At 41.3% G+C, this 143,798-nt stretch overlaps 4 protein-coding genes across 17 annotated transcripts; 1 reads left to right on the top strand and 3 right to left on the bottom strand.

Annotated features, from left to right (window-relative positions):
• The first annotated feature begins 1,049 nt into the window (after positions 1 to 1,049).
• Positions 1,050 to 11,923, top strand: ZNF3 (zinc finger protein 3). Of its 7 annotated transcripts, none has more exons than XM_016124815.2 (6): positions 1,050 to 1,157; positions 2,341 to 2,453; positions 4,469 to 4,604; positions 5,673 to 5,764; positions 6,034 to 6,160; positions 7,769 to 11,923. In XM_016124815.2, exons 3-6 carry the CDS (start codon positions 4,550 to 4,552, stop codon positions 8,836 to 8,838), a joined length of 1,344 nt encoding a protein of 447 aa, XP_015980301.2. In that variant the 5' UTR covers positions 1,050 to 1,157; positions 2,341 to 2,453; positions 4,469 to 4,549; the 3' UTR covers positions 8,839 to 11,923. The 7 variants fall into 7 exon arrangements, with proteins under 7 accessions (XP_015980301.2, XP_015980302.2, XP_015980300.2 ...); XM_016124816.2 differs by having other exon boundaries at positions 4,496 to 4,604; XM_016124814.2 differs by having other exon boundaries at positions 2,341 to 2,434.
• Positions 11,924 to 28,810: 16,887 nt separating this feature from the next.
• On the bottom strand, positions 28,811 to 67,584 carry ZSCAN21 (zinc finger and SCAN domain containing 21). Of its 6 annotated transcripts, XM_036226261.1 has the most exons (7): positions 67,461 to 67,584; positions 59,887 to 60,370; positions 59,319 to 59,472; positions 57,242 to 57,333; positions 56,828 to 56,954; positions 53,836 to 54,654; positions 28,811 to 30,523 (listed from the first exon to the last, which is right to left on the bottom strand). In XM_036226261.1, exons 2-7 carry the CDS (start codon positions 60,310 to 60,312, stop codon positions 29,916 to 29,918), a joined length of 2,226 nt encoding a protein of 741 aa, XP_036082154.1. In that variant the 5' UTR covers positions 60,313 to 60,370; positions 67,461 to 67,584; the 3' UTR covers positions 28,811 to 29,915. The 6 variants fall into 6 exon arrangements, with proteins under 6 accessions (XP_036082154.1, XP_015980198.1, XP_015980199.1 ...); XM_016124712.2 differs by lacking the exons at positions 53,836 to 54,654; positions 56,828 to 56,954; positions 57,242 to 57,333; ... (1 more) ...; positions 59,887 to 60,370; positions 67,461 to 67,584 and adding exons at positions 32,382 to 32,571; positions 32,841 to 33,320; positions 40,331 to 40,547; positions 41,214 to 41,274 and having other exon boundaries at positions 28,811 to 30,754; XM_016124713.2 differs by lacking the exons at positions 53,836 to 54,654; positions 56,828 to 56,954; positions 57,242 to 57,333; ... (1 more) ...; positions 59,887 to 60,370; positions 67,461 to 67,584 and adding exons at positions 32,382 to 32,571; positions 32,841 to 33,320; positions 40,523 to 40,547; positions 41,214 to 41,256 and having other exon boundaries at positions 28,811 to 30,754.
• A 57,146-nt stretch (positions 67,585 to 124,730) lies between these two features.
• LOC118606887 (zinc-alpha-2-glycoprotein-like) lies at positions 124,731 to 129,582 on the bottom strand. Its single transcript, XM_036226265.1, has 4 exons — positions 129,406 to 129,582; positions 127,261 to 127,518; positions 125,840 to 126,112; positions 124,731 to 125,269 (listed from the first exon to the last, which is right to left on the bottom strand). The coding sequence occupies exons 1-4, from the start codon at positions 129,479 to 129,481 to the stop codon at positions 124,944 to 124,946; spliced, it is 933 nt and encodes a 310-aa protein (XP_036082158.1). The 5' UTR covers positions 129,482 to 129,582; the 3' UTR covers positions 124,731 to 124,943.
• LOC107500026 (zinc-alpha-2-glycoprotein) lies at positions 124,731 to 141,168 on the bottom strand. Of its 3 annotated transcripts, XR_004952682.1 has the most exons (5): positions 140,790 to 141,168; positions 138,643 to 138,900; positions 136,309 to 136,581; positions 135,292 to 135,677; positions 124,731 to 124,883 (listed from the first exon to the last, which is right to left on the bottom strand). XR_004952682.1 is itself a non-coding variant. In XM_016124822.2 (4 exons), exons 1-4 carry the CDS (start codon positions 141,151 to 141,153, stop codon positions 135,352 to 135,354), a joined length of 1,221 nt encoding a protein of 406 aa, XP_015980308.2. In that variant the 5' UTR covers positions 141,154 to 141,168; the 3' UTR covers positions 135,152 to 135,351. The 3 variants fall into 3 exon arrangements, 2 of the variants coding, with proteins under 2 accessions (XP_015980308.2, XP_036082156.1); XM_016124822.2 differs by lacking the exon at positions 124,731 to 124,883 and having other exon boundaries at positions 135,152 to 135,677; XM_036226263.1 differs by lacking the exon at positions 124,731 to 124,883 and having other exon boundaries at positions 135,152 to 135,677; positions 136,309 to 136,509; positions 140,790 to 140,952.
• Positions 141,169 to 143,798: the final 2,630 nt, after the last annotated feature.

The raw sequence follows: 143,798 nt of genomic DNA on the forward strand, positions 1-143,798 counted from the left end.
CCTTATCAGCCCTGCAGCCAGACCAAAAGGAAACCCACAGAACAAAGGAAAATTTCTGCTGGTATTGCTAACAACCTATTTCCTTACACTATGAATGCAAAAGAGGAAAAACAGTCTTTAAGTAATGTCCTACACAAAATAAAAGGGGTCCTTCTCAGTGCCTTTACTCTCATCGTCCTGTATTGTCTCTCTCCCTCTCAGGCTCTCTCGCTCTCTTTCTTGGTGAGGAGACCACACTGTTAACGGAGTGTTACCGCTTCTGTAATAAACTTTCCTTTTGACTTTAACTTGGCTGTGTTTTTGAATTCTTTCTTATGCTCCCCAAAGACCCCTTTTCTCTTTCAGTGCAAGGCTTGAGTTTCTCCCTCCCCCCACCTCGGGAGAATCTGCCCAGTCCTGCATCAGGGGCAGCCTGCCCTGGGCTGGGATAATACAAACAGAAAACTTTGGAGGCATAAAGTTGGTTTATTTGAAAATTTCAAATAACGGTGATTTCTAAAAAATGATGAACCCTTCCAAAGTTTGCTATTCTTCGGCTTAGAGCTCCCAGTTGGTACCTTTGCCGGGGACTCCGGTCGTTTGGGCACCGGGAACTCTCCTTGGACATTAGCTCCCCCTCTGGAGACCTCCTGCGCAGTGGGAGCTGGGGTACCCCGTTTTCCCCAGGCCCTATCGTCCTCTTCACACCGGCTCTGCACCCTCCCCAGCCAGCGGCAGCAAAGCATGAGCCCAGAGGCGGAGGTGTGCGGTCTCCCGTGGGGCCCAGCCACCAGGGGCGGGGCTGGGCCACAGGCAGGGGCGAAAGGCCGGAATTCCAGTCGGCGCTTCCGCTCTGCGCCCTAGTCCTGGATAGAAGCCAGGAGGTTGCAAACCACCGAGAGGCGAAGACCTCCCATTTTCCTAGAGAGAACAGGTGGACGTGGGGACACGAAGGGGGGGTTGGGGGTAGTGAAATGAATGGCGCGCGCGCGCGCGCGCGCACACACACACACACACACACACACACACACACACACACACACAAAACCACGACCCGGAAGCGAAACTGAGGGAGCTTCCGTTCTTTGTTCTGTCCCCGGTGTGTGGGTCTGTGACAGTGTCCAACGGGGCCTGGTGCTTGTCCGGCGCCCCAAAAGTCTCCTGTCCCTGCCCCCAGGGTGAGTCCGGCCGCCTCCGGGGCTCATGGTGAGACGGAGGCTGTGGTTGCCAGGGAAGGGGGTGGTGTCCGTGCCGCTGCGGCCCGCGGGATAGCCAGGCCCGCCCAGAGCCACGGTGTCGAGAGGCAATACTCCCTCACTTGCTGCGGGTCCCCGACTCCGTTTCCCCAGGGACCCCGCCCCCCACTCCGCCCTCGAGCTGAACCCTGCGTGGGAGGGAGGAAGGGGGCTCCAGTTCAGGTTTTGTGACTTAGCACCCAGCCCGAGCACTTAAAAGTTCCACTGTGGCTGTAGAGGAGTCCCTGTCTTCAGAACAGCTGATGTCTTGGTAGCGACCCTATCTTGGTAGCTTTTCGAGATGCTTTTAATTGAGTTTCACACAGTTATTTGCGCCCGCGGCGGAAGAAGAGGTTTGTTTACTTAGTTGGGTTTGAGGGTCACTGAATGAGTTCTCCGAAGTGTGCGCAGTTAGAACTAGGTCCGGGAGGGCGTGCACACTAAGATTCCGGGAATAATCCGCTGGCACCCTGTAAATCGAGTCTTGTATAGGAAGTGGTACAACTGTGTCTGGCTCACATTTTCAATTGTATTAGATTCCTGATTTGATCCGCTCTTGAAATGGGATTGAACACAGATTGGTGTTTACGTCTAAAGGGCATGTGTAAACTACTGGAGAATAAGCAGAATGATAAACCTTAAATCTATGGTTAATTAGAGAAATTATAGATATTTGTCCCCAAGAAGAGAAGTTTGTGGGGAGAGTGGGCATCATTTGGTTTTGTGGAAGTGTGTGGAAGAAGGTTGTACCATTAAAGCTCTATAGGGCACTAGGCATCTGTGAGATGAAGGTCAGAGAGGATAGGTTTTCAGTTTACCACCCGAAGGCCTCTTTGATGGCTAAGCCGTACAACAGTGGAACAGATTCTTTGCTGAAGTATTGAGATTACCTAATAAGTTAGCAGACAGAACATTAGGAGGTGTGTCTTAACACTGGATGGGAGGTTGACCTGAAGAACTTTCATGTCCCTTTCTGTCTCCAGGAGTGCAACGCAAATAACAGTTGTGGTCTTAATTGGTATTTATTAGCATATGTCTTTCTTTCCTTATCTGTAAACATTTAGAGTAAAAGTGAAGTTTACATGAATATTTTTAATTCCTTTTTCTTCTTTTGTCCTTAATACAGCCATTTGCACCAACTAAAGTCAGAATTCCTAGGAACTTGAACAGAGGCTCTCAATAATTGCTGCTCTGGCCTTCTAGGGATAACTCCAAAGAAGGTAGGGAAGAATCCAACAGGTAAAGCTTTCCATGTCTCATTTTCACTAACAGCTTATCTTTCTCAGTCCCCCAAAACAGCTCCAGGGAGAGGGGTTGACAGTGGAGCAGGGGAAGGGCCCTAACTGCACCTGAAGCTGTGAGAGCATTATGGAGATTTTTCTTTCTATGAGAAACATTGTTTACTGATCCAGACACTGGGGACTTGTTCTCAACAATGTGCCTTTGAGCTCCAGCTTGGGTTAACCCAGCTGTGAGGAGGGAGCATTGCTATTTTTCTCTGAAGTCACAGCCTCTGATTTCCCTTTCTAGGGATAGTTTAGGCTAAGAACTGATTTGTTGAGGGTGTCTGCTTGTAAACAGTCCTGGAAATTGTAAAGTTGGTTGATAAGAACAAAATGATGGCTGGCTCTAAAAGTTAAAGGGACCCAGCTAGAAAGGTGATGGTGGCAAGAGGGTGTGTCATCCACCTCAAGCTAGTGGGCCTGGCTCATGCCTAATTCAGTGCTTTTCACTATAATGGCATTGGTGGAGGGCATTTTATAGCCTCTTGTTGCCCAAAGACTAGAGTTCTCTTAACTCTCAATGGCTCTCAGACAGAGCCCCTCCCCTTTTTATGCCATATGTGAGTAGGACAGTTTGTAATGATAAATACCATTGTATTCCTGGTTTTTTTTACCCCTTTCAGTATTGTCTTGCCATATAGTTGGGATTCAATGGATGTTTGTTATATGAGCAAATAGATAAGGAAAGAGAGGTAGACAGAAATCCAGAGGTGTTTTTTTGTTTTGTTTTGTTTTTCTTTTTTTGCTCTTGCCTAAGTATAAGGATGCTCTGGTGGGTGTTGCATCTATTATAGATCTATTGATTCTTCCCACAGCATTCAAGTGTGAAGTGGAAACTTCTACTTGAGATTCAAACCTTAGAAACCTTAGTCTTGGTGTTAACGTTACATTTTATTCACTAGAGCCACAGAAAACATCTCTTTTGATTGTTGTAGCATGTTGTAGTATTAATAGGGATAAAAACAGAGTAATAAATAATTTTGTGTTTTTAAAATTACTGGTATTTGCTTAGGGACTTATGTTATTACCCAAGGACATGCATTAGGAAGGAAGGGAGGAAAAAAAGAAAGTTGGCTGCTATTTTCTCTGTCAGAGGAAACACAGCAACTGGGACTAGCCTTTTAGATACAGGTAGATATATGTACCCACTCCATGTAATGAGATGCACAAGGATCTTAAAAAGGCCCCAAATCCCTCAATAATATTCCACCTTTGACCGAGACTGGAAGCAGAAAACTGTTTTAGAAAGAAAGGAGAAACAGGTTATCTTATTTAATTTAATAGATTCGAGCTGTTTGCTCTAGTTTTTTGAGACAGGTGATGTTATCCTAGTTTTTTTAAAATGAGGCAGAGAACTTATGGAAAGTTTCTCTGATTTTTGTTATTTAGGTTCTACCTTATGGCCCCTTTTCCTCTAAGAATAACACCTTAATGTAATAAACAGCTAGAAATCTAATAAAGCAAGCTTTTTCTCCTGGCAATTCTAATGTATGTGAGGGTTTTTTTTTTTTTCCTCCTCTATAAACAAATAGCTTTATCCATTATCCCAGTTATTCTTAAAAGTTGGTATGGTGCATACATTTTACATTCTGTATTTACACTCTCTTTTTATCTTTACTCTGATATTTTTCATGTTTTTGATGATTGCTTAGTATTTAATTCTGTTAATGTTATTTGGCACCAGTGTTCCCCATTTTTTGTTGTTATACATATCCCTCAGTGTGTGAGAGGAGCCAAAGGTGGGATATTGTTAAGAAATGTGGGCCCTTTTACTGATTCTCGTGTAATCTCATTACAGGGAGGGGTGGTTATATTCACCAGGGACTTCAAGACTAGTTGCTGCTGCTGCTGCATTTCCTCTTGCTGTTCCTGGGTACTAGCTGAAATGCTAGTTCCCCTCTTTCTGTATCTGAGAAATGTTTTTTGTTTTTTTTTAAATTATCTTTGAACCTTGAACTTTTCCTTCTGCAGTACTTCCTTATTCTCATTCAAAACCAGCTTCCTGCCAAGTCTGCAAATAGAGACCAGAGACAGAAGCTTCTGGCCCTACCCATGGAAACTCAGGCTGATCATGTATCTCAGGAACCTCAGGCCCTGCTTGAGAGTGGTAAGGAATAGGGATTCATTCATTTTTTTTTTTTTCAGTCATTCAAAAATCATTTATTGAAATCTCTTATTCACCAGGTACTAGGCTAATCACTAGAATCCAAAATGGATAAGCCACAGTTTTTGCTATTCAGTAACTCACCGCTGAGTGGGGAAGGCTGACTGAAGCCAATAATTAATGTACAGCTGAGGCATTTTTAAGGGCTGTGGGTTCATTGTGGAGGATTAAAACTGGCAGTCACTGAATTCCATTTTCCAGGCTCTTTGTAACAGCCAACTTCATAGTCCCGATTTGTGCTCTTTAAGACCATGTGCTTAGAGGAGGCAAAAGGGTGAAATGGATAGGATGCCACAAGAATATTTGTATTTTGCTTTCATAGACTGCTTTCATGACTTTGGATCCAGTTTCAGTCCTAATGAGTATTATTGCCATACTTACTGGGAAAAGCATTTAAGGACCTTTTTGTCTGGGTTATTCTGTGGAATCTAGGATCTAGGGATTTAGAGTCTCTAAAGGATAACTTTGTTAACCTAGGAAAAAGATAGGCACTCAAACACAGAAATAGGAAACATTTGTAGTGTTTTGAGACTGGTAGATTGTATGGAGAAGGGCTGTGGGTGTTATGTTTTCAGTCAGGACTAGGTGAAGTTACTAGTTTTCCTTGGGTCTAAGAGAACTTCATGCAAGAGTTTGAATTCAGAGATGTGGAGAATGATGGAAGGCACATGAGGAAACAGCCTGGGTTTCTGGCCAGGCTTGGGAGAATGGACAAGAATACACTCAGCAGTAGGACTAGGTAAATTTCATTGAGAATAGAGTGATCAGAGAGAAAAGAAGGGACCAGGGATAGATTGGAGAGCAAGAATCAACAGGATTTTAGATACCTCTTCTCAGGGTAGGCCCACACTGTATGTGCCTATGGTAAGCACCTTTAGTAGCTGCAGAGAAAGTGAATGTATAAATGTCAGAGGGAGTGGATCCTAGGTTGTCACATGACCCCATGAGGTTTCTGTAGGTCAGGAGGCCAGAATACAGATATACTCTCATGGACCGCATTATTGTCTTTAGCTCTTCCTTCCTCAAAAGTTCCTGCATTTTCCGACAAGGGAAGTCTAGGGGATGAAATGTTAGCAGCTGCACTCCTAAAGGCCAAGTCCCAGGTAAGCTGTGGTTCTCTTTACCATTTTGTGGATGTTGTTGGTGCAGCAACATCCATTCAGTGCCCTTACCTTGATTCTCTCCATCAGGACTGTGGTCACTTCCTGCTGAATGATTGACTTTTCTTTCTTGGATTCTAGTCTCTCTCTACCCCAATCTCCTTTCCCTCACTTCCCAAATATGCACTATTCAACCCCATCCCAGATATTTTTTTGGTGTTGCCAGTCCCACCTCTCACCCTGAAATTGCATGCAGGAACGTGTTGTTTCAGGAGTTGGTGACATTTGAGGATGTAGCTGTGTACTTCATTCGGAAGGAGTGGAAGCGTTTGGAACCTGCTCAGAGGGACCTCTATAGAGATGTGATGCTGGAGAATTATGGGAATGTGTTCTCACTGGGTAAGGAGTTATTCTTTCTCAGTAAAATTCCCTTGGCATTTCTTTGCTTCCTTGTTTGCTAGTAGCAGTTGAGTCACTGAAAATAATTAGCTAAGGATAGATTTACTCTCAGAAAATTCTAACAATAATAATGACTTCCATTTATTGGTATACTAATTTGTAGTTTATAAAGAGGTTTCGTATAGTCTCTCATTAATCATCATAGTAACAGCAATTGAAGTAGCCAACATTAGTCTCATTTTATAGGTGAGGAAAGAGTGGTCAGAGGTCTTAATTGCTTTACATATGGTTCTATAGCTGGCGAGTGGCAGAACTTTAGCCTTGGTCTTTTTAAGTCCAAATATGGTACTTATTTCCATGTTAGTCTTAGGAGTTAACAAAGATTCTAAAGACTTCCAAAAGCTTAACATATTGGGACCCCTGAATGTGTGAGATACTGCTCTGTGCCCAAGTGAATATTATGGAACTTTGTCTCTTCCCCTTCTCTTTTGGACTACTATAGGGACTGTTGCTCTGTTCAGGACCTTGTTCAACTGCTACTCTCATAGAAATTCTCATTTGTAATAGGGAACAGTTTGCTTCTTAAACGTTAGTTAATTCCTCATCTCTTACTTACTTTAAATGAGGACATTTTCCTGAGTAGTGCCGGGAGGTCTTCCTAACTCATATTTGAGACCTCCCTGAGATTTTTTTCTGTCCCTTGCAGATTCTGGGTCTGGGATTGAACTCTGGGACAGCTTGGTATGAGCAGGATAAACCTTGTCCCATGAGCAGGATTCCCAGTTAAGAATTTTGACATGGCCTCTGGGCTGGAGTAAGAGGAAGAGCTGAGGGTCTTGGGTTTGAAGGGAACTGAGAACAGAGATGTATTGAGTAGATATGTTTGAGTGAGAGAGAAACGGCCATTTTTGTCCCTAACACTCATTGTCTTGTATTTACTTTTTAAAATGTTGACAAACTAAAAATGCTAACTCTTTATGCTTATTCTCTGTGCCTGAAGTTTCTTTTAGAAACCCCAAGGCAGTGAACATAGAGAAGTCAAATATGGAAATTGTTTACATAGCCTCACATCAGCATAGCCTCCTAGGCCTAAGGCTCAGAGATGGACTAACTTTGTCTTTTGCCTATTGTCATGGGTTTGGCATTTGTGGCTCAACTGCAGACATGAGTGTTCTTTTAATCTGGGGCTGTAGCGGTCACTAGTCACCTCACCTTTGTTGCTCCTTCTTGCTCTGCTACTGTTTCTCACCTTCCCTACTTTTCTTAGGAAAACTGTTTTGAAAGTCACCATCTCCCTAATTCTATTTATAGTCTCTAACCTCTCTGAGGACTTTGTCACTTCATTAAATGTCCTCCTTATGATTTTGGTTTTCTGGCTCTGCCTGATCCATCATCTCCTTACATATCTAACTTTCTTTATACTTCCAGCTCTTTTCCCAGTTTTGTTCCTGCTTTTCTCCTTCCCTGTTTCCTTGACCCAGTTCTTTTATTCTGCCTTAGCTACATACAGCCTGGGCAGTTAAGAGGCCTGCACATGATTATCTGGTCCTCTGGTTTTGATTTTTTCTTCCACAAGGAACAAGTGATTTTTGTTTTGTATTGTGCCAGATGGTGAGACAAGAACTGGGCATGATCAAGACATTTCTGAAGAAACAGGATCACATGGGATGCTGTTGGGAAGATTCCAGAAGGATATTTCTCAGGATCTTAAATTTGAAGAAGCCTATGAACAAGAAGTCAGTCTAAAGAGGCAGCTGGGAAACTCCTCTGGAGAAAGACTGAATAGGAAGATACAAGATTTTGATCAAGTGACAGTTGAGGAAAAGCTGACCCCCATGAGAGAGAGAAGTGAGAAATATGATGATTTTGGGAACAGCTTCACTGTAAGTTCTAACCTTATTTCACACCAGAGACTTCCTGTGGGAGACAGACCTCATAAGTGTGATGAATGTAGCAAGAGCTTTAATCGAACTTCAGACCTTATCCAACATCAGAGAATCCACACTGGGGAAAAACCCTATGAATGTAGTGAATGTGGGAAAGCCTTTAGCCAGAGCTCACATCTGATTCAGCATCAGAGAATCCACACTGGAGAGAAACCTTATGAATGTAATGATTGCGGGAAGACCTTCAGTTGTAGCTCTGCTCTCATTCTGCATCGAAGGATCCATACCGGGGAGAAACCTTATGAATGTAACGAGTGTGGGAAAACCTTTAGCTGGAGCTCCACCCTTACTCATCATCAGAGAATCCACACTGGAGAGAAACCATATGCTTGTAATGAATGTGGGAAGGCCTTCAGTAGGAGCTCCACCCTTATTCATCACCAGAGAATCCACACTGGAGAGAAGCCCTATGAATGTAATGAGTGTGGGAAGGCCTTTAGCCAGAGCTCACACCTCTATCAGCACCAGAGAATCCACACTGGAGAGAAGCCCTATGAATGTATGGAATGTGGAGGGAAGTTTACCTATAGTTCAGGCCTTATTCAGCATCAAAGAATCCACACAGGGGAGAATCCCTATGAATGTAGTGAGTGTGGGAAAGCCTTTAGGTATAGTTCAGCTCTTGTTCGCCATCAGAGAATTCACACTGGAGAGAAGCCTTTGAACGTAGCAGGGATGAGCAAAAGTTCTCTCAGAGTTACTGCTGAATTAAATATCAGAGAGTCGACATGAAAGAGAGCTGTACCCCTGTTTTTCTCACTTCTGAGTCTAAAGAGCTCCTGCCTTACTATAAAAGTATGAACAACTTAGGATACACCCCTTGTGATGCAAACCTTTCACTTAATGGGGCAAATTAGGCAAATCGTCCTGGCACAATGATTAGCAACCTAGTCAATTTCCCCAGGAATGATAGGCCAGCTCTGAAAGATTATGAGGCAAGCAGCAGATTAAGTACTGGGAATAGAGGGAAGCTCTGGGACCAATCACCTTCTGTTTTCGAAGGCAGTTTGCACTAGACTTTTTTCTCACACCAAGGGAGCCTTTCTTTCCAAGGTGAGGATGTAAGCACAGTGGGAATAAAATTCTAAGGATTCTTCTAGTTAGAGTCAGTATAGTCAGCACAAGGCAATGGAATGTTCTGAGTCATGTTATTTCCTAAGAGTGGGAAAAGGCTGTATTTGAAAGCCACTGTTTCTAATCCACCTTTAAGTTTTGATAAGGAATGTGTTATTTTGCTTCATAACTTCATTAATTAGGGAAATCGGATGCTGAGGGATTTGTTATTTTATTGAGGGTGGGGAAATAGGTTTTCTGTGGTAACTGTATTCTCTGGGGCCCTTGGAGTAGCAAGACCAAGTTTCTAAGAGCAGACTGGCGGTTTTGTTGGAGAACCCTCTCATTCTCCTTTGTGATAAGACTAACTGGGAAACCCATCTAATCAGTGAGTCTTAACATGAGGGAATGGGGAATGGATCAAAAGCTTTTATCATTGGCCTCTTCATTTCCTCTCACCACATTCTGCCTCTCACTGCTCCCACGATGATATGTGTTTTAATCTAAACCCCTAGTTACTAAGAATGCTTTTAAAGGTGCTCATTCAGCCAGCTTGCCCTGCCCTTTGTCACCTGTGACCTGTGACATCTGGCCCTAGCAGCCAGACCTCTCCTGACCGCCCCTCTGACTTCAGTAGCAAAGCATGAATGCAAATAAAGAGCAAGTCCCAGCAAAGGAAGGCTTTGGCCTGACCCTGATGGCAGGGTTAGAATGGAGCTCCTGAGATTTCCCTGCTAAAGGGATAACCTTTCCTTATGTTTTCTCAATTCTGCTCATCTTGTAGCATAAATGAAGTGCACTATTAAACAGAATAGTTTTTCACAAGGAGAGATTGAGTGTGTTTTTGTGCAGGGGCCAAATTTATTTCATTTTGTACAGGAAACTGTAAGTAGAATCTTTAAAATTTTACAGATTTCTCTTTTAGTCACAAATGTGACCTCTTTCTGTCAAGACTCATTTTACTAGCTACTGCCATAGACCAATCATTTACACAGTTCTCATGTTTATACCCACATGTAGGATTTTATGTGCTGCATATCCTGTGTAGTATAATGCTTAAAATCAACACCCCAAAACAGAAAGGTGTTACCGGACATGGGATCCCTGACAACATACTTGGATATTAGGTAGCAATGGACATATTTAGATATCTTCGTTTAGCTGTTGGGAAGATGTTACAGTTACTGAGACTATCAGGAAATGTCTGCAACTCTGGCCTCTGAAAAATTTTGGATCACATTGTGATTCACCACCTAATAGTTTTTAATTTTTCAAAGCTATAACGAAACTCATCTTTTTTGCTCTTCTGACATTCACCATGCAATCTGACATGCAGATTGACTTCGTTCCTCAAAGTGTAGATCATGGAGTCATATTAGAATCACTAGGCTGCTCAAGTAATGTAATGCAGGTTTCTGAGCTCCAAAAGCAGATTTATAAAATGATTAATGAGAACAGAGCCTAAAAATTTAACAGAAGAAATAGTAATGGAATAGAAAAAATTTATAGGAGATAAATGAGCTAAGTCTTATAAGACATAATATGTAGTAAATGAGAGGAGGTTCCAGGCAGGATAGTTAGGGTAGGCCTGAGCATGGCCTCTTATGTGGAGATCTAAGGAAGACCCCTGAACAGGTAAAACTACTAGGTGATGAATAATAATTACATGTGAACAACCAGCTCTGCCCAGGTGCTGAGCTGCACCCCGAAAAGACCATGACTTAGGGCTTCTCAGTGGGACATGTGACTGGTAGGGGCCATTGCATGAAAAATGTTTTTTAAATATCTTTGAAACTAATTCCCTAATATTTCATTCACCTCGATTATTCTTATTCTCATCAATCTCTAACAAAATTTCTTAAACGTTTAGTCATGGTATCAGTTTGTCTCTCTCTGCCATTATCCTTGGAACCCATTTACTTCCATACCCTGAACTATTACCTCTACAAATAAGTTTAAATCTGCGTGTGTTGAACTCATTTCTCTGAAGCTCCAGTCTCGGGTTTCCAGCAGACTGCAGGACATTTACTTTTGGACGTCTAAAAGTTTCAAGTGATATGTTTCAAACCAGATACATCTTTTCCCATAAGCTGGCCCTTCTAAGAATTTCTGCAACTCTCTCAGGGTCACAACTATTGAGTTTTCTTAGATGACTCATCCTTTTACATCTAACCAACATCAAGTCCTGGGCAGGTTTGGTTAGTACAGAGTGGAAATAAACTTGTCAGAGGGGAAGGTCTTAAGAGTTAATAAGGTCATGGAGGACACGAGATTTCACAGTAACTGATATGGCAAATACTCTGGGTGTTTTTCATATAATACATCATTTAATTCTCAAAACCTGTGTGAGGCAAATGTTAGTATAATTCCATACTGCAGATGAGGAAATGCGATTGAACTTGCCCAGTGAGATAACGATGATATCAGAGAATGGAAGACCTCTCTTGGTGGGAGGCCTAAGTGGCTTGGATGTGAAATGGGGAGGCACATGTGAAGAGTAAACTTCAGGCAATTATCTTGTTCTGTCAATTGTGATTCTACAGTCTCATAGTTCTAGTTCCTCTTCATTTCCTTTGCTCCTAAAATAGAGTTCATTTAGGTCCTTATTCTCCCCTGGATTATATAGTCTAATGGATTGATATCTTTATTTTCTTTCAAGTTAATCTCCCCAAAGTACTATACCTATCTTGTCACTTCTTTATCAGAAAGTTCCAGTGGCTTCTCCCTTCTTACAGAATAAAATTCAGACTTTTTAGCTGGTCTATACATGTCTGTATGGCCTTATCTCTTACTGTTCCTCTTCACACATCTGAAAACCAGGTGTGTGAAAAACCAGAGCTGAACAGTAGAGTGGTAAAAACATTTTATTGAGAACTACTGCAATAGGGGAAAAGACCTCAGTGTAAAGCCGGGCTCAGTTCTGAATACAGTATTGTTAATGAGAATTTATAGCAAGGAACAGAATGGGGTCAGTGGATGGGAAAGTTGAAAGAGGAAACAAAAGGGATAAGGGTTTTTGGCTAAACTGACCTAACAGGATTCTTGCTGAAGACAAGCCAGGGTGATCAGGCATCACCCTGGGGTGATGGCGGAGCATGAACTGGATCAGGTATTGAGGGGTATCAGAAATGGAGGGTGGGGGACTCTTGTTAAACTGACTCAGCAAGGTTCTTGCTGAAACTAGATTTTATAAGCAATCACACAAATGGACCTAGGAGAAGGTTCTGGAACCTGAGCAAGGTTTGGTCAAGCAAAGAATCTTTATCATATTAAATAGCAAGATGATAACAAAGCCCCATACACACCCTACATTCACACCTATGAATTTGTTCGCTCACAGTGTTCCAGTGTCCTCACAGCTCCAGCTCCTCACATCCAGTCAATAAAAATCAGTCCAAGAAGGCCTTAAAAACCACCTTTGGCCTCCCACTCAGTGCAGAAACTTTCAATGGTACCCCTGACAGATGACTATCCATTCTTTATTGTAATACCTTCAAGGATGAGAGGCTCTTTGCACTGGACAAAAACAGGCAATTCTACATGGAGCATTCTGATTGCTAGAAATTAAGTTGACCTGAATTCTGCCTTCTTGTTAGCTTCTGCCTTCTACTGTTGGCTTCTAGTTTTGCCTTCTCATCTGTAAAATGAGAGGGATGGGTAAGATTTTCAAGGACATTATCAGTCAGAAAAAGCAATTTTATTCCTAGTACTCCCCCATCCCATGTCATGCCTGTTCTTTGAGATCCAATTCGAATAATTCTGGGAAGGGATATTATGTGTTAAGTGTTCAAGGGAAAAACCTGGTTTTACTTAAACGCGTCAGCTGACAGAGTGGGAACCATGGAGTGATGATGGAGAACATCTTAACAATGTTTCTTTTTAATTAAAAGGTTATTTTTGTAAGCCCCTAAATATTTTTTTTCATAAATTATTTGTACAGTTTAAATTTTTTCTACTTCAAAAAAAAAAAAAAAAAAGGAAAAGAAAAGAAAGCCCAGTCAGGTGTATTATTTTAAATATGTCAGTAATGAACTGAAGATTTCTAAATGAATCAAAAATTACATGGACTATTTTCTATATACAAAGATAAATATGGTCATCAAAGTGGTTTCTCAAGTAATGATAATTTCTTCTTCCACAAGCATAGTTTTTCCTTCTGTATTCCATACTTTGGTTGCTGACATCAACTTCCCAGGTAGCCAAGCCAGAAACCTTGGAATTGTTCTGGATGAATTGTTTCTCTCCATCTCCTTATCCCTACGGCTTGTCTATATCCTAGCCCATCCTGTCTTAACCCCTAGGTCAAAGACCAAAATCTTTATTATGTTGCAGGGCTTTCAATTTCCTAGTCCTGCGTACTTCCCCATCCTACCTCCTAACACCCCTCACCCTGACTCCCACTTTTCTTCCCTCCCACATACACTGGAATGATGCAGAACCACAATTACAGGTGCACAAATGCTGTTTAATGCTGTTCGCGCATGCCGTTTGTTTTTCCTGAATGCCCTCATCCACCTAACAAACTCCTATTCATCTCTGAAAACCTCATTATAAGCTTCACCTTTTCTGTGGAGCCTTTCCATGGCATTGTGCATGCCACCTTCTACCTGTGCTTTCATTATTTCCTCCAAGCTGCCTCTGCATCTTGTAATACTTTTATTATTGCACTTATCCCTCATCTGTTACTTCTTATTTGTTCATACATCTTACTTCCTCACTATGGTGGCAGTTTTCCTACATTTTCACTCTCTCTACCACAAATATGTATTGCTTTCATAATTAGAAAAAAATTAAGAAAAATAGAAGTAACATCCATTGAACACTTACTATATGTCAGGCATCCTTCTAAGATCTATATGTTAATTCATTTAATCCTCTCAATTCCTGTGAGGTAGGTTCTATTATTGCCCTCATTTTTATTCCCTTCAGGAAAGAAGGAAGGAAGGAAAGGTGGGAGGCACATGGTAAATGTGTAGTGAGGTTCAAAGGCATTCGGGACTCAAAGCCTGTCTTCATTTACCTTATCACACCTTCCCCAGACCACTTCCTCCAACCTCCTCCTCTGAGACCTGTCTGTCTCTTTTCACTGATCCTTGAAGCTCTTCAACAGCAGTTCACTTAGTAAAGATAAATGAACCATGGTTCCCGCACTAAAGGAGGCGCCAATCTAATGAGAGACATAATGCCTAGATTGATAATACAGGACAGAATGAGATGCCAGGAGAGGTACAATATTCATAGCTAATCTTTATTGACTGGTTACCTAAGTGCCAGCATGTATAGTCTTAACAACAATCAAATGTACAATTAATCCTATTATCTCTATTTTACAGATGAGAAAACTGAGGCACGAAGTAGTTAAGTAACTTGCCCAATGTTAACAGAGCTAGTAAGTGGAGCAGGGATTCAAATCCAGGCAGTCTTAACTCCAGAGCTTGGGCTCTTAATTACACCACTGCACTGTCCCTATGAATGAAATAGGGGAGTTCAAAGAAAGCTTGTGTTCTGCTCAGGAAGGGGTACAGCACATGGAGGTCACAAAAATCTTCATTGAGGAAATGGCATTAAAGCTAAGCTGAAAACATGGATAGGCAAAACACAGACAACCATTTCTCTGTTAGTCACAAACATGTGACTTCTCTTTCCCTCAAGACTCCATTATCTTATTCTAGATACTTCCACAGACTATCTCAATCATTACACAGTTGTTGCCACCTTTATACCCACATACCGGATTTTATGTGTTGTATGTCATTGTGCACATACTTAAGACCATAGGCAGGCAGGAATCTTTAAGAGAAAACTAGTCAGAAATATGAACTACCACTGTCAGCCCTCCCTCTCGTTCTTGTCTGTATCATCATAGTATGGCTGCCAGGATGAAAAGTTCCAGTGAAAGAAAAGTTTAGAGTATCTCCTCTGTAGGAAGAAGCAGATGTACCATCAGAATTATAAAGAGTAACAAAAACCCAAAAAATTGCTTTTTAAAACTACTTATATTATCTATCTTAGACCTTGATTTGAACATGTAATTTCTTAGTAATACTTATCTGCTCTGATTATACCATTAAAAAAAAAAAAAAAAAAAAACCTTACCACAGCAGCTGTACCTGATTCCCTGGGGTATCTTATTGCCCCATTTTCTTCATGTCTCCTATCTCTTCAGGGACTGTCATGGCACCCTGTTATGGATTTTCATCAGCTACTCCACAACCTGGCATTAAAGGCTCACCAGCCTCCATGTCTTCTCTTGAGCTTGCCAATTATTCTGCCACCCTCCTGTTCCCTCTGCTTGCATTGTCTGTCTGCAATGTCCTTTTCTCCTTTTCCTGATACTAAAATCCTAGTATGTTAGTGGGGAGCATTCCAGGCAGAAGGAGCAAAAGCTGCAAAGGGCCTCTGGAGAGGAATGTGCTTGCCACATGCTAGGAACAGCAAAGGGCATTGACATCTAGGAAGGGTTGTATTCTCAAAGTCCGATCATCAAATGTGAGGGGATGTTCTCCTATGGAATTTGTGATCCTTAATCCAGTTGAAATTCTGATAGAAAATTTCCCTACAGTTATTACATGTAAGGGTAACTGTTAGTATAAATCTTCATGTCAAGCCATGTCTGACCCCCAGCTTCTCCTAGTGAGAAGCAGCATGTGTGGAAATCCAGGTTCTCAGCATGAATCCTGCCCACCAAGGCTGGCTCTCCTCAGCAAAGGCTCTGCATGCCTTATGTTCCCAAGGTATTTGTTTGTGTTTGCTTGAGTTTGAGTTTCTTTATGTGTGCATTTTTTAAAATAACTATTGACATGCCATACAATTCACTCATTTAAAGTGTACAGTTCAGTGTTTTTTTAATATTCACAGAGTTGTGCAACCAGCACAATTTTAGAACATTATCATCACCCTAAGAAGAAATCCTCATCCTTGAGTAGTCACTCACTATTTTCTCCTAACTGCCCTAGGCAGCTAGCTACCTGTATACTTTCTGTCTCTATGGATTTGCCTATTTTGACATTTTGCATAAATGGAATTGTAATCATGCAATATGTGGCCTTTTGTGTCCGGCTTCTTTCACTTAGCATAGTGATGTCAAGGTTCATCTGTGTATTTTGTACTATAAGTCTGTACCTCATCCTTTTTTATGACTGAATAACATTTGATTTTATGCCTATACCACATTTTGTTTATTCTTTCATCCACTGATGAATATTTAGGTCGTTTCTACTTCAGGCTATTCTGAATAATATTGCTATGAACATTAGTGTACAAGTTTTTGTGTGGATATATGTTTTCATTTACCTTGGGTATATACCTAGGATAGGAATTTCTGGGTCAAATGCTTTAACCATTTGAGGAAATACCAGACTGTCTTCCAAAGCAGTTGTTCTATTTTACATTCTCACCAGCTTCTAATTTTCTACATCCTCAATAACACTTGTTTTTATCTTTTTTATTATAGCCATTTAATGAGTTTGAAGTGGTTTCATTGTGGTTTTGATTTGCATTTTCCTGATGGCTAATTGTGTTGAGCATCTTTCCATGTGCTTATTGTCCATATGTTTATCTTTTTCAGAGACATGTCTATTCAGATCTTTTGTCCATCTTTTAATTGGTTATTTATATACTTTTTATTGTTGAGTTATAAGATATATTCTAGGTATAAATGCCTTATATAAACATGATTTTTAAAAATTTTCTACCATTTCGTGAGTTGTCCTTTCACTTCCTTGATGGTGCCCTTTGATGCACAAGTTTTTAATTTTGATGATGTCCAGTTTATCTGTTTTTTTTTTTTTTTTGTTCCTTGTGCTCTTGGTATCTGTATTAGTTAAGGTTCTCCAGAGAAACAAATAATAGGATATATAGATATAGATATATGAGGAGGTTTATTACAGGAATTGGTCCATGTGATTTTGGAGGCTGAGCTATGCCAGGATATTCTACTTGCAAACTACAAAACTAAGAAAGTGGTTGGTATAATTCAATCTGAGACCAAAGGCCTGAGAACCACTGGGGCCGCTGGTGTAATTCCTGGAGCCTCAGAACTGAGGATAGCTCTGATGTCTGAGGGCAGAAGATCAATGAATTAGTTGAAGAAGAAAGAGAATTTCCCCCCTTTTCTACTTTTTCTTTTGGGGCCCTCAAATAATTGGAAATGCCCATCCACCTTGTTGACAGTGATTTTCTTTACCTGGTCTATTTATTTGGATGCTAATCTCTTCTGGAAACACCCTCACAGGCACACCCAGAAATAATGTTTCACCAGCTATCTGGTCATCCCTTCATCCAGGCAAATTGATATATAAAATTAACTATCACAGTATCATATCTAAGAAATCATTGCTGCTGGGAATGTAAAATGGTACAGCCACTCTGGAAAAACAATTTGGCAGTTTCTTATAAAGCAGAACATACATAAACAATGTGGCCCATCAGTCCTACTCCTAGATATCTACCCTAGAGAAGTAAGTTATGATCACATAAAAACCTGTACACTGATGTTATAGCAGCTTTATTCATAATCTCCAAAAACTGGACACAAGTCAATTGACCAAGTGGTGAGTGAATTACCAAATTGTGGTACATTGTACAATAGAATAGTATTGGGCAATAAAATGGAATGCTATGGAGACTCACAACGGCTTGGATGAATTGAAAAAGCATTATGCTGAGTGAAAAAAGCCAGTCTTAGAAAGTTATATACTATATTATCCTATTTTATGACATTCAAAAAAGACAAAACTATAGTGATGGTTCAGTGGTTGCTGGGGTAAGGAGTGGAGGAAGGCTGTGATGATAAAAGGCTAACAGGATGGAGTTTTTGATGGACTCACTCTATATGATGATTGGGTTGGGGTTCCACCAATCTATAGAACTGGAATTTTTAATCTGTGTTAAAAATTCATAGAACTGAAAAACAAAAGAAAAACTCACTTTTTATGATAATTAAAAAAATTTAAATACTTACTTTATAGATTGTTGAGTAGACAAAATAATCTATGTCCAGTGCAGGAAACAGTGCAATTGATGACACTTGATGTTAATTGGAGTAGTTGATTTGGTTAGACAGGAAGAAACTGTAGATGATGGCTCAAGCAGGGGTCCGCATCTCCTGGGCTGCAGACCTGTTTGGGTGCAGTGGCCTGTTAGGAACCAGGCTGCACAGCAGGAGGTGAGCAAGGAACAAGCGAAAGCTTCGTCTGTATTTGCAGCTTCTCCCCAGCACTAGCATCACCACCTCAGCTCCACCTCAGATCATTAGGCATTAGATTCTCATAGGAGCACTAGTCCCCGATGCCAAAAAGTTTGGAGACCAGTGTCTCAGAGAACATTGTGTGTTAAAGGTGGAGTTGGTGAATCTGCAGGGAAGATGGTTTGGGGACTCCTTGCGGCAGCAGATCAAAAGGGCGGAAGCGGGTGACATGTCCTTGGAACCCACACAAATACCCTCCTGTCCCAGAGAGGGCGCGACCTGAGACCTGTGCGGAGACTGCAGGTCTAGGAGGGCCCTGTAGCGGGACCCTGGCTCAGAGTCCCTGCACCTGATCTGAGGACCCCATGATGGTTCCTTTAGGAGGGATCCTGTATCTGGGTGCCCTGTGGAGCTGGGCAGTGTGGAACTCGCTGGGGGAAGAAGCTGCAGTGTCTACACCTCTGGCCACGGCCAAACCCTGCAGTGCTGCAGACTGGCACCCACTCCCTAGGTGCTTGACCTGGTTTCCAGAGTCTGAGGACTACAACACTGCCTGAGTGAGAGTCCAGCCGTTGGGAGTGGGGCCTGTGGTGAGAGCTTCTCAGCTATTTTGATGTACAATCAAGTTTATAAACCTGGGACTTAAATCCTCTTTCTGATTAGGTGGCAGTCATCAAGGTGAGTGCCTGGTTGGAAGTAGGAAAGTAACAGTCTCTTTACTTTCTTGGTCTACAGATCCATTCATTTTGTGTCATGTTTCAATGCAGCCTTTTTAAAGACATACCTGGACCTCCTGAAATCCAGTGGCCACCAACCTGGAGCTCCCTCTTTAAATCTATCACTTCATCACCAGACAAGTTGACTTAAGCACACACACTGGACCAGGTGTGGGGGCACAGCCCCAGGTAGGGGCACTGTTTAGTAGAGTAACAGGACTTCTAGCACCTCCGACCACTGCAGTAAATTTACCAAAGCAGAAGAATGACTCTCCCTATCAAGCTGGAGACCCCCAAGAGGATATGGGGTTGAAGGGCTAAGAGTGGGGGAGGGTCTGTTTCATGGCAAAGAAACATCAGGTATACTTATCCCAGTTTGGAGAAGGATGGCTGGAGCAGGTCTGGGACGGAGGGAAGGTAGGAAAGGAGAGAGAGTCCCAGGAGATGAGATGAGAGACCCTGGTTAGGGTCAGGTAGGGAAAGGCTTTACATGGCAAGCTAAGGACTAATCTTTTTCCTACAGTACCAGGAGGTCAAATTAGGTTTGCAAGTATGTTGATTCAGTGAAAAACGTGAGGGTATATAGTTGTAGCTGATCCCGATCATACAATGTGTCTAACAACAAAGCAACTGGGGTCTGAGGCTATGTAGATAGAATGTGGGAGGGACATATATGGAGAATCATGCTTGGTTTGACCAGTACACTCAGAGGGCGCTAGAGTTGGGAGTCAACAGAGGAATGAGAGTGCTCATGAAAAATTGGGAAAGGCTATACTAGAAGAGAGATGATGAGGGCTGGACAGGGTTAGGGACCAGGGAGCGGAAGCTGCGGTGAGAGTGGTTTGGTCCAGTGATTAGGTTGTCTGGAATTAAAGGGATGACTTCAGAGAGGTCATCCCCATCACGTCTCAAGCCCTGGAGCTCAGGAGTATGGGAGGCTGCATGTTAGAGCAGGTGTTCAAGCATCGTATGAGAGGTTGCATATTCATTTATTCAGTTACTATTTATTGAGCAGCTGCCTAGTTACTGTTCTAGGCTTACAGGTAGGGCAGGGGACAAAACAGCCTATGGAGCCTCTGTTCAAGTGGGGATAAACATAATAGGTAAGCAAAGAGGAAGAGGTGAAGCAGTAGAAGTAAGGTCAAAGAGGTAAGGGGATGTAATGGTTTCATGTGTTGAGGCTATAAGTCCCCTGACATTCAATCAAACACTAATCTAGGTGTAGCTGCAATGTGTATTTAGTCGATGTGATGATCACTTACTTGATTTTAAGTAAGTGAGATTATTTTAGGTAATCTGGGTGGGATTGATTCCATCAGTTGAAAGGTCTTAAGAGCAGAACTACTTTCCCAGAAGAAAGTCCACCTATTTGCAGCAGAATCAGCTTGAGCCAGAGAGATCCAGCATGCTCTTCCTGATGGCCTGTCCCTACAATCAGCTGAGCCACTTTCTTGCAATAAACCATTTAGTCTATATCTTTGCTCTGACTGATTTAAGAGACATGTCACGTAAGGTAATACAGTCATGGTTGGGGATTTGATCTTTTCCGGGAGCCATGCAGAGTGACCATGGTCTGACTTCTATTGACAAGGGCTCACCACCCTGGTGCCAAGGAGTCATTATTGGAGAGCAGTAAGAAATAGTCTAGATCAGGAATGAAATTACTATGCCCTAAAGATGGGCTCTCACTTAACTGTGTCTAGAAAGGCAACGGGGACTCAGTGTTTTTGATTATATTGAGTCAGTGAATAGCATAATGAACTCTAAATGTGATCGAATCCTGGTTGGGTTGATCCGATCAGATCCTTGACCTCATGGACATTACCTACCAAGTCATTTCCTACTTCTCTTGATTTCACAATCTGTTTTCAACACATAGTCTTACCACAAACCTAAACAGATTCTCTGATGGTTGGCTAAACTGTCATTGAAACTTATTTTTTTGAAGAGATGATCCATATCTGTATGGAGCCAATGTGGTGGGATTTGGAGTCAGTCAGATGTTCTTAGCTTTGCCCCTTGACTTGCTGTGACCCTCCCTTTGGCAAATTACTCACCTTCTCCAAGCTTTGTTTTTCACTTCTATGAACACTATTTACTTCAGTTTTGTGAGGCTTAAATGAGAGCATACCAATATTTTGCTTACATAGAGGCTACGCACAGTATGTGCTCAGGAAACATTACTGATTGCTCATATCAGTAGGACCTACCAGGAGCAATTCACGGTTTAAGGAGATGCCAGACAGGTCCTGTGTGTCTTTCTAGACTGCATTGATAACTCTCAAATAATTTTTAAAAAGCATCTACAAGCTTAGACTAATCTCATGTTTGTTACAAGAGTAATACCAAGTTTAAATATACTTTTGAACTGCCATAAAACATCTTGTCTTTAACATACTCTAAATTTCTTCAAAAGATGGACTCCATTTAAGCCTTTTCTGAGGGGCGGGTGTAAAAAATGGGCTTCGTTGTACACACTAAGTGTAATATACTTTTTTAATTTTTAAAATTATGGTAAAATATATATAAATTTTAACCATTTTTGACCATTTTGACCATTTATATAATCCAGTGGCATTAAGTATATTCACGATGTTGGAATCTTTTTGATATATCAGACTCACAAGGTTGTCCTGAAGTATGAGTGGGTGACTATATATACCTGATGTAGGATATCTCCCATTTTATAACAATTATAGGGTTTCTCTCTGAAGTGGAGATCCTGAATTATAATAACCTGACATGACATAATACTGTATATGAGATAAAATCCTAATTGTGCTTGAAGGCTTTCAAGGTTTCCATTTAGGTAAACTCTTGGGTGCTTGGTAAGATCCATCCTGAGACAGAAGGCTCTCTCACACTAACCATGTACACAGGACCTCTCTCCAGTGTGGACACTCTGATGATTGATAAGGCTACAGCTCTGGCTGAAAGCTTTCTCACATATATGGCACTGATAAGGTTTCTCTGAGGTGTGGACTCTCTGGTATCTGCTGAGATTCCTGCTAAGGCAGAATGCCTTCTAACACTTTCATAAGGTCATAAAGACAGAGTCATAAAATCTCTCTTTAGTGTGGATACTAATGGGCGAGATGATTTGAACTTTGACAAAAACTCCTCTCACACTGTTTGCATTAATAAGGCTTCTCTCTAGAGTGAACAGCCTGATGTTTGGTGAGATCCCGACTCAGGTAGAAAGTTTTCTCACACCAGTCATATGCATAGGACCTCTCTCTGATGTGAATGTGTTGGTGTGTGATAAGGTTTGAACTTTGGCAGAAAGCTTTCCCACAGTTATTGCATTAGTAAGGTTTCTCTCCAGTGTGGATTCTCTGATCATTGACAGAAAGTTTTCCCACAATGAATGCATGCGTGAGGTTTCTCCCCTGTGTGCACTCCCTGATGTGTGATTAGACTTGATTTCTGATAGATTTCCTCTCAGTTGTCGCATCGATGAGATTTCTCTCCAGTGTGCATCCTCTTATATAAGCTGAGAAAGCCGTGAGCAAGTCCTGAAAGCTTTTCTATACTCAGAACACTTATGTTTTTTTTTCTAGAATGAATTCTCTGATTTATGGTTAGGCAAGAGTTCTGCCTGAAGAGTTTTCCACAGTCCCTGTGCTTAAATAGCTTCTCCCCAGTATGTTTTCCTTATATGTATTACGAGGTGGGATTTCTTTACTCTGGGGATTTTCTGATAATTAGCAATGGCTGAGCAATCCAAGCTACATTCCTTACAGATCTTTCTTGTGGAATGTTGACATTTCTGTCAACTTTCTTATGGTTATAGGCTTTTTCCGCAATGGGTTTTTCTGGGGATGACTGTTTCTCTGCTAGACCATAACCTGCAGGAATTTCAACATTGTGAAATCTCTTGTGGAATTTTGCTGCTCTGTTTCTAAACAGCTCATAGATTTATAAGACTCATGAAGTCTTCCATTTATATCTGCTGCTTCACAATCACCCCATTGTGAAGTATTCAGCTCATTCTTGGCTGTCCACTTTTGGTCTAAGACAATAAATAGGAAAGGCAAATATCAGTAATCTCTGTGGTTAGGAAAAGGAACATTCTATAAAATGTCTGGAATGATCTATACAACTCTCAGGTAAACGGGCAGGTGGCCTGGGCATTGGAGGCAGACAGAGCTTTAGTGAGAATTCTAGCTCCACCACTTAATTGCTTGGATATCCTAAGTTCATTTCCATATGTGTAAAATAGGGATATAAAAAATGGGGTATAGAAATTTTTTATGTTATTTGTATTTTACAGTTTAAAAAGTTGAAAAATAATTGAAATGTAAAAATATATTTGTTCTGATACTATTTAAAGTAACAATAGGAGCATAATTGGTTTATTCATCTAGAATCATGTTTATGAATCATATATTTGAGCCGTATTTTAAGTCATTGTGGATAGATGAAATGGGGTGGAATTAAGCCATTATATAGGCAGCTTGTGGAGACAACTATTCTCATTCTTTCTCATCATCTCAAGATAGATCAGACCCTTCTGTCTCCTGGTAACAATCCCACAGAAGAAAATTCTGGAGGCAGGCTGCAAGGAAAGAGCTACTGCCCTCTGTAAACCTCATATTTCCATGCTGGCATGTTGAGGTATTCTAGAAGAACTTATAAAGTCATAATATATTTCCTGGATGCACAAAAGTGCCACTTCATTAGCGCATGTACATTTTACTGGGGTCACTTAACTGAGCTTCCTCAGTTCATTAAATCATCATGTTTGGGTAGACAAAGGAGTGGAGGCATTGCTGCCCATTCGTGTTGGGTGTAGGATCGCCAGATAAGATACAGGATGTCCAGTTAAATTTGAATTTCAGATTAACATTGAATAATTTTTTTTTAGTATAAGTATGTCTCAAATATTGTTTATCTGGATCCAAATGTAACTGTAAGTCTTGCGCTTTTATTTGCTAACTTTGGCAGCCCTAGCCAGGGGTCCAGTGTACATGTATGAATATCAGCATGTGTGTCTGTGTGTGATATGGGGGGATGCTTACAAACATCTTCAGATGAAGCCAGCCTCAAAGTTCCTGGGGAGAGTTTCATTCCCAGTCTACCAGGGGTTCTCACTTCCTCTCTTAGAGCCAAGCGGGCACTGGCCTCCTAATCATGGGAGGTGGGCACTACAAGGGGAGCAGTGCTAAGGTATACCAGTTTCCCCCATTTGTTACATGATGTCTTTGAAGGTTTCCAGCAGAATGGAGAAATAGTTGCCTACAGAAGCAGCAGTATTGCCTTTCCTCCTCCCCCCCTTCTCTCTCCCTGCTCCCTCAAGTCACCTCCCTAAATAAACTATCTGCCCCCCTAGCCCTTGTCCCAAGCTCTGTTTTAGGGGAAATCCAAATTATGACAGTTGGTACTGGAAGTGGCCCTAGAAATTAAGTCTTCGGGATGGGATACTGGAACAGATCATTCACTAGTCAGATGGTAAAAAAAGGAGCCTGGTAATAAGTGCGGTGGTGATAACCTCTGACATGCTATAGTATGGTGATTCTAAGATTCTCACTAGTTGTGGAAACAATGAGGCATAGGTAGAAAGGGAAGCATTAGCTTATGCAATAGTTCTGTAACTTGAACATTATTAGGATAGTGGCAATAATAAGGACTGTAGACTTTCTTTCTCTCTTTTTAAAGAAACAAGATGATAGGTGCAGGTCAGGGCATGCCGTGAAAGAGATCCTCATCTTCTGCAGTGAGCAGCCGGGCCTGAAAATCAGGCACAGTATTGAATCGTAAGGGTGGCAGGACTGCAAAGGTAGTACAAAGCCTTGCCAAGTCATTTATGCTAAAATTCTGGGCCCTAATTGGGAAATATTAGGATCCTGATATATGGGACATTTGGGTATATGTGTTTAGTACTTCGAACCTGAAATTCTCCTGAACCCTCCGGCCCAACAAAAGCATCTCCCTCCCACTTGCTATAGGAGAGCAAACTCTTTTTGTTTGGAGACCATGCAAAGATCTCGCCTGAGGCAAGGGCCTTCCAAGATGCTTGTCCTCCTCAAAATCTATCCCCTCAATACATACAGACAAAATAGCTGTGCTCAGGCTTCAGCATAGCCAAATGGAAAAGCACAGTCACTGCTGCAAGAGAAAATGTCTCGCTTGCTGGGAGTGTTGCAGAACCTGGGTGAAAATACCTGCAGGAACCAGTGGAGCATGTGTGAAAGTGGATCTTGAGGTAGTGAACCTGGGAGAGTGGTGGTGGTTTGCTGAATATAAAGCTGGGATAGGGAGAGAATTTTGACATAGGTGCACTCTCCCATGCCCCAGGTTTCAATGTCCTGGCAGCCACCCAGGGACAGTCTGTGATAGGCAGAATAATGGTCCCCAAAGATGTCTACATCCTAAGCCCTGGACTCTGTGCTTAAGGTTGCAGATAGAATTAAGGTAGCTAATCAGCTGAGTTTAAAATGGGGACATTATCCTTTTTTTTTTATTTGACATGTAGAATTTGTAAATTTAAGGTGTACAGCATGTTACTTTGATATTTATATATTGTAATATGATTTACATTAAAGCAGTATTTATCAGATTATATCATTATAGTACACTATTAATGACTATATTCATTAATCTGCATACTAGATCTTAATGGCTTATTTTATTTACTACTTGATAGATTATCCTTAATTATCCAGATGGCCCTAGTGTAATTGAAAGGGTCTTTAGAAGTATAAGAGGCAAGTAGAAGAGTCAGAAGGAAATGTGACTATGTAAGAATAGTTAGTATTGCTAACTTTGAAGATGAAGGAAGGGAGGCTATGTGTCAAGGAAGGTGGGAAACCTCTAGAGCCTGGAAAAGGCAAGGAATTAACTCTTCCCAGGAGCTCCCAAAAGGGACACAGCCTTACTGCTACCAGCTTGATTGCATCCCAGTGAGACCCACATTGGAATTCTAAGCTACAGATAATTGTGTTGTTTTAAGCCACTAAGTTTGTGGTAATTTGTTATGGCAACAACAGTAAACTAATACAATCAATAGACTCATTAAAACTTGAACATAAATTATGTAGAAATGCTAGATCTAATTAGCAGAGTACTGAGAAAAAGGTCAGCAGGCTCATGAATGTTAAAGTGAACTTATTACATGAAACCAGAGAACCGAATAACTATGTTACTGAGAGAGCCCAAAGAACCCTCTGTTCACTAAGACAGTAAGGGTTACCAATACAGAGAACACAGGTATTGCTGAGAATTTCAGTGGTGGCTGTCTCTGTAGGCTGGGATTAATAGGAGATGCCGTCACTGAACTGATTCCTTAGTATAAGTGGGGATGACTGTTTTCTAGAGTAGCTACTATGATGAGCAACAAGGCTGGAATGGCCACTGGGTTGTCTCGACCCACAGGAACCTGTGACAGTGGCTAACTTTTGATGTTCCTAGGAAGGACTGAGGGCCAACAGGGTAATGCTTGACTTTTATAAACAAATAAAATATCAAGAGCTGGTGAGAAGAAATTGTAACCCCTCACCAACTTTCCAGATCTGAGCCAGTTCTCTGATCCAGAATCATCAGTTAAAGGGGAAGATATGGGTTTCTTTGGGGAAGAAACTTACAATTCCACTACAACTATATACAATAAATATTCCTTCAAAGGGTCTTGCGGCTGTTTACTAGGGTAGTATACTAGGGAAAGGGAATGCCCAGACCTTTGAGGCTACTGGATACAGTGTCAGAGGTGACACAGATCTAGAGAATCCAAAACTTCCATCATTGCCATCCAGATAGAGGCCAGCTAATAAATTGAGTCCTGACCCAAATTCATCTCAGTGGGCCCAGAGACACACCCTATGGTTCTGTTTCTGAAATGATAATTAGAATGGAGATATTCAACAGGAGGGTGGATGATTAGCACATTGGTTTCCTAAACCATAGCCTAAATCATTATGGTAAAGGGCCAAGTGGAACCCCTGATATTCTCCCTGTACCAAGCCAAGATCGTAAATCAGAAAACTAATTCCTGTGTGGAATTAAAGTGATTAGTCTTACCCTCAAAGATATGACTCAATACTTCTGTATTACTCTTGTGAAAAAACAAACAAACAAACAAAAAACAGATCATTGGATTGTGGCCAATGACGATTGTCTACCATAAAGTTAATCACACAACTGCTGTACGGTCCTTACTGAAACAGGTCAACATGGCCTCTGGCTCTTGGTATGCAGCTAGTGATCTGGTGAATGCATTCTTTCCCATCCCTATCAATAAAGAGGGTCAAAGGAAGTTCACAATTAAATGGGAAGGACAGAATACATTCAATTTCTTGACCCAGGCTTGCCAATCCTCCTGCTACTTCACACAGGACCTTGATTTTCTGGATATTCTATGGAACATCATTCTAGTGATGACATAATAATAATCGGACCTGGTGAACAGGAAGTAGCGAGTGTACTTGGATCCTTCAGTAAAATACACGCTTACCAGCGGATGGGAGATAAACCTTACAAAGATTCAAGGGCCTTTTATCTCAATGAAGTTTTTAAGGGTCCAAATATCTGAGACATCCTGGGAACTTCCAAGGTAAAGGACAAATTACCGCATTTTGCCCTCACTACTAAGAAAGAGGCAGTGTTTGGCGGGCTTCCTTGAATCTTGAAGACATCATCTACTTTCAAGTGTGGCCCGGTCGTAAAACCCAAGTACCATATGACTTGGCAGATTCAGATGGTGTTAGAGGTATCTATGGGTAGGTAAAAATGTTTTGTAGAGGTCTGGTAAGCCCCAATAGGAGCTTGCCAATAAAATTCTAGAGCAAGGCCATGCCTTCTGCAGCAAAGAACTATTCAGCATGAAAGGCAACTTCTGGGAAGCTACTGTGAGACATCAACCATGACTGGAGCTGTCAATATCTGAGTATGCTCTGACCCACCAAGTCATTAGATCTGGATTAGGTAGACACAGCAAAAATTCATCACATGGAAGAATTGTCACATTTGGGATCAGGAATGAGCGGGTCCACAAATCACTCAGTTTGTAAGCAGGAGGCTCAGACCCTGTATCACCTGCCTTTTCTGAAGTGATGCTTCAACCTCCGCTCATACCTGTGGACTCATGGATGTCTCCCCTTGACTTGGTGGAAGAAATTGGGGTGTGTTTCAGAGGGGTCAGCTCAGTATGTTGGTGTAAGTAAAAAGGCATTGATTCATTATGGCTTTCCTCAGGAGTGGCTGTAACAGCCAGTGAGAAATCTGGTACAAGCAGTTTATTTGGCACCAATGTTGTACGGAGGGAAAGTGGTCTGAGGTAATGTCATGGCCTCCTGGGTGGTGGCAAACAGCTTGTCTAGTAGACAAGGGGCCTGAAAAGAAGGTTAAGTCTGGAAACAAGATCTGAGAAGGATGTCCGCTTACAGACAGACCTGTGGGAGCCGAAACAAAGTGTGTAGATCTTTGCGTCTGACATTGATGTGCTTCAGAAAGTACCCACTGCACAGGTGTCAGGATGATAAAAGGTAGCACAGATGTGGGACCCATTCACCTTTTGCCAAAGTAGGATGAGAGGCAGGTCTTTGGGCTTAGCAGGGCTCATTTCCCTTATATGGAGCAGCCCCAGCAGAAGCCCTACAGTCAGTGGCTGCCTAATTGCTAAATTCTCTGTGGGCCTCCATCATGGTTAGTATATAAATAGGAAACCTCACATGAAAAGGTACTGTGTTACAGTGCTGGCAAGACATCCAGAAGATTGTCAGCAAGCTACTGGAACAGCAAGAACATTTCAGACTTCAGGCACAACTGATTTTATTTTTTCCAGTAATGATCCCCTCCCTAATACATTTGGCTGGTGCATAAAGACTTATTACCCGTATTTTAAATGATTTCAAGATGACATGCAGACAGTTTCCAGAGATCACAACTGGTAATCAACATGGTACTTTCTTGCTGGCCCTAATTCTGGCATGTTGGGTTTGCCTGATCACTATGGCTGTAGCAGTAGACAAAAAGATATTTTAGTGACTACTAAACAGAAGTGAAAAGACTCATAACATGAAGATAAGCAATTGATAGGAAGGTGTGAAGAAGTTGAGTTTCTAGGTAACAAAAATAAGAACTGGCCAAGAGTTTATAATGTATATATAGAGAAGTATCTTAAGAAATCAAAGAGAGTACAGACAGAAGACTTGGGATTGATTTAAGGTAATCAAATTATATATTATTGACTCCTGGAGTTTAGAAAAAGCAAACTCAGGGAGAGTCAGATTTCCAGACTTTGGCAGAAATATACACAACCACAATGCAGATGAGGCTGACAAAATGTTCCCAATGATGAACAAGATGCAGCTATTCTACACTCTACTGCAATTTCCTAATACACATATTCATAAGTACTAAATGTTCTATTTACCCCCAATCCAAATTTTCCAAAAGCTATACCAGTATAGTTTTGTCTCTAGAACAGCGTTCAACAAACACACCATTTACTATGACAGTCCTGAAGCATTACAAGATGTTATAAATTTATTCTGAATCAGATTAAATTGTGTTCAACATGGCTCAAATCTTTACAAATCATAATTCTTGTTAAACAGTGTAATGTTTCTTCCATAATTATACTACATACACATCAGTTTAAATATACAAAAGGCAATGCTGGCATGGTTTGTGGGACCTGATGTGTGGTTAGAGGACCCTGCTCCAGTTAAACTGGGGAGTGCGGAATCCACTGACACCCTCCAGGGCCTGCCTCATACCGTGCCATTGCTTGAGCCCTTGATGTTGAGTAAAGCAAAATCTACCACTGGAGTTTATATTGTAATCACTGGGCTTCTCTCTAGCATTAATGTTCTAAAGTTAAAAAAAAAAGAAGAACTAAGAGCATATTTTGACAGTTAAAGTACTTCTCCCTCTCCAGTATGGACTCTCTGATGTTTGGAAAGATTTGACTTACTACAGAAGGTTTTCCCACAATTATTACACCAATAGGGCTTTTCCCCAGTATGGATTCTGTGATGTTTATTAAAATTGGAGCTGTGGTTGAAGGCTTTCCCACACTCCTTACATTTATACGGCTTCTCTCCAGTGTGGAGTCGCTGATGAGAACTAAGACCTGCATGCTGACTAAAGCTCTTCCCACATTCATTACACTGATATGGTTTCTCCCCAGTGTGTATGCGATAGTGTCGAATGAGGCTGCCTTTGCCACTGAAGGCTTTTCCACAATCTTTACATTGATATGGTGCCTCTTCAGTGTGCATTCGCTGGTGTTTAAGGAGGTCTGAGCTCTGACCGAAGGCTTTCCCACACTTACAGTCATAGGGCCGATCCACCAAGTGTGTTCTGTAATGAAGGGTAAGGTTTGAGCTGTGGCTGAAGGCTTTCCCACATTTGGTGCACACATATGGTTTCTCCCCAGTGTGTGTTCTCCGGTGTTTAGTAAGATTCGAGCTATTACTAAAGGCTTTTCCGCACTCAGCACATATGTAACGTCTCTCTCCAGGGGCAGGTTTAATAGGCATTAATTCTCTACCTTTCTTAGAACCTTTGTCTACAAGAGGGGTTTTTATTTCTCCTTCTTCTTCAAGGTGTTCCCACTGCTTTTCTAACCTGGCCTCACATTTATTAGCGATAATCATGGGAATAATATCCTTTTTGAATTCTTCTGCATGAGACTCTTCAGAACTTTTCTGCATATCTGTTGATTCCTCATTCTGGGTGTTCGATTTACAATCTGAAACAGTAAGTAGAATAAGACATGTCAGTTGTATTCTGTTCTGAGTAGAAAGTGTTAAAAGACAAACAGAATGATCAGATGACAATGATGGGTTTTGAAGGTTGCCTACATGTTGCTCCATGAGAGCTCACAATATCAGAATAATACATATTAGACATCATCAAATCTAGTTTACAACATCAGACTTCCGCACAAGCCCCCTACCAGAAGCTATTAGGGTATGATGAGAACATTGCTTTTTCTGCTAGGAGAAGAACTTCATATATAGAAGGTAATAAAGCAAACCAAGCACACTGGGATAGCTGCAAAGGACCCGGTTAATGCTCAGGCAGAAGGAAACAAGTAAGAAAGATTGATGAAGGGTCAAATTTGATTAAGGAAAATAAAAAGGATAATTATGGGAGAAGCAAAAATCTATATGCTTATAGAAGCTGAATATAAAAGCAATGAAAGAGAACATTCCGTCCATTTATAACAATTCTAGTCCCAGATCCTTATAAATTTGAATGAAAGTATTTAACTCCCCACCAGGGTTCAACTCTTAGCATGTAACCTATATTGGCTATATCTTGTAATTCTTTTCATTATAAAGTAACACTGTTGAAATCAGATCGATGTAGTATACCTTTTTAGAGCATTTCACTAGGCAGTCACGGTTCTAAAAGTCCATCAACCAGTCACATATACAGAAAATGGAAGTAAGTTCCCTCTGAAAAATGGGCTCTGTTTAAGCAAGGTCATCCCTCCATAAGTACAGAAACCCCAACTGACAAGGTACTTTTCTCCCACCCCTCTTTTCCTTGTCTCGCTCTAACTGACCTTCTACTTCCTCCTTCTGGCAGCAGTAACCACTCAGCTGCTTCCAGGCTCACCCGCTACTTGCTGTCGCTGGTGACCAGCACCAGGAGTTAAAATCCCTTTCACTCTCCATGATGAGCAATCACTTGGCTACTCATACACACTTCCCTTTAAGTTGCCATGAACTTATGTGGAAAATAAGTAACTTAATAAAAGTTAAAAACTTTAAATAGCCGAATGAGGCAGAAAAAGAATTTACCAGGGACCATTTCTGCATCATCCAAGGCTGATTATAACCGGTTCACTGAATTATTAACAAAGGAACTAGCACCATTTCTTATTGGTTTCTTCAGCCTGTCCATTCCTCCTTAATCAGTCCCTTTATTAAACTCACTTTGGCTGTCCTTTTTAGTGTGTCATCTGTTCTTACACTAGGACCCTGACTGAGACACACCTGAGGGAGGACTGAGAACTCATTCTGTCTAGTCAGCCAAAACACTCAAGTCAATCTAGATCAAGAATCCCCAGCCCCTGGGCCACAGACCAGTAACAGTCTGTGGCCTGTTAGGAACCAGGCCACACAGCAGGAGGTGAGCTGCAGGCAAGAGAATGAAGCTTCATCTGTATTTGTAGCCGCTCCCTAGCACTAGCATCACTGCCTCGGATCATCAGGCATTAGATTCTCATAGGAGCAACGGTCCTGGTGCCAAAAAGGTTGGGGACTGCTGCTCTACGGGATTGCCTCATAACCAGTAAGGAGAATTAGTCTGTTACTTCAACCACAAAGGCATGGGGTACTGATTGGGGCCTGACAGACAGTTCCCACCTTGAATCTGTCTCAGCTCAGGAGTGAAATCCTGTTCTTCGCCAGTCTCTTGGATGTATAGGGGTCCCCAAGATTCATATTTGGGACTGGTCTGCAGAGACTGTGGTTGTGTGTCGCTCAGGGATTCCTTTGCTGTTCCTGAAGAGGACATCTCCCACACCTGTTTCTGTTTATTTGGAGGCGGTGAGACCTAGAGACAATGAGGAATGGCTAGGTTTAAGAACTATAATAAAAGAAAATCTCAGGAGAGCTATGTAGAATCTCTAGGAAAGAGAAAAGAAAAACACCTCCCATTCGATTAAGGTTAAAGCTAGTATAGGATAGTAGGAAAAAAATAGGAGGAAACATGATCTAAATCAGTAGAAACTTCCATTCAGCTATTATTGTATGGACAAACCACCTCTGCCTGGAATGCTATGCTCCCAATCTCACAGGATAAAAAAGTTTCCCGCAGCCTACCTGCTGTCCTGGTTCATCCAGTTCTTGCTCCAGATCTTCCAGGAGAGTGACAGCCTCTTCAGCACTCTCTGGACAGTGCTCCTGCACCCAGGCCTGCAGCTCCCGGGGCAGGATGGTCAGGAACTGTTCCAGCACGAGTAGCTCCAGGATCTGCTCCTTGGTATGGATCTCAGGCCTCAGCCACTCACAGCAGAGCACCCGGAGCTGGCTCAGGGCTTCCCGGGGTCCAGGTGTGTCATGGTACCCAAACTGCCTGAAGCGCTGACGGAACATCTCCAAGCTAGGAAAGCATTTCTCTTTCTCCTCCCCGACTTTCAGCCCCACCTGCTCCTGTGGAGGCCTAGGGCCCAGACCTGTGGCCATGCCCAGTACCTTGGTCATCATATGGATTCCAGAAACAGCCTCACTAAAGATGGGACTCTGTGTAGCAGAAATATTGGTTCTTTTGGGTTTCTGGTTCTTTAGGGCTATAGGTTAAACCTAAGGAAATACAGTTAACATAAAATTACCCAAAGAAAAACAATTGAGGGTGGGGGAGGGGGGTCTTTACAGCCACATTTTTAGCATACGAAATTATGGAAATCATGCCCATCATAAAACTATCACATAAAAATTACTGTTCAAAATTTCTCTGGAGTTAGCTCAGGATATCCTACTTTGATTTTACTTTGCCTTCACTCTCCTTAAAAAAGGCACTATGACATAATTTAAAAATGAAATTTAAATTAACTTTGCTCCAAAAACTCTCTCAGAATCTTAGAACTCCTGAGATATCATTAGGCTTTCTGCTGGCCAAATGCAGTCTGTTTAAACCTAAGACTTTTAGAGTCATCATTCAAAACTTACTGGTCAAATGACTGGGTTAGTCAGCATAATCAGGAATCATGTTATAAGGCTGGAATTAATTAGTAAATTTAAAAATGATTGAGTATAATTAGTGATGTAATTTTGAGCTTCACCTGACCCATTTTAAATAAGGCATACTGACATTTTTAAATGCCATTTACCTTTAGCTTTCACCAAAAGGAAAGGAGAATTACAGAGTTTAGACTAAAAAGTAATCTATATTCTTATAGAAGTTATTTATTTTGATGATATATGTATTAGTGAGAAGAAATTACTGAGGGAAAAATTAAGTCATAATAGATGATACCAACAAAAATGTTTAAAAATAAATTTTTCCTTTTAAATTTTAAGTATTCTAATATTTTAGTCAGTTGATATATTAGAATACCAAAAACATCTGTAGTAAATATAATTACTTCTATTTTCCATTCATTCAACATTTAATGAATACGTGCTATGGGCCTGGAGCTAGGGCTGCAAAGATGAATAAGACAAATACACTCCTACCCTAATGGAGCTTTCTAGTTAATGAGGGAGACAGAAAATAAATGTGTAAACAGATAATAGAAGCAGTCTATCATAATTGACACTCATTAAATAATTTTGAAAAAAAACTACATAAATTAGTGAATCTTACATGCTGTGACTGGCCTTCCTGAGCATGTTTTCAAACTTTAAGAAGCACCTTTCATGTCACCTAGATGCTTCCATCCTGGATTTGGATAATCTAGAGAAGGAAAACTCCAGCAGTCTCAATAAAGAGCCGAACAGATTAAAATCTATGTGGGTGTTTGTTACATGAAATTATATTGATAACAAAGGTAGAGACCATAGAAAGGAAGCATAAATGGATTATATAAGCTGAAGATGACGAAACAGGAGTTGAAGATAATCTAAATCTAAGGTATTTAAAAACTGAGTATGCTAATTTCCAACATGCATATTCGCACACCCCCCCATAATACACACATAATCACAATGAAGGTAAAAGGACAAAATATTAATAGTGATATTTCTAGGTTTCATTTTTTAAATTCCTTTTTTTTTTTTGATTTTTCAAATTTTCTATAATGGGCATTATTACTTTTATAAATCAGAAAGTCTTTAAAACGATCATAAGCAGTCTTTTGGCAAAACAGTTTTACTACTAATGCCCAAATTTCATGGCCTTCAAAAAACCCCAAAACCCAGGAAAACAAAAATGCAGCAATTCCAGCCTAGGCAGAAGCTACCCCCGCCTCAACGAATGTACATTTACATTACAGCTTTAAATTAGGTGTTTAGATTCATACATTTAGTGAATACGTATTAAAAACATGTCTTTTATATATGACTGTTTCCCTTCATTTATTTTTGCAACCAATTTTGGTAATTTTTAAAAATATGAAATGAGATTCTAGTAATAGGACCTCAATATATAACCTTGCTTTTATGAAAAGTTATTACAGTACTTATCAGAATTCTAGGGATGCCAGTACTCGGATTCCCCTCCACTGTGCCAGTTCTGAAGCATCCTATCAAGATGCCAACAGGTGTCCTGACCGGGTGAACCAGAATCAGCACCGTCCACCCCCTAATGCTGTCCTACACACACAATACACTGCTAGAGTGTGGAGTGCCCAAGTTCAGGATTACTTTAAAACTGAGCCAGGGGAGAAGCACTGACATCTCTAGTCTCCTAAATTAAAGGCACTAGTACCAAAAGCATTTAAAATAACTAAAAGTAACAGATGTAGCAGTGCTGGGAGCATTCTTTAGAAATGCTTAAAAGTAGGCCTCTGTGTCTGAGTAACTATGTAACTGGTCACAAAATTTCACACTCTAGTCAGAGGAGGGCACCCCAAGAACAGGAAAGACACTGGAACCTGTTTGGGCTGCTCAGCTTCTCGGTTCAAGCCTGGGAAACTCAACAGGACACTAGGAGTTATACAGCACAGGTGGCATTAAACAGAAAATATCCTATATCACATTCATGTGGATCTCTTCCCAGAATTTGGCAAGTCCAATCTCATACATGCCACTGTATAACAGATTGCCTCTGCAAAACAGGTACATAGTTATAATTAAAGAAGAAAGTTTCCTTAAATGTTGCTGCCAGGCTGCTGGGTGGGCTCACAAGCTAAGTGAGTTATTTTAGTGCATCAGTCCTGTAGTGCCCACAGTTAAAATTCATGTCTCAGCAAGACCACAAACAAGTGTTGGCTGGGCACTTGGACCCTTTCTTCCATTCTGTACTTATTCCTCTTGGAAATTTCATCCAGTCATGTGTCTTTAAATACCATCTATAGCCTCACAATTGCTAATTTATCTTCAGCCTAGACCTCTCCTTTGAACCCCAGACTCGTATGACCAACTAACTACACACTTGACATTGCCACCAGTCCAACCAATGGCATCTTAAGCTTTATATGTCCCAAACTGCACTTCTCATCTTTCTCCTCAAAGCTATTCATCTCAGTTAATGGTCACTCCACTGTTCTTTTTTCTTGGACCAAAAACCTGGTCATCCCTGACTCCTCTTTCTTTTACACTCTACATACAATTCAGAAGCAAATCCTGCTAGCTTACATCCAAGAGACAGAGTTCAATCACTTCTCACTACCTTCAACATTGTCATCCCAGACCATGACCTCTTGCCTGGAACAATAGTCTTCTACCTGGTTCCTAACTGGTACTGCAATAGCCTCCTAACTGGTTCCACCCTTGCCCCCTGCCAGTCCATTCTCAGCACAGAAGTGAGAGTGATCCTGTTCAAATACCAGTCAGATCACAGCATTTCTCCATGCACACCTCAACTTCGTTTGTGTGTTATATAGAGTAAAAGCTAAGTTATCACAATGGCCAACAAGGCCTCACAAGATCTCAGCCCCTGTTGCCTCTGATCTCGTCTTGTACTTCTCTTATTCATTCTACCCCAGCCACACTGTTTCCTGGACGTGTGAGGCACACTCCCATCTCAGAGCCTTTGTCCATGGCGCTCCCTCTGCCTAACACTTCCTGCAGATTACACTTCCTCCAGATCACACACACACACACACACACACACTCTCTCTGTCTCTCTCTTGACTACTATTCTACCACAAAAAAATTAAATACTGCCATCTGCAATAACATGGATGGATCTTGAGGGTATTAAGCTAAAACAGAAAAGGACAAGAACCATAGATTTCTGTACTCAGATGTCATCGTTTGGCTGAGTTTTAAACTGGACACTACCCTCCCTTGCGCCAGAACTCCTTATCCTCCTATCCTTTTCCTCTACATCATTTACCACCATACAAATATTATATATTTTACCTTTTTTTTTTTTTTTTAAACTGTCTCCTTCCCTGAATATCAACTCTTGAGGGCAGGAACTTTCATGTTTTGTTCACTGCAATATTCCAAACATCTAGAATATGCCTACTACTTTGTAGGTGCTCAAATATCTGTGGAAAGAAAGAATGTGATACATGGATCTTTGGGGTTACCCTTAAAGAGTAAAAACTATGAAATTGGGTTTTAAAAAATACTATTGATACAAATTTAAGTTAAAAGATATGAAAGTATGAACTCATGTTTAGTGTCATATGAGATTGATAGAGTATGTACATGGGTTAGTATACAGACACTTATTTCCTGGCTCTGTATGCTGTGAAGGTCTAGAAGCAATGACATCTCAGTAGCAATCAGCAAACTCAGTGCCCAGATCTCAGTTTCTAAATATCATTCTCCACTAAAAGGAACTAGAAATGGAAAAATGGATGATTCCAAGGTTGGGCAATACACAAGATGAGCTTTGGGCATCTTGTAATACCAGAAAGTGTTTGAAAAAACAAAAAACAAACAAAAAACCAGTGAGGCATGTCAAAGGAACACAGAATCTAACATATAAAAGCTCCCAATGGCCACAGATGAAACAATTTGAGCAACAAAATAAATACTGTAGTACTGGATTATAACTCTAAGTGTAAAATAAATATCCATAAGCCCACACTGATGTAAAAAAAAAAAAAAAGTGACTAAATAGAGAAGAAACGACAAATCTCCCATACAGAATTTTTCCAAATAATTTATGTAAATACTCCCCCTTCAAGAAGGTGGTACTTAACTCTACACCCCTTGAGTATTGGCTGCACTTACTGACTTGCTTCCAAAGAGTATAGAAAGGGGCTGGGGGAAAGAAACTACAGTGGAGAAACTTGACAAACACTACCTCAGCCAGAAGATCAAGATTAACATCATCGCGGTACACACCACCCACACCCACAACCACACCCTCTCGCCCTCACACACACATACTCTCTCTTACTCTCTTACTCTCTCTCTCTCTCTCATACTATTCTACCATAAAAAAAATGAAATACTGTCATCTGCAATAACATGGATGGATCTTGAGGGTATTAAGCTAAAACAGAAAAGGACAAGAACCATAGATTTCACTCAAGGAATACAAAACACAAAAGTAACAAACAAACAAACAAAAACTCAAGAGACAGAAACATCAGAATGGTAGTTATCAGAGGGGTAAGGGCAAAATGGATAAATGGGGTCAAATATATGGTAATGGAATGGAAACTAGACTTTTGGTGGGGAGTATACAATAATGTACAGATACTGAACTATAATGTACACTTGAAATTTATATAATGTTATTAACCAATGCTACCTAAAAAAAAATCAATTTAAAAAAGATTAACATCACCAGTGATAAAGTCAAGTGCCCTGATATATGATAATAAAAGCACTTCACCTCTGTGGTCTTCCTCCTCATGAACCATAACCCTGGCCAAACCATGAGAAAAACATCAAACTCAAATTGAGGGACATTCTACAAAATAACTGACCAGTGGTCCTCAAAATTTTCAAGGTCATCAAAAACAAGGAAAGGCTGAGAAAATGTCACTAACCAAAGGACACTAAGTAGACATTAAGACTAATGTAATGTGGTATCCTAAATGGGATCCTGAAACAGAAAAAGGACATTAGGGAAAAACTAGTAAAATTCAAATAAACTGTGGAGCTTAATCACAATGTACCAATGTTAGTTCCTTAGTTGTGACAAATGTAAGCAATAATGTTAAAAATAAGGGAAACTGGGTGAGAGGTAGCTAGGGACTCACTGTATGATCTTTGAGCTATTTTATAATTCTAAAACTGTTCTAAAATGTTTGTTTAACCCTTTTCCCATTTAGGAAAAAAGTGCAGCTTGCTGCCAGCGTTAATTTAACAACATGCGTAAGAATGCTACACTTTCTAGGATTTGACATTTTCAGTGATTGAAAATTACTACAGTTTGAAAGTGGAAATGCCACTACTAAAAACAGAATGCTATAAATAGAATGACGTCATTTGTTTCCCAAGACTATTGATATACTAGAGCGATGTGAAAATAATAATAAAAGTAAGATATTTCAAGGCAAACTCTGGAGGTAAGGTTAGAACTGTAATCTGTGAATTATTTCAGGGTAAATGTTGCTGCTGCAAGCACTGCCAGCGAATATTCTTGGGGCAAATGGGAAATGGGTTAAATAAAAAATAAGGAGAGTTGAGGCAAACAAGCAGTTTTGGTAAATGCTGTCTATTATGGAGAAGAAGTAAAGAGAAAGATAGCTGTTAGCTTCAACAACACATGATGTTGAAGCAGACCATTCTTAGACATTTAAAAAAGCTGTGAAGCCTTTTTCTTTTATGATTAATTTTTTTAAGAGACACATGCCTTGTCTCTAGGAACAACAATAGTGAATTTTTCACTTTTCTAATAATTGTCAGAATATTGGCTTAATGAAATTGTTTCTAGCAGATCTATTACAAATGTAACACAAAAACTATTTTTATTTAATACTTTTAGCTTTGAACTAGCTGGCAACATGACGACAGCATCCCTTCATCCTTTGAAATCACATAGGCCAATTTCCAGTTTAGCAATTCTATCTCCACAAGCTCAAAGGCTATCTGTAGAGTTTTAAAACACCAATCTGCTCATAAAACCCAGGTGTCTGAAATCAGTTAACTTCTTTGGATGGCAAACAAATTCCAATCTGGCCTCTGCTTCCCCATTTAGTCACCACTTCCCTTCTCATTTCCTATGCTCAATCAGTGACCAATTCTCATGGCAGGCTTCTATTTATCTTTTAAGTCTCAGCTCAGTAATTAATTCATGAAAAGATGCTCAACCTTCATTATAATAAAAGAAATGCTTCAACCTCTCAGACTGGCAAAGATTAAAAAAAACAAATCTGATAATGCTCTGCCCTGATTCTTTTTTCCCCTGAGGAAAACGAGTAATTTCACATTTGGCCATGTTAAGTTTGTCTAAAGGTACATTTAGGAATACCTCTAGGTCTTGGCTTCTGAATTTTTCTTAATAAAGTGCTCATCAAAAGCAGGTGGATAGAAAATGGAGACTTCATTACTAACTTACATTACTAACCACAGTAAACTACTTTTTTAGGCTATTCAGAATGTTAAGCTAAAGAGATCCATCAAGCAAATGTTCATGATCTACTACTAGCAAAAGGCCTTTGTTCTGTTCCAAGTTTTTTCCTCTTTTATACCAATTTCCCAAAGCTTATATGCTCCTTAAAAGTGCCTCAAATTCATTAACAAGACAAAGCATAAATGTATCAAATTATCATAGATTCTAGTAATTTAATGGGACTTACCAACCAATGCTAGAATGCCTTTAACGCACTCAGTCTGTACCTGAAAACTCCTAGGCAGGCAAATTTGATAATTCTTGAGGCAAAGAATTCTGTTAGTTCTGTTAGAGGTTTTCTTTAAACTGAACCAACTTGTGCATAACTTTTTCTCTTCTATCGTCACGGATCCTAGCTCAGCTCTACATCAATACTTACTTTCTCCGCAGTAGCCTTCCAATTCCTGAAAAAACAATCATCTTATCACTTAAATCTTTTCCACAGTTATTTCAACTGTTCCTTGTATAACATAGTTTCCAAGTACCCCGCCCACCAGATCACCTTTCTCTTGACAAACTCTATTAACAAACGGTCCTCTAATATTGTTTCCGAACCTGAGCAGATTACCATTATTTGTATGCTTTCTAACCTGAACAAAGCCCAGTAGGACTATTCCCTCCCTTGAATCAGATAGGAATCTGGATTTCTAACGAGGTTCGTTTTCTAACAAGAGGTCTCCAACCTCCTTTGGCGTGTTCCATCAATTAGCCCTGAGTTCCGACCTCCAGTTGAGAGCTAGGGAAAAAGAGATGGCAGCCCAGATCAGACTGATGGCTCGGCTCAGGCAGCGCACACGCACACAAAAAAAACTGCTCTGAAACACGAAAACAAAGTTTCATTTGTTAAAGCCCTTAGGGGAAGAAAATACTTTCCTAGGAGCAAGCGCCTCCACCATCGGGGGCTGGGCAGAGATGCGGGGCTCCTCCCCACAGCTCTTCCAAGACGGATCTGGGGAAAGGAGTGGTCCTCGGAGGCCACAGGTGGTACACCCACTCCTCTCTCCCCGAACCCTTTTGGCCAAGGGTCCCTCTGTCGCCCACCAAACTAACTGGGGGATCAGGAGGCTCACCGTGAGTAAGAGCCGCTCGCGGGGCTGAGAAACCTCGACGCGAATCGGGGCCAGCGCAGCCGGAAGTGCGTCATAATCCCGCCCGCGGACAGTTGTGCGCGGCCGCAGCGTCCCCTCTAGGGATTCGGAGGTCTTCTTGGCGCCTCATGTTTGGGGCGCGTGGGAGATTGAGGTCCTTTTTGGGCGAGCAGACTCACCCCCAACGTGAACGGGCAAGGACGTTGTCCCCTCCCCCCGCCCCTTTTTATTTTTTACTAAGAAAGGTCAACAAATGAGCAAACCGGGAGGTGTGAGGTCTGACTGAACACCATGCCGTTTGACCTCAGAGAATCTGGAGGTTTTTGTTTGTTTGTTTGTTTGTTTTGTTGTTGTTTTTTTTTTAATACCTTAGGTAGGAAAAGATGAGGGAGAATGAGGGACAAAGCAGTCTTAGTTTTCAAATATGTAAAGTGCTGTCATTTGAAAAAGAAGTTTGTATTATGGGACCCCAGAAGACCAATGAATGGAACTGATGTGAAAAGGTCAATGCAAGGAAGGACCTTCTCAAGAAAGAGTTGCTCAAAAATGGCCACTTTCTGCATCATATTGTGCTGTTTTGAAGAAGTGGGAGAGCCCTGTGGATGGGGAGGAGAGGAGTTTTGCGGAATCAATTTTTTGGGTTAAACGACCTTTAGTATCTTCCTACAGCTTGCTCCAAGTTCCTTTTAGTTTTCCCCTTAATAGAGGGAAAACTTTTTACAACACTCCTTCATTACCACTCCCTCTACACACCTCCTTTGACTATTTACTATGGGCCAGGTACTATGTTTTAAGCATTTGGTTGCAGTTTATTGCTGTTTGTTAAAAAACGAAAAAACTTAGTGCCTTAACACAATTATTATTTCTCACATTATCTTAACAAATCTGAATTGAGGGTTGTTCTGCTTCCTGTGGTATCAACTGGGGAGCTGGGATGGCTGGCAGTTGGTGCTGACCCACAGACGAACTCAGCTGGGATGTTGGCCTGGGGCCTTGATACTCTTTCATGTTAATCTGTTGGCATGGCTTATTTCTCAGGCATGAAGACTGGTTTCCCCAAGAGGAGCATTTTGAGGGGTCAAAATGGGACTCGTAGGTGTTTAGGGACCAGCCTTGAAAGGTGCATAGCAACATTTCCACCACATTCTATTAAAATAGGTCACTGGCCCAGATTCAAAGGGAAGAAAAACACTCTATCTTGGTCAAATTGCAAAAGAGTATGTGGGGTGGAGATTATCTGATTATCTTTGGAAACAATCTACACACATTTATCTTCATTATATCAATCCTATGAAATACTATAATCCTAAGAATGCTTACCCCTGTGAAATAGTAAAATATATTCATAGATTAGGAAACAGGCTCAGAAAGGTAAGGAATTTCTCCAGTGTCATATAACTGTGGAAAAGTCAAGATTCAAACCTGGCTCTTTTTCTCCAAAGCCTATGCTTTTAAGTACTATGCTGCCTCTTCATTAGGCTAGAGAAAGAAGAAATGGTTAAAAGGAACAATAAGTAGGGCTAAGGGAAAAACCAGGAAACCTGCATCTGTTCTATTAGCCACATGTGTTGCTGCTTTGGAAGTGCTCTTTCAGCCTCTTAGTCAAAAGATCTCTTGCCTTATCATGCAACCAGTGAGTTGTGATGCTGGGGCTTGAAGCAATCTGTCCAATTCCAAGCCCATTGTTCTTCCTAAAGCAAAGGGGTTTAGAGTTGCAAAATATTGACACCAAAAGAAACCTTAAGGACAATTTGAGTAAACTCTTGTCTTCAGATAAAAAACCAATGCCTGGAGAAGTCAGATCTGAGGTACATTAGTTAGCTAATCGATAGTAGAGCCGACAGTAGAATCCAGATTATCTAATTCAATTCTGTGTCTTTACTATATCTCAACAGATTTTTAAAGATATAATTAGATCAAGATGCTGCCCATCCAAATCATATTGTATTAAAACAAGTTAACTCAGGGTGATTCATTATTCTCTTCCATTAATATAACAATGACCATATGATAAAACCAGGAAAGAACAAAGGAAAAGTTAGGCAATGTAATGGTAGCCCACTGTGTGTGATGTGTCACCTACATTTCCTCTTCAGAACGGTTTTGACTTCCAAGAACCTCCTATTCTTCCAATGAATTAATTCAACAATTGCCAAGAATCTATAGTGTGTCAGCCATTGTGTTAAGGCACAAGAAAAAATTGAAAAATGAAAAATATATGCAGTTCTTGGCAGACATTATGGATGAAAAAGGGGTTCTACAGAAAGTAACCACACAGGATAGTCTGATCATAAATTCCTAACTGGGCAAGTCGTGGTGGGTAGTTATAGCCTAGGCCTGTAACTTCTTCAGTGAGAAGGTTTTTAGTCCAGCACTGTCCATTGTTCTTGTTCATCTAGGTTAATAACACCTAGAAATGCCAGGAGTAATATCCCTCGAAGGCGTAACCAACCCCGAGTGGGCATAATCTTAACTATCCTAACCAATCCCCACCTTGCTTTCTCCCACCTTCATGTAATCTTCCTTAAATTCTCTCAATTTCAAATGCATTAAAGAATTGAAAACTGTCATTCTCTGAAGCATTTGAGATCTTGCTTTCTGGCAATTGTCATCAGTTTTGGCTTAAATAAACTCTTTAAAAAATTCTTTTTCATCTGGCTTGAAAAGGATTCTCTGTCCTTTGTAGCAGAAATTTGGAAAGGGAAAAGCTACCAACGGTTTTTGTAGGCCTTGGTTTCCTCTTTCCTTTCCCATCAGGGTGGTCATAGTTCTCTCTAAAATGCTTGCTTTCTGAATCTTTTCACTCCTTGCTATCTATTTTTGCTGCCATCACTGTGCTTGGCCAGTAGAGGGGGATCAAACCTTGATTTCTCTTACAACAAAGCTGGGTAAGCTTCTTATCTATTGCAGCTCTGAAAACTTCCTTTTTTTCTTCCTGTAAGGAGTCTACACATACAGCATGTTGGGAAGCCGCAAAGATATTTTCTAAAGAAAAGGAAAGGAAAAGAGAATAGAAGTGAAGTGGTGTGGTTAGACCACCCCACAGCTTAGCGCTGGAGCTCTGTTGCTAATGAGCCTTCGGAGATGTGGATATGCAACCTGATTATGTGGACAATAGATATAATAATAGCTGCTCTGGCAACTTTAAAGTTATTTGGATCATGTGAAAGTCAGCTTTATAGCTAGTTATACAATAGTAAGGGATTTTTAATCTTGAAAACTTGCTACAATATTATTTTTGATCTTCTTTGTTTTAATGTCAGCCTCCTATCCCAAGGGATAGATGTGGCTCTACCTATCACAGGTCCTTTTTTCCATTTTGTCCTCCCTGGTGAGGGCCACCTGCCTTCTCCTTAATAAGACAGGATAAAATTTCCTGCCAAGATTTTCACAAGAGGAGGTTACTGGCTTGTTATCCCTTGTTTGTGGAAGAATCCAGGAAAAATTTGCATAATCTCAGTATAAGGAGATCACAAAGGATATCTGCCCAGCCCTTTCCCATGCCAAGATCCTTTCCTGCCCAGGACCCCTGAGTGTCCCCCAGCCATACCTGAATGCCTGAACTGATGCAGGCACCTGCTCTGACTGGCTCTGCTAGGTTTTTTCTTCTTCAGTGGTTTCTACAAGGGCCAGTCCTGGTTGTGCAACTTGTGCCATCACTCATCTGATCAGGGAATTACCAGGAAATTGTATAGGAAATCACAACCTGCCAGCAGAAGGTAGCCAAGTGTCCTGAAGAAGGGGTGCCTTTTTAAAATTTGCCCGAAGTCCTGCTAGTGGCTGGGCAGAGCTGGCTTTACTTATCTGCCTTACACATTACTATGTCTCTTTCCTTTTTTTAGTCCTAACACCCAGCATGTGGCCTGACAATAATGTTTGTTGAAAAGGATTTAGTTTTATTTCTTGAAGTCAAGCAGGACAAACTGAAATCCTCTTCTAAAATGAGAGTCCTTTATATCTTTGAGGGTGGAGACCAAGTTCCCAGTGAGTTTTCTCCTCACCAAGCAAAACCCTTGATTGTACACATGAGGTGGTTTTGCTTTTACCATTTTGCAGCTGGTATGTCTCTTCTTTAAAATGTGGAATCCAGAACCAAATGAAGGGCATACTATGACAGAGAACCTAGGTAGGATAGAGTCAGACTAACAGCTCCTTTGTTAAAGAATCAGGGGTGGATGACATCTGAGACCTAAAGGCAGGCAGTGGTGGTTAACTACTAACGAAGGGACAATTTGAGAGAATCACAGAGGCCATATGAAATTCTGTCCATTCCATCTGGGATTAAAATGGGCCCAGAGCCTGGGTCCTCAATGTTCACAAAGATCTGATTTCAAGGTTGCGTGTTTTAGGTACTCATGGGATAGAGGACACTGTCAGCATGTTTCACTTTAAAAAGGGAGACTTTGGTGAGGAGTAAATGAATATTCAGGGAAGAGCTAGAGGCCTACAAGGAAATAATAGCTAATATTTTTGGAACACTTAAATCAGGCACTATTGTAGGTGCTTTACATGTAATGGCTTATTTAATGCTTATAACTCCTCTATGCCCATTTTGCAGATGAGGAAACAGACACAGGAAGTGGTAGATAAAGAATTTGATCCTAAGTAAACTGGCTGCAATGTCCATGTACTTAACCATTATGGCAGGCAGCTCCAGAAATGTGGTTGTGGGATGACTAAGTAATGCATGAAGGTGGCAAAATGGTTGGACTCATAGAGGAGGACAAGGGATGACAAAGTAGAGGAAAGAATCTGGTTGCTGGAGTCAGATACACCTGGTTTTAAAATCTAGCTCTACCACTTAATGGGTAAACCACTTTTCAGTCCTGTTTCTACATTTGTAAAATGGGGGCAACTGTCTTTGCAAAGTTGGTATGTGGATTAGAGAAAATTCATGGTCATTATTCCCATGTGGAGGGAGAGAAATTGAAGGACAGTGTAATGAGAACCAACAGGGTTTCAAGGAAATGGTCAAATGTTATAGCAAAATAAGGAAGAATTAAAATGAGAGAAAAATCCTGTCAAGAACACCAGCGACCTTTAACTGCCATGCAAGTGGTTAAGAGCTGTTACAGGGGCTTGAAGAGGGAGGATATCAGCAGTGAAGAGATGAAAACAGTGGTTATGGGCCACCCGGTAGAGGAATTTGGTAGCGTAAAGAAGAGACAAGGCCAAACAAAAGATTTTTAAAATTTGCTTTTGCTCCTTAAAGCTACAGGTTTTTGTTCATGATGATGTAGAATAAGTGTTGAGGGGTTAGGAGGAGCCTGGAGGCACCAGAGTGAGACGACATCACCTGCAAGCAGCAAGGTGAGGGGCACTAGGGAGCAGGAAGGACCAGAAAGTGAAGCACATCTGGATGGCCTGAGGCACTTGGAAGAGAATACCCATCGGTATCTGATGAGAAAGGGTGAGGTGAGGCTGTGGTAGGTACAGGAGTTTGGGGAGCAGGAGAAACTCTGAAAACCCAAGACTACAGCAGAGAATAGGATTGTCTAGCAGGGGCAAGGCTAAGAATGAAGGTGCCTCTATCTGCACATTTTCCTTCTGCAGCTCTGTAACTGAGGCACAGGAATGGAGAAAGTGGAGGATGTCACCAGGGTTAGAAGTGGCCTGGACAGAATGAAAGGTTGAGAGCAGCTCTTGGCAGGTAACCTCTGGCCTTTATGACTGCTGGGACCCTTGACTGTCTTGGGGGCACTGATGGCTCCCGTCCTCTCCACACATATCTTTAACAACCTGGGACCGCTCTCTCTCACAGGGTCTTGTCTACAGCAGTGACCATGTTCAATAACATAACTGAATTTCTTCCCATTCCTGTCGATCTTGTCCCTCACTTCTGTTCCTTGGAGTCATTTCCTCAAATACATCTCCTTCACAGGAGCCCTCACCTCAGGTTCTGCTCCCTGGGGGAACACAGGCTAAGACAGGATAGGGTGGAGTTCCCTGGAACCAGGATTTGGTTGTGAAGATACCTGCCTAAAAATATTTTTGTATGTGCCACGTTTTTTTTAAAAACAACTACGCTGTTTCAATATATTCTGCAATAACAAAACAAGGTTATTAGGTTGGAGGTCACAGCTTAAAGGTATCAACTATCAGATTACATGCTGTACCTACAAGCAGGAAGTTGTCCTTTTTTGGATGTTCAGTTTTCTAAGTCATAAACTGGTCAAAGGTTATTTCAATGGTTCACCTTATAAAATTATTTTCTGGGGGATCATTAAAAAGCTACTTTATTCTATGGGTTTTCATCTTGTAACCCTTTCCAAGAAGCCACCTAGAACTCTAAGGTGCTATTTCATAGGAAGCTCTTGTAAAATTAATTTAAGCCGTTCATTTGTGCAAGGATTGTTTGTGGGTTGTAGTTCCAGTTTTTAATTTTGAAATTATATTTTTACCCGAAACATGCATTTTTGTAACCAAGAAAAAAACCCCCACAAATATTGTCACCTAGAGATAATTTATTGTTTTACCATGACTCAGAAGAGAAACAACATAAAGAGAATATTTTTTACAAATCCTCACAATTTCCTTCCCCAACTTCACTACTCTAATTTGTCAGATACCACTGGCCTCCTAAAATTAACCATTGACTAAAAGTATAAATTTTATTTTGCTGCCATTTCTCATGATTGAAACTTTGGTCCTCAATCAAGGTTTCAAATTATTATTTTCAAAGGAGGAGTTCCCTAACTTTAAAAAAAACCCACCTTTCCCCTAAGAGTCCATTATTTACTAAAAGTAGCCTTTCTAGAAAGGTTAACAAGGATTTTAAATGAACAAATTCAATTTAAAGATCATTTACTGAACATCTACCAACCATCTGGACTCTTCAAAAGACGAGTGAAACAAAAAGGCCAGATTTTAACAATAATTGTGCAGATATACAAAGACAAGTTTCTTCTTTTGGTCTAATTCACTCTAAACTAAGAAACCAGGAACTAACGAAACAGAAAAGGTTTGTTTTATCCATTCTACAGATAAACAAGACAGTGCCTGAGTTAGCTCTCTATATACTTAGGCTTATCATGTGTTGATTGTAATAATCTATATTTAACTAAAAGTTAATAAAAATACGTTTATTTTAAAATAACTGATTTTGCTTGCATATCCCATCCGACCCTAAATTCATATTTTTAGATTTTTCTGCATACTCACAATCTGCTTCCTCCCACCCCACCCCCTCATATATTTGTTATCCTTTAAGAACATCTGCTAACTCGCAGAAGCATCTCTAAGTCTAACATGCTTTGTCCTTGCCAGGGCAGACTAAAACTTTAAACTAAGTAGTTTAGGTGAGGGGGGAGGCAAGGGAGCACCGGCCTCAACAAATCTCACGTTTCTCTTCTCTCCATCTAGCAGGGCTTGTCATTTACTCTTCCTCAGCTGAGAGTTTTGGGCTGTAACAACCCTTCTTCTCCACTCTCCCTCCTAACGCACCTGAACTTGTCCGGAGGCTAAATGATAATGATTCAAGGTGATTGCAGCTGCTTAGTCCCTCTGCTGGACCAAAGGAACTTAATACCCAAATCTGAAACTGGAATAAAATCCAAGTTTTAATACCCCCTTTCAATCACAGATCTATCTTAAAACAGTCAGCCTCACTGCTTAATGAGTGCTCGGTGAAAGGAGAAAATAAAAATTTACAACTAATTAACTTTGTTGATTACTGTGTAATTTGAAGTGAGTCCCGATTCTTTAGTAAATAGAAGTGAGAATCTCAAAAGGATTTTTTAAAAATCTGTTCAAGTAACAGCAAACCACTGTTTAGAAGTCAACTTAATGCCCATTCTTTGCCTTTCATTGTTTTAAAGAGAAAAATATGAGAACCAAACAATATGAAACTAAATTCTCATGTTAAGACATTGTTTTATGAGATGTTCAAAGTATTTCCCAAACTTTTGTTTGACCTACAGAATTGGAGATGGCTTACCTCCCTATAACTTCAAGTTTGTTTTACAAAGCTTTGAAAAGTAAAACAGATTTCATTTTCAGACATAATAAAAAATTAATTTGAATAGCAAAATAACTGCTTTTAAATGTACAGTAGTATCCATTCTAAAAATGAAAACTAAATCTATTAGGAAAAATTTTCAAATAATGCTTATTAAATTCTCCAGTAGTATTTGAAATAAAAATCTACTCTAACTTCTACGAAAAGATCTACTTATACGACTTAATTTCCTTTTCTCTGATTCTAATTTCACTCGCAACCTGCAGACCTTCATTTGGTTTACCAGATGGGGAACCCCAGCCCCCTCATAAATATTTTTTGAGAAGTTGATCAGGGTGGGACACACAAAAACATGGCTTCCCTGGCAAGTACTGCCATCACTATTGACTATATTTTAATACTGTAACTCCAATTCACACAACGGATTTTCCAGGATGGTTTAGGATGAACCTGATTAGCTCGCTTTAGATGAGTACATTAGCATGACCAGACTCTAGAATAAAGGTGATGAACTCCAGGATAAAAACTAGAAAAAAAAAAAAGTCTTTCACAGCTATAAATCCTCACAACTCCTCTCTCCTAAGACATAAACCAGGGGAAGTAAATGGGAGTAGGGAAGGTGCACAGGAGCACAGCCAAAAGGAATACTGCAAAATGCTTATCACAAAAACTTCCTGCAATGCCGGAACTGGATGCATCTGTACTATTTTCCAGGAAAGAGCCCATCTTGGTGTTTTTCTACCCCCAATTTAAGATTTAGTGGGTGGGGGATTGGGGAGGAAGCGGGTCTATGGTTAACAGAATCTGGTCAAATTAAGTTGTCCCATTGACCTTTCTGGTACATTCTCATTCTCGATTCACAAAGACCTTATTCCCCTTAAAAGCTCAGAAACACATTCTCCGCCTGAAATTATGATCTGGCAGCTAAAAGGTCAACTTCCTGGCTTTGAAAACTCTCAGGAAGCTACAGATGTTTCTAGGAATTGTTCCATTTTAGTACCCTATTAACCTCTCTCCTTATCAATCTACTAACCTCCTCTCTGAATTTGATAAGCACCAAACTATGAATGTTTCCCTCATGTTCCCCCTCCTCAGTTCTGTGAATTGATTTGCTATCTATAATGACATCAACTTCTTCACTACTCACCCCCAAAACTTTGCACTTTTGGAGTGATGTGTTCTGTCAAATAGATTAAAATAAAACACATCATCTGTTTACAAGGAATATATAGACTAACAGGGGCTGGAGGTACAAAACACAGACACTGACATTTTGGTCATACGAAATATAAAGAAGTACCCAACATTGACAATTTTTGTAAGAAGTTATACATTTTGCTATTTCTTTAGCATTTCCCCATTTTCCCCCCCTCTGTGGATCCTCTGGAGTTAAGACTGAGCATCCTCTGCAGTGTTTCCGAAATTCATTACATGATTGGAACATACTGATGGAATTCTTTTTCTGTCCAAAGCAATGAGTGCTATACATGAATGTTTTCCTCACATATATTAATAACATTTATTTACAGTGTAAGCTTTCTGATGCTAAGGGCTGAGATGTGATTAAAGGCTTTGCCATATTATCACATTCAAGAGGTTCCCTTCTGGAATGTTCTACTGTACGTAATATGTGAACTGTCTCACCTATCAAACACATGGACCTCTCTGTACATATTTAGCAGTTTCACTTTTACGCCTTTAATAAAATACCAAGTGCCTTACATATCGAGATGCCTCCTACATCTTTATTCCTAGGCTTCCGCCTTGCCTGCCAGGCTGGATTAGGGACAAATACCACACAACTTAAAAGAATTTTACTTCTCTTCCCAGCAAGGTTAAGGTATTTTAAAAAACCTTTTGAAAATTTCCATTAGGTCAACTAACATGCTACTGGTTAACTATAGAGTACTTAAACAGTTATCAGACTTCAGCCAGGCAAGAATGTTTGAATGACTACCCTGGGCACTAATTAGATGTTGTAAACCTTTTTGACCATGACCTAATTACACTTTGCACTGAGCAGCTGATAAATGCAATGTAAATGGTTTTAATTCAACAGCTGTAGCCCGTTTTCTTCAGAAAACGTTATCTTCAAATAGCTGCTTCAAGGAGTGCATCTGCTGAAGATCTGAGGCGATTGCAGTGGCTATCCCACAGTCAGTACGACGTCCCAGAAAAATGGGAATTAAATGTTGGGGCACAGATTATAGTTAATTTGCATTTAAAAAAAAGGCTGAATCACATCAACATGTGGTTGTGGCTAAAAAAGCCAATGTAGAACCAACCAAAGTTCTTTTCCTCTTAAGAACAGTCAGTGCTTTGATCAGTGCCTGGAGTTAAGCACCTCACTGCTTTGTTGCTTCCCAGCAAGCAGCGAGTCTTTGCTCAAAAGCACTGATAGTTTTCCAGACAACCATCACTGTGGCTCACTCTCTGAAGAAAATCTCGCAAGCATTTCTTCCACCTTCACTTTATTATGTTACTTAGGTATACTCTTCTGGAGTATCATTTGTTTTTCTCAAATTGGATGGACAGGAATATTCTGGTTACCAGCTGACTTCCTTGGAGTTTCCCCAGGCAACACTGAAGAAATGACTTAGAGACAATAGGGAAGCAAGCTGTGGTTGGTCCAACTTATGGAGAGACCAAAGAATTACTGCTGTGCAGAATTTTAGTTAGTCTGGAGCTGAGACCACAGCTGCGCCCACTTGACTGGCTCCCAATAAAGCCATGGGCTTGAGTTGTTGGTTAGGGATCAAAATGATGAATGATAGTTTTAGTTCTGTTTCTCGATGGGAAATCTCAAACTCTATGTGGGGTTCTGTTATGGGGCTAGTCTTCAGATGTTTGTAGTCTATGCGTCTAAGTTCTTGCAGGGCTGTCCACAATCAGGACAATCAGGTGCCATGCTCTCATAAGCACAGTCATCCCTACCAGATGACTACTTATGTAGCCCATGACACCTGGGTCTGTTTATCTGAAAATAGTCTTTGTCACAGCTTCCAAGCAGCCAATAGCATCCTCTTGAACAGATGATGGAAAAGATCAAAGTTTCATAACCTCATCTCTGTGATGAGAGAGAAAAGACACTGTGCAGTATGACTATGATACAACCAACCAAATCTTAGCACGTTGGTGAACTTCTCAGAGCAACAAACACATTTAGTAATTGCCAGCTAATGTATGCTTTTGTGGAGTTTCTGCAAAGTGTGGGGGAAAAAACATTCCCTACAACTCTTTTTCTGAAAAGCAATAAAAATTACATCTTCTGAACTATATTAAGTTACAAATGATTCAGAAAGTGCCCAAATCATTGCATTGTTCAGCAGCTGACTAAAGAGAACTCTGGCTAAGATCTTTGCCATAGAAAGATGTCAAAAAATGGCCTTAGTAAGTTTTTGTATTTTTAAGATGACAAGTCATTTCTGACACTCCATGGGATTTATTCACTGATCCGTGTTTAGGAAAAGTCTATGCAGGTGGCTAACCAGCACCTTTCTTTTCTATTTCGGACTAAAACAGAATTAGACCCTAAAGCTTTAGCATGCCTCAGGCTCTAAAGGTCCTCTTCAAAAGTTGGGCCAGGATACCATATTTCAGGTACTCATGATTCACAGGGCTTTAGCATAAATGTAAAAGTCCTGTTAGAAGTCAGTCGTAATGAGTGCCTCTTATGTGTTCAACACTGTGTCCGGTGCTGTGGGAGATATAAAAATATCCCTTGATGATCAAAGCATCTCTTTGGGGGCGGGGGGTAATGCAGACTTTCATACACAAAACGAATGAAGGATTAAAAGACAATATATAATTAAGTGCTAACTTGTGGAGAAATGCATTTAGGAGTGCGATAGTGCTTTAGGGATTTCTTCCAGAAGGGAGATGTGTTTTGAATCACTGTTGCCATTTCAGTAGAATTTATCTCACCGATGAGGATAAAACAATCTACATTTGTGGCAGTCCTTTGGAACTGTAGACTGGTGCACATACCCTCTCTTTCAGGAAGAGATAGAAATCTTTGGTTTGATACTGATCAGCACAGTCCTAGATTTCTATAGCTTTGGTAGGCTACCAGTGTCATATATATAATGTATTGTATATATAACTAGTTTGAGCAGCATGTCCCAATGTAGTTTTTAACCGTACTTCTTTTTCGAGAAATAAGGTAGAGCAAGATGTTAGCCAAGCAGGGCTTGTTTGCAGCAAGCAGCTTTTAATCACAGAGCCAATCTCAATCTTTCAATTCTACACTGTGGTTGCTGAGAGTCCAAGAGCACACCTCAAAGGTATCCTCATTATTACCAAAAAGCTTGACAATTACTGTGTGTGTGCTTTTACTCATGTGGAAATACCATGTGGCTTATCCACAGGACTAGCTTTTCCCTGCAGGGACTGTGGGGAAGAACTACATGCCCACAGACTATGCAAAGGCAGAACACTGCTCATCTAACTATAAGGATCCTTAAGTGTGATTTTAAAGAATCTGCTGAGGATGTTTTTTTCCCTTCCATGGGCACACATTTCTGAAATAATTTTGGAAACAAAAGGGGAAATGGCTTGTTGACAATTTCTTGCTTCACACACAGCTTTTCAGGAATGCTCCGAACGCATCAAGGGAGGCTGGACTGTACTCGGAGGCTCGCTCTCTGGTATGGATTCTGTGATGCAGAGTGAGGGTTGAACTCCGGGTGAAGGCCTTGCCACACTTGGTGCACTTATAGGGCTTTTCTCGGGTGTGAATTCGCCGATGCAAAATAAGGTATGAGTTTCGGTTGAAAGCTTTTCCACATTCACTACATTCATAGGGTTTCTCCCCTGTGTGGATTCTCTGATGTTTCGTAAGGTCTGAGCTCTGGCTGAAGGCCTTTCCACACTCATTACATTCATAAGGTTTCTCTCCAGAGTGGATTCGCTGATGCAGAATGAGATTTGAACTATGACTGAAGGCTTTGCCGCATTCATTACATTCATGAGGTTTTTCTCCTGTGTGGATTCTCTGATGCAGGACAAGGTTTGAGTTCAGGCTGAAGGCTTTCCCACACTCACTACATTCATAGGGCTTTTCTCCAGTGTGGATGATTTTATGGCGAATAAGGCTTGAACTCCTTGTGAAGCATTTACCACATTCATCACATCTATGAGACTTCGTTCCTGTCGGAACTTCTTCAGGGGTGTTAAAGTTGGAACTCAGACTGAAGCTTCTTCCCAATCCTTTACCCTTCTCCCTGGGACCTCTCTCTCCCGTGGTGGGTTTTTTTTCCTTGACTGTAGCTGGCCCTGAATCTCTCTTTTCTCTTCCAGTTTTCTCCTCAGGGTTTCTTTGCTGCCTTTCTGTTGTTCTACTCTGCTGTTCACGTTTTTCTCCAAAATCTTTCTGAATTCTTCCTCTTGTTTCCGCATGTGATGTTGAGTCTTCTGCAATTTCGGCCTTGGAGGTTGACTCCTCATTCTCATTCCTGTTTTCACAACCTGACATAATAAATAAAAAATACAAATAGCACCTTTTACTTTTGAATCTATAGGTTAACCAAGTAACACTGTTTTCCAGAAAGCTCCTACATGCCTGCAAAATAATTTCATAATATTAATCGAAGATAAAGTAAGAAAAAATAGAGAAAACAGGGAATACAGTTGGGAAATGAGAGGGCAGGCAAAGAGTGGAAAGAGCAACAGAAGGAGTGTGCAGAGGATGGGAATGAACAAACATACACTAGGGGACGAGCAGAGGAAACAGAACCAGTTAAGGAGGGAAGGGATGAAGAAGTAAGGAACATAAGCGGTCAGAATTCAGTTTTATTACTTGGTCACCCAATAATTAATTTGAAGTAACAAATACCCATTTAGAAAATCATGTTCCATTTCTAATATATTTATGAGCTTAAAAAGAGAGTGGACAGGTCTTTCCTAGAAAATGGTAAGTGGCATTAGCAGAAATAAAGGAATATAATAAAGAAAAAGCGAAAACTCCATTCTGTGAGATTTTTATCAATGAGATGGTTCATGGACAAAACAAGCAGCTCTGAACTTGGCAGGTTACGTGGCCCTTCAGACACAGAAGACAGTTTCTTTCTACTAGGGAGAGCAGCATAAGGCTGACAGTGCTCAACGGAAATGACGGGAGGGTAAAGAAGTTGGTTAAGGCATTAGTAAACATAAATAATACCTTTAATGAAAGAAAACTAAGAATAACTGAAGACAAAAAAGAAACTGAAAACAATCCCAGAGATAGTCCGTGAAGGAGATACTAGAAGAAAACAAAATTTTACAGATGCAAAGCTGATCCTCTCATTTTAACCTTCAGCATATTAAAACACTGCACTATATTTTTATTGTAGACTGCAATATTCACTGTTTTTGAGTACAGATTAAAAGTTGTTCAATAAACATATACTATTTTATATGTGTTTACATTTACCTAGAACCCCCCTCCCCCCCAAATATCCCAACTCCACTTTTTACTTATCTTGACTTAAGAAACCTGTCCTAGAAGGTCTGCACTATGCCAAACAGCCCGCTGAATGCAACTCCTGAGGGAGTTGAACAATATCTAACTCCTGACATTAGTGATAAAATCGCCATAAATATTGAACCAATCTTAAAAAAGAGGAAATTGGTCTACTTCTTTTGAATTCCAAGCCAAGGTCCTTGACTATCTGGATAGTTCCCAGGCTGCTCCCAATTTTTTTTCCATTATGGAGTAGGTAATACCCAGCTCATAAACACAGATCAGTTCCTTGTCTTAATTTTCATCTAGTCCAAAGAGAAAGTATCAAGAAACCATAAACCCCAGTTACCCCAATGTTTCAAAACAAAACCTGACATTTCTTTAGAACATCCTTTCTCCATGAAGTTTTCCTTCATTCGCCATCCCGCTGCCCTCCCCAGGCAGAAGCCTCACTGTGAATTTCCCTACGACAAGACTTAGTTCAGAGCTTCTTTGCAGTATTGTCTCCCAGAGGTTGAGATCTACCAGAGACAAATGGGAATGTTTGTTAGCTGTGTCACTCTGTTTTATCTGGTTGTTGCCTCTTAGGATTTGTTTGTATTACACACCCAGGAACCAGAGCTCTTCACAGATTACCAGTAAGTTTGGAAACTGGAAATCTTGAACATAAGAGAGGTACAGGTGCAAGTTCATAGAATTATGCAAAGCTGTCACAGAGCGGCACTCAAAGGATGGAAGAAGACAGCCCACAGACGGATGCTTGCTTGGTAGGTTCAGGAATGTGGTATCAGGTTAGGATTAGATCGATGATCAATTCACACTTGGTCCTCTACACTAGGAAATACAGATACTACCCACTAGAGGCACCTAAATTGTAACCTATGACGGGTGGAGCAGAATCCTCCCAGGTAACAGAATGGTGGAAGAGGTGAGGACTCAGACTACAAGAGTATTTCTGATTTCAAACAGCAAAAACTACTTAGAGGTAAAAAACCCACGTTGAATAAGTGAGTCACAGCCCCAGGCTTTTGGGGTTACATGAACACAAATATTCTCATTCTCTATCTGGTCTGAGGAAAGGGGCTCAGTAGTCTCTAAATCCTGTCGACACTCAACTAAACATATCAGAGACCTGAAAACTAACAAAAAAAAGAGTCAAAACAATCTTATCAGACAATAATCCTGCATCAGTCTTACCCTGGGAAAACACGTTCCCATAATTCTCCTGCCTGTTGTCCCTACTGAGATTCCTCCGAGCCAGGTTCTGACATCCCCATTCCTCCAGGATGAGAGACACGGCCATGTCCTCGATCTTCACCATTGCCTGAAATAATATGAGATCCCCACACTCAGTTTCCCCAAAGCTCAGGGACAAACCCACTGCCCAAACCTGGAGTTAGGGACAGAGGTGACTGCAAACCTAGAGGATGCTGGGAAAGAAACACTGACCATGCCAGGCTCTGGTGGATTGGGGGTGGGTAGGTGGTGGTTGGGGCTATTCTGTGGGCAGAGATATCAAGAGTGAGTGTCCTGGGTGGAGACTGCTAAAAGAGCTCCAGGAAGAAAGGCAGGTACGAGGGACTCAGGAGGGCAGAGGGGCCCACAGCTCACCTGGGAATCTGCTGTGAATAGTGCAGATGCCATCGCCTGGTCTCTGGGACTCCCCTCGTGATGAGGGGCAGGAACATGGGTGGCAGGGAGAGCTGAGGGAGGAGAAAGGGGCTGTGAGTTAAACCAGCTCTGCTCTGGGCCTCCCCTCAAAGAAGGGCCCAGGGACACTCTTTTTCCTGTACCACCATGTTCAATGTTTAACTACAGAATAGAGAACTAGAAAGAATACATATATATAAAAAAGTGATCCCTATTTTTCTAAGACTTCTGTTCTTAAGCAGGAGTCACAAGGAATCATAAAAATAAGTCCTTAAAAATCACTTGGTCCAATCCCTTTGTTTGAAAGAAGGGGAAACTGAAGACCTGAAAGGGCAAATGACTTGTCTAATGTTACACCGTTTAGGATGGCAGAGCTAGATCTAGAATCCAGGTTCCTACTCTCAGCTACATAAGTGGGTAACACTAAGCCCATGATTCAAGCCTGGCTCAAAGTTTAATTTCCTCTAGTCCAAGGAACAAGTACCAGGACATCAGAATTCCATTTAGTTATGAAAAATGCAAAAGAGGTTTAAAAATCTTTAGTAGTAATATCTTGAAACACAAGATAGAAAGGGGGTCTTCTTACTTCTGGGTTAAGTTTTACCATTTATTGTCCCTCTACTTTTCTCCCTCACTTATCCAGTTTTTAATAAAATATATACATGGTTCAAATGTTAATGAGACATTTATAAGTATAAAGGTATGGGCTGACACTCATCGAATAAAAGTTATTTATAATGTATCATATAATCAAACTAAATGCAATGGGTAAGGACAACTAGAAAAATTTTAAACTGTAAAATTAAAATCCCCCCTTGCCAAATAAAATTAGATTTGGAAATGTTACTGATGTTACTGAGCTGCAAAGATATTAGAGAAATAAATTTGAACCTGAATCACTAAACTTGTAGCTATTTCGAATGGTACAAAAATAAGATAAGCAAAAGCACTTTAACCTTCCAAGAGTTAGGAAACACTCTAGAAGATGAATAGCATGAGGAAGAAATTGAGAATAAAGGCATATGCCTCAACTGGTTGAAGAACTATTTGCTAAGTAATAACTATATGTACCAGGATCTCTAAAACAGTTACTATGGCAACCTGAAGCTCTAATCTGGCACTTTAAACCATAAACAGCCTGTTTAATTTCCTGACTTCACTCCTTGTAGAGTGTGAAGATGTTATAAGCCTGAGAAAGTCATTAACTGGGACAACGTGGTCAGTGGTGGGTTAAACATCACAGTGCATTGATTTCCACAAAATTCTCCAACATATGATTGCTGGCTATCCTCCAGAATCCAGAGAAGAGAATGCTTCCTTAAGCTCTGATAACCATACCTTAAATGTCATCACAAACACACACATTGGTTAAAAAAATGTGCCTTTAAAAACTTTTTTTGAGCAACTATACTTAGTATGTTATTGTTTTTGCTGATATTCTATGCAATACTTTGATTTAAAATTTAATGTTAGTATCTCCCAAAAAAGGAAAAATAATCAAACTGATTATTTATGACTCTGAAATGATTTTTCCCTCGTTTCTCAACCAAAAATAAAATTTTTCCATCCTTTCCCATTCTTTGAAAATTCTGAGAGTAACCTGGAAAAAAAAGTGATGTTACACAATCTTTTTATACATTTTAATTAAATAAAATGAACTTTTAAAATGATCCTTTATAAGGTGATTTATGACATATTATAATATGTTTCAAAACTCAGGCTGGAAATACATTGTCTCTTCCCAGCACTTTCCTGTAAAAAAAAATCTGTTAAGACATCCAGAATGCAAACAATTCAATAAACAATGTAAAGTCCTTCCAAGTTTATTATGCACATTTCATTTACTTCCTTAGTAACACTATTTAACTCCTGACATTGTTTTATAAGTTATATTTCCCCTAATATTTAAAAATAATGACAATAATGTATGACAATAGAAACAAACATGCTTCTTTATTACAGGCACTTAGCAATGGAGAGAGGGGACACCCATTCTGATAGTTTGCTTCCTATCCCCAAAAGAAACCTTGCTTCTTACCCCGTGATTGTAAGAGGCGGGGTTTCCGAGATGATTGCTTGAAATGGGACTGGGTGGCCTCATGATGAATGTCAAAGCTTGAGGACTCCTGTATTGGATCCAGAGGCACCATCCCCCTTGCGAGCATCTCAGGTCCATGAACTTGCCCTGGGACCTGAGAACAAACAGGTTGGGCTTGTGGGTAAATTACTTTTAAACAGGACTTTAAAGGAAAAGACCTTAAGTATACCAGTGGATGCAGGTGGGGGAAGGCCATGATACTATTTAATATTCAAGCAAAGCAAGGGGAATAACCACCATAGACTACTAATACTAGTTTGTATTAATAGTATCTTATATATTGGTAGTTTATTATACATGTAATATTATATATGCATATATAACATATATAGCTATCATGTACTATATATATAGTAGCTTATATATTAATACTAATGCTACTAATGCTAGTCTAATACTAAACTACTAATACTAAGACTACTAATATGAGCTTTAAATCAGTAACTTTCTCTTTGCTCTAGTCTCAAAGTCCACATGCTGCTCACACGTAACAGGTTTCACCTATTACCTGTTGTCCTGATAAATCGAGCTCCAAATCTTCTAGAAGGGTCACGGCCTCCTCCCCACTATCAGGACGGTACTCCTGAAGCCAGACTTGGAGCTCCTTGGGCAGGATGGAAAGGAACTGCTCCAGCACCAGCAGCTCTAGGATCTGCTCCTTGGTGTTTATCTCTGGTCGTAACCACTGATGACAAAGTTCCTTTAGTCGACTGAGAGCCTCTCGAGGCCCAAAAGTGTTCTGATAACAGAAGTGCCTAAAACGTTGGCGGAAGATCTCTGGGTCAGGAGGAGGAGTCTCCTGCAAGCTGGAATCCTGCCCCCACATGTGGTCTTCCTCATCTTCCTCTTCTACTTTTACTATTACAATACCGTCTTTCTCCTGGGCAGCCTGGGGAGACAGACCCGTGGCTTCCCTTGATTCAGCAGTCATCATTCAGGTGATCTCCTTTTTGTTCTAGGAGATGTTTTCTGTATCTGTTTCTGTACTATTCCTGAAGTATTAAAAAAAGTTATTAGTACCTTTATGAAAAGTTAACGGTGCTAACACTTCGAACAAGGCTGCACACCAAGGCACTAAGAATGACTCTGAGTAGTTACAAAAAAAAAAAAAAAAAAAAGCAGCCTCAGATCTGTACAGTTTACAGTCACTTTGTACACTAAAGTTTGCAAACAGAAACCTCCAATGAGGGAATTCCACCCTTAGGGTGTGTTCACCTGAGTCTGAGCACCTTACCTTCAGGATGACAACAGCTTATGACACAATGCCTTACAGTTACGGCTGAATGTTAGCTGGGTGCAGGCAACAGGCTTCTAGCAGTACACACATACTTATTTCCTCCCGTAATAACTGCAGCAGATTGGCGAAATAGCTAGTACCATTTTTTTTTTTTTTTTAAGGCAAGGCAACCCTTGGTTGACTGCACAGATTGCAAGGACCTTTCCTTCCTTCCTTTCTTTTTTAATAAATAGGTGATCTCCCATCCAAGTACTAACCAGGCCCGACCCTCCTTAGCTTCTGAGATCAGACGGGATTGGGCTTGTTCAGGGTAGCATGGCTATAGACATTAGTACCATTTTATAGATGACATGACTGAGGCTTAGATAACTTATTTGCTCAGTGCAAATGGCTACCTACCTAGTGGAGCAAATGTTCAAGCCAAAATTTGAAGCCCCAGCCTTGCTAATCTACCATCTAGCTAGTTCTATTATTTTTACAGATGCCTCGCTAAGTCTAAAGGGAAGAGCGGGAACACCTGTTCACCCACACAGAGGGCTGCCAAGGTACCCTCATTCACTTGTTCATTTTTAGGTATTGTGATGTTTCCTGGTTTATGAGACCAGTTCTATGAAATAATGGATTATTTTATCTGGCTTTGAATAATCTTGCCTTCATAAGAGACAAGCACAGGGGGACTGGAAGCGGGTGAAGTGAGTGAAGGATGTCAAATGATACAAACTTCCAGTTATAAAGTAAGTCCTGGGGATGTGGATGTAATGCACAGCATGGTGATTGTAGTTAATAATATTGTATTGTATATTTGAAAGTTGCTAAGAGAGTAGATCTTAAAAATTCTCATCATGAGAAAAATATTTTTAACTATAGTGACAGACGTTAACTAGATTTATTGTGGTGATCATTTCACAATGTATATAAATATCAAATCATTATGTGGTACACCCGAAACTAATGTTATATGTCAATCATATCTCAAAAAAAGAAGACAAGCAGCTTTAAAGATTCTTGCAGAGAAACTACAATTACAGGAAATACTAATGACGCAAACACACATGAACAAGAAAATGGCACTGCTAAAGTTTCTATCTAGAGCAAGGTTTTACTCAGCTAGATTAGGAGGCAAAAACTGATGTTGATCTAAATCAAAGAAGAAGCCAACCAATATGTGAGAAAGTAGCTGCTTTAAAAAAAAAAAAAGTGTGAAGAAAGAACTATTATGAGAACAGATGTATGCTGGGAAATACTTCTACTGTTATTTTAACTGCCAAAAATGACTAAGTATCCTTATTACCTACACATTTAAAAAACCTGGAAATATTTTTTAATCTGTTTAAAAATCAATCTCCCAAAGAATTTAGTGGGTCTTAAGCCTGTTTGTTAAAAAATCTAAAATACCTTTTGATTAGCTTATAAGAACAGGTGATTTAAGGTCATGGAAAATGGAAAAGTATTCCATTTGGATTAAGCTGGCCAAAGGGGTGATCTCTTGGATTTCAACCACAAAAATTTGATTGGTGGACAGGACCAACTGTGAGTTACTAAACAGAGTGACTGACAGAGCAACCAATTGCTATATCACAATGAGTCAGGCCAAGAGTTTTAGCAAAGTATTTTTAACCTATGGCTCTCATTAAAAAATCATTAGTAATTTTGGTGGCAAAGGGATCATGTACATTTAAAGTATAAAAGTTAATTTTAATAGTACAACTTAATGTACTTTAATGTACTTTTTGTTCTATTATGCAAAATGTTGGTATAAAAGATTTATGTAATCTTTATAAATAATTTTTACTGATAGGAATATGTGACCATAAAAGTTTGGAGATGACTATTTTAATCACAAAGAATATGATTTTAATCACCAAGAATATGATTTTAATCTGAGATTTATCACAGGATTAGTTTTTCTATTTCATTTTTTTCTTAATGAAAAACAAAAATCTTATTAAAATAGCAGCCTATAGTAATAAAGAATGCTACATTCAAAAATGCTTTTACATAAAAGTAAAGAGAATGAAGGAATTAAGTCATTTGCTAATGATTTTAAACTGGTAAAAGTACTATTGCAAACCATCTTCTAGCTCTTCAGACTTGTTTTGTGCCTCACCCTCCTTCCATTTCCTAAACATTTCTACATATCTACAACATGCAAGGTGTCCCGCTAGACTGACTGGAATAAAGATGAGAAGCCCATTCCTATTTTTACACAAGTAATTAAAGTATAAAGCAGAATGTCCCAAAAGTTCTAAGAAGGTTTCAACAGGAGCGCTAGAGGAGCCCTGAGAAGTAACTGATGCGTCAACAAGGTAGCTTGGAGGAACAGGACCCCTGGAGCTGGGGCATCAGAACAGCCAGGACCTCTACAGAAAAAGGCAGGGAGTAGGTAGTCCAAGAGATCACCCCTTTGGTTACCTTAACTTAACTGAAGGCTCAATAATTCCTGTCACCCTTAGTTTATCTCTTCCTCTGAAAAGTCAAAATAAAGACTACCCTAACTGAAGCTCCGTATCTCCTGCCTAGTCTAGTGCCATAGTTTCATAAAATTTTTCTAGCTTTAATTTCTCCCTGTTCCAAAACGAACAACATACAAAGACTCACACAGTATTGCCAAGTATGCTTCTGGCCCTTGCCTCCTTCACCTCAATTACTGTCAAAGAATCCTTGATATCTACCAATTTAGCATTCAAACAATACACTGTACTCTACTTTTCTGTTCTTACCTCTCACTACTTTTCTTAGTAGTGATCCCTATATTTCAGCCTATCTGGCCCATTAATGTTCTCCAAGCACAGGGTGTGATTTTTCATCTTCACCTCTTCGCTGTGTATGATCTCCTACCATATCAACTCTATTGGTCATATTTATACTCATCTTTCAAGATGTATGATGTCTCCAGCATTCCAAAGGCGGTCTTCCTCCTTGACCACCTTTAGTACTTTCTTTGTTCCTATCTTAAAGCAGTTACATTTTCCTTGCATTATCATTATTTGGGTTGCGGTTCCTATCTCCCAACTAAATTTTAAGCCCCTCAAGGACAGGGACTCTTGTTTTCTTGTTCTCCTAGAAAGAATCTGGCAGTTTAATTCTGTTAAACTGAATAGAAGAAATAAGAACTACTCAAACCATTACTACTCCCCCTGCCATCTTCTTGCTGCTTTTAGTAGCAATTAATGATCAGATATTCTGCTATCTCAATCTTACTCAGGCTCAGAATCTCACTTTTTTTTTTTAACTTCTCTCGTCTTTGATGCATCCAGTCTCCAAGCGCCAAGGAGAGGTTAATTCTTTGTTCACACTTATTTTTCCATCTAGTTCTGTGCAGTCCAGCTTCCTCTCTTTGGTTCCCTGCCTTCATTTTCTCCCTAACTCCCTCCTCTGCCCATTCACCTCCCACCTTACTCTCAGATTATGTTCTTAAAACTCTATAGCCTTGCAGCCAACACCCTCCAGTACTCAGTCCCAGTTTCCTCTCACGCTTCATTTCTCATATTTCTCCCCCTCCCCTGCATGAATCTTTTCCATCCAACAAAATGAGTCTACGCATTATTTCATAAATATGCTTTGTATTTTGATTGCCATCCTTTCCTCACATCATACTCACTTATACATCAGAGCTAAGCTGAAATGCAAAATGCCACCTGCCCCTCACTGCTGTTCATGTTCAATTCAAGAAGCCTCTAGTCGGCATAATATAGTAAGAACCAACGTTTACACAACAATCTTAGGAGGTAGATACATTGATCACAATTTACAATGACAAAATTAAGGTTTGTGGATGTTAAGCAAATACCCAAGGTCACAAGCAATTAAACAGTAGAGCCAGGATTTGAGATTAGGTGTGTTGGACTCTTCAGTTCAAGCTCTAACCATCATGTCAAACTCACTCTGTCCCAACGTGTGGGGTAAGAAAGGGTTTTTGTATACACAGATTCTAAGAGGAAGAACTGTGAAGGATGACCACTCAGGAATAGGAATAGGCCTCATCTGCCACCCACTATCTTCACTAGAGAGCTGTGTGGCTAAAGAGATACAGCAGGAAACGCAAGCAGGAATAATCTAAATCAGCCCAGTGGGATCTTCAATCAGGATAACTGAGCAGAACTAGTGCAGTAACTACCCTAGCATCAGAAGACTCTATTTTAATGAAAATTCTATCCTGTCTCAGCTATATTAAGGAGAATAAAAAAAAGGATTCTTGATTTGTGCCCACACCTAGGCCAGAGTTTTAAAGAGTAGGATACTCCTTGGGTCAATGGGACCTAATAGGAAAAGACTCTGAGGAAATGACACCTCAAGGGACAGAGACAAAGGCATGGGCACCTTCCCTCTTCCCTTAATTTCAACAGGTCCTCTCCTCCATCCTCCAACATTTCCCTGCTTCTACTCTGGATGAGAGAAAAGTCACAACAGAAGTTGCAGGGCTGGGTTTTAATTTAGGTTTCCCAGGTGATGTGAGCACACAGCTTTTCTCCTTTCTCCAAACCCCTGGCCCTAACGGTCTCCACCAAGCATTTGCTATAGAAGTTCTCATGCTGTTTCTTTTTTCTGTAATTTAATTTTTCATGCCTTCCCTCCTCAACTGGACTATGGTTAAGGGTATGCTTCATTATACTTAGATCACTTTGATTCCTTGCAAGCATTAGTTTTTAAAAAATACTTGACTGAATTTACTATGTTACTATTTTTTGCCCATTCAAACATCATTCAATGCTGCCCTCAAATTGGCTACTTGGAAGTTTCATTAAGCTGTTCCACCACTTATCAGCTGATGATTTCAGGCAAATTAATCTCTTTCCGCATGTTTCCTCATCTGTACAATGGGGATAAAAAAAGTATTTGCCTCACAGTTGTAAGGATTACAACTGTTAACATACGTAAAGCACTTAAAAAGAGTGTCTGTCATTTAGTAGGCACTAGTGAAGTATTTTAATTTTTTTCAATAAATTTAAGAGATGATACTGTACTTTCCAATTTTCAGCCTGCTTAAAAGATTAAGCAATAGGAGAAATCCTGCAATAATGAAAGCAGAACACGTTGGAACATCTGAATTTTAGTTTCCCGCAAATAAACTGCACATCCCTGAGTAAGTTATTTAACCTCTCTGGCTAAGCTAAGTATCTGTATTTGTCAAACTTGGGGAGAGGAAAGAATGCAAAGGAGCAGTATCCGTATTTGTCAAACTTGGGGAGAGGAAAGAATGCAAAGGAGCAGAACACTACCTCTGGGTGCTTCTCAGTTGAATTAGATAACCCCCAACAACTGGTTCTCACCAAGGATAAATATGAATAATTTTCTTATAAAAGGGCTTGGAATTACAAGCTCAGTGTATTCTAAATGCTCTTTTCTAAACAAGCCATTATCCTTCCCAGGGTGCCGTCTTCAAAGTTTAAACAACCCCCCACCCCGCAATTTTTGAACAAAGCTATAACCCATTTTAAAATATAAAACTGCTACCCTTAAAAACAGCTAGCTACAGAAAGAATATTGCAATCTCAGAATGAAAAAGATTTAACACTAATGTGTACTTAGATGCAATATAAAGGCATACAAAATTTAAATGCACAGATCAAATAGAGAATAAGTAAAATACTATGATATCAAGCAGCTAGCTTCCCTGTTTGTATTTTAAGATTGGTGAAAACTGCCTGAAATAATGAACAAAAATCTTGCACAGTAATTCAGATTCAATGCAAACTTGGAGGAACATTCTGGGGCAAATAATCATTATGGTTCCCTATGTAATAAAGCTATTTTCATTTGGCCAGCAGTGCTTTGTTGAGTGGCTTACAATGAATTCTCCACAATTCAATTCAACAAGTATTTAGTGACCACCTCCAAACCGCCTATCACTGGCCTGTACAATAAATGCTTTCTTTGGTCCCAGGCCATGTAACAGCCACTCTATAATGAAAGTATCTTATTGTGTAGGAAAGGCATTGCAAGAAAGGGAGGACAGGAGGGTAGCAACGTTCAGGGTAAACTGTAGCTGACTTTTTCAATTACACAGACTAAATCAAATAATTTCTAAGTTGGAAGGACCTTTTGAGAAAACCTAGTTAATTTTACTGATGACAAAACAAAAGTGAGAGTTGGTGAAATCTTTCTTATCCAAGGTCACTCAGTCTCCTAATGACCTGGTGTAATTTCCACAAATTCCCTTCACTCTTCACCTGCCAAATCAAGAAGAGTAGCAACCCAGAAGCAAAAAGTCCATCTAATCTTCCTGACAGCTCATATCTAAAAAGACTTTATAATAGTCCACACAGCTGAGAGCGGGTTCGCAACACTTCTTTTCCCACTGACTAGGCTTCAAATACTTTTTAAACACCACTCAGGGAATACGGGTGGGGTGAGAAGCAGGTGATCTGGAAACACATATGCAGCACTTCGAAACATGTCCATTTCTCGGCCTTTCTCATTTTCCACCTCAACGTCCGGAAGGAGCCCGAAAAAAACCTCTCACTGGATTCAAAGCAAATGGTGACGACGGGAGAACAGAAAAATCAGACAGGGGTCATCGGTTCGCTCGCGAAACGTCAAATGACGATGATGACACTGCGTGCGAGGGGCCAGCAAGGGGCCCACATCCCGCTGAACCCGTCTTTGAGCACCCCCAGTCACTAGACCCTCGCCTCCTCCCCGTATGGATCCGGGGGTTGGGCAGGGACATCTCCCTGAGAGGACGGCGCATCCTATGGGCAGGCCTGGAGACAGGGACAGGGACTCTCTTCACACTCCGCCCGGCTGGCTGGAGGGGACCCAGGGGCCGCAGCTGCACAGCCCACCCTCACGTACACCCCCTTGCGGCCCCGCCCGCCCTCCTCAGAGGCCAGCCCAAGTCTCACCGTGAGCCCCGGGAGCGGCCTTGGGGCGCTGGGCGAGAAACGGGAGCTGACTCTGGGGCTCAGGCCGGCCGAAGGACGCTGCACACGAACCTAGGCCCTCCCGACGCCTCCACACAGACACAATGAGTCACAAAGGCCGGAAGTGTGTCAGCACCTCGCCTTCCGGGACCGCGCTGCGCTTCCGGGTTCTCTCTAGGAGCGCCGGAGGATTTGGCATCTCAGTTTCCGAATCGCTAGACCCGGGGATTAAGGCCCGGAAGGTAGTAAAAGCGTCAGCCTCTGAGGTTCTCGGCCTATGCTTGTGCGCCCTGAATTAATGCTAGGGACCTACGAGAAGGGGGTTCAGGCTTTACGAGACTGTCCAGCTCATACACCAATTCGTATGAAAATTCGGTTTCTGCTGTCTTTTTCATCTCGGGTAGTCCTTGTAATTATAGTTATTATCGAGCAATAATAATATTTAGTAATTGTATGTCTGTGGCAGGGGAACTGAAACAAGGGTGTAGACCGAGAAAGATCAAAGTGAAATCGGGGGTGGCTGGTTTTACAAAACTGCCGTGGTTGCTTCTCTTGGGCCCTGGAGATGTCTGCCAATTGAGTGGATGGTATTTTCAAATACTTGGGTAGACAAAGGACAGCTTTACACAACCAAGTTAGTTCTGTGTTTTGTTTATGTAGTATATGCTATTATAGCAGTTTAAAAGGAGTTTTCATAGTAATAACAAGACACTTTTGCCTTCAAGGTGTTTTAACAACTTATAATTATGGCCTTTACTTTTACTTGGCAAGATAAGTTACTTCATTTTTTGTGCAAGGGTGACCAAGGGCTTTAATGGTTATGACTTAGCTCTTTGTTCCAAGACAAGTTCATGGAAAAATTGAACTCAGTAGTTTGGTCGCATGACTAAAATTGCTTGGGGGAGCTTATGTTATAAAAAATACTCTAAAACTAAAAAGCAGTTACAGTATTATTAAATGAAAATTCCAAAATAGAGAAAAATAATCACGTAATTCCTCCACCTATGATGGCTTTCATTTATCCCTTTGCTATCTGTTTTCATATGTATTTAATATATTTTTTAATTTGTTATTTTAAACATAGTTCAAAACTATGGTTGCATTAGATAGGTGTCTGGTATACTTGAAGTACCTGCCATATGCATGCCGTATCACCACTTTTTGGACCAAAACTGATGGGATCAGGTTTGGGCACCTGATGGAAGCACAGTTTCTATATATGCTGACCAGTGGAACTATGGACATGGCCTGGCCTGAGAGCTCTCATGGAACTGTAGGGAACTAAAGCAATTAGATCCCCTTTCTTGGGGATTTTAAATGTGAGATACACAGGAAACTGGGGGTAAGCAGAAATCAGTAAGCAGAAGCCATTAGGAAATAGAAGCCACGGAAGTCAAGAGTGAGCAGAGGATTGAGTAGAGAAAAAAGCAAACTGAGCTATAGAAACAAAGACAGGCACACCACATGGCAGAGTACACAGAAGGAAGCCCAGCTACCTAGTACTAAGGGCCCACAGCATAATGAGGTGACAGCCTGAATAACTTTCAGGCCCTAAACAATGTTTATTCTCTGCATTGCTTGACTTTGTTGCAGATGCCATTGTGCTCTGTCCCCTTACTTCCCTGAGTGTTCTTTGAACCCCTGGCCAACAAAAGAGTCTGGTTTTGTTCCTTGCCACCTGGAAAAGCCCAATGTGATTGATGTAAAAATCATGTGTACTACTTAAAAATGCTTAATATTGTATCATTAACATCTTAAATTTTGCTACCCCAAAGAGGTTTAATTCTTGTCTTCATCCTGCAGCAAAGTTACTTACAAGAAGGGTGGCAAATGTCCTTCCATTGGCCTCGCTTAATTTATTGGATTACATCAGAGTCATGGAAAATTTTATTTATTTATTTGTAGCCATTTATCATTTAAAATATATCAGGGATTATGCTTGATGTTGGAGGATACAAAAGTGACATTGCGCTGGTCTACAAGAAGTTTACAGTCTAGTAGGGAACATTACACCAATGTGTGAGTTACCAAAATACGAAGTGAAACAATGCATATATTCCTAGCTGCATAAACAATTCTTTGGCCTGGTTGCTGGTTTCCCACGGCAGAATTAAGAGTTCTGTGGCGCTCCTCTTCTGAAGGTTACTCTCTGCTTTTAGAAAAAGGGGTGGAGGATTGTCTTGAGCCTGCTCCAAGGTCATCTCTGTTGCAGCTTCTCCTTCTGCTGCTTCTAAGTGTCACTGCCCATTGCTGTCTTCTCTGGGTCCCCTGGCTTGCAACAGCCATTTCTGCACTTTTTAGACCTATGAAAGGTCCATAACACATTACTGTTGTGTACAATAGATTTAATCCTCAATTTCTGAATGAGGAAGATTATAATAGTGAAGACTGGAATCAACCTTAAAGTGAATATTCAACATTTTCAGCCGTCTCAGCCATCAGGAATTTATCCCTGGCCAACTCTCTAATGCTTAGTCCCCCAGGCTCCCCAGTCCTCTGCTTCATCCAGATCTTTCCTTACATCTCATTTCTTCTAGGATCCTAACAATCTCTTGGAGCTTCTATTCTATTGAGTGTTGATTTCTCTTTATGTACCTCAGTCCACTCCACCCTCACCCCCCCCACCCCAAATGCCCACAGGGGCAGGTAGCCAATGCCTGGGATAAATTTAATTGTTACCTGACAGTGAAGTGGGATGGTCTGTAGCTACCCATCTGTTGAGCACATGCCCTGGCCAAGGAAGTCACTCTTCCGGCTATTGTTGCCAAGGAGGGTGTGGACTCAGAATTACCAGATAGGCTCATTTTTCCACAGAGAAAAGAGAAATGGGATTTTTAGGTGAGATTTCTTTATTTTTAGATGATACTCAGCAGACAAGTGGGCATACTTGCACAGGGCATGTGCGTTCTTGCACAGGGCAGGTGCACACATACAGCCCCTCTGAGTTGGGGGCAGACATGTTTGCAAGTAGGTCGTATATACTACCTCTTGTCTAAAGAGCCCCATGGCCAAGGGTCCTCCCCTTAAACAAGTTCTCTTAGGGGGTTTCCCTAAACCAAGGGCCATCTGCCTGTGAATGCTTATCTTCCTCAACAATATGGAAGCACAGCTGCAATTATTTCCCTTTCAAAAAATACTCTTTCTTCACAGTTCATGAAGAAATTGTGCTTCATGGAAGTGGGTCCACCAGGCCTTCAGTGAAGGACATTGACAGATGTGGCTGATAATTTTTTAATTTTTAATTTTTGGCATCACTGCCTTAGACAAGAACCAACCATCCCAACTCTGTGGCCCTCAAAGCCATGGGAAGGGTGATGACTGTGAACAAACTATCATGGTATCTGTGAGCTGCCCACTGGCTCTGCTTGCAGGAATGGTGGTGCTCCCCAGGCAAGGTGGACAGCTAGGATGGAAGGAGGCTGCAGAAGGCTCTCCTGGGGTCTGGGTGAGGAGACCTCAGCTAGGTCCCAGTTGACCACTTTCTGAATTGTGTAACCTTCCCCAATCACTTTTTATCTCCTAGCTATAGTCAGTCTCTAAAAGAATGAGCAGAACAGTATTGCAGTTCCCTTTCCACCATCCAGGACAGGATGAGCCAACACCTGGAAAAGCTTCTGATAAGCACCACTCAAATATTGATTTGTACTGTGGTTTTGTAGCTTTCACTGAGAAAAGTCTTCGAGAAGCACCTGTCAGGTGTGTGTGATGAGGGGCGGGGTGGAGACAGGTGGGTGGATAATAGAAAAAACTCTCTTTTTCCCCAAAGCTATGGAAAACATTTCCCAGAAGCCATAAAGGATTAAGAAACCCACCTTAGAAGGCAAAAATACATAAGCCACAAATTTTTCCAGCTATGTCTGGTGGCTGCATATGGAAGGCAACACAGACTGGGGTTTAAGTCTTTGCTGAAATACTAATTCACTGTAAGTTTGGGCAAGTCAGTTAATATCTCTGATCCTTTGTTCCTGTTATAGATTGACTTGTGTCCTCCAAAAAACGTGTTGGAGTCCTAGACCCCAGTACCTCAGAATGTGATCTTATTTGGAGGTAGGGTCTTCACAGAGGTAATATAGTTAAAATAGGGATGGACCTAAATCTAATATAACTAGTGTTCTTATAAGAAGAGGAAATTTGGACTCACACAGGTGTAGAGGGAAGATGATGTGAAGAGACACATGAAGTTGGCCATCAACAACCCAAGGAAAGAGCCCGCAGAGAGAACCAACCCTATCAACACCTTGGTCTTAGATTTCCAGCCTCCAGAACTATGAAGCAATAAATTTCTGTTGTTTAAGCCCTCCAGTGTGTGGTACTTTGTATGGCAGTTCTTCATTTCCAAACTGGGGGCAGCGGTACCTACCTCAAAGGTGATTGTGAAGATATCATGGGTATAGGGGGTGAGGAGGTGACGCCTTGATTCTGACCTGACTCCACTTTAGGGGTTCAGGAATGTCTAGAACTGGAGGAATGTGTCCTCCTTGGGTTTTTTTTTTTTTTTTTTTTTTTTTTTTTTTTTTTTTTTTTTGCACAAAGGTATGAGAAGCCTGAGACATTGCCCACCCCATAGGAGAGGCTAGAAGACAAGTCTTGTGACAAAACCTCTCAGATTTACTCCTTGAGCTGGCCTCATGTGGCCTCTTGTTCCAGTCTTACATTCCTTAGGGCATGTACAAATGAGTAAAACTAGACAGAGCAGTTTCAGTGAATGCTGCCGGCCATCGCTGCAGTGTGATTGGCTTGCCAACCAACTTTTCCTCTTAGCAGATTCCCAAAGGTTACTTCCTAGAAGCCTTTTATCTGGGGCTAATTAGTTTTTGTATTAGTTTCCTATTACTGCTGTAACAAATAACCATAAATCTAGTGGTTTAAATAATACAAATTTATTCTTTTATAATTCTGGAGGTCAAAAGTCCCAAATTGGGTCTTATATGGCTAAAATCAAGGTGTCATCAGGGTTGCATTTCTTCTGACAGCTCTAGGGAGAATCTATTTCTTGTCTTTTCTATCTTCTCTAGGCTATCTACATTCCTTGGCTTGTGGCCCCTGCCTCCATCTTCAAACCCAGTAGTGTAACATCTTCAAAACTCCCTCCTTCTCTGACCTCTACTTCCATGCTCATGTCTTCACTCTCTGACTCTGAGCCTTCTGCCTCATTCTTATAAGGACCCTTGTGATGACACTGAGACCCCCAGACAATCCGGGATAATCTCCCTGTCTTGAAATTTTTTATTTAATCATATCTGCAAAATCCTTTTTATCAGGAAAGATAACATATTCACAGGTTTAGGACACAGATATTTGGGGGCGGGGGATTCTTCTGCCTACCACAGTTTCCTGAGGGAAGAATCCTTCAAACCCTCCCTGTGGGCTATATCCGCAGCTCCCAGGTCTTGGGCACCTATGGACTTGCACTCCCAGCTACTGCTTCACCACCAGCTGTCATCCTGCTGGCTTGCTATCACCACCACCAAAGCTATTTTTGCTGCTACTACCCCACTGGAAATGACACCAGAGTCACCTGTTGGCAAAGAAGTCCAAAAGATGTCATTTGCATATTCCCAGACTTCTTCAAAACGGAATGGAACATAGATGGGAGAGAATTGAGCTGAGACCTGAGAGCAGACAGGAAAAGTCCATTGCATCCATTCTCAGCCTTTCATCCATATTTAACTTCCACATAACAACAGTAACGACAAAACATGCTATGCTTTTACGTAAGATGATGCAACTAACTCTCATACAAATGAAGTGGTTTTGCCCTTTCCACAAATCCCATCAGTCACTGTATCTGCCATTGGGTGCTGCTAATTTCTCTTCTGGTTTGGTTCCAATCTCACCTGTATAGTCTGTAACCTAAAATCTTAATTGTAAGTTAACCACTCCTGATGTAAAATTAAGAAAATTTTTACATAAAATAATAGGAGAAACAGAAAGAGGAAAAGGAAATTAGTGCATATAAATACATATGTAAATATAAAATACAATACAAATAAAGAAGAAAATAGGCATAATTGTTAGGGTCTTATTTCTGTAACTCATTGCATAGTTATGTGTTGGGGTAATCGGCTACCAAATTTGGAAAACATAAAATATTAGATGTGTACTTCATACATACATCAAAATAAATTCCAGATAGATTTATAGGCTAAATTTTTTAATGTAAAATATAAAACCATATGAATAATAGAAGAAAAGACACACGACTATTTGCACACTGTGGAGAATGAGAGGATTATTAAGAGTGGCACCTGAAGTAGGCATCCATTGACTTGTCTGCCCAGCAAACCCCTGCTTCTGAGGAACCTACCCCACATTTTCCTACCCCCACTATGGACATGCGATTTGAACAGGAGGTGTCTTATGTGAATCCATATTCCTTGCCACCAATCTGAGCCATACTGAGACTCTTTGGACCCCTCTGTGTTCACAAAACTCAAGAGATGTGTGTTCTGGTACTGCCTTTGAAGGTAAATCTAACCTTTTGGATATAGCCATCATGAGGAAATAAAGCTAACAAGGAGAGAAAAGCAAGTTGATAAGCAAAGAGGTGGTGCCTAGTCCCTGCTTCCTGTAATGCTAGGTCATACCCCTGTCCTTTCTGGTTATGTGAATTAATAAATTCTCATTTTTGCCTAAGCTTATTTTAGCTCAATTTCTATCATTTAAAACCCAAAGTTCCAATTCGAACCATATGCAAAACAGGAACATAAAAAAGGTAGATAAAAATTAAAATCCTGTTAAAACCAGTTGGTAAAAAGAGAAAATAACCTCTACAAAATTAATAGACAAGTCAGAAAAGTTGGCAACGCATATAACAGTTGCTTTTGGCTGTTTTCTCTCATGGTACCAATATGTCTGCCACAGCTTCAGTCATCTATTCATACCATATCCAGAGGATGGAAAACAGACTGGGTTGTCTTCTGTCCTGTGTCTCCTTTTAAGGGCAAGGAAAGTCTCATAACTCTTCACTCCACCCCTGTTCCAAGTAGACCTACACATTTCTTTAGCTAGAAGAGCATCACATACCAAACCAAGAACCATCAGAGCATAGAGGATGGAATTACCACGATTGGCTAATACTTATGAAGATTCACTGCCTGGGATATGGTACCTGTGGCTCTGCCAGCTGAGGAAAAATAGGATAGCTGATATCCTAGGAGTAGTATGGGCAGAAATTTGAGTAAACTAACCAACAGGTTCTGCCACACTAGACAAGAAACTTAAATATCTAAGACACTCTTATATGAGAAACTGCCTATTTCATGGAATGACCTAAGAGACTGGTGAACTCCTCTTAAGCTTCATCATACACCAGTCACAATGTACTTTATTCAAAACATAAAAATTAGAGTCAGTGGTAATAAGAGGAAAGTTCATATCATTACAGGCCTATTTTAAAAACAAGAATGAACCCCCCAAAATCTAACACTTCATCTTAAAAATACTAGATAAGAAAGAACAAATGAAGCCTAAGCAGCAGAAAGAAATAGTCAAAATTAGAGCAGAATTTTTAAAAAATGATTTTTTTTGTGTGTGGCTATTTGTATGCCCAATTATATATATATATATATATATATATATATATATATATATATATATTTTTTTTTTTTTTTCTGGAAGATTTTAAGGTCTGTATTATTGGTGTTCTGAAACTTTTCAGTGGTATGCCTTATAAGGTTGCTGATAAAATACAGAACACCAGTTAAAATTGAATTTCGGATAAATAACAAATACTTTTTCTCCACAGAAGTATGTCTCAAATATTGCATGTAACAACAACAACAACAACAAAAAGTAGAAAAAATAAAAGCAACAAAGAGCTGCTTCTTTGAGAAGTTTAATAAAATTGACAACCCCCTGGCTAGACTCATTAAAGAAAAAAGAGAAAAGACACAAATAAAATTAAGGATGAAAGAGGAGAAATTATAACTGACACCGCAGAAGTACAAAGGATCATATAAGAATACTATGAAAAAGTAAATAACAGCAAGTTTAATAACCTAAAAGAAATGGGCAAGTACTTAGAAAGATACAACCTTCCTAGACTGAATCGAGAAGAACTGGAAAATCTAAATAGACAGATCAGCAGTATGGAAATTGAAACAATCCTCCAAAACCTATTAAAAAGTAAAAGTCCAGGACCAGATGGCTTCACCAGTGAATTCTACTATACATTCAAAGATTTGATACCTATTCTCCTCAAACTTTCCCAAAAAATTGAAGAGGAAGTAACACTTCCCAACTTGTTTTATGAGGCCAATATCACCCTGATACCAAAACCTGGTAAAGATAATAAAAGAAGAAAACTACGGATCAATATCTCTCATGAACACAGATGCAAAAATCCAAAATAAGATATTAGGGAACTGAATACAGCTACATATTAAAAATATTATACACCACAATCAAGTGGGCTTCATCCCGGGGACACAGGGATAGTTCAACATACACGAGTTGATTAATGTGCTACAACACTTAAACAAATTAAAAAATAAGAATCATATGATCATATCAATAGATGCAAAAAAAATGCCTTTGACAAGATACAGCATCCATTTATGATCAAAACGCTTCACAAAATTAGTATAGAAGGAAAGTACCTTAATATAATAAAGACCATATATGACAAACCCTTAGCCAACATTATACTTAATGGTGAAAAACTAAAAACCTTTCCTCTATAATCAGGAACAAGACAAGGCTGTCCACTATTGCCACTTTTATCAATGTAACATTGGAGGTTCTAGCCAGTGCAATCAGGAAAGAGAAAGATATAAAAGGAATCTAAACAGGAAACAAAGAAGTCAAACTGTCACTATTTATAGATGACATGATTTTCTATATAGAAAACCCTAAAGACTCTACAAGGACACTACTATGAAACAATAAGCAAAAACAGTAAAGTTTCTGGATACAAAATCAATGTTCAAAAATCCATAGAGTTCCTATATACCAATAATGAATTGTCAGAAAAATAAGTGGGAAAAATAATTTCTTTTGCAATTGCAACAAAAAGAATAAAATACCTAGGGATAAATTTAATGAAACATGTGAAAGACCTATAGAATGAAAACTATAAGACCTTATTAAAAGAAATTGAAGAAGATACAAAGAAATGGAAAGATATTCCGTGTTCTTGGATTGGAAAAATCAACGTAGTTAAAAATGACCTCATTACCTAAAGTATACAGATTCAATGCAATCCCCATCAAAATACCATCAGTATTTTTTAAAGAAATAGAAGAAAAAAATCATCAGATTTGTATGGAATCACGAAAGACCCCGAATTGCCAAAGCCATTCTGAGAAAAAAGAACGAGGCTGGAGGCATCATTGCCTGACTTCAAACTCTATTACAAAGCAACAATAATCAAAATGGCATGGTATTGGTAGAAATAAGACACACAAACCAGTGGAACAGAATTGAGAGTCCAGAAATAAATACATGTTTACACGGGCAAATAATTTTTGACAAAAGAGCCAACATGTACAGTAGAGAAAAGAAAACCTCTTCAATAAATGGTGCTGGGAAAACTGGAAAGCCTCCTGCAAAAGAATGAACTAGACTGTTGTCTATCACTACACAACAAAATTAACTCGAAATGGATTAAGGACCTGAATATAAGACCTGAAACAATAAAGAGCATAGAAGAAAACATCAAAACTAAACTCATGGATCTTAGACTTAAAGAGGATTTTATGAATTTAACCTCAAAGGCAAAGAAGAAAAAGCAAAAATAAATGAATGAAACTACATCAAACTAAAAAGCTTCTGCCCAACAAAAGAAACCATCAATAAGGTAAAGAGACAGCCATCTGAATGGAAAAATATATTTGCAAGCAATGCCTCCGATAAGGGCCTAATGTCCAAAATATACAAGGAACTCATACAACTCAATAACAACAAAAAACAAACAATCCAATTAAAAAATGAGCAGAGGACCTGAACAGACTCTTCTCCCAAGAAGACATACAAATGGCCAACAAATGTATGAAAGGATGCTCAACATCGCTAGCTATTAGAGAAATACAAATCAAAACCACTAGGAGATACCACCTCACGCCTGTAAGAACAGCTATTATCAACAAGACAAGAAATAACCAGTGTTGGAGAGGTTGTGGGGGGAAAAGAATCCTCATACACTGGTGGTGGGACTGCAAATTGGCACAGCAACTATGGACAACAGTATGGTTGTTCTTCAAAAAACTAAGAATTGATCTACCATAGGATCCAGCAACCCCTCTACTGGGTATTTACCCCAAAGACTTGAAAACCCATATCTGAAAAGATATTTGCACACCTATGTTCATAGCAGCATTATTCACAGTGGCCAGGACATGAAAGCAACCGAAATGACCTACGATAGGTGATTGGCTAAAGAAGCTGTAGTATGTATATACAATGGAATATTACTCAGCCATAGGAAGAGATAAAATACTGCCATTTGCGGCATGTGGATGGACCTTGAGATAATCATGCTAAGCTAAATAAGCCAGACAGAAAAAGTTGAAAACCATGTGATATAACTTATATGTGGGCTATAAACCTTAAAACAACAAATGAACGGGACAGAGACTCATGGACATGGACAATGGATTAGTGGTTTCCAGAGAGCAGGGATGGGTGGGAAGGTAGGTGGGGTAAAGGGGGTCAAATATGTGGTGACAGAAAGAAATCTAACTGGGCGATGAACACACAACGCAATATATCTGTATGTGTGTATACACACACACACACACACACTTCACTGTTAAACTGTACACTGGAAACTTACTGGATTTCATTAACCAATGTCACCATAATAAAAATTAATAAAAAAAAATTAGAGTCAAATGGAGCTAAGTTTGAATCTCAACTCCACCACTAACTAGTTATGTGTTTGAGGACTTTTTAATAACCTGTCTAAGCCTTCAGTTTCTTCATCTGTAAAATAATGATAATTAATAATTGGTAATTATTAACACTAACTGATAATGGCAATAATTATACTAACCTCATAAAGTCTTTGCAAGAGTTGAATGGCAATGTGTATAAAGTGCAGAGCAAAGCACTTGGCACACAGTAAACACTTGGTGCATGTTACCTAGCATTATGTTATTTCATCATAATCTTAGAAGAGGAAATAATGGAGCTTATGATTCATACTGGGAAAAGAGACAATAGATAAAACCATTTTATAGGTGCTGTGAGGAAAAACAAAATATCTTTATGCGTAATCGTTAAAGACAGCTCTTATTATTTCCTAAAGATGAGTCCAGGAAATTAGATTGCTGGTTCCAGAGATAGAGAGTCTATATGAAAGAGTGTGGGTCACCCCAACGTTCTAGACCTGTTGGCAAATAAGCTCAGCTAATGAGATTCAGAGGCATCCACCCAAGAGTTTTGAAAGAACTCAAAGGTAAACATTTTGAAAGTACCACTAAATGTAGTGATTTACTATGACAAAGAGATGCTGCGCTTAAGGACTGGAGGGCTGCCCTGAACAAATACAGATATCTGAAGAGCACTCTAGAAATGGGGCTCCCAATTTGACTGCTGTGTTGTGAAATTTGGTGGAGTTAATACTGAAGAAATGCAGCACTAAAGGTGTTTAGGGACCTTGGGGTGATTTTTCATTGTGAATCCCTCAGAGTTCCCTCAGAGTTCTCTCAGTGGGAGCCAGTCGAACCCTGGGTTTATAGTGAGAGTCTGTATTTGATTCAGTCTTATACCCAGGAACATTAATAAGTCAGGGTCATTATAAACTAGATAGAGATCTTTTGGGTCACTCAGGCCCCAAACCTTTGTGAGAGTTGCCTTGTGATTAGGAATTTTCCGAGGCCTGAATAGCCATATAGCCCCATCGTCTTCTTTGGTGTAGATTTTATTCTTATTTACTCTTTAGAGTGTTGTCCTTTGAGGTTTCTAGCTTTAGGCAGAGATCTCAGGTCTCCAACTTGTCTCTTGTCTCTGTGCGCTGTGCGCATGTGTGGTCTGTTAAAGAGCAGACGCTTCAGGGAAAAGTCTTCCTAGGATGTGTTTATCCCTCTGGATTAGTGCTTTCTTATGCCTTAGCACATTCTGGCTTCCAAGAAATTCCCTTGCTTTCCCATCAGCTCATTCATGCACTAAAAAAGATGACTTTTGCCCGGAACTCACCATTTTCGGTGCGCTACATGGTGAGGTTTCTCTGGTCATCTTGTCTGCCATATGGCCAGAAGTAGAAGTCCAGGAAGATATACATTTAAGACTTTAAAGTCTGAAAAATTATAGATGGCATAACTAGAGTAAAACAGGGTTGATCATTAAATCTTGGAACACTGGAATGAAGAAGTTCTAGCAAAGTACAAAGTACAAAGACCTGGAAATGGTACTTTATGGAGAAAATAGTGAATTTATGGATCTTACTCCACTGGGACAAACTGGAGAAGGGTGGCTCTCAATGAGTGCTCGATAAATGTATGGAAGACAGGAAAAGGTAGCGTTTGATGGACTTTTTAGCTCGCTGAATTATCAGACCCATGTTATATTAACAAATTCACATTGACTTTGAAAGCGGTCTCCAGAGTTAGCTAGTACTGGGTTCTGTCCTGTTGTCTCCTGTTCAACAGGATCCTTTTTATCTGTGTTATATATGAGCTGTTTCCTGTTTTATCAGTTTATACATAAGAATGTTGGTGACATAAAATTAGATTTATGCATAACCCTAAGCTAATGGTGTTAACTAGTATTTTGAAGGTAGAAAAGCAACTCTTGTATCTCCTTTTCACTCTCACTCCCCTTAAAAACCCCACAAATAGGGAATGGATGAGTTAAGATGTAGCAGGGCCAAATGTTCTGTATGTAGGTGGAAAAGTCTATAAAATATTCCAGTGGCCACCATCCAAGATGGAATGCCAGTCTGGAAAAAATAAGTATGAAAGGGCTGGAAGTGGAAGATGTGGCTTTTTGACAGTCTTAGGAGTGAACGAGATCTGGGGCTCTTCATGGGCCGTAAGCTCAAAGTGAGCTAAGAGTGCAATTCAATAAAAGTTAAACAAACCTTAGGCTCCACCGACAGCAGTGTAGAGTCCAAATACAAAAGGGAGGCATGCTTTCCTTCACAAGAGTCAGGTCACCTGGGTACAGGACTTTGCCTTCTGGGCACCGAAATAAACCAGAGTTCAGGGAGAGGAGAGTTAGCAACACGGGGAAGGTTCAATGGAAGCTTCTCTGGGATTCTGCAAAAAGAGCTTAGGCTGAAGAGGGAGCTTGGCAGGGGACCTGTGTTAGTTTGCTGGGGCCACCATAACAAAGTACCACAGACTGGACAGCTTAAAAAACAGACATTTATTGTCTTATGGTATGGAGGCTGGAAGTCAAAGATCAAGGTGTCACCTGGGTTGGCTTCTTCTGAGGCCTCTCTCCTTTGTTTGTAGATGGCCATCTTCTCCCTGTTTCTTCACATGGCCCTCCCTCTGCGTGTTTGTCTGTGTCCTAATCTCCTTCTTTTTTAAGGACGCCAGTCATGTTGGATTAGGGTCCACCTAAGTGAAATCATTTTAACTTAATTACCTCTTTACAGACCCTCTCTCTAAATACAGTCACATTCTGAGGTACTGGGTTAGGACTTCAGCATATGCATATTTTTAGAGGGGGACACAACACGACAATCTCTGAATCTTCCCTACCCATGTGAAAAAGGAAATAGATTTCTCCTTTGAGATTCCAGCAGACAAAGCGAAGACCACTGTGTGGGAGTTTTTAGGAACACTGATTCTCAATAAAAGGAAAAGCTTTGCCCTAGAAAGGCATGGTTTTGAAGATGGTCATAGAGATAGTCTCTTGGTGATAGACTAGATGATCTCTCAGATGATCCCTCAGAATACTTTTGAGGATACATTTTAGTCTTTGGAGAATATATGCGCACAATCACAAAAATATTTATTGTGTCCCCTTAAGTGACAGAATATTGGGTCTGACAAATCATGGTTTGGGGCCAGGGAACCATTTCTCCTGTCCTTAACTTTTAAGTATAAGGACGAGAAGGAATAATGGCTTGACTGCAAAGAGGTGACCCAGAAGGAAGGGGAGGTTAAATCCTGCTCAATTCCACCTAGCTGGGACCACTAGAGGTCCTCCCTCAGGTGAGCTGGCCCCTGTTCATATCTGGGAAGGATGTAAGGGCACCCAGCTGACCACTGGGTCTCAGCAGAAGGTCACCCTTGTTGTTTTTGGGCACCAGTTCTGTGCTATGAATGTTTATTTGGTTTCAAAGACCAGGTCCCCTTCCATCTTGTACCTGAGCTACCATGTCTGCTATCCTGCCTGGTCCTTGCATTTGTTGTCATGGTTTAAGATTAGCCTCAGACCCTGGCCCACAGGACTAGCACAGGGTTTTGGCCCTGTCACTCCTCATCCTGGAACTGGAGCTCATGTCCTGCACCTGATCATGATGGGTGGATCCTAGATTCCTCCTGGCAGACCTCCCGGATACCACCTTCTTATCTGTTTCCCCTCTGGATTCCCAGCTACCTGTGTGAGATTCCCAATACCGACCCTGCCCATCTGTCCCAGACCTTTGGGACATTCAGTTTCATGCTGGTCAGACTTACTCCTGGTGTCCTCGTTTGGATTTCTTCCCTCAGTGCCTTGACCCACCCAGCTAGAAAACCTAATTCCAGATCTCAACTCTTAGAGTGTGTCCAGCCTCACTGTAGGAAAGTGGGCCATGCCCAGCCCTATCTAAAGATATATCATTAAGAGTCCCTCCCCATATTGGCTTCAGAGACCATAACATTTCTCTGGAGAAGCACTTCCCTGCTAAACTGTGAAGGCAGCTGCCACTACTTCACCCAACATCGGGCTGTCGCTTTCCTTGGAACCAACGTATAATGGGTTCTTCCTCATGCACACACCTCTCTGGGCCTCTTGGTTGCCCTTAAAATGCAGAATCCATGGTTTTCCCCCAGCTTCCAGCTAGGGAGTTACAGAAGGCTTAAAGGGGACGGAGCGGGCTTTGCTTATTGCATAAAGTTATTTCCACTTGAAATTGCTGATAATGAAAGGGAAAATGTCTTGAATGGGTGTTCAAAAAAAGTCTTACAGAAAGCAGCAAGGGCCCTTCATAGGGGACTTAGAAATATGTTTCATTTATCCTCGAAAGAAAGTGACTTATTTTTCTGTCCTATCAGTGAACCATCTCCAAGGACATGATGGGGAAAGAGTTGATCTGCGGGGTGGAAAGCGGAGTTACCTAACAGCGTCTAAAAAAGGTCAGAAATAGACTCTATTCATGGTAGAGGGAAAATTGACCATTTCTAAACATATTTAGCTTGGTACTCCAGGGAAACTGAGAATAAAACTCCCTGCCTTAACAGAACAGCTCTCAATGCTGCTCTCCCTCGAGAGGACAGGCAAAGCAGTATGGGAATATTCTGATCGGCCTTGGTGTCACACTTGGCTTCATATACTTGCTCTGCCAATTTGGAAAAGCTACTTAACCTTTTGTGTATATGAGAGAGAGCCCAGCCTTGGAACAGTGAACCTGGGAAAGTTATTTAATGTCCTTGAACTTCAGTTTCCCTGTCTGTGAAATGGGGCTATCAACAGAACCCATCTCTATTAGTGTTGTGAGGCATAAAGAAAAAGCTCTGAGGATGATGTCTGCCACAGAATAATCTGGCAAAGATTAGCCATATTGTTTATATCTGCAGTAAGTGGCATCACTCTAGGGTAAGACAGCAGGTCATATGGCAAATCCTTAACCAGTGAAACCCCCTTCTCAAAATACTCCATTGTCATATCTTTGTAGGAGTTACTCAGATTGGGGCTCAGTGTTCTCGTGCTTTCAGCCGCATTTTATCATATCATCTAACTCCTGAAATAAACATTTCTACTGCCCCAAGGATGGTGCCCATACTTGGTTCTTGGATAGGAATCAATTTGGTTACTTGACAAATATAAGCACTTTGCTGAGCAGTCTCAATTCGAAGAGGCATACACATGAAAAGTTCTGTTTTCACCTATTATCCTCCTCATATTGTCAAATCTCTTATCTCCTTGGGTGACAGATTTTTAAATGGCACCTGAAGGAGATTGCATACTTTCTAGTCATTCTGCCCAGTTTAAAACCCTAGTTTCATCTCTGTATTAAAAGTTTCCTCCTTTGCTGTTGACTGGGTTGTGGCAGGTGAACTGTAGTGAGAAGGGGAGAGTGGTCTGTACTTTACTCTTCGTCCTCCCTCTCCCCAGAGTGGGTAAACGAATGGTCTGCCTCTGGGAGACTACCTCCCCCTTTGCTTTCCTGGTCTAAACGGTGGCTTCCTGGGTGTGTTGAGTGGAGACAAGAGAGAGGAAAAGGGTCACGTCTCTTACTTAACTCTCTGTTGACTGCTACTGCTCTTTAGGTGACTCAGTGTTCCAGTTAGTCAGGCTGAAAAACAAATTACCCCAAAATTTAGTGGGTTAAAATAATGAGAACATTTATTTGCTCCTAAACACTCAATTTTTGGCAGGAATCAGCATGGTTGGCTCATCTCTACTATATTTGGCTTACCTGAGGAGGCTAACAGGCTGGGGGTTGGACTACCTGGATGCGCACTCACTTACTTTTAAGTCCAGTAATTGATTCTGGCAGTCAACTGAGATCTTAGTTGGGGCTGCTGTTGGTCAGAACATCTGTATATGGCCTCTCCATGTGGCCTGGGCCTCCTCACAGGATAGTGGCTTGGTTCGAAGGGTAAGTATCCAGGACACACACACACACACACACACACACACACACACACACACACGGAGAGGGAGAAGGAGAGGGAGACCATGCTGCCTTTTATCTCTTAGCCTCAGAAGTCACACAGCATTACTTTCACTGCATTCAATTCCTTAAGGTGGTCATAAAGTCACCCCCAGTTTTAAGGGGAGGGGAAATAGATGCCACCTCTTGATGGGGAGTGGCAAGGTTCTGAAAGTGCATATGAGACCAGAAACATTGCTGTGGCTACTTTTGGAGAATACCATCGACCACTACTGGTGAGCTGTGTGTCAGACATCTAAATTTTGGATCATGAAGTAGGGATGAAATCTTCAGGAAAACCTTGGGAGCCTGCTCACCTTACAGCCCCCTGTCTTAGTAGATCTGCCCCAGCAAGGCATCATATAACCTTTTTTTGCTGAGGTTGCTTGAGTGGGGCACAGTAGGACAGTATAAGCCCAGTTACCCACTTCTGGGTCCACCTGATCTGTGGGAAATTCAAACATTTTTGGCCACTCAAATGGCATAAACACGGGCTATTGCACTATTCTTCTCTGGCCACCCTCCCATCTTAGACAGTGGATTTCTTGAATCACCCTTCACTTTCCCAAGCAGAGAATGAGATGCCAGCCTTCTCTGTTACTAGCACTCCTCCTCCTCACCCTGTCCCAGTTTTTGGAGACATCTCACTTGGCTTCATGGTTAGTGGGAGTGGGGATCACCATAGAGGAGAGAGCAGAATCTCTAAGAGGCAAAAAGTCCATTTCCTCTGAACTTAGGGATAAGGGAAACTGGCCCAATTAGCAAAGCATCTGAGCTTTGCCATCTGATATGGTATGTAGGTGGCATATGGAATCTTTGATGTACTATGCTGTAGGCCAGTAGTGTCCTCCAGAATTTTGGGCATCTCTGTCCTTACTTTGGACTCTAGTCATTGATGACAGTATTCTAGTCCATGTCCAGTCACACAAGAGCAACATCATCTGGGTCTGAATGAGGATATTAGTACCTCATCAAAAAAAAAAAAAAAAAAAAAAAAAACAAAAAGGAAAAACGAGCCTTGTGACCTCATTCCCAAGTAACTCCAAGCTGCATGCACCCTTCCTGTCTATGGTGTATCATGTGTAGGCATTGGATTCAGACAGCCTTGGTTATAATCTTGTCTGTACCATTTACTCTTGGCCTAGTTACATAACCTTTTGGAGGCTCAGTTTCTCTATCTGAAAAACTGAGATTACAACAACATTGGGTTGTCATGAGGCCCTAACGGAGTTGGCCCATGTAAAGCTTTGGCACGATGCCTAGCATACTGTGAAGTATTGTGATTAGCTAGTAATGCCGTTGTTACTATCATTATATTTTTTTTACTCATTCGCATTGGATATAAGATGAGTTTAGGACTCTGAGGTGTTTGACTGACCCTTGGGCTTGAACTGCAATGTGCGAGCCCATCCAGCAGCTCTTTTCTATCTGTGTGCCAATGACAGAAGAGCCTCCATAGCACACAAAGGTGGTGGGGATACGGGAAACCTCAGTACAGCTCCAGTGGTTCTGACAGGAACCCAACTGGGACAGGGTGGACTCTCCTCATCCTTGAAGAACCAAAGTAAAGAAAACAATGATAACATTGGGCTGTGTTCTCATGCCTTGCCTTCATTTGTCCAAACTACAAATTTTGCAAGATCCTCTTTGAAATTCTAGGATTCAACCACAGGACACCATACCAAGCCTTCTCTGATCATCGGAGTTTCAATCACGGGCAAACTGAGGGTTGTTTATAGCAGTGCATCCCCAATTTTGCCTCTAGTATAGGCCAAATGGCAAAGGAGAGAGAACATATAGCATGGGGACACATCTTAGAGACAGGCTGGAAAATGGAGAGTAGATGAACTAACCCCCAGAGCTTCTGCTAAACATCTGAGTAATTATAAAGGAAGAGGACCGTCATTGTTCCAGTGAGCTTACAGTGTAAGCAACCACACTGTTGATGTACAAACACATCCAGGCAGCACAGTATGGTTGGTGATGAGATGAATTGTCATTCACTAGCCACTTGATCCTTAAAGCTTCTGGTTCCAGGAGTCACAGATTGATTTTAATAACAGATGACAGACACTAGATATCAAGAGAGAATATAGATGGATACAAGAGAGGGCTAAATAGAATTTCTGGAGGAAGAGAAGTGAGGCCTTCATGTTAGATACAATACTTGAAGGCTTATAATAGCATCTTATGAGGAATATAATGAAAGTTCTCAATGTAAATTGGTTAAAAGAATGATGGCAGACAGAATTCAGATTCATCGAAGGTGAAGACAGTAAATAACACAACAGTTTTAGTAGTTTAGGCGGGAGATGAATGGAGATCAGTTTGGGAGAAGGAACTAACTTCTAAGTGAGACTCTGTATGAACCTATGTCTATATGCACATATGCAAAAGTACTTTGCAAGCAAAACACAACAACACATTAGTAATTATAGAAAGGTGGTCACTGAAGGATAGATTGACAAGAATTGTGGAGAGCCAGGGTTTTACAGTAGTGAGAAAGAAAAACCCAGGAGGTGAGGCTGGTGGCTGAGTCAGGCGCTGGGACTGGGCTAAGAGTAGTGGGAGCAGAGCTGAGAAATTCTAACTGATCACACAGGTCAAAGCAATTTGGATTGAGCAGTGAAGCTGGACTCAAGGGACAGAGACGGAGAGAGAAAGAGGAGGAAGCTAGGAATGATGTCTCTTGGGTAGGTGTGGTGTTTTGGTTAGAAAAGTGCAGATAAAGAACTGAGAAGAAGTACCTAGGACAGACAGTATTTGAAATTCGGGCAATGGCTTCAGGTAGATATGTGCAGGTTTGAATGCAGGTAGATGAAGCCCAAGAGGAGATGGGGCAAAGGAACTTGGAGGAAATGTTCAGTGATTTTGTAACATTCCCCTTCGCCTCCATGGTTTGGGTGGTGGTAGAATGGTGTGTATATTACATACAGTTTCACATGGTTGGTCCACATAAGGCTTTGTCTAGCCCCCAGGAAATGCCCCACTGGTGATACCCATAGAAAAACCTATAGTATCGGCATAGTGTTCTTGTGGTTTACTGCCTTGGCTTCCACCACGTCCCTGTCTCCTGGGAGCCACCTGCGAGGTGGTTACATGTGGGAACAAGTTCTCTGCACAACTCACTTTTCAGCAAAATGGGAAGGCAGGGGGACAGGGTGAAAGAACATGCAATCTGCAGTCATTGGCCTCTGCGTCTTGTATGTGTGGTTTCATGCAAGCAACTTAGTCTTTTTGTGTCAGTTCTTCATCTGTAAAATAGGGATGATTTTGGCCACAACTACCCACCTCATTATCTTGAGGATCATATAAAATGGTGGGTATGACAATGCTTTGTAAACTACTTTGTAAAGTGACTTATAGGTTCTAAACATCACCATTCTTTAAATGCCCAAAACTGCATTTCTCCCCACCTTGCAAAATAAAACTGGGGACGAGATCTTAGATGATTTATTTGGTGTGGCTATGAAGAAGGAAAATAAAAATAGCACCGTTTTACGAATTTTCTCCAGATCATCCATATTTACTCTCAAAGAAGAGGTGAGTGTCTCAGAAAGATGGTCGTCAGGGGGCAGCCTCCCCAGAGGTCCTGGAACACAGACGGTACCTGCCCTACAAATGCTCCCTGCTTAGCCAGTGAACAGCCAGATGGCTGCTACCACCTCCCTCCCTGTACAAACATCTCTCACCCAGCCGAGCAAACAGGCCTCTGGGTAAAGAGGAGCCTCCCTGCTGCTTCTGTATGGTGTAGCCCAGAAACAAGCCACAGGCTCTGGACTTGGGTTCTGTTTTGAATCTTGCCCCCCAGGCAACAGGATCATCTGTCTTGGCTCCTTCTCTCTTTATGTAAATAGGGCTGGGGGCCCATGTGGGGCTGAGTACAGCCAGGTCCCTGCTCTCACTCTTCTCTGTGTAAACACATTACAAAGAATCTTTGTGACCATCCAGGCTGAGTGGTTCAGCCCAGAGGAAGGGAGGCTGCATCAGGAAGGGAGTGGAGGTGGACATGGGGATGCTGGGGGAGGCAAAGGGAGATTGGTAAAGGGGTTTACCACCAATACCCCTGTAACATATGATGTGGAGAAGTCAGCTTTGCCCAGTGTCTGACTGTGAGAGGAGAGTTGTGAGAAAATTGGGAAATAGATCTGATATCTTATAGCGGAAACTGAGGGGGTTGTGAGAAAAAGGGGAAAAGACCTGATATCTTGTAGCCCTAACACTTTCCCTACCATAGCATTTCAGGTGTGGTGGAAAGAAAAAGAACCAAGGTCTTCTTTTCAAGCAATGAAGGGTAGAAAAAAGAATATCCACCGAAGAATTGAGAAAGCAAATTGTACTCCTGCCTCCATCCCTAATGATCTGTGTGCCCTTCGAATGATGCTTTAACCTCTGAGCTTCCTTGTCTAGATAAATAAGAATTATACTATCAGCCTTTTGTTGAGCCACCCTTACCGTGACAGAGACTTCAGATTTGTTATTTTATTAATCCATGCAACTACCCACTGAAGTAAGGATCCCTATTTTAGAGATTAAAAAATCAAGGCTCAGGAAGGAGAACTGACTTCTCCCTAAAATACACATAATAAGAGGCAGAAGTAGCTCTTGTTTCTGCCAAACCCCCATTTTGCTCTTGCAACTAAGAAAGGTGGGATTTCTTTCTTCGATGATTTGAAAGCTAAGGCTAGACGGGTACTGGCCTACTTAAAACAGTCTTCACTGGTGGAGACAGAGGTTCTGACTCAGATAAGCTCAAGGCCTGGGAGTCTGGGCTCCCTATTTCCCAGAGATCTCCTCCCACTGCACTCATTTATCACCTTGGTTAAAATCCAGGGAAAGAGAACAATCAACAACTTGTTCCACCTGGGGTAGAACTTGGCAGGAGTTCTTGGAATCGCTGTTACCACCTTTTCCATTCCAAGGCAATTCATAAATGTCCGAATTTCCATGGCATGTCCTGGAGGCTGCATGAGGGAGAAAAAACCAGTAACCCTTATATCTACAGACAAAAGTTAGTGCTGGGAGACATTGCTAAGGGGAAGAGTAAGAAAGGTTCAGAGGCCTTTAACGATACACTCTGTCTGGATCAGCAAACTTCTGCTACTGGGCCAAACGCAGCTCGCTACTTGCTTTGTACAGCCAGTAATCTAAGAGTTTTACATTTTTAAACAATTGGGAAAATAAAAAATAATAATTGTTTATGACACATGAAAGTTATATTAAATTCAAATTTTGGCATGCACAAATAACGTGATTTTAGAATGCAACCATGCTCCTTCATTTATATAGTCTGTGGTTTCTTTTGCACTGCAATGGCACAGTTAAGTAGTTATGACATCAATCATGTGGCTTGCAAAGCCTCAAATATTTACCATCTGGCCCTTTACAGAAAGAGTTTGTCATCTCCTGTTGTAGGCAAAAGAATGCACCTGGGCAAGGCTGGGGGAGGGTCTCCAGAGGTAGATATTTATTTAATCCCTCATTTTCCATAGAGCACCCACACCTTAGCTGTGCTTAGTGTTGAGATCTAGCTGGGTCTGGTTGATAGCCTGAGGGTGTGGGCTCTCAGACCTAAGGTGCATGAGCATCCCTGCTCTTATTCACCCTCTCCCCAATGGTCAAGTCCGTTCCTCCCCTGGCATCCAATGGTTTTGGGATCCTCAGGAGAGAGAAAGGAGAGTTTTCCTCTGCAGACAATGACCAAGAGACAAGATCTAGACACTGAGGGTTGGGGTCCAGGTCCCACCAGATCATCCATAGGAAGCTCATAGTTAACCAGGCCTACGCACACCGGAGCCTTTAAGAGACCTTCCCAGAGTCCCTGGCTGACTCCATATGAGTCCCACACTGACTCTGTTCACATGAGTGGACAGCCAAGACAGTTGAGGAAAGCCCCTATCTTATGGATAGGTGTGGTGAGGTTGAGGATTTCTGGGCTAATGGAGGAAGAGATAGGACCACAATATGGAAGTATTGCACAATGAGCTTTGTTTGCTACAGAATTTTTTGTCTGGGACAGAATTGCAGGAAAGGTACCTTACAGAGACAGCTGCAGGAATAGGGCAAGGGAGCTCCCAGGAGAGAGGGGACAGAGAGGGGACTTGCATGTCTAGGTGACTCACTCAGCACCACATCGTGGAGTTTCTGGGTTAGAGAACCCTGAAGTGTGACAGTGGTTTGGGGTTCTTTTATAGCCCCAGGGTTTGTCTTATCTGTGGCTAGTTGATAGATGCAGTTTTGTAAAGCAGACGGCTTTAAAAGGCTAAAAATATGCTCCTTTGGGTTATATTCAAAGTAATTAGATGTGTAAGAATTTGAATTTAGCACTGGTGGGCTTTAAGCCTGCTGTGAAGAAATAAACAACGCAGGGGCTATCTTTAGCCCATTTATAGAATAGCAGGCCACCACAACAAAAGAAAGCCTCCTAACCATGGCAACGTAGGGAGGAAAACACTTTTTTTTAAAAAATTAAATTTCTTGGGTAACATTGGTTAATACAATTATATAATTTTCAGGTTTACACGATCATTTGACATCTGTATATTCTATTGCACCCAAAGTTCAGTTTCCTTCAGCTATCATATATTTGACCCCCTTTGCCCACTTCACCTTCCCCCTAAACCCTATATTTGACCTCTTTTACCCCATCTACTTCCCCCCATCCCCCACCCCACTAGTAACTACTAGTCTATAGTCTCCTGGTAACCACTAGCCTATAGTCCATGTCCATGAGTCTCTGTTTGTTTGTCCTGCTCATTTGTTGCTTTTAGGTTTATATCCTACATATGAGTAATATCATATGATTTTCAACTTTTTCTGTCTGGCTTATTTTGCTTAGTATGGTTATCTCAAGGTCTAAGCATGTTGTCTCAAATGGCAGTATTTCATCTCTTCTTGTGGCTGAGTAATATTCCATTGTATATATGTACCACAACTTCTTTAGCCAATCATCTATCATAGGACATTTCGGTTGCTTCCATGTCCTGGCCACTGTGAATAATGCTGCTATGAACATTGGTGTGCAAATATCTGGAAAAAAATATTTAACAAACACCTCTGCAGTTAATGTCCTCAGAGATATGAGAAAAAAACTGCAGGATGCTCTATAAAAGGAACATTCAGAAAACAAAAGGAATATATTGGAAATAGGAAATATTAGCACAAAAATGAAAAAATTTAATAAAAGACAAGGTTAAGGAAATATACCAGCAAATAGAACAAAAAGACAAAGAGATTAAAAACATGAGTGAAAAATGTATGGAAATTAGAGAATCAAGCCAGGAGATCCACATCTGAAATTTAGGAATTTTGGAAAGAGACAACAGAGAAAATGAAGTGGGGAAAATGATCAACAAAAGGATTTTAAGAAAATATCTCAGAAATAAAGAACATGTACAGCCCACTGAAAACTCAGCAAAATGAATGAGAACAAATTAGACAAAACAACTCATTGATGTAAAATTTTAGAACCCGAAGATTTCCCAAAGTAAAAAAGAGTTCTTATGAAAGGACTAAAAATCAGAATTCTCCTGGATTTTTAAAACAGGAACATTGGACGTTAGAAGACAAATTCCAAGGATAAATAATTTCCAAACTAGATTTTCATACCCAAACTAAACAGGCGTTATGAGGGGAGCAGAAACACATTTTCAGATATGCAAGATCTCAAAATATTTACTCCGCAGGCACTCTATCTCAGGAAGCTTATGAATGGCTACATTTCACCAAGAGGAGGCATACCCAAGAGAGAAATGGGGTCTAGAAGCAGAGATCCACCAGGGGGGTGGGAGTTGGGGTGTGTCAAGGGCTCCCCAGGGTGCTGCTGAAGGGAGACCCTGAGATGACAGCTGTGTGGGAACTGAGAGAGAAGCCAGGGCATTTTGGAGCAGGAAGAAAGAGCTCTAGGATTTTTCTAGAGCAAAATATATGGCTATATTCAGGTTATAAATCAAATGGTTCTCAAAACTTAAAGAAGATATTTGAACCCCTATGGAAAAGGACAAATATATGTTTTCTTAAAAACATATATTTTTTTGTTTTGTTGTGTTTAGCAGTTTTCAAAAAGCCATCAAGTCCTTATGTTTTTCTATCATTTGTCATTTGTGTATCCACTTGACAATATAAGGAAGATAGAACTTCCAGTAAAGAATATTCCATCATCTCTGGCTATCTCTGGAATGCAGGATCATACTACTCTCTTGTCTTCAACACTTGAATTTTCCTCTGTTACATTATAAAGCAAAAGTCCCAAAAATGCATAGAGCCCATGGGTTTTCCTGACAGCCTGGGACCTGTTCTAATATGCTTGCAAAGGTCGTGGGGAGTTGGTGTGCTTCTCAGCCGGCTGTGCTGAAGTGATGATTAGTCACTGTCATCCTATCCACGATCGGTTAAAAACTTTAAACACAGCTCTTGTCTTCATTCTGGGTAGAAGAATTTTAGTGAAAAAAGCCTGAGCTTTGAACCTGAATTGACTTGACTTTGCTACTGAACTCTTTAATGGCAGCTATCTGCACCTTGGTTTCCTCATTCAGGCATGATAATTCCAACCTTACAGGATTGTCCTTACTTTTAAAAGTGATCACTTTGTGGATCCAAAACATTTAATACCATTTCTGGTTCCTAGTAGGTGCTTATCCTTTGTTAATGTTTTATAGTTTCCACTGTGATTTCAACTATTTTTTATATCCCTATTTAAAAATAGACAAAATCAAGTCAGTGGCAGATTAGTACTATGGGATGGATCTATTTCTGAAAACTGTGCAGTGCTCTAACATTGATAGAGCACTTGAGGAGTGAACTTCCTTGATGTGGTTTTACTGATAGTCTCACCTTTCCAGTAGCAGAACCATGTGGTTGAGAACACACTGATTGTAGACCTGCTCCCAGAAAGAAGATGTTTTAATGTTCCAAGTGGGAGTGATAAATGACAGGAGATGGAGTGGATCCATGAAATGATATTTCATAACTATTGCCCAAAAGGAAATTGGAAAACAAGCGTGCATGAATCACTTCACTCTTGTAAATACATTTACTACATAAATGGAGTAAGAAATGTCAGGGCAGTCTGCAGTAAGTTTTGAGAAATGAAGACTGAGTCCCAAGCAAAGGATAGAGTTTGTTTTTATTTTTAAACAGCCTTAGAGCTCCTCTTTGAACATTACAAAGTAAACATTTGTGTCAAACCATGTTTTTAAAATGGCATATGGTAAGGGTTGTGCCAAGGATGGCATTTTAAACAAATTCAGACTTCTTGAGTCACTTAGAAATAACTTAAAAAACTTCAGAGACTTTTATAATAACTAACATAAAGCAGGTTTCATATTTAATAATCTGAGCAAATTATCTGCGTATATGAGGCCTCTGTTTACCTTTTCTTTTAAAAGAAATGTGCAGTGAAACTAAGAAAGTTATATAGGTAGAATCATTTTATGTAGGGCAAAGAACGCTGAGGACGTTGTTGTGTAAAGGATGTTTATAATATAGTCAGAGTCAGAAGAAATATGTTAAATCAAATATACATAGGAAAGTGCTATACATTTTTGAAAGATTTCCATGCAGAATGATTAAAAGGGTTATTTTCCCCCCAAACAGCAAAAAGCCAATAAATGTGGGTTGAAAGAGAAAAATTAACAACAGTAAAATATTAGAAGACTAAAATACTAACATATAAATGGTTATCTCTAATATAAACAATAATATATTCCAATAGTTAATTTTTAGATTGGCTCTTGGGAACTTGAAACTCATTTTCCCAATTAGACTGTGCTGTAAACATCAGTTAGGCCCTCATGAAAGCTTAGCTAAAACATAATGTAGATAAAATGCTGTGGAAAATAGAAAACATTGTTGTAATTCTAGCATCTAAGTAAAGGAAAACAATAAAATTGGGTTAGAAACACAGTTTTATTCATTGTGGATACTAGTATTTGAAGGTTAGAGGACTAATGAAGAAGGAGAGTACTTCTGTGGAGGTTCTGAGTGAGGTGTCTGGGCTTTTAAAAGATTGAGGTGCTGGTAGCATTATTCGCTTCAATACTATGGTCGTCCCTTTTAGTGATACACATAGCTCTGGCTTATTTTTGGTCAAATCAGCCATGATTATTGTTTTGAAGTTCACAAATGGAATGAAAAACACAAATGGAGAGAGAAAAACAGCATGTTTTCTGAGATAAAGGGCAAGTGGTGAAAGATAGGGGCCTACTGCAGGGACATCAAGGGGGTTGTATATCTGCATGAGTGTGGGCCTGAGATGACACAGCTGAATGGTAAACAATGACAGGCAGGAAAGGGTGGCAATGAATACATGGTTTCCCTGGGGCGGTGAGGAAGAGATGCCCAGATCAGACATGTCCTTGAACCTTAATTCTTGGTTGCTGGTCAGAGCCTTCAGGGGTGGATGGTGGATTGAGGAGGGGCGGGGGGAGTAGGGGGAGGAGTAGGGAGAGGGCAGAGAGAGAGGAGGCAGGTTTCATCTGGCTACTCTACTTACAGAATATTTGTACATTTGACACTTGTAACTTGAGGACTACCTATGTTGCCTGTATTTTAATGTCCTCCACTCCACCCCGTTTATCCACACATGCTTTCCCAATGTCTGATAACTGTGCATCTCTCCTATAGAAGCAAAAATTATTATCTATCATATCCTCTCCTGAGAAATTAGGAAAATGTAGGTGGAGGGGTTATAAAAGGACCAGAAGAAAACAATGACCACATGGTCTGTTTAGCTAGAATACATGTTCCTATAATATGAATTAGTTCAAATACACTTGGTAAACAGGGGAATGATATTCATATAATGTGAAGTCACGTTATTTTCATATACAAGTTTCCTTAGCATTTTCATGTTTTGTGCTACTAAACGACAGCACCTAGAAGCAAAGCACACCAACAAAGCTGAACTCAGCAAGCTGGGCAACCTATTACACTGCAGTGGTCCTCAACCTTTTTGGCACCAGGGACTGGTGCTCCTATGAGAATCTAATACCTGATGATCTGAAGTGGAGTTGAAGCGGTGATGCTAGTCCTGGGGAGTGGCTTCAAATACAGATGAAGCTTCACTCGCTGGCCCACCGCTCACCCCCTATTGTGCGGCCCAGTTCCTAACAGGCCACAGACTGGTGCCGATCTGAGGCCCAGGGTTTGAGGAGCCCTTTGTTACAGCACACATCCCATCTTTCCTCCTGTTGGTTCAAGTGGCCACATACTTTATTCTGGGAAGGCTAATTGAACAGTTGTCTCGAATCGTTATGTATTTCCCTGTGTCTTCCTAACTCAATAAATAGCCTTAACCTTTCCTCACAGCCCTTCCATCAAGCTACCTTCTTCTTTAAATTTTTTTTCCCAGTTTTATTGGGATATAACTTACACATAATATTGTATTAGTTTTAGGCATACAAAATAATGACTCAATATATGTATATGTTCCAAAATTATCACCACAGTAAGTTTAGTAAACATTCGTTACCTCAGTTACAAATGTTTTTCTTGTGATGAGAACATTTCAGATTGATTTGATTAGCAACTTTCAAATATAAAATACAGTGCTGTTAACTATAGTTACCATGCTGTACATCACATCCCCAGGACTTATAACTGGAAATTTGTCCCTTTTGACCACCTCATCCATTTTGCCCATCCCCCACCCCCATCCCTGGCAACCACCAATCTATTGTTTCTGAGTTTGGTTGTTTTTAGATTCCACATATAAGTAAGATCATCCTTATCTTACTGTCTTTCACTGTTTGACTTATTTCACTTAGCATAATGCCTTCAAAATCCACCCATATCACAAATGGCAGGATTTCTTTCTTTCTCATGGCTGAATAATATTCATCTGTATCTATCTCTGTATCTCACACCCTCTTTATTCATCTGTGGATGGACACTTAGGTTGTTTCTATGCTTCGGGTATTGTGAATAATGTCGCGATCAACACTGGGTGCAGATATGTCTTTGACATAGTGATTTCGTTTCCTTCAGAATGCACCCAGAAATGAGATTACTGGATCATATGCTAATTCCATTTTTAATTTTTTAGGGACCTTCCATGTGTTTCCCATAGGGGCTGCACCAATTTATAGTCCCATGAACAGTGCACGAAGGATCCTTTTTGTCCACATTCTCACCAGCATCTCGTCTTTTTGATGATGATCATTTTAATAGATGTGAGGTAATACCCCATTGTGATTTTGATTTTGATTTCCCTAATAAGTGATGTTGAGCACCTTTTCATGTACTTGTTTGCCATCTGTATCTATCCTTTTACTTTTTAAATGTAAATTTCCATACACTGTAGTATTCCTTTTTTATTAGGAATTTGATGTCTTCTAACTGTGCTAACATTTCAAATTGAGAATGTTGTTTGTCTTGATGTTCCTTACAAAAGTACGTTGTTTTGAGTAGTCTGCTCCAACTCTATTAGCCTTGGTCTTATTTTGAGTGATTTTGTAGAACATGGAGATTTGTAGAACATGAAGCTTTTAGGAATGCATATATCATGATATATGCATTCCTAAAAGCTTCATGTTCTACAAATGTCTGTATATAAATTTGAAGAGGAAAAAGAACACATAATTTCAAGCATGAAAAATACTCAAAGAAGAAACACCCTAAAAAGCAGACTAGAAATAGAATCTAAAATTAAGAAACTGAGGAAGGCAAGAAGGAAATAATGAAAGTAGCAAAAGAGGTTTGTGCAAAGAAAAATGAAGACACTAAGTGTCAATTGTCTGTGATGATGCAAGAAAAAGATATGGAATGACATCACTTCAGATCAAGTACAGAAAGATATATGAAGCTTTAGTACCTCCAGCCACACACGGAGGTGGGCGCTTTATACATACTACCGCATTTATTTCTTCCTGTGAAATAGGTGCTATTATCCCTCCTTTAGAAACAAGGAATCTGACAGAAAGGTAAGAAAATAACCCCATGTCACACAGCTTTCAAGTGGCATGCAGACTCATTTTGCTATAGTATCGCTAGATAACATCCAGTTTTTTATTTTTATTTTTTTATTTTATTAAGGGGCTTGGTTATCTTTAGCATGAGGAATTTCACAATCTTCAGAGCAGGTATTTGTGGCCACACATTCTTTAATAGCCACTACCCTGCACAGAATAAACATTTATCAGAATGGTGTTGAAATATTTACCACTCTCCCTTTAGCTCTTCCCCCTTTCACCTTTGCGCTTTTGCTCCAGCTCCATCTGGAATGTTCTTGGTTGTGAGGGTATTCCCACAGATCCAATTCCTACCCCTCCTTCGAATTCCACCCACTTAACTAAAGTCTTTCTCATTCCGCAGTAGCTCCTATCCCGTATTGCTCCACCTTTCTCTTTTAGGGCATCTTGTGCTATACAAGAACACAGTTATTTTCCTTACTAGACTGTCTCTGTCCGGGAAAGGTAAGAATCTAGTCTGAATTTTCATTTCCGCTATACCTAGCCTAACGCTTGGGTTATTAACTGTATGTTGAATAATGAAAATCGAGAGATCCAGAGCGGAGTTTTTCAGTTCAACTGCCTTGGTCTTCCGCAAGGTCGGCTCAAAAGGATTTCTTTCCCGTGGTCAGCACCATGGGCTTGGGAGTGAGCAAAGTCGGCAGCAGGAAGGAGGCCTGAAAGGGCAAACCGAGGACCCTCCCCCTCCCAGGAGGTTTTGGACTTTCCTCACTCCTAGCCTGCTGGGGACACGCGGAGAGGGCGAGACCAAAAATGCGGGGGCAGGAAGAGCGACGCAACCCCAGCAAGGGGCCGCCGAGGCGGAGACTGAAGCTGCCGGTCTGGGGACGCCATGGTCCTGCGGGTTTAGAACGAATCTCACCGTAAGCCCGCTGACGCCCAGGGCGAACCATTAAATCCCCTGGGTTACTTGCCGTCATCGGGCACACAAAGACCGGAAGTGCACCCATATCCACCTGACGGAGGTAGGGGTGGGGGCGGGGGTCGAGGGTGTAGGCGTGTGCGTGTGTGTGCGCGTGCGTGTGTGTGCGCGCGCGCCCTCTTCTCTAGGATTTCGGAGGTCCAACATCTCGGTGGTTCCCAGGGTCGAAGGATGCCTGGGAACAGACCATGCAGAAACCCGGACATGCAGGGCTGTGCTCCACCCCAGGGGCAGTGAAACAAGTAAAAGGAAAAAAAAAAAAAAAAAAATCAGAACCAGCAACCTGTGTGGAAGAGAAACTCCATTTAAAATATATTCAAGTCCGTTTCAGCTAAGGGTTGGAGCCTGGCCAATTGTGCTCCCTACCGCCAGAGGATGAGGAATCTGAGGCCTGGAGGAAGTTTTCACCTGCTGAGGGCCTTCCAGTGATGCAGTTTGGTCAGAACCCAGAACTTGTGCCACCACAGCCCTTCCATTACCTGGGTTGCTGTTCATTGAAATGAACACTATTAAAATTAAAGCTTATCCTTTCAAAATGGCAGGAAACATGTAATGAGTGTGCCAGAATTCAGAGAAGGCCATCCCATACCCATGAGGATGGCTACTATATATATATATATATATATATATATATATATATATATATATATATATATAAACCTAAATAAGTGTTTGCAAGGAGAAATTGGAATCCTTGTTCATTGCTGGTGGAAATGTAAAATGATGCAACAGCTGTAGAAAACAATATGGTGGGTCTTAAAAATATTTTAAATAAAATTATTGAATAATCGGCAATTCCGTTTCTGAGAATTTACTCCAAAATTAACTGCAGGGACTTAAAGAGATATTGTACATCCATGTTCATAGCAGCATTATTTACAAATAGCCAAAAGTGGAAGCAACCTAAGTGTTCATAGATGAATTGGTAAACAAAATATGACATGTTTATACAATGGAATATTATTCAGCTATAAAAAGGAAGGACATTCTAACACTTGCTACAAAATGCATGAGCTTTGAGAACATTATGCTGTGTGAAATAAGCCAGTCACTAACGGAGGAATACTGAATGACTCCATTCATATAAATTACCTAGAGTAGTCAAGTTCACAGAGACGGAAAATAGAATGGTAGTTGCAGGGGATGAGGGAGGGGAAAATGGGGAGTTATTGTCTAATGGGTACAGAGTTTCTGCTCACTGGCACCCTCCTGCAGCAGTTTCCTCAGATGCTCTAAGCTCTGTATTTTGGAGAGCAAGGTAGGACTATTTGAAGATCCTATAAAATGCTTTGTTTTCCAAAATTAATTCCCTCCCTTCTCCCAGTAATACTGCCCATAGTTGGAAAGTTCAACCTACCAGGTCTGAAACATGAAGACCAATAATAAAAAGATTGAACCAGATATGAAAAATCTCTCAACAAAGAAAAGCCTAGGGCCAGATAGCTTCTCTGGTGAATTCTATCAAATATTTAAAGATTAATGGCACTCCTTTTCAAATTCTTCCAAAAATTGAAAAGGTGAGAACACTCTCAAACTCATTTTTATGAGGCTAACATTACCCTGTTACCAAAGCCAGATGAGGACACTAAAATAAAAGAACACTGCAGGGCCAATATCCCTGATGAGTACCATGTAAAATTTCTCAACAAAATATTAGCAAAATTAATTCAAAAACGCACAGAAAGGATCATACAACACAATCAAGTAGGATTTATGCCTGGGATGCAAGGATGGTTCAATATACACAAATCTAAATAAATGTCGTACACCATAAAATAAAATGCAAGATAAAAATCATATCATCATCACCATTGCCCAGAGTAGCTGCATTGGAACTGAGAGAGCCAGGAGCAGTCCTGGGGTTGGTGAATTCTAGACCAGTTTATCCTCTTAACCACTACATTAAGCTGCCTCAGACAGATTTTCAGTAACCAAAGCCCTAAAACCTTGTTTGGAAACTAGAATGCCAGCTTTATTACTTCGTAGGCAAAGGTATTCCCAGCTAGAGAATGGAGATTGAGAACTTTCTTTTTTACAGTAGGAAAGTATACTCAAAAAATCAAATTCAACCCAGAAATTTTGCTTAGTTAAAAATGGAAATTAGATATTGAGGAAATAGATGATTTAAAAGTTTATTATAAATTAATGTATGTTAGAAATTGATCTCTCTGTCTCACCATTCTCCAGGGGTTGGGACTTTTGTTTCAAAAGCCAGGTCTATTGATAAAAGTGTCTGGGTCTAACAGCCAGTCCTGCATTAATCTAAGCTTTGCTGTCTTTTAGCATAACATCCTCAAGGTTCATCTATGTTGGAGCTTGTGTTGAAACTGCCTTCATTTTTAAGGCTGATTAATATTCTATTGTCGGAGTAGACCACATTTTGTTTTTTCATTTACAGTTCGGTGGACACGGTTGTTTCCACCTTATTTTAATCTTCAAGGAGGAAAACAACGTGATCTTTCCAGTGTTGTCAGAGTATTGAAGATGACTAAGAGGAGAGAATCTTGAGAGGACTCCAAAATACCTGTTTGAGGCACAATGATAGAGGTGCAGTCTGGGTGGAGAAAAGGGCCAGAGTTAGAGCGTAATTTGGCTTTGGTGACATCTCGGGTGTAGGAATGAAAGGGAGGGGACAGGAATCAATCGTCTTAGTATGAGTGGTTGGAGGATAAAGATGCACTTAACTGAGATAGAGAAACATGGAGGAGAGGAGGAAAAGGAGGAGGTTGTTTTCTTTGGGGATGGGGGAAAGTGGAGAAAATTATGCTGGAATTTGGACTTTCGATACTGAAATGTCTTCAGAACATCCAGGATGAAATGCTGAGGGACAGGTGTGAAAACGGAGTGAGATAACCCCATAATTATAAAAGGGACTAACAAATATATTTGAAGAGAAACGCCCTCTTCTTTCCTCTGCCAACCCTGCCGTTTCTTAAAGCTGCTGGAAGAATCTCTTTGAATCTGTTGGCAGGATACATAGTGCCCTCTGGTGGCAATAACTTGCAGCTTCAACTGAGCCTACAACCCAGGGCAGAAATGTCTTACCGGAATCCTGAAATATGCAGTTTTCCCTCATTAGCCTGAGGAAGAAATCCGACACAGACCTGCACAATGCGTTTTAAGATCCTGTACGTACGTATAGGGTGCTCAAGGACCCAGAGAAGCCGACCGCTTTCTCAATAGGTATTTTGAGCCTAGGAGGCACGTGAGGGACAAAACAGTAGAAATGACTCACAGATAGATGGATATGAAAGGCAAGGCAGAATAATGTGTGAATTGAAAATATCTGGGGGCCACCCTCATGCCAGGCAGTTCTAGTTTTGAGAGATACTCTGCCTGGGTGGTCTCTAAGCAGCAGCATGACCAAGTGGAAAACATTTTGTTTTGGACTTCATATCTCCTTTTAACTGGCCCTGTCTCGGTTTAAGGAAAGGCCATTTCAGGAGTATGAGCATTTATTTTAATACAAAACTCAGGAATGACTCAAGTTATAGAACCTGCCTGGTGGCAGAGTGTATGAATTAGGATATAGATTTGACTGTCATGCGGTTCAGGGCTGGATTGGTGGCTGCACTGTCACCTGGGACCCAGGTTGCTTTCGACTTTCTGTTACACTATCCCCAAGGTGTGGTTGTCACTGTCACAGTCCAAGATGGAGTTCCAGGCACCACATCCACTTTCAAGGAGCAGGATGGGGAAGACTGAAGGGGGAAGGAGGGCTCTCTCTTTCTCAGTACAGGCCTGACCTGGCAGTTGCACCAAACGCTTCTGTTGTCTTGAGGAGTAAATTAATTAATACAGGTAGAGTTTTGAACAACACCTGGCCTATATCGCAATAATAATAACAAAGATACTAGTGTAGTTAATGATTTTTTAATGTTTACCATGTACCTGCCACTAAAGAGCATTACCAGTGTTACCTCACTTAATCCTCACTGCACTCTGGGGTAAGTATTGTGTTATTTCTGTTTCACAGACAAGAAAACTGAGGTAGAGAAATCACACAGTTATAAATGGCAGAGCTTCCAATTAAAGTCATTACACCTTATTCTAAAGTCCATTTGCTTAATCACTAATGCAAACTAACTCACGTATATATTCTTTTGTATTTTTTTGTGGGGGAAGGGAGGTTAGTATTACACTAAGAACTTATTCTCATATTTAAAGACAAACTGCCTTCAAAAAGGATGGGACAATTATTTCATAAGGCAACTTAGTGATATGTTAAGAAGTGCCGCCTCTTCCATTTTGCGCCACAAGGAAGGCATGAAGATATCACAGCAATATTTATACTATCAAAAACTGGAAACAGCAAAAGCCTCCAACATAGGTATATGTTTTAGTTATGAAACATCAATTCAATGGAATATTATCACTGGATAACACATGTTTTCAAAGAATACTCCAGAATATGGAGAAATATTAGGGTGTAAATTTTATTTGCAAAATTATATACATTTTTAAAAGTCAATATATAGCAAAAACAGAAATGTTGAGAAAGATTATATTTAAGTGATGAGATGTTGTTGAATGTTTCTTCTTTATACTTTCCTTTAATATACAAATTTTCCTTAATGAATGTACAATGTTTTATATGTTTTAATTTTATTCTAATAGTACATTTAGTAATGAGGTTTATCTTTGTGAACAACCTAATATTCATATGGCCTCAAAAAGTTATTTTTCAAATGCCTCTGAATTCCTACATGAAGAATCTGTACGACTTTGAACCTGGAGTGACAAGTGTAGTGAATATATATAGCACTGACCTTGTGATCAGGAGTTTCTTTCAGATCTTGAGAAGGGATCAAACATATTCTCTATCATATATAAACAGCGTGTACTTGGCCAGGCCATTTCCTTTCAAATCTCCATTTATAAACCTTTAAAACTAATGTCAGTGCCTGCTGAGAACCTCTTTTCCTTGCCTCCTTGTTACTCTGAAGCCCCCAAAGCATGAAATTGTTCACCAAGATGAATTCAGTGCACATGCAATCAGTAAATATTTAAAATGTAAAAATTTAAATAGAATCATGCATGTCAATTAAGCCTCATTTTAAAAGCATTTTTGTTTTATTATGAAATATTTCAATAATACAGAAAATATAGAGCATATTATAATAAACATATATGTAAACACAACCCAGTTTTGTTAAATCTTAACATCTCGCCATTTTTGCTTTACACACACACACCCACACACACACACGTTTTTAAAAAGGATTAAAATGTTAGGGAAGCAGATGATGCACAGTTCTTACTCAGCCCAGTCTTTCTTCTTGCCAGAGGTAACCACTTTCTAGATATGCTGGTTCTCCTTCCTCTGCATATTTTTAGTTTGCTGCATGTGATAAATCCAAAAATAATACCAAGTCACATGTACTTAACATTATAAAATGGATATACTATACATATTATTTCAAAACTTATCTTTTTATACAATTGTATATTTTTGAGATTTATTCATACTAATCTATGTAGTTCTAGTCCATTAACTCAATTTCAGTATGGCATTCCATCCTATGACTATGGCACAATGTATAGATTCATTAGTCTATTGGTGAACGAATAATGTGACAATAATCCTATTGCACTTGTTCCTTCCTGCACATCTGCATGGATTTCTGTAGGGTACATGCCTAAGAGTGGAGTTGTTTAGTTTAAGATACGTGAATCTTTGGCTTTACTAGATACTTTCCAAAGTGGCTGCAACCCATTACTTTCCCACCAGCAGTGAATGATCATTTCCATTGCTCATTATCCTTGGGTAGGTGAGTGGAAGGTATGTATTTCATTAAAAACAAACAACAACAACAACAACAACCAAAAAAACCAAAAGAAAAAAACGGCTTTTTTTTAGTTGTTTGTCTTATTTGTTCGTTTGTTGCTTTCTATTTTATAGTCCACATATGAATGAAATCATATGGTTCTTGACTTTTTCTACCTGACTTATTTCACTTAGCATGATATTCTTGATTCACCCATGTTGTTGTAAATGGCAGTATTTCATCAACAATAGTATGGTAGTTACCAGAGGAGAGTACAGGGGGTGGAGAAGAGATAAAGAGGTAGAAGAGGTAGGAGAGGTAAAGGGGGCCCACTATACAGTGATATAGAAGGAGACTTAACTTTGGGTGAACACGCAATACAATATACAGATGATATATTATAGAATTGTACACTTGAAACTTAGATAATCTTATTCATCAATGTCACCACAATAAATTTAATAAAATTAAAAAGGAAAAAGAGGGTACAAAAACAAACCCAGCTTTATCGATATGTAATTCACATACCATACAATTCACCCATTTAAAGTGTATATATACTTCTATGGGTCTTAGTGTATTTACAGAGTTGTGCAATCATCACCACTATCAACTTCAGAACATTTTATTACCCCACAAAGAAACCCTGCACAAAAGTTAACCATCATTCCCCAATCCTTCTACCTCCAGCTCATGTTAACCACTAACTTACTGCCTATATCTATAGATTTGCCTATTCTAGACATTTCATATAAATGTAATCATACAATATATGAATCTTTGTGATTGTCTTCTTTCACTTACTGTAATGTTTTCAAGGTTCATCCATGTTCTGGCATGTATTGATACTTTATTCCTTTTCATCAGTAATTAATATTCTATTGTATGGGTATACCACACTTTATTTATCTAATGATGGACATATGGTTTTTTCCTACCTTTTGGCTATTATGAATAATGCTGTTGTAAACATTTCTGTACAAGTTTTTATGAGGACATATGTTTTTATTTATTTTATGTATATTTCTAGGAGTAGAATTGCTGGATCATATGGTAGCTCTGCCTAACCTTTGAATAATTGACAAACTGCTTTCCACAGTGGCTGCAACATGTACATTCCCACTAGCTGTGTATGAGAGTTCCAACTTTTTACATCCTCACTGACGCTGGTTGTCTGTCTTTTTCACTCTAATTGTTCCAGTGGGTGTGAAGTGGTATCTTCTTTTGGTTTTGATATATCTCTGTTTTAATTTACATTTTTCCATTCACTAGCGAAGTTGCGTATCTATTGTCCATTCCTATTTTCTCTGTGAATTTCCTGTTCACAATATGTGCCCGTTCCATACTTGCCTTTTCTCAATGATTTGTAGGAATTTAAAAAATACATTTGTATATAAATCTTTTGTTGATCTTATGCACTGCAAAATATATCTTCTCAGCATGTCAATTCTCGTTTCACTTTATTTTTTGTTGTACGTTTTAAGTTTTAATGCAGTAGACTTTAATCAGTTTTTCTATTCATTTGTTTATACTTCTTGAGTCTTGCTTCGGAATTCTTTCTTGTCTCAAGGTTATAAAAGTATTTTCCAGTAACAAATTTAAGACCTCGCTTATCTCATTATAAGTTTAACAAGATTACTTTTCAAGACTTCAACACAGCAATCTGGGGTGAGGTAAAGTGTGGATCAATGTATAAATAATATGGAGGAGTGTATGCAGAGCATCAGTTGTTCCCCAGTCTTGTGGCATCTGTACATTCTGTAATTTCTGCCTCACTGGTATGATTCATGCATAAGTCCCTGCTCATGAGGCAGAAATTTTTCTGCCCCTGGAGTCCCAACACAGACTTAAGAGTCAGGCCTTTAGCCAGATTCTCCCTGAATCTCTGCCTTCTAATGAGGTTGGTGTTTAGCCACACAATAGTGGGGGTTCTGCCGATCCCATCATTCTTACCCAAATGTCCCATAGGGTATGGATTGGGAAACAATGGATGGGGGCAGGGAAATTGTCAGACTAGCTGCCCAGGCTCAGTTTCAACCCTGTTCAAAGACCTTACTTTGTACAATGGGTGTTCAGCATCCTTTTCTAGGAGGGTCAGAAAGGGAGGTACTCTGAAGGGGTAATGGGAGGTTTGACTTTCCTCAAGTTTTCTACAACCTCTTTATCTCCATTACACTTACATTTTCCAGGTAAATAAGAAAGAGTTGTGTTTAAGCAAAATGAAAGAGCTATAAGATGGGACTACATCTGTTCCTCACTCCCTGGAGAGTAACCAGAACCTTCTAGCATCTTCACATTTAGAAGATCAAAGCCTTTGATCTCACAGCACAATGTTGGTTCCATAAGAGTAATTGCTTCCCCATCAGAGGGTGGCCCTCTTCCTGTGTCAATGTATGTGAGCCTTAAGGGCTCACTGCAAATCTGGGCTCCATGCCTAGTTCCACATTTTCTTTTTTCTTGAAACCACATATCTTGATACTACTGATATTCATAGCCATGAATTAACTGGGAACAAGAAATAGAGCCCATTCGAGGTGGTGAAAGCAAATAAGGAAGTTTATTTAATGAACCCAAGGGATCTCCATTACCCAGGAAAGGAAGAACAGTCTTAGAGAAAGTGAGAACAAAACTGGAAAGCCATTAGCAGTCCAGGCAGCACCCTCACAGCTGTTCCCCTCCTCTACCGGTCTCTCTGTGTCTCCCCGGCACTGGGCACCCTGGTCGTAAGATGGTGCGATAAAGACATTTTCATTTCTGTTCTCTTGAAAAACCACTCTTTAAGCAACAGTGAGAACAAAGAAACAAAAACACAAAATCCATTTTAAAAATCAACCTTGAGGAGTCCTGTTGTCCCTAGATACAATATCTAAAAGTGGAGAGTAAATGAAGGTCAAGAGAAGAAGCTACAAACACTTCATTTTCTCTCTGTTTGTCATCTGGAAACTCATCTCCAGGTAGCATTCACATTCATGTCTCTTGTCTTTCAATTTGGACCAGGGACCTTTTATAGATCTTTGCAGAAAACATACCTCCCTTCTCCTGCGGGGTGAAAAGTCTGACTTTTCTTTATACAGACTGTTAAACAGCACCTCCCCTCCCGTTTTCAGCTCCTCGCCTAATGCTGTGTCTTGTATTATTTGCTGTTACCAACTCAAGAGCCTTTCCAGTGCTCTTGGTGCCAAATTGGGTGGTCACTCCACAGAGGGTTGTCCTTCCTCTGCTCTGCTGACCATTGGGAAAGCTAGACGGGAAACAGGAGATGCATAAGAGCTGGAGCCAGGAGGGCTGAGAGAGCCTCTAACTCAGGTTCCTAAGGAGAAGTGGCAAATACCAAGGCCAAAGGTGGGTGACTTGGTTACAAACAATAACCAGTCTAAACTGAGACACTAAAGCCTGATCAACCTTAAGGAAAATGTCCAATTATTCTTAGGCATTTTATTCCTTTTAGAGTTACGGTGGTCGAGTTTTTTTTTTTTTTTTTTTTTTTTTTTAATGTTTCTCAACTGTTTGTTGTTGGTATAAATACATCGATTTTGTAATTTGCATTCTGACCACATTTCTGAACTCTCTTATTTATTTTAGTTAATTAGCCATTGGTTTTTTGTTTTCTAAGTAGGAAAACGTAGCCTCTACTAGTGCTATTCGTTTCATGATTTTTAATATTTGAACTTCTCATTTTCTCTTGCCTTAAGAAATTAACTAGAACTTCTAGAAAAATAATTGTGGAAATAGGCATTCTGGTTTTCTTCATGAAATTGATGGGAATGTGCTATTAAATATGATAATTGTTTTTTTTTAACATAATATTTGTACTTTTTAAAGTGTAACAGACACTGTTGGATTCTTACTCCAAAATGATTTCCCTCCTTCCTCTGCACTAATAAAACCCCTCTGATTTTAATAAGCGTTGACCAAATATTCTTAATCTCAAGAATGAGAGTCTCTGCCTGTGATATGTCTATAAAAACTGTCTTTGGTCAGTGAGAAGGAAAGGAAATTTGACTAAGGGGTGGGTGGGAGTGTCTTTCTGTGGAGGTTTTCTCCAAGACAAAAGGTAGGAGTTGTGGTTGGAAGATAATTTGCCCATTATCTCATGGTCCATGCGCCCAGGCCATGAGCTGAATTTGTGAGGATGCGATCCTAACACTTGCTGCAACAATCTTTGTGATCTCTAGGGGTGACCAAAACTTCATAGAGCAGGAGTCTCCAACCCCTGGGCCATGGACCGGTACTTGTACCGGTCTGTGGCCTGCTAGGAACAAGGCTGCACAGCAGGAGGTGAGCAAGTGAACCTTCATCTGTATTTTCAGCTGCTCCCCAGCACTAGCATCACCGCCTCAGCTCCACCTCAGATAATCAGGTGTTAGATTCTCATAGGAGCACTGATCCCTGCTGCCAAAAAGGTTGGGGACCACTGTCATAGAGGGACTGCTGGTCAAGATGGTGGAATAGGTAAATGCTGTGCTCGCTTCCTCTCACAACCACATCAAAATTATAACTAAAGTACAGAACAGCCATAATTGGGAATCACCTGAAGTCTAGCTGAACCGAAGTTCTACAACCGGTGACACACAGAAGGGACCACCTAAAGAATAGTGGGAGGGGTGGAGATGTAGAACAGGTTGTTCCCACACTCACTTGTGGTGCTTGAGAATTGAGAAGGATATTTCAGCTGCAGAGGTTATCCTAGAGGAGCAAGGCATCCTGGTCCCACACTAGAAGGCACCAGAGCCCTGATAAAGCAAATCCTGCTCTGTAGGGTTCCTTCACAAGAACTCCTCCACTGGTCACCAGCAAGTCCTAACAAGCAATCAGCCCAAGGGTCAATCCCTCCCATTGACATGCAAACAGCAACCAAAACTTGACTACAATAGGAGGCACGCACAACCCGCACAAGGGACACACCAGAAGCATTCAGTTCAGGTGACCAGGGAGACTGTGCTTAGATTTATTAGGGTGATCGCTTTGTAAGTTATATAAATGTTTAATCACTATGTTGTACACATGATACTAATATATCATATGCCAACTGTAATTAAAAAATAACAAAATTATTAAAAGGAAAAGGGGAAGGTGAGTATAATCAATAATATGGTGATAAGTTTACATGGTGACAGATAATTACTAGAATTAGTGGCATGATTATATTGTAAGGTATAAAAATGTCAAATCACTATATTGTACACCTGAAACTAATACAACCAATATATAATTGTATACCAATCATAAGCTTTAATTAAAAAATAAGATAAAATAAAATAAATAAAATAACATAAAAATAAATCTCATAGGGAAGCTGGCTCAGAGCTGGTCAGCTACAGTTTGAGAAAATTACCTCTTATTATTTGAGCCATCTTTAGTCTAGTATGATATTCTTTGCAGCTGAGAAACCTTCCTAAATGACACATTTGTTAAGGAAGCATACTTTTGTCACTAGTTTACTGTGAGTTTTTGCCTGAAGTAGGCACTGGGAGTCAAGGTTCAAAGCCAAAAGTAAGCCTTTAAATCTGAGTAGGAAAAAGCTAGGAGAATTGGAATGGGGAGGTCAGGACCTAAGGTGGGGCTTATATATTTATCCGGTATGATTTAAGGTTCATGGTGAAACAGAAAGGCACCATTTTCAAACTTCCAGGGGATATAGGGAACCAAGTTTAGCTAGGTTCAGTGTATGTTCTTAGTTCCCAGATGAGAATCTCGTACCCTAGGTTCTAGGAGTTTCTCATATTCCTTAGGATAGAGTATAAACTACCAGTTGTTCCTGCAAGGCCCATGGTCTGGTTTCTTCAGCTTACTTCTTACACTGCCCCCCAACTCCCTCCTCCCTGACACAGAAGTTGCCTTTGGTTCCCCAAGAGCCAAGGTTCTTTTTGCCTACCTAACTTCTATTCCTCTTCTTTCCCTGATCCTAGACTCTGGGAGCTGTCCCCACTGTAGGCTCTCATGGTCTCCTATATTCTCCTTATTAAGCGATTTATATTTTACAGAATTTTATGGCAATTTCTTCTTTATTTGACTGTCTGCCCTCCATGGATTCAAAGGAATAGCTGAAGAACCCATCTCTCAGGAGGCTGAAACTAGGTATAGTACTTTTTGTTCCCTAGACACTTCTCTATCTTCTGAAGAATTACTCTCTTTCTCCTCTGTGAGGGTGTTTAATAGGACTGCCGGACTCTCCACTAGACATGGAGTAAAAACATGGCACAAACAAAGCTGATTGATTAATCTCTCTCCCGGGTTTTTGAATCTTGAGCTGAGTGACTATAGGGAATGTGGACTCTGAGAAAGAAACCTACTAAGAGCTCCTCGTGGCTAACTGGGCTCAAATTTAAAGGCAGAGCCTAACAGCTGTTTCTAAACAGGGACCTCTCATGGAAACTACACCTTAGGGAGAAACCTGTATTGAACTGCTTGCTTGCACTGTGTTCCTGCTATCTGAGCCAGCCCTTATAAAGGAGTTCCTGGAATTGTATTTCAATAAGACTGAGGCTTTCCAGGTCTATTAGAGCTGCATGGTTATATTCCCGTTAGCATTTTCACTGACCAATCAGAGTGGCTCCATTACTTGAGGTCAACAGTATATGCGGCCAGACAATGATTGTTAATTTGCCTCAGGTTTTGTCTGGTGTCGGGAAACCTGCTTTATGTCAGTAACAACGGTCATACATTGGCTGCATTGAAAACTGGAGGCTGTGTATGCTGTGAGGAAGCGACTGGATAGCTCTGAAAACAACAGCCGCCATTTTGCTGGGGGAAAATGCTGAGTCATTGTGAGGTAACCTCTTTATGGCAGAAAGGGCTGCCTCAGAATTCCTCTAGAGCAAATCTCAGACTATAAATTCTGAGAGGTACTTGCTTAACAACCATGGAAAGAAAGCTGAGGTATTGACATTGAAGCAGTTCTGAAAACCCTTGCTTTAGGCCATCAGAGAAAGATGAGGTGGAAGTCACCTTAAAATCTCATAGCAAGAACTTGGGATTCTTGCAGAATTCACTTGGCTGCCGCGTAGGAATCAAGTGACCATAGAGAGACTGGCCTCAGGGAGATCATAAGACATTGAGGTGATGATGTAGTGCTCATTTTTGAGTTATCTTTCTTCATTCCTTGGTAAAATTCACATAAACACTGAAAAAAAGGAGAGTCCATGTGTAACAGAACGTGGCCAAGACATCGACCTCACTGCCCTTCATTCTAAAGGTCATGTCTGCATGAGAAGATTTGCTTGGGCACGGCGGTGTAGGCTATCAGACAATGATCGTTAGATAACTGGCCTGAGGTTTTGTCTGAGGTCAGACAACCTGCTTGAAGGCAATGAGAGTGGCTGTAGCACATTAATTGTGTTGAAATTTGGAGGCCGAGACTGCTTGAGGAAGCTACTTTAGAGCAGAGGAATCGGCAGCCGCCATATTGCTGTATTGTAGCAAAAATAGTAAGTCGTTGTGAGCATAACTCTTAACAGCTTCAGGTGCATCTCCCACACTATTCTTGGATGCGGACCTTAGGCCACTATGGTCAAGCGGGAATTACTTAACGGCCAATGTGTCAAAGCTAGCTGAAATATTGAAAATGAAGAGTTTATGAGACATGTTTTGAAAATACTTGGTTGAAGATAGGGGAAGAGGAATAAGGTGGAAATGACCTGAAAATCACATAGCAATCACTAGGGAATCACATGGCATTCAAGCGAACATCTTGCAGGATTCACTTGGGAGTCAAGGAAGACCCTGCGGGAATCGTGTTTATCAGGGGACTAGTCTTGTTGCTATGGGAATAGGCTTTCACTCTACTTCTTAGAATGAACAAGGCTTGAGTGCGTGTGAAATGTTTTCCACTTAAGTTTACCTTGAAAATGAGACTGGCCTGATGTTGTGTTTTCAAACATCCATGTAACTTCACTTGACCCGGGCAGAGGACTGGATACTGGGCCATGGACTTCTATTGACTTTTTTTTTTTTCTACCAAGATGGTTTTGCTACCATGTGCTAAGTCGTCCACCTAAGGTTCCATTAAGAAAATTTAGGCTAGATTCCAAAGACCAAGGTCTCCACTCTACTTCTTAGAAATAGAAACAATGCTCGACCATGCTTCCAAGCTCCCCAGTGGAGTTCCTGAAAGAAGATCCAGGCTATATGCCAAGTTTCTATGCCCACACTACCTTCTCTTACCAGGGAAATGGCTTGGTACTGTACATTTTGGTTATCTTTCAATAATTTGTAAAAGGAAAAATTGGAGACATGGGGCCAGGTTTTGCCGAATGGAATATCTGGATGACACAAGGTTTGTGCCATTGGCCCAAACTTCTATCATAAATGCTTGAAAGAGAGGACAGTCTTAGGGCTGTGAAATGAATCCTCTGTTTTTCCTCCTCCTAGGAGATGGCAACTTGGTTCTGTGGGTCAAGTTCTCCCCAAGAGTTTCTGGTAGTAGGGGCCAGGCTGGGTGTTGTGAGCCGAGGTCTTCAGTCTGAAATTTGTTACCAATTGGTGGTCTTTACCTTGTGGGCCTTGGGCTGCAAACTGGTTCTTTTTAAAAGGTCCAGGCTTGGTGCTGATTTCCAGTCTCCATTCTAGTTTCTTTTCTGTAAAGAAGACTTGTTGCTGTGTGCCTAGGACTCCATGTGACTTTTGTTCAGAGAGAACTGGCTTAAAACCATGGGCCCAGGTCACCCCTTCACTCTGTTAGAGAGAGACAGAAGAAATGCTGTGGGCCAACTCCTCAGTTCTACTTGCTCAAAATAGGGGAAGGGATTGCAACTGCAAACCAAGGTCAGCACTCTAGTTCCTGATTAGAAATCCAGGCAGGTGACAAGGTCCTAGGTACGAGTTAAAATTCTTTTACCTGAGGATGGGCTTGCCCTGTGGGGTAAGGTTTCCTATCTACTGATTTTCAGAGAGGATAGGCTTAGTGCCATAGGTCCCAGTCTCCTTTGTCCTTACTGTTAGGAAAAGACAGACTCCTTGCCTTGGGCCCATGTCACCAATCCACAGCCTTTCAATGGAAGACAGTGGACAGTGGTGTAGGCTACCAGACGATAATTGTTAGATAACTGGCCTGAGGTTTTGTCTGTGGTCAAACACGCTGCTTGAAGGCATTCTTCCTTTTTTTCATACAAGACAGATTTGTTTGTGGGCCATACACTGCACATGAGTTTCTGTTCATAATGGCTATCTTGGGTGCAGTGTGAGTAGTTGTTTCATGTAATCTGTTATAAACTAGACTGTCATGAATTGGGAGCCTAGGCTACACTCTAGTTCCTGTAAGGAGAGTCTAGGCTTGGTGCATAAAGACAGGTTTGTTGCTGTGGGCCTAGGACACCACTTGACATTCGTTCAGAAAGGACAGGGTTAGAATCATGGGCCCAGGCCACCACTTCAGTGTCTGTTAGGAAAAGACAGAAGAAATGCTGTGGGATGAAGTCTTAGCTCTACCTCCTGGAAAGGTGAAGGGATTGGGACTGCAAGTCAAAGTCACCATACTTGCTCCTAACAGAAAGTCCAGGACTGGAGCCATGGTTCTATTTCTCCAAGAAAGATGTTCTTACCAGAGGAAAGGCTTGCCTTGCGGTTTAAGGTCTCCAATCTACTAATTTTCAGTGAGGATAGGCTTGGTGGCTTTAGACCAGGGCTCTATTGTATTATTGTTAGGAAGAAACCGTCTCTGTGTCATGGGCCAGTCTACATCATTTGAGGGGAGGACAGTAATGTTTTCAAGAATGGAGGTCTCCTTTCTTTTCTATAAGAGCAGACAGCTTTGGTTTGTGGGCCATGCACTGCACATTAGTTTTTGTCACAGGGTCTAGGTTGTTGGTAATGTGAGTAGGTCTTTTGCCTAATTGGATCAAAATTAGACAGTTTTAACCTAGAGAGCATGGCCTTGCTGGAGTCATGATAAGATCATGTGACTGCCCTGCGGAAATTATGTGCCCATCAGGAGACTGGCATGTATGAAACATGGGGAGATCATGTGACAGATGGGGATGACGTAGTGCTATCTTTGGATGATGAGCGCATATCACTTGATAAAATTCACATAAACACTGAGAAAACGTTATTCTGTGTGTAACAGACGGTGGCTGAGACAGCCTCTTTACTGACCTTCAGTCGTATGTTATGTTCATATTACAACACTTTCTGGAGGTCAGTGGTATAAGGGGCCAGATAATTATTGTTAATTCGCCTCAGGTTTTGTTCGTTTTCAGGATACCTGCTTTATGTCAGTGGAGGCAGATTTCGCACATTGACTGCGTTGAAAATTGTAGGCTGAGTGTGCTGTGAGGAAGCAACTGGATAGTGGTGGAAACAACAGCCACTACTTTTCAGTATTGTAGGTGAAATGCTGAGTCATTGTGAGGATATCTCTTTATGGCAGAAAGAATGGCTGCCTCAGAATTCCTCTATAGCAAATCTCAGATTACAAATTCTGAGAAGGACTGGCTTAATGACCATGGAAAGAAAGCTGAGATATTGATATTGAGGCAGTTCTTTCAATGTGTTCTGAAAATGCTTGATTTAGGCCAGCAGAGGGAAATTAGGTGGAAGTCACCTGAAAACCTCATAACAAGAACTAGGGAATCTTGTGGTATTCATGTGGGTGCCCCGCGGGAATAATGTGACCATCATGAGATAGGCCTGAGGGCATCACAGGGAGATCATGTAATATTAGGGTGATGGTTCAGTGCTCAATTTTGAGTTACCCTTCTATATTCCTTGGTAAAATTCACATAAACACTGAGGAAAGGACAGTCCATATGTAACAGAGTGTGGGCAAGACAGCTACCTCATTGCCCTTCAATTGAAATGTCCAGTCTACATGAGAAGAATTGCTTGAGGACAGTGGTGTAGGCTACCGGACAATGATTGTTAAATAACTTGTCCAAGGATTTATCTGTGGTCAGACAACCTGCTTGAAGGCAATGGGAGTAGCTGTTGCACATTAATTGCATAAAAATTTGGCGGCTGACTCTGCTTGAGAAAGCTAGTTTATAGTGGTGGAAACAGCATCCGCCATTTTGCTGTACTGTAGGATAAATGCTGAGTCATTGTGCATGTAACTCTTGATGGCTTCTGGTGTGACTCCTGCACTATTCCTGGATGCAAACCTTAGGCCACTATTGTTGAGAGGGAATTGCTTAATGGCCTATGCATGAATGCTGAAATATTGAAAATGAAGAGTTTATGAGATGTGTTTTGAAAACACTTGATGTAGCATGGGGGAAGAGAAATAAGGTAGAAGTGACCTGAAAATCATGTAGCAATCACTAGGGAATCACGTGGCAGTCATGTCAACACATTGCAGTATTCACGTGGGGGTCAAAGAAGATACAATGGGAATCATGTGTCTACCAGGTGACTAGTCTTGTTGCTGTGGACGTAGGTTTTCACTCTACTTTTTAGAATGAACAAGGCTTGAGTGTGTGTGAAATGTTTTCCACTTGCGTTTACCTTGAAAATGAGACTGGCACGGTGTTGTGTTTTCAAATGTCCATGCTACTTTCCCTGACCTGGGCAGAGGACTGGGTCCTGGGCCATGGGCTTCTCTCGACTTTTTTTTTTTTCTATCAAGACGATCTTGTTACTGTATGCCAAGTCCTCAACCTAAGGTTCTGTTAAGAACATGTAGGCTAGAGTCTGTGGGCCAATGTCTCCACTCTACTTCCTAGAAATAGGAACAATGCTTGGCCATGCTCCCAAACTCCACAATCCAGTTCCTGAAAGAAGAGTCCAGGCTTTGTGCTACATTTTTAAGTGCCCACACTACTTTTCCTTACCAGGGGAAAGACTTGGTGCTGTAGGCTATGGTCACCTTTCAATAATTGGCAAAAGGGAAAATGGGTGACATAGGACCAGATTGTGCTGAATGGACTGTTAGGATGACACAAGTTTGGTGTCATGAGCCCTAATTACTACTGTAAATGTTTTAAAGGGAAGATAGTCTTGGTGCCAAGTCCTCTGTTCTTCCTCCTCCTAGGAGAAGACAACTTGGTTCTGTGGGCCGAGGTCTCCCCAAGGGTTTCTGGTAGCAGCGGCCAGGCTGGGTGTTATGAGCCTAGGTCTTCAGTCTTGACTTGGTTACCAATTGGATGGTCTTAACTTTGTGGGCCTGGGGCTACCAGCTAGTTCCTTTTAGGAGGCCAGTCTTGGTGCCAATTTCCACAGTCTCTGTTCTAGTTTCTCTTCCATAAGAAAGCTTATTGCTGTGGCATAGGTCTCCAGGTGACATTCTTTCATAGAGGCCAGGCTTAGAACTGTGGGTGCAGGCCACCCCTTCAGTCTCTGATAGGGAAAAACAGAAGAAATGCTATGTGCCAATATCTCAGCTCCACTTCCTGGAGATAAGGGAAAGGCTTGGAACTGCACTAAGGACAGCACTCTGGTTCCTGATTAGAAATCCAAGCAGGAGAAAAGGTCCTAGGTCTCGAGTTAAGATTCTCTTAACTGAAGACAGGCTTGCCCTGTGGGGTAAAGTCTCCTATCTACTAGTTTCAGAGAAAACTAGCCTAGTGTCATGGATCTCAGTCTCCCTTATACTTATTGTTAGCAAAAGACAGGCTTTCTGCCTTGAGCCCTAGTCACCACTTCACATTCTTTCAGGGGAAGACAGTGTTACTGGTACAAACAAAAGCCTCCATTCTTCCTGTTGTTCAGAGAAGATAGCTTTGTTTGTGGGCCATACACTCCACCTGAGTTTTTGTTCACAGGGGTTACCTTGGGTGTAGTGTGAGTAGTTGTTATGTCTAGTCCGTTATCACGTTATCAATTAGACGGTCTTGATGTTGGGAGCCTGGGCCTGCATTCTCGTTCCTGTGAGGAGAGTCCGGGCTTGGTATCACAGGCATAAGTCTTCATTCTAGTTTCCCTTGCACGAAGACAGGCTTGTTGCTGAGTCCCTAGGACACCACTGTGCATTCATTCAGTGAGGTCAGGCTTTGAACCTTAGGCCTAGGCCATCATTTCAAGCTCTGTTAGGAAAAGACAAAAGAAATGCTGTGGCCCGAGGTTTCAGCTCTGCCTCCTAGAATAAGTGAAGGGGTTGGAACTGCAAGCCAAAGTCAACACTCTCCCTCCTAACAGAAAGTCCAGGCCTGGAGCCAGGTTCTATTTCTCAAAGAAAGATATTCGTACCAGAGGAAAGTCTGGTCTTGAGGTTTAGGGTCTCTAATCTATTCGTTTCAATAATGACAGGCTTGGTGGCTTTTGACCAGGGTTCTGTTGTATTAGTGTTAGGAAAAGACTGACTTTGTTTCATTGTCCCGGGTTTTCAGTCTATATCATTTAAAGGGAGGACAGTTCTGTTACCATAAATGAAGGTCTCCCCCCCTTTTTTTTTTTCTGTAAGAGTAGACAGCTTTGATCTGTGGGCCATGCACTGCACATTGGTTTCTGTCACAGAGTTTAGGTTGTTGGTAGTATGTGTGGGTCTTTAGCCCAGTCTGTTCAAAATTAGACAGTGTTACCCTGGGAGTATGAACCCGTGGGAGTCACAACAAGATCACATGACTGCTCCATCAAAATCATGTGCCCATGGCCTGTATGAAACATAGGGAGATCACGTGACAGGTGGGGATGACGTAGTGCTCCCTTTGGATGACAAGTACAGATAACTTGATAAAATTCACATAAACACTGAGAAAACATTAGTTTACGTGTAACGGAAGGTGGCTGAGACAGCCTCCTAACTGACCTGTAATCGAATGTCAAGTCCACATTACATTAATTGAGTCCACATTACATTAGTTGAGGTCAAAGGTATATGTGGCCAGAAAATGATTGTTAATTCACCTTAGGTTTTGTCTGTTGTCAGGTAATTTGCTTTATGGCAGTGGAGACGTTGGTCACACATTGGCCACATTGAAATTTAGAGGCTGAGTGTGCTGTGAGGAAGCAGCTAACAGCGTGGAAACAGCAGCCACCATTTTGCTGTATTGTAGGAAAAATGTTTAGTCATTGTGAGGGTACCTCTTCATAGCGGAAAGAACAGCTGTCTCAGAATTCCTCAATAGCAAACCTCAGACTATAAATTCTGAGAGGGACTGGCTTAATGACTGTGGAAAGAAAGTAGAGATATTGACAGTGAGGCAGTTCTTTCAACGTGTTCTGAAAATACTTGCTTTAGGCCAGCAGAAGAATATGAGGAGGAAGTCAACTTAAAATCTCATAGCATGAATTAGGGAATCTTGCAGTATTCACGTGGGTCTGTCCTGGGAAACACATGCCCATCATGAGACTGGCCTGAGCGCATCACGGGGAGATCATGTGACATTGGGGTAATGGTGTGGCACTAACTTTTGAGTTACCTTTTTTCCTTCCTTGGTAAAATTCACATAAACACTGAGAAAAGGAGAGTGTGTGTGTAACAGGGTGCGGCTGAGACAACCACCTTACTGCCTTTCAATTGAAAGGTCAAATCTGCATGAGAAGACTTGCTTGAGGACAGCAGTTTAGGCTACCAGTGAATGATCATTAGATAACTTGCCTGAAGTTTGGACAATTGTCAGGCAATCGGCTTGAAGGCAATGGAAGTGGCGGTTGCACATTAACCGAGTTGAAATTTGGAGGCTGAGACTGCTTTAGGAAGCTACTTTAGAGCAGTAGAAACAGCAGCCACCATTTTGCTGCATTGTAGCAAAAAAGCTGAGTGTTTGTGAGCATAACTCTTAACGGCTTCAGGTGTGACTCCCGCACTATTCTTGGATGTGGACCTCAGGCTACTACGGTCAGAGAGAATTGCTTAATGACCAAAGTGTCAATGCTGAAATATTGAAAATGAAGAGTTTATGAGATGTGTTTTAAAAACACTTGATTGAGAATGGGGGAAGAGGAATAATCTGGAAGTGACCTGAAAATCATATAATATTAACTAGGCAATCATGCGGCTGTCACCTGAACACCACACGGGATTCTTATGGGGTCAAGGAAGACACCGTGGAATCATGTGTGTACCAGGTGACTAGTCTTGTTGCTGTGGGCATAGATTTTCACTCTATTTCTTAGAAAGAACCAGGCTAGAGAGTGTGGGAAATGTCTTCCACTCGAGTTTACCTTGGATACGAGATGTACATACTGTTGTGCTTTCAAATATCCACTCTACTTCCCCTGATCCAGGAAGAGAATTAGGTCCTGGGCCATGGACAGCTATCGACTATTTTTTTGTTCTCCCTGTCATTCTTGTTACTGTATGATAAGTCCTTCACCTAAGGTTCCCTTAAGAAAAGTTAGGCTAGATGCTGTGGGTCAAGGTCTCCACTCTACTTCTTGAAAATAGGAAAAATGCTTGGCCATGCCGAGTTCCTGAAAGAAGAGTCCAGACTTTGTGCTGAGTCTCTAAGTGCCCACACTACCTTCTATTACCAGGGTAAGGGCTTGGGGTTGTAGGTTGTGGTCTCCTTTCAATAATTGGCAAAAGGGAATATTGGTGATGTGGGACCAGATTGTGCTGAATGGACTGGTATGGTGAAACAAAGTTGGTGCCATTGGCCCAAATTTCTATTGTAAATGCTTTAAAGGGAGGAGAGTCTTGGTGCTGTGAACTGAGTCCTCTGTTCTTCATCCTCCTAGGAGATGACAGCTTGGTTTTGTGGGCAAAGTTCTCCCCAAGGGTTTCTAGTAGCAGGGGCCAGGCTGGGTGTTGTGGACATATATCTTCAGTCTGGACTTTGTTACCAATTGGATAATCTTGATTTTGTGGGCTTGAGGCTTCTGAGTAGTTCTTTTTAGGAGATCCTGGCTTGGTGCCAATTTCCACAGCCTCCGTTCTAGTTTCTGTTCCATAAAGAAGGCTTGTTGCTGTGGGCCTAGGATTGAAGGCAACATTCATTCAGACAGGCCAGGCTTATAACTGTGGGCCCAGGCCTTCCCTTTGGTCTCTTTTAGGGAAAGACAGAAGAAATGTTATGGACCAATTTCTCAGCTCTACTTCCTGGAAATAGGAGAAATGATTAGAACTGCCATCCAAGGTCAGCACTCTGGTTCCTGATTAGAAATCCAGGCAGGAGAAAAGGTCCTAGATTTCGAGTTAAGATTCTCTTATGAGAGGACAGGCTTGCTCTGTGGGGTAAGGTCTCCTATGTAGTTTTCAGAGAGGTCTGGCTTAGTACCATGGGTCCCAGTCTCCCTTATATTTATTATTAGAAAAAGACAGGCTTTGTGCCTTGGGCCCGTGTCACCACTCTACATTCAAGGGAAGAAGTATTGCTAGTATAATGGACGCCTCCATTCTTCCCTTTGTTTGAGGGCCGTACACTCTGCCTGAGTTTCTGTTCACAGGAGCTACCTTGGGTGGAATGTGAGTAGTTGTTTTGTCTCGTATGTTATCAATTAGATGTTCTTGACCTTCTGAGCCTGTGCCTGGACACTAGTTCCTCTGAGGAGAGTCCAGGCCTGGTGTCACATTCGTAGGTCATCATTCTAGTTTCCCTTGCATAAAAACAGGCTTGTTGCTATGGGCCTAGGACACCACTGGACACTCGTTTAGGAAGGACAGGCTTAGGTCCATGGGTCCAGGCCACCACTTCAGTCGCTGTTAGGAAAAGACAGAAGAAATGCTGTGGGCCAAGGTCCCAGCTCTCCCTCCTGCAATAGGTAAAGGGATTGGAACTGCAAGCCAAAGTCACTACTCTTGCTCCTAACAGAAAGTCCAGGACCAGAGCCAATGTTCTATTTCTCTAAGAAAGATATTCTTACCAGAGGAAAGGCTACCCTTGAGGTCTAAGGTCTCCTATCTACTAATTTTCAACGAGGACAGGTTTGGTGGCTTTAGACCAGGGCTCTGTTTTATTAGTGTTAGGGAGATACTGGCTTCATGGGCTGGGGTCTCCAGTTTGAATCTTTGGAAGGGAGGACAGTATTGTTACCATGAACGGAGGTCTCCTTTCTTTTTTGTAAGAGTAAACAGCTTTGATCTGTGGGCAATGAACTGCACATTAGTTTCCATTACAGGGTCTAGGTTTGGTAATGCGTGAAGGTATTTAGCCCAGTCTGTTCAAAATTAGACAGTGTTAACATTGGGAGCATGGCCCCGCAGAAGTCATGACAGGATCACGTTACTGCCTTGTGGGAATCACGTGCCCATAAAGAGAATGGCCTGTATGAAACACAGGAAGATCATGTGACAGATGGGGATGACTTGTGCTCCCTTTGGAATGACAGCTGCATATCACTTGATAAAATTCACATAAACACTGAGAAAGCATTAGTCTGCGTATAAGAGAAGGTGACCGAGACAGCCTCCTAATTGATCTCCAATCGAATATCGTGTCCACATTATAAAACTTCAGTACGGTGCTTTTTGGACCAATCAAACTGTGAGAATTTGTGTCCTCATTTGCATGAGGACAGATCTATTCTAGACCAGAAGTAGGGATTTCTCTCTCTTAAAGTCAGCTTCCATCTTGCTCAGGGAGTATACTTTCCCTTTCTCTGACAGGAGCTGAAACACCAAAGATGTCTTACCAGTCCACACCAGAGCAGAGCTGTCTAGCCTTGTGCCCTAGGGCTGCTTCACAGATGTGCTGCATCATAATTGAACTGTAACACTGCTGAGCTGTTTTCACAGCTGTGCTGTATCACAATTGAGCTGTTTGCACTGAATTAAGTTTCCTTCTTCACTATACCGCAAATTGGGGATTCTTGTTAGCCTTGAGCTGGTGCCAATGACCATTGATTGACAAGAACAACAAATGAACCTGGTTGGAGCTGACTTATTTGAGTGCCATTGTGGTAACGAGATGCCTCCTGCTGGTGGGATCCCTAGTGTCAGCCGCCTGAGAGATGGGTTCTTCAGCTGTTCCTTTGAATCCATGTGCTACTCAACATTTTACCAATAAAGTTCCTTTTTGGGGTGGTGGTGGTGGAGGTATTTGTCTCAAGTTAGCCAACTAGTATCTGTTGCTTGCCATCAAACAGTGTTGTGGACACACCTCTGCAAGATTGCAGGCACTGCAAAGGCAGTATTGTGTTCTAAATCTCGTGCCACCACATGTGGTTTCAAGTAACAAGAAAGCATGATAAATAGAAAACAGAAGATGAGATGAAAGTGATCAATTTAACTGAGTCAGTAATCACAACTTAATGAAATAGGTTAATTTCCAATATTAAAATCCATATGTTCAGGACTTAATTCTCCATTCCCTGGGATCCTTAAGAAAAAAACGCTCTCACCCCAAAAGGCCTTTACTGTTTGCAATGTGTAAAATAGGTACCAGCTTAGAGCAGTGAAGGCTGTCAGGCAGTGTAGCGTGAGCTTATAATCCAACGATAATGTTATGGGCTGAATTATGTCCCCTTCCAAATTTACATGTTGAAACTCTAGCCCCCAGTTCCTCAGAATGTGATTTCTCAAAATTAGAGTCATAGCATAGAGATATCATAACATACAGTGCGGGGGTGGGGTGTGGGGTTGGGGAGAGACAGAGAAAGAGAGAGAGAGACACAGAGAGAGAGAGAGACAGAGAGACAGACAGAGAGACAGAGAGACAGAGGGAGAGAGAATAGTAAGTGTTCATTACCACAGTTTCTGAGGCTCCTCGCCCAGACTCATTTGCCCAGCAGGAAGAGGACCTACCAGAAGGTGGTGTGTGGGGCAGAGGCTGATCTCCTATAAGCAGCCAAGGAGCTACAATGTGAGGATGTGAATGAATTGGGAATATAACTGCATAAAGGAAAACCAGAGGGATCTTGAGTTGTTGCAGGCTGATCATGTGATGTATTCTTAAGAGTTATGATGAACTGTTAAATCTCCATACGTGGAGAGAGGAAAATAAAATAAAATGAAATAAAATACAATACAGTAAAGTAACATAAGAGCAAGGGGTAGCATGCTTGGTGGAGAAGGGATCTGGTGAGGCTGTCTGGGGGTCTTCCCTCTTCTGCATTCTGGGGCAGGCAGGGGCAGGAGGAGCTGTCTACCATTGGGTCTTTAGGGGAAGGTTCAGTCGGTCTTTTCAGTTTGGGCCACCTGGGGTTCCTTCCAATCTCTGCAAGCTTTTAGGTGAAGAGTGATTGATGGTAGTTATTAACCACCCAAGTTGAAAGCATTTCCACTTCCTGGTGCTCTCCTGTTGTCCAGGTTATAAATCCAGCCATCTTGGCTTCATCAGATACCATGGGAGCCATTAGATTGCCTGAAACTCAAACAGATGACCCCACTCAGGTGAGCCCAGCCAGCCTGCACCTTTGCTTTTAGGTCACAAGGGGGCGCCTTTCTGCAGCTAGTTTCTCTCCTATTCTCTAATCCACAGTACTCATTAATATCTCATTAATAACTCATGAATCACAATTTTGATCTTGTCACCCTACCGTCAATGAGCCTTCAACTGTTACACTCAGAATAAAGATCAGAACTTTAACGCATCGCTCTAAGCTCTCCCCAGTTTGACCCCAAACCACCTTTGTGACCTTACTTATTACTGTGTGGAATAATATATTCTGGTTCATCTCTTTGTCATATAAATATCTATCTCAGTGTCTTATAACTGAGAGACATTCATTAAGCATTTATTGAATGAATAGATGGATGGATAGATGCACCAAAACTTTGAAAGTAAGCAATAGAAAAAGACCGAATTGGGATTTGAAAATTAGCAAATTTGATTTCTGTGTCTTATCCTCCCCCTCCACAACAATCTCTATCTTTGATTTCTTCAATTTTATTTCCCTCGTCTTTCATTTGGGAAGGCACATAAAAGGAGATCGGTGATGGGTGATCTGGAATCACTTGCAACATCCTTAGATAGAATGGGGACTGGCTTCACTTGAATGTCTTTCTTTAAATCTTTCCTGGTATTTTTATCTGAAAGAAATCTCAGGATGAAAAGGGTATATGCTGCAATTGGTTATCATGGCTATAGTCATGGGTGGTGGTGAGATTTGAGCTGGACCTTGTCAGTGAATATTGTTTCAATAAAAAGAATTGAGGTAAACTCCATGCAGAAAGGAGCTGTACCCACCTTGTCCTACTGGGTCTCCAGTGCTGATTTATTAGAGTACCAAGATTAAAAAGGATAGTCAATATATAATTCTTCAATGAGTCCACCATTAAATGAGCAAAGGATAGAGAAAAAACACTATGTCTGATGAACAATAAGGCCCATTTAGCTGGAATAGCAAGTTCTAGCAGGAAAAAGGTTGAAAAAGCAGTGTTTAGCCAAATCGAAGAGGATTTTAGTGCAGTATGTTTTTAAGTTCTAATTCCAGCCGGCATCTCCTGCCTAATTCAGAGTACTTCATCTATCTGGTAAACTATCCCTAAAAGAATCTTCTAGAGAGAGACCAGGCAGTATTAAGTAACTGAGGAATTGTTAAGAAGATAACTTGTGGCAGCAAGGCTTAATAAAAAGGTCATATATGGGAGTTATGCTTCTTTTTTTTTGTTTTGTTTTGTTTTGTTTTTGGCTTGAACCTGTGCATAATGATATAACTCAATTTAAAAAAACAAACTCAAATAAATTTGGAGAGTCCAATAACATCAAGCCAATTCTTCCTTCCCTGGGAGTGCATCCTGGAGAGATGAAGCCTCTCAAATAAGCTATATTGTGTGTGGCCCCAAAGCCAACATGATGTGGGAGAGGTGGAGTAGTGGAGTGGAGGACAGAGCCTCGCAGCGGGCAAGGGACTGCTGGGGAAACTGAGGATTGTATTAAAGAGGTTGCAGAGTTCTATGACTTAAGACCAGAGGAGACATCAGCAGTGGGCACCTGAAAAATGCTCAAGGGACCAGGTGGTCATTCCACGCTCCAGTGGGGACCCCAGGTCAAGATGTTCAGTAAACATTGCTTCCAGTGGATTACACCAAGAATATCAGACAAACCAAATGCTTAGGGGCAGGACGAATGATAAAATCTACTGACATTTCATAGCATTTAATCATTTAATAATCTGATTTATTTTGTGTGTGGGCTAGTCAATCAGTGTTGATTAGGCAATGTAGCAGTGAGTCAGCTCCGCGCCCAGTGTTCTAGTCTTGTGTTTCCAGTTCTACCACCCGTCCCTTTTGCTGCTTCCCTGGGCCTCGCTGATGGCTTTGGCAGTGATTCTAGAGCTCATGTCCAGAAGAAAGGATGGCTACTGGTCTTGAGACTCTGCAGCGTCTTCAGCCCTCACTTCCCGCCTCTCATTCCATGGGACGGTGAGGGGCTGGGCCAGGCTGCTGTGCTGCACGTGGCAGGAGAAAGGGCCTGTGTCCTGAGAGGAGATCTTCACTGACACCCAGGACTGGTAAGTGCCATTTGCACTGAGAGCAGCATCTCCCCATAACTCATTCTCCACCACATTGCTGGCCCGAGTCCAGTACAGACTGATTGGTTGTGGGTAGAAGTTGTAGGCCAGGCACCTGAGAGTTCTCTTGTTTCTTGGGCCTACATGGCTGGTGATTGACACGGAGGGAGGATCTGTGGAGGGATAGAGTGTGGAGGTTGAGGGTCTGAAGGAGTCTGTCCCTGCTCGTGTCTCCCCCATCCCCTGGAGTCAAGAATGAGCAGAGCTCTCAGCTCTCTACCTGCCGCCTGAGGAAAAGTTTACAAAAATCGAGGAAGGTGAGGCTTTCCAGGAGCCTTTTCTGTTAGATCTGGGAATGTTCAAGGGTACTCTCTTGTTGTCTAGCACACCTCGCCCCAACTCCACTCTTTCCCCCACCTCTTCCCCCACCCCCGCCATGTACTGACTTCTGATGGCAAGAAATTGTGAATGCCCATTTTTCTATTTGTTGTTGTTGTTTTCCCTCAAACCTCCCATGGGATTTGTGGCTCCTGCCTCTTCTAGTTTGAGCCTTACTCATCTTCATCTTTTCTAGGCAGATGTTTTGTACTCCTGTCTTTTCCCCACAGACAATCCAGGAGACATATGACAGAGAGAAATGAACATAGGATTTGTCCGAGTTGTTCCCCTAAGCTCCCAGCCTGGGATCACCTTGACATTCTTAGCTCAGTGTCAGAGAATAGAACATAGGGAGCAGTGGGTACCTTGTCGGTCCAGGTAATTCTTGCTGTATTGCAAGTACCTCTGTAGAATCTGGGGGCACTCGTCTTCCAGGTAGTTCTTTGCTGCTTGCACAGAGCCTTCTTTCTCCCACTTCACCTTGGTGTTCAGAGCTACCTTTTGCAGGGGGATCCAGGCTGGGATTTCTGTGTTGAACTTGATGTAGTCCCGTCTATCATAAGCATACCTCCAGAATGCCTTACAGTATGTATTATTCCGGAGCTCACAACCGAACTTCCCCTGAAAGGTGTGATTCCCTGTGTCAACAACCCCCCCCCCCCCCAAAAAAAAAATCAGTCAGCCTGGAGTCAACTCCATCATAATAACTCTTACTCCTCCTGATAGGAAGAAGGGTTTTGAAATCTAAGCAAATAAGCAAATGGGTTATTGGCAAGACATAGAGAAGACAGAGAGGGAAACTTGGTTTGGTTTTGTGTTTTAGGCCAGTCTGAGATGAGATACACTCTTCCTAGCCAGGGAATTTCAGGGAGCTACAGACTGTAGATAGATCTATCCCCATGCAGCATCTCTTAATGAACTTTTTCAGTAAACTGTTAGTTCTTAGCAACTAGACACAAGTACACTGAAGTGTATTGTCCATCGAAATAGAAATTATTTTAGTTTAAAATTGATTGTGAGATCTCTTTATTTTTCTATTCTATGTGGAGTTATGTCTCCAGTTGAGTCAACATAATTTGAACAATTCTTCCCTTTTTTCTTCTGTTTGATATCTTCAAACAAACCTCTAAAGCTCACTTCTCTAATTAGCAAAAACTCTAGGAAATTGGCCTTTGTATAAAAGGGGGAATAAACCTCTTTATTTCATTTGAGCAATTATTATTGGCTGTCCTAGTGATGGAAGCTCTAGGGGAGATCAAGGCAGGCTATATAAGAGCCCAAATGAAATTTACCTAGACAAGTTTCATGCAATCTCTCAGAGGAAGGACTCAATGCTCCAATGTTTACAGATTCAGATAATTAAGAATATGTTCACTGTCAAAGCGCTAGTGACTGGCAGAGCCACCATGTGAACCCTGGTCAGAATGACCCCCAAGTTAGCTCACTCCCCACCCAATGTCCTTTACAGGGATGAGTCTGACAACTTCTGAAATGGGATCCGCCTCAGATGGGTGGGGGTGTGGGGGTGAATGATCAGATGTACCTGGATAAGGGCTGATTCTAACTTCACTTCCTGTGAGAGCTGAGATATGAGTGAGGATGGGGAAAGTGAAGGAGAAAGCAGGTGTGTTGTTGGGGAGTAGGCTGCGGAAATGTCTGTATATTTCTACTTGAGCTTCCACTCCTCTTTTAGATAAGGAGTATTTTCATTCTCCAATTTTTTTTTTACTAGCAATTGCAGGGCTGCCTCTTGGACCCTCCATCCAGCACTCCACAGTGCACTGACCTCTGTCCTTGTAGTAGTACATGATGTCTTTCAGATTCTCCATGAAGAAGTCACCCCTGGCCTTCTGAAGTTTACTCTCCTTCTCCCAGTCCTCCATTCCTTCCACCTGTTTCCACGGGCCCAGGGGCTCAGCCTTTCCACTTTCACTATCATAGTGGAAGAAGGGCTGGTCATTGAGGAATCCAGTGGCCTGAAAGCCGGGGAGGCCCTCAGCAGGTCTAGACACTCCTGTGTAGAGGTAGCTCAGAGTGTAAGGCCCTGCAAAAAAGGAGGAGACATTAAGGTCTGAGTTACATGCAAGAGAGTCCCAACGTGGGGCAACAGAGGACCAGGAAATGTGAACTGGTCACTGGGCCTCTTCCTCTCCAGCACGGTCTAGTCTGCTGTCATCCTGACACTGTTGGAACTTCACTTGAGAGAATGGGTTCTACTTCTATTCTGGGGATGACATTTCAGAGTCCATGTTGTGTCTTCGCTACATAGTTTCTTCTCTTGGCACATCGAAGACCGTATTTCTTAGCCCCCTTGTAGGTATATTGGACAATATGGTCGAGTTTGTCAAAAGGGAGTGTGAGTGGAAGCGATGTCTTTCTTTTGGTCAGAGGCCCCGTTAGCTGGTTCGACCCACCTCTGACTCTCTTCTATCTTGGCAATAACTGTTGAGGACACAGGATGAACAGAAGAGTCCCAAGATGCAAATAGCCAGGATTCTTGTCACCCCTTAGAGGATGGGAAAGTCGTCTTGCTCACGTAAAGTATTCGAGTTTACGTGAGCAAGAAATAAATACTTGTTGGGTCGAGCCACTGAAATAGTGTTTGTTACTGGGGCATAACCTAGTTGATCTTGACAAATACATATAGTTAGAAAGTGTAGGAAGGAGAACTGAGTAGAAACCTCAGGTAATGACCCAGCGTGAGTCAGCACAGGGTAAGACCAGAATGGATTTCAGAATTCCCAAGGCTCTCCCTGCATTTAGGTGTGAGGCAGGGACTGGAAAAGGAAAGAACATTTTCATAATTTATTCCATAATGTATTGAGCATATAACTCTCACAGGTGTTACTAATGTTGGAGGTCAAATGGCAGATTCTTCGTTTCAGTACTGAAGTTGCTAATTGGTTTCTTAGTGCGATTACCATTTTGCTCAGTAGATACCGAGTAAAGCAGAGTACCTGCCATAATGTGGATTTGCTTCATTGAATCAGTTGAAGGCCAGAAGAGAAAAGACCGAAGTCCCCAAAAGAAGAAGAGACTCCTCATGCAGATTGCCTTGGACCCCAGACTGCAGCATCATCTCTTCTCTGAGCCTCCAATCTGCTGACCTACCCTGCAGACTTCAGACTTGTCAGCCCCCACAATTGTGTGAGCCATATCCTTGAAATAAACCTCTTTTTCTCTGCGTATACAGACTATTATTCTATTTCTCTGGAAAACCACGACTAAATTAGATTTTGGTGTAGGATGTGATTAACATTCTAAACACAACCAATTGTTATAAAACACATATTTGGACAGTGTGAAAATGTACCGAATTCTAAGCTTACACGGTTTAGCTTACATGTCTCCATTTTGAAGTTCCGTGTGCCAAAAAACAGCCTCATACTTTGTCTTAAAATTGACTCTGGCTCTTCCCAACCTCTGGCCAGCTTCCTTCCTAGTCACTAGGCTTGCAGGTTCCCTGTCATAGTGTCTAACTGTGGAGTGGGAAAAAGATATTTTTCCAGCACCACCCTTCCAATTAACCTGCCTTCACGTTTCCTCTTTGTGGTTCTGTTCCTCTCCCTGAGAGTCAGACCGGTACATTCAGCCATGGGAAGGAGGGAAGAACAAGAATTTCTTCCTGCGTGGCTCCTTCTCTGTCCTGGCTGTGTGATCACTGGAAGGTCATTTTGCCTCTCTGGGTCTTGATTTTGTTCATCTGACAACTAAGAATTTTAAAGAGTGATTCTCATTTAGCATGAGTCCAGAGGCTCCTCGAGTGCTTCTAGAAGTGTGAGAGCTGACTTAGGTGACAGCTTCAGACACCCATCCCCAGAGTACACTCACGTTTCCCAGCTGCAATAGGGGCTCTTTTCCCAGCCCATCTCTTGCATTCATTACCACCCCTTCACTCTTCTTTATACACAGCCCTTGCTTCCCCACTCACCATCTTGGGTCTCGCGGGGGACTGTAGGACTCAGCAGGAGCAGCAGAGACAACAGGACAGGCACCATTGTTTTCATGCTTCCTGGCTGTAAGGTTCTTGACTTTCTCAGGGCCTGGAGCTGATCTTTGGAGAGAGAGCAATATGTACTTTAGGGAATGGCTAGTATTTGAGCTCTGCTCAGGTGAGATGAATGTACAGGAATGCAGGAGTGCCAGAATGCTATCTTCTCCTCACTGTGAAAGAACAGGATATAGAAACTAGGCTTGGCGGATGTTGTGATTAGTGAGTCTACATATGATCAGCCAATTTAGAGCTGAAAGAGCTGTCTGTGATTGGGTCTTTGTCATGGGTGCATGTTGTGGTATTTGTTGCTTCTGTTGGCAGAACATGTATTTACAGTACTGCTTTCACAGTGTGATTTGGACTGTCTTTCTCCTAACGACTTCTGAGTCTCTATATTGATTATGAGACCTAACTGGTAAATAAATGTATTTTCTTCTTAAAGTCAGAAAATGATTCCGTTTCAGCAACTAATGATATGACTGCTACGAATATTGGGGCAGGAGTGTTTTCAGGCAACAGTTGCTCAGGGAAATGGAAAGAACCATGGGTAGTTATGGGGCCAGATTGAGGCTGAAGATAATGAAGATATGGATATCTTGAGGAGGTTCTTACAGGCCTTGGTATGCAGTGAAAAGTCAAACATATAATTGAATTACCTCCTGTTATCGACTAAAACATAATGTACATTGAAGGCAAAATTTTAGTTCCCCAGAGGCTGCTACGATAGGACATTGTGAAGAAGCTGCAACTTAAAGGACTAAATCTGGAATGGAGGAGTCCATAAATGCTGGAAAAATGAAAGAAAAATATAATAAACTCATTACCAGAAATTGTGGACTCAAAGCACAGTCTGAAAAGAAAGGAATTTCTATGATACAGAAGAGTTCTTTTATCTTTTCCAGAGGCAAGGGTGAATGATGAAAATTTAATTATTAGGCCTAATGATTAAAATCTAAGGAAAAAAGATGAGGTTTCCTATTTTAATTGCAAAACCTAGTAAATTTGAAAACCAAGTGTGATCAAGAGACTCTTACCTATCTTGTATGATTGGTGCTGGCATGGGTGCCAATAAGAACTTCACCAGAGAAGGAAGCCTAGTGTGGAATGGCATCAGGAAAGGCTTCATGAAGATGTGGTGGTTGAGCAGGCCATCAAATAGGGTAGAATTTCTGTTGGCCCCTTGGAGGCAATTTCATAAGAACAGGGATGATGAGTGTTATGGTCCATTTCTGTGTCCCTAGTGCTTGGCCCAGTGCCTGACAGAAAGAAGACAATCAATAAACACTTACAAAAGAAGATCGATGGATGAATGAGCAAAGACAGAAAGAGATGGCATCAGACCTATCTGAGGGCCACTGAGGTCAGTTTGGTGGAACGGAGTTCAGGAAGAAGATTGAGGGAGTAGGGCAAGTGGGGTGATATATTCAAAAGGGAAGTTGGAGTCAGATTCTGGAGGGCCCCCTTTTAATGAGCTTCCAGTGCTTCCAATGAATGAGCACATCCCACTACTGGGTCTTTTCCCTCACAGCCTGTGTTCTCAGCGCACCACATCCCTCCACGTCCGCAGTTCTTAGTCTTTGGTGCCATCTACTCTCTTGCCAAGACAAGTTTTATCTTTTCTTAACTTTTAGAAATTATTTGGTTATTGTTTCCTTTCATAATACTTTTTAATGCGTTAAATAAAACACATAGAACAAAGAAGAAGCCAGTTACAGGGAAATGAAGGTCTTTCCATGCACCCTTGGGAGTCGATGGGCTTTTCGCGGAGTGGTTCCCCAGATGCAGAGCAACATGCTATTTTAAAGTGACTGAGGAATTGTTCAGGAGGAGACAATTTGTGGCAATGAGGCCCTCCTGGAGTGGGGGGCATTCTGAAAGTGCACTTGAAGTTGGTCCAGTCCTGCAGGGGAATCTGCTGGTGATCTTTGGTCGGTGGGCTAGAAGTGACCTTGGAAGGACCCACGTTTAGTTCTCTGGACCCCTATGTCCTTCCTGGTGTGACCAGTCAATGCTTGTAGCCAGACCCCAAATTCAGGTCACTTCCATATTAGGACTTTGTGACCCTCCCCTCTTAGCTGCTTGCTGAATCTGCAGCAATCTTTCTACCTCTTCTTGGCAAGCTATCATAGCCTTTCACAACTCCTCCGAAGTTTGAATCTTTCCAGGAAGTTTCTCTGGATTTTTAAATGGCTCTGTGCCCTCTTCTTTTTCCCCACACCCAGCCAGGACTCAGGTCTTCTGAGGTGTCCTTTCCTCGTCCATTTGGGCCCCATCACTCCTGTCACAGGTAGGGTGGGATCTCACATTCCAATCTTCCTTGGCCCTGGCCTGTTCATGTGGACTTTGTGTTTCCTCATTAATCTGAGATTTTTCTTCTGTCACTTATTTTATATTTTTTTCCAATGTGTCATAACCTTTAAATTAGCTATCATGCATGGTTCCTTCTTGACTAGTTGGATTTTGTTCCCTGTAGCCCTCCTGATGTTCAGACAGGACATTATTTCTGCCCTGAAGAGAGAAATGTGGATTTTACATAGACTATAGAAAGTATCTCAGAATCAGTATCTTGATTTTTAAATTGGTTCAATGTCTCAAAAAACAAAACAATCCTATGATTTAGGTTTTCAAGAAAGATAAAAGTGTTGGCCCAAATTCTGATGGCTAGGAATGATTTTTATAGGAAGTTGAGCTTAGAAGGGAGGCTGGGGTAACATGGAATGGGAAGCTTAAGATGGAATATGAATGAGGGTCTTATCACATAGGAGGAAAAACTAACATAGGCTGTTAAGGCTTAATAAACTGTCAATTGTGAGATTGCTGCTCTGTTTTGGGCTTAAACCTGTGCACAATTGTGAGTGACTCAATTAAAAAAACACACACACACACTGAGGGGAAAAATGATGTAGATGAAAGAGGCTCTGTTAATCTCTCTGGTGACCAAATCAAAGTTGTGATGAAAAAAGAGCAAACAGCAAGTAAAAATCACCTGAGATCTAGATGAACAAGCCATACAACTAGAGAGAAATCTCAGAAATCATCACTCTGCAATGGCAGAAGGTGGGACGGGGTAAGGATGCGAAGCTGTCTGGTATTGAGTGGCTAGGTGGGACAGAGGCTATGGCAGTGGCAGCTGCAGACACCTCTTAAAGGGGCCGTACCTGCGAGTGGACTTTTCTTGCTTGCTCAGAGTACCAGTGTCAGTTCCGCTATGCACAGGAAACACCAGGGACTTACAGGGAGACACTGAGTTGTCGGAGTAAAGGCCAAGGCGAGACTCTATCTGCACAGAAGTGTTGGCAGTATCCATTGTTCCTCTGTTGAGCCCTCCCAACTCCCAGTGTGCAGACTCAGCGCTGCCATAGCAGAGAAGTCATCAAACTGGATAACAGAGGTCACTTCATCTGAAGGGTTCCTTGAAACTCCACCTCCCCTGACTCATGGCCCCACCCAAGGCAGATCTGGGTATGTCCTCAGCGAGTCAGATGCTCCTTGCTGAGCAGTGCCTAGACTCACACTGGAGGCAGCTGGCTTTGGTTTCTAGTGTGGCCTTTTGAGGCAACTATAAACACAGCATCTGTGGATTGCTTGCTGAATCTTAACAGGTGGACCTGGAGAGGCAGAGGCTTGGGCTGAATTTGGCTTGCAGATGAACCCCTCTCAGGACTATCCCACTGGACACTTACTACACAAATCCACACTAATAAAACCAGGAAACTTAGGAGCTTTGCTGAGTACATAGAAACAGATATGGAAAAGCAGCTAAAATGGGAAGACAAAGAAGCAGAAACCATATGAGAGAACAGATGAGAGATCCAGAAATAATGGAATCATGCAATCTAACAGACAGAGAGTTCAAAACATTGGTTATAAAGACGCTCAATGAACTTTTAGGAGGTGTAGATAAATTCAGTGAGAACTTCAACAATGAGATAAATACATAAAAATGAAAATGGAAATCATAAAAGGGAACCAGTCAGAAATCAAGAACACATGATCTGAGATGAGAAGTATATTAAATGGAATAAACAAAGGAATAAACAAAATGAATAAAGAAGAGGATCAAATGACCTATATAGAGGATGGGAAAGCCAAGGACACTCAATCGTAATGGCAAGGAAAAAGGAGCCAAGACTATAATAATTTAAGGAGCCTATTAGACACTATTAAAGGTAAAAGTATTTGTCTCATAGGCATACTGGCAGGAAAACAAGCTGTTGAACAGCTATTTGAAGAAATAATGATGGAAAACTTTCCTAACTTGGTGAAGGAAATAGATATACAACCCCAGGAAACTCAGAGAATCCCCAAAACCAGGAATCCAAAGAGGCCCACACCAAGACTCATCATAATTAAAATGCCAAAGTTTAAATACAAACAGAAAATCTTAAAAGGAGCAATAGAAAAGCAGTTAGTTACCTATAAGGGACCACCCATTAGACTAGTAGCTGATTTCTCAAAAGAAACTATGCACGACAGAAGGGCTTGGCACAAAATATTCGACGTGATATAGACCCAGGATCTACAACCAAGAATACTTTATCCAGCAAAGCTATCATTTACAGTTGAAGGACAGATAAAGAGCTTCCAAGACAAAGGAATTTATCACCACCAAGCCAGTATTACAGGAAATGTTGGAGGGTCTTCTTTAAGAAGAAAAAACATGTATCAAGACCAAGGATAAAGAATCATAACAACTACATTCATATCAATAAGTACTTCAAATGAAAAAGAATTAAGTGCTCCAACTAAAAGATAGACTGGCTGAATGAATAAGAAAACAAGACCCCTACATACTGCCTACAAGAGACTCACTTCAGATTAAAAGACACACACAGACTAAATGGAATGGAAAAAGATATTGCCTTGATGGACCTAGAAGGTATTTGTCAGGCAGAGAAAGATAAACACTATATGATTTCACTTATATGCGGAATCTAAGGAGCAAAAAGAACAAACTAATCAAAAACAGACTCATTAATATAGTGAACAATTTGGTGACGAACAGGGGTGGGGTTGCAGGCTGGGAGAAAGAAGTGAAGGGTTAAAGAAGTGCAACTTAGTAGTTGATGGATGGTCATGGAGATGGGGAACACGGCATAGGGAATGCAGTTAGCATTAACATGTTGGCTAGGTGGAGGGTCAGGGGAGAAAGAGAGCAACTGTGGGGGGGGGTGTTGTTTTATGAACTATTTAGATGTCTAACTAATGTACTACATACTTGAAACTAATTAAGATAAATAAATTAATTAAAATATTAAACTGCAAACAAACAAAAAAAACCCCACCGAAATGAATTTGGGCAAGTTCATGATTCTTGCTTTCCGGAGAGTGCATCCTGGAGGGATGAAGCCTCTCAAAGCTATGTTGTGTATGGCCCCAAAGCCAACATAATGTGGGAGAGGTGGAGTAGTGGAGTGGAGGACAGAGCCTCACAGCGGGCAAGGGACTGCTGGGGAAATTGAGGATTGTATTAAAGAGGTTGCAGAGTTCTATGACCTTAGGACCAGAGGAGACATCAGCAGTGGGCACCTGAACAATGCTCAAGGGACCAGGTGGTCATTCCACGTTCCAGTGGGGACCTCAGGTCAAGATGTCCAGTAAACATTGCTTCCAGTGGATTACACCAAGAATATCAGACAAATCAAATGCTTAGGGGCAGGACAAATGATAAAATCTACTGACATTTCATAGCATTTAATCATTTAATAATCTGATTTATTTTGTGTGTGGGCTAGTCAATCAGTGTTGATTAGGCAATGTAGCAGTGAGTCAGCTCCGCGCCCAGTGTTCTGGTCTTGTGTTTCCGTCCCTTTTGCTGCTTCCCTGGGCCTCGCTGATGGCTTTGGCAGTGATTCTAGAGCTCATGTCCAGAAGAAAGGATGGCTACTGGTCTTGAGACTCTGCAGCATCTTCAGCCCTCACTTCCCGCCTCTCATTCCATGGGATGGTGAGGGGCTGGGCCAGGCTGCTGTGCTGCACGTGGCAGGAGAAAGGGCCTGTGTCCTGAGAGGAGATCTTCACTGACACCCAGGACTGGTAAGTGCCATTTGCACTGAGAGCAGCATCTCCCCATAACTCATTCTCCACCACATTGCTGGCCCGAGTCCAGTACAGACTGATTGGTTGTGGGTAGAAGTCGTAGGCCAGGCACCTGAGGGTCCTCTTGTTTCTTGGGCCTACGTGGCTGGTGATTGACACGGAGGGAGGATCTGTGGAGGGATAGAGTGTGGAGGTTGAGGGTCTGAAGGAGTCTGTCCCTGCTCGTGTCTCCCCCATCCCCTGGAGTCAAGAATGAGCAGAGCTCTCAGCTCTCTATCTGCCGCCTGAGGAAAAGTTTACAAAAATCGAGGAAGGTGAGGCTTTCCAGGAGCCTTTTCTGTTAGATCTGGGAATGTTCAAGGGTACTCTCTTGCCTTCCAGCCCTCCACCCCTAATCCCATATGTTGACTTCTGATGGCAAGTAACTGAAAGCTGCCATACATTTTTCTATTATTTCTCCAAACTTTCACTGGACTTTGTGGCTTCTGCCTTTCCCAGTCTCAGCGCCACCCCTTAGTTTTGTGTGCACTTCCGTCATTCAGATCCTTACCTGCTTCCCTTTATTACTTCTCAAACCAAAGTCTCAACTCATGACAATTAATCCTGCTCACACTTACTCATCCTCACTCTTCCCAGGCAGACATTTTACATGCCTGTTTCTCCCCATGGCTAAGAAGGAAACATATTGAAGTGAAATGACTACAGGTTTTTCCTGAGATGTCCCCTGACTTCCCATCCTGGGACCACCTTGGTCTTTCTCAGGTCACCATGGTGGAACAGGACATAGGTAGTAGTGGGTACCTTGTTGGTCCAGGTAGATCCTGCTATGCTGCAGGTACCTTCGCAGCATCTGAGGGCACTCTTCTTTGAGGTAGGCCTTGGCCCGCTGAACAGAGCCTTCTGTCTCCCACTTCACCTTGGTGTTCAGAGCTGCCTTTTGCAGAGGAATCCAGGCTGGAATTTCTGTGTCGAACTTGATGTAGTCCTGTCCATCATAGGCAACTGTCCAGAATGCCCCACAGTATGTGTTATTCCGAAGCTTGCAACCTAACTTTTCCTGCATGGTGTGATTCCCTGCATCAACACAACCCCCCAGAAATCAGTCAGCCTGGCATTATCTCCATCGTAATAACTCTTACTCCTTCACAGTTTGCAGTCCAACAGGAAGAAAGGTTTTGAAATCTAAGCATACAACCCCTTTACCTTGGCAAATAAATTATTAGCCAGACATAGGAGACAGAGAGGGAAACTTGGTTTCGTTTGGTGTTTTAGGCTGGTCTGAGATGATATACGTTCTTCCTACCCAGGGGCTTTCAGAGAACTGCAGACTGTGGACAGATCTATCCCCATGCATCATCTCTTTATGAACTTAGTTTGAGTATACTGTGAGTTCTTAGCAACTAGACATGAGCACCAGAAGTGCATTGCCCATTGAAATAGAAATTATTTGTAGCTTAAAATTGATTGTGCAATCTCTTTATTTTTCCAATTCAATGTGGAATTGATGTCTCCAGTTGAGTCAACATAATTTGATCAAATCTTTCCTTTTTTTCCTGTTGTTAGATATCATCAAACAAATCTCTAATAACCACCTACCTTCTCAGCCAGAAACAACTCTTGGATATCAACCTCCTTAGGAAAGGAAGACAGAACTACTTTATTTTGATTATAAAAGTAGGTGTTTACCCGACACTGATTAATGCTATGGCACAGGCTCTGATACCAAGCTATCTGGGCTCAAATCCCAGATCTGTCTCTACCACCATCTGGCTTGTTGCATGAACTTGAGCCAATAACCTGTTGTGCTTCATTTTTCTCATCTCTGAAATGAAAATAGCAATAGCACTATGTTAGAGAGTTATTGTGATCATTACATGTATCAATACATGTGCCTAGTACATAGTGCTCAATAAATGTTAGCTTTTATTATTTTGTAATCTCCTGTGTTCATCTCTTTATCCTCTTTACTCATGATAATGCACATGGACATTTCTATTTTAGCCAATCAAACTCTGTTCTGCTGTCCTTCCCAGGCATCTGTGCCTCATCCTCTCCTATTTTTGAGCACAGCCCAGGTTGTTTTCTTATCAGGGCTTCCCACTCCATGTTCTTCAGATTTCTGCACAACTCTTGCCTCCTTTTGGAAACTTTCAGATTTCATGTAGCTTCTTGGGCATCTTTTTGTACTCAGAAACCCACCTTTTGACACTTACCCCTATAGTAATTTAAAATCACCAGTTTGCCATACCTGCAGTTGGCTGACTTGCAGGGTAGGCAGTGTGGATTAGGAAAAAGAATGTTGGGCTGAAAGACATGAGAACTAGTCTCTGCATTCTGCTCTGTACTGGCTCCTTACACCACAAGCACATAGATCTTTTCCTTCCTATTCTGCTCCTTGTGTACGGGAGGGTCTTGATGATTTTTATGAAACACCAACAGTATGTGGTTTTGAATTCAACCCTTCCTAAGCTCCTAGTATGAGCTGTTGTTTGTGCTAGCTACTTTTAGTTATTAAGCGTATTTCAATTGAGCAACTATTATTGGCTGTCCTAGGTAATGGGAGCTCCAAGGGAGATCAAGATAGGCTATGGTAGACCCCACATGGAATTTGCCTAGATAAGTTTCATGGCATCTCTTGGAGGCAGAACTCAATGCTCCAATTTTTACAGATTCAGACAAGATAGTTAAGAACATGTTCACTGTCAAAGCGCTAGTGACTAGCAGAGCCACCATGTGAACCCTGGCCAGAATGACCCCCAAGTCAGCTCACTCTCCACTCAATATCTTTTATAGGGATGAGTCTGACAACTTCTGAAATGGGATCCACCTCAGATGGGTGGGGGTGTGGAGCTGAATGATCAGATGTGCCTGGTTAAGGACTGATTCTAACACCGCTTCCTATGAAAGTTGAGACCTGGGGTGAGGATGGAGGAAGCAATGAGGAGGGAGGAAAAGAAGCTGTGTTGTTGGGGAGAAGGATGAGAAATGTCTGTGAATTTCTAAATGTGCTTTTGGTCTCTCCTTCGGTATGAAGAGTATGTCCATCCTGCAGACTCTTTTCCATTCACAATTTCAGTACTACCTCTTCAGCCGCCTCTTAAGACCCTCCACCCCAGAAGTCCACAGTCCACTGACCTCTGTCCTTGTTATAGTTTATGATGTCTTTCAGATTCTTCAGGAAGAAGTCACCCCTGGCCTTCTGAAGTTTACTCTCCTTCTCCCAGTCCTCCATTCCTTCCACTTGTCTCCATGGGCCCAGGGGCTCAGCCTTTCCACTTTCACTATCATAGTGGAAGAAAGGCTTGTCATTGAGGAAGCCAGTGGCCTGAAAGTCGGGGAGGCCCTCAGCAGGCCTAGACACCCCAATGGAGTGGAAGGTCAAAGAGTAAGGCCCTGCAAAAAAGGAAGAGATATTAAGGTCTGAGTTACATGCAAGAGAGTCCCAACGTGGGGCAACAGAGGACCAGGAAATGTGAACTGGTCACTGGGCCTCTTCCTCTCCAGCACGGTCTAGTCTGCTGTCATCCTGACACTGTTGGAACTTCACTTGAGAGAATGGGTTCTACTTCTATTCTGGGGATGACATTTCAGAGTCCATGTTGTGTCTTCGCTACATAGTTTCTTCTCTTGGCACATCGAAGACCGTATTTCTTAGCCCCCTTGTAGGTATATTGGACAATATGGTCGAGTTTGTCAAAAGGGAGTGTGAGTGGAAGCGATGTCTTTCTTTTGGTCAGAGGCCCCGTTAGCTGGTTCAACCCACCTCTGACTCTCTTCTATCTTGGCAATAACTGTTGAGGACACAGGATGAAACAGAAGAGTCCCAAGATGCAAATAGCCAGGATTCTTGTCACCCCTTAGAGGATGGGAAAGTCGTCTTGCTCACGTAAAGTATTCAAGTTTACGTGAGCAAGAAATAAATACTTGTTGGGTCAAGCCACTGAAATAGTGTTTGTTACTGGGGCATAACCTAGTTGATCTTGACAAATACATATAGTTAGAAAGTGTAGGAAGGAGAACTGAGTAGAAACCTCAGGTAATGACCCAGCGTGAGTCAGCACAGGGTAAGACCAGAATGGATTTCAGAATTCCCAAGGCTCTCCCTGCATTTAGGTGTGAGGCAGGGACTGGAAAAGGAAAGAACATTTTCATAATTTATTCCATAATGTATTGAGCATATAACTCTCACAGGTGTTACTAATGTTGGAGGTCAAATGGCAGATTCTTCGTTTCAGTACTGAAGTTGCTAATTGGTTTCTTAGTGCGATTACCATTTTGCTCAGTAGATACCGAGTAAAGCAGAGTACCTGCCATAATGTGGATTTGCTTCATTGAATCAGTTGAAGGCCAGAAGAGAAAAGACCGAAGTCCCCAAAAGAAGAAGAGACTCCTCATGCAGATTGCCTTGGACCCCAGACTGCAGCATCATCTCTTCTCTGAGCCTCCAATCTGCTGACCTACCCTGCAGACTTCAGACTTGTCAGCCCCCACAATTGTGTGAGCCATATCCTTGAAATAAACCTCTTTTTCTCTGCGTATACAGACTATTATTCTATTTCTCTGGGAAACCACGACTAAATTAGATTTTGGTGTAGGATGTGATTAACATTCTAAACACAACCAATTGTTATAAAACACATATTTGGACAGTGTGAAAATGTACCGAATTCTAAGCTTACACGGTTTAGCTTACATGTCTCCATTTTGAAGTTCCGTGTGCCAAAAAACAGCCTCATACTTTGTCTTAAATTGACTCTGGCTCTTCCCAACCTCTGGCCAGCTTCCTTCCTAGTCACTAGGCTTGCAGGTTCCCTGTCATAGTGTCTAACTGTGGAGTGGGAAAAAGATATTTTTCCAGCACCACCCTTCCAATTAACCTGCCTTCACGTTTCCTCTTTGTGGTTCTGTTCCTCTCCCTGAGAGTCAGACCGGTACATTCAGCCATGGGAAGGAGGGAAGAACAAGAATTTCTTCCTGCGTGGCTCCTTCTCTGTCCTGGCTGTGTGATCACTGGAAGGTCATTTTGCCTCTCTGGGTCTTGATTTTGTTCATCTGACAACTAAGAATTTTAAAGAGTGATTCTCATTTAGCATGAGTCCAGAGGCTCCTCGAGTGCTTCTAGAAGTGTGAGAGCTGACTTAGGTGACAGCTTCAGACACCCATCCCCAGAGTACACTCACGTTTCCCAGCTGCAATAGGGGCTCTTTTCCCAGCCCATCTCTTGCATTCATTACCACCCCTTCACTCTTCTTTATATACACAGCCCTTGCTTCCCCACTCACCATCTTGGGTCTCGCGGGGGACTGTAGGACTCAGCAGGAGCAGCAGACACAACAGGACAGGCACCATTGTTTTCATGCTTCCTGGCTGTAAGGTTCTTGACTTTTCCAGGTCCTGGAGCTTGGAGCAGAGTACTTGGAGAGAGATCCAAGTGCATTTTGGGGAATGGCCGGGCTTTGAGCCCTGCCCAGATGAAGTGAATGCACAGGCCAATGAGAGTGCCAGGATGGGCTCCTCTCCTGACTCTGAGTACACAGGACACATAAGCCAGGCTGGGAGGATATTTTCCTCACTGTGTCTACAGACCGTCTGCCTGTTCAGAGCTGAGGCAGCTGATCTGAGATTGAGACTTTGTCTCGGGACCATGCTGTGAGATTTGTTGCCACTGTTGGTAGCAGTATGTTATTACAGGATTACTTCATGGTGTGATTATGCCTGTGCTTCTCCTATCTATTTCCGAGGGTCAGTTTTTTAGTCATTCCATTGATTATGAGAGCTAACTAGTAATTAAATGTATTTTTTGCTTTAAGTTAGAACAAGATTGTTTCAACAGCAAAAATTACTAACTCAAAGCACAGTCTTAAAATTAGGCAACTTCTGTGATAGTGTAGGACTCTTTTGTCTTTCATAGTTAAGGATGAAACATATGAAAACTTAATAATGCTTAATGATTAAAACCTAAGAACAAAAAAATGTGATTTCATAACTTAATTTTGAAAATTTAAAAAGTCTAATAGAGAAGAAAGCTTCACCAGAGAAGGATGTCTAGTGTGGAATGGCATCAGGAAAGGCTTCATGAAGATGTGGTGGTTGAGCAGGCCATCAAACAAGGTAGAATTTCTGTTGGCCCCTTGGAGGCAATTTCATAAGAACAGGGATGATGAGTGTTATGGTCCATTTCTGTGTCCCTAGTGCTTGGCCCAGTGCCTGACAGAAAGAAGACAATCAATAAACACTTACAAAAGAAGATCGATGGATGAATGAGCAAAGACAGAAAGAGATGGCATCAGACCTATCTGAGGGCCACTGAGGTCAGTTTGGTGGAACGGAGTTCAGGAAGAAGATTGAGGGAGTAGGGCAAGTGGGGTGATATATTCAAAAGGGAAGTTGGAGTCAGATTCTGGAGGGCCCCCTTTTAATGAGCTTCCAGTGCTTCCAATGAATGAGCACATCCCACTACTGGGTCTTTTCCCTCACAGCCTGTGTTCTCAGCGCACCACATCCCTCCACGTCCGCAGTTCTTAGTCTTTGGTGCCATCTACTCTCTTGCCAAGACAAGTTTTATCTTTTCTTAACTTTTAGAAATTATTTGGTTATTGTTTCCTTTCATAATACTTTTTAATGCGTTAAATAAAACACATAGAACAAAGAAGAAGCCAGTTACAGGGAAATGAAGGTCTTTCCATGCACCCTTGGGAGTCGATGGGCTTTTCGCGGAGTGGTTCCCCAGATGCAGAGCAACATGCTATTTTAAAGTGACTGAGGAATTGTTCAGGAGGAGACAATTTGTGGCAATGAGGCCCTCCTGGAGTGGGGGGCATTCTGAAAGTGCACTTGAAGTTGGTCCAGTCCTGCAGGGGAATCTGCTGGTGATCTTTGGTCGGTGGGCTAGAAGTGACCTTGGAAGGACCCACGTTTAGTTCTCTGGACCCCTATGTCCTTCCTGGTGTGACCAGTCAATGCTTGTGGCCGGCCCCAAATTCAGTCTTTGTGACCCTCCCCTCTCAGCTGCCTCACACTCCCCCTGGTCTGCAGCAATCTTTCTACCTCTTCTTGGCAAGCTATCATAGCCTTTCACAACTCCTCCGAAGTTTGAATCTTTCCAGGAAGTTTCTCTGGATTTGTGAATGGCTTTGTGCCCTCTCCTACCTCACAGCTGTGTCTCCTGCTCTGCCTTTCCTGTCATAGGAGGTGGGCGATTACACCTTCCAATCTGCCTTTACCTGGGCTATTCATATGGACTTCTGGTTTCCTCTTTGATCTGAAAATTTTGTCCTGTTATGTGTTTGTCTTCATTTGCTCAAAGGGGTAGGATTTTTCGTTTGAAATGTCACTGGCTAGTATTTCTTTTTGAGTTATTAGCTTTTTCTTCCATTACTACATATCCAAGATGGCATTTCCACATACTTCCCACTTAATACAGTACAATTAAAAATACTAATGTGAGAGAGAACTAAAGGACCCTTGCCTTATCTAGGCCACTTTCTCCCTAGGGAGCTCAGGACAAGAATAAAAATTGAACGTAGGTCCCTTTTTTGAGTTTCAGGAGTGAGCTGGCAATGTCCCTTTCTATCCCTATTTTTGTCCTGTACCTGGAGCTTTTGAGAGTACTTTTGTGGGTTAAGTAGAATTCTGAGGACCACTGTTTCACACCTCTAAACCCTTTCTATTCCTCTTTCTCTTCTACTGGGTCATCTACTCTCTTATATCCCATCTCCTCAATGTTCCTTGGCCCTTCTCTTGCTCACTGCTGGTGAGTAGAACATAAGAAGCTGTGAACACTTAGTCCAGGCAGTAGGCAATCCCTTTAACCATCTCAGGGCACTTCTTTTCCAGACAGGCCTTGGTCACTTCACTGAGATGCTCTCTGCCTCCCACTTCTGATTTTTGTTCAGGGCTGCAGGGTCCAGAGAGACTCAGATTGGATTTATTTGTTGATTTTAATGAATCTGTCCATTATAGGCATATCTCCTTGTGTGTGTGTGTGTGTGTGTGTGTGTGTGTGTGTGTGTGTGTGTGTGTTTCATTCCTGAGATCTCAACTCAACATTCCATGAAAGGTGTGAGACTGTGAGACTGTGAAGGCATGTCCTCCCAGACCCCATACACAGGCAGTTGGTCTGGCTTCGTTTTATGCTTTGTTCATGGCATTGTCTGCGTCTCTGTTTTTCTTTTTTTAATTTTAATGTTTCATTTATATTATTTACTTTATCCTGTAAAGTTATAAAAGTAGTTGAGGCTTGAGTCAAATGTTCTGTTTTAAATAAATTGCCACATTGTTACTTCCATTGA

Source organism: Rousettus aegyptiacus, unplaced genomic scaffold (genome assembly GCF_014176215.1).
Source record: "Rousettus aegyptiacus isolate mRouAeg1 unplaced genomic scaffold, mRouAeg1.p scaffold_m13_p_8, whole genome shotgun sequence".
Lineage (NCBI taxonomy): Eukaryota > Metazoa > Chordata > Mammalia > Chiroptera > Pteropodidae > Rousettus > Rousettus aegyptiacus.

Excerpts from the sequence above, each read along its gene's own strand:
- ZNF3 (XM_016124815.2), top strand. The coding sequence starts at position 4,550 with ATGGAAACTCAGGCTGATCATGTATCTCAGGAACCTCAGGCCCTGCTT. Across the intron at positions 4,605-5,672 it reads TCAGGCCCTGCTTGAGAGTG|CTCTTCCTTCCTCAAAAGTT; the intron begins GTAAGGAATAGG and ends TATTGTCTTTAG. Across the intron at positions 6,161-7,768 it reads TGGGAATGTGTTCTCACTGG|ATGGTGAGACAAGAACTGGG; the intron begins GTAAGGAGTTAT and ends GTATTGTGCCAG.
- ZSCAN21 (XM_036226261.1), bottom strand. The coding sequence starts at position 60,312 with ATGATGACTGCTGAATCAAGGGAAGCCACGGGTCTGTCTCCCCAGGCT. Across the intron at positions 56,955-57,241 it reads TATTCACAGCAGATTCCCAG|GCAATGGTGAAGATCGAGGA; the intron begins GTGAGCTGTGGG and ends ATATTATTTCAG. Across the intron at positions 30,524-53,835 it reads TCTGCATCACAGAATCCATA|CTGGAGAGAGACGTTACATA; the intron begins CCAGAGAGCGAG and ends TTAAACCTGCCC.
- LOC118606887 (XM_036226265.1), bottom strand. The coding sequence starts at position 129,481 with ATGAAAACAATGGTGCCTGTCCTGTTGTCTCTGCTGCTCCTGCTGAGT. Across the intron at positions 127,519-129,405 it reads CCCCCGCGAGACCCAAGATG|GGCCTTACACTCTGAGCTAC; the intron begins GTGAGTGGGGAA and ends CCTTTTTTGCAG. Across the intron at positions 126,113-127,260 it reads GTACTACTACAAGGACAGAG|GGAATCACACCTTTCAGGGG; the intron begins GTCAGTGCACTG and ends TTGTTGACACAG.
- LOC107500026 (XM_016124822.2), bottom strand. The coding sequence starts at position 141,153 with ATGGTCCCGAGACAAAGTCTCAATCTCAGATCAGCTGCCTCAGCTCTG. Across the intron at positions 136,582-138,642 it reads AAACTATAACAAGGACAGAG|GGAATCACACCATGCAGGAA; the intron begins GTCAGTGGACTG and ends GTGTTGATGCAG. Across the intron at positions 135,678-136,308 it reads GATCTACCTGGACCAACAAG|ATCCTCCCTCCGTGTCAATC; the intron begins GTACCCACTACT and ends ATCCCTCCACAG.